This window comes from Columba livia, chromosome 4, assembly GCF_036013475.1.
Source record: "Columba livia isolate bColLiv1 breed racing homer chromosome 4, bColLiv1.pat.W.v2, whole genome shotgun sequence".
Taxonomy (NCBI): Eukaryota; Metazoa; Chordata; class Aves; order Columbiformes; family Columbidae; genus Columba; species Columba livia.
In genome coordinates this window covers 27,081,528-27,192,782 of record NC_088605.1, presented here as the reverse complement: position 1 = coordinate 27,192,782, position 111,255 = coordinate 27,081,528, and the positions used below count along the sequence as shown (strand labels likewise).

At 36.8% G+C, this 111,255-nt stretch overlaps 1 protein-coding gene across 2 annotated transcripts; it reads left to right on the top strand.

Annotated features, from left to right (window-relative positions):
* Nucleotides 1-47,470: 47,470 nt before the first annotated feature.
* Nucleotides 47,471-110,852, top strand: GABRA2 (gamma-aminobutyric acid type A receptor subunit alpha2). Of its 2 annotated transcripts, none has more exons than XM_065060814.1 (10): nucleotides 47,471-47,558; nucleotides 48,673-48,761; nucleotides 51,362-51,477; nucleotides 73,687-73,754; nucleotides 84,975-85,195; nucleotides 87,574-87,656; nucleotides 90,591-90,734; nucleotides 91,516-91,668; nucleotides 99,584-99,786; nucleotides 103,758-110,852. In XM_065060814.1, the coding sequence occupies exons 2-10, from the start codon at nucleotides 48,691-48,693 to the stop codon at nucleotides 104,064-104,066; spliced, it is 1,368 nt and encodes a 455-aa protein (XP_064916886.1). In that variant the 5' UTR covers nucleotides 47,471-47,558; nucleotides 48,673-48,690; the 3' UTR covers nucleotides 104,067-110,852. The 2 variants fall into 2 exon arrangements, with proteins under 2 accessions (XP_064916886.1, XP_064916885.1); XM_065060813.1 differs by lacking the exon at nucleotides 47,471-47,558 and adding an exon at nucleotides 47,954-48,003.
* The last annotated feature ends 403 nt before the right edge of the window (nucleotides 110,853-111,255 follow it).

Below are 111,255 nucleotides of genomic sequence, written 5' to 3'. Positions count from 1 at the left end.
TTTTGTTTTTTAATGTAATCAGAGGTCGTTAAAAGATCCCCAGCAAGATCCCCTTCATGTCTGGAAAAGGAGAATATTATTAAAAAACAAGGTCATACTGCCTTACTGCTGTGTGTTCTCTGCTGGATTTACAGAAACTTTTGGTGGTCTTCATTTAAAGTTTTTCAGACTAGACTGGCCATACAAGCATTGTAGATTGACAAAACTGAAATCTCTGAGAACTATGGTACTAGAAATTTCACCTACAAAGTAACTGGGGGTGTTTTAGATCAGAAAAGTACTATTTGACACCCTGTGTGTGTTCATGTTTTACATTTGATCTTCATTTATCATTTCAGTTTCTAAGTTGCTCACACATACACGCTGATGATTTCATGTTCCATAAATCTGTGAGATAGGAAGGGGGTGATCAGTGTTGTGTGACAGACTATTTCAGATGAGAACAACTTTGTGCCTTATGAATTTTATCTGAAGTCAATGCAAAGAGAAGAGGACAGGTCATAAAAATGCATATTCAGAGTTGCTAATGTAATGAAGGTGTAATTGCTTTCACCTCTGGAGTAGGAAAGGTCTTGGAACATCTTTTGAATGTTAACTCAATACTTAAACCTTCTTTTTCTTAGGAATCTATTTTATCTATTTATCAGAGTGAGGATTTTTTTTGTTTTCCTCTCTGCAGTAGCCACAACATGGAGCAGGCAAATATAATTCACTTTTGCTTGGAACAAAACTTAGTACAAAATGAGAGGAAAAACATTCACTTTAAGACAAACACTTGAAAAATAAACAGAAAAATTCTATTTCTGTATTTTGATAATTCAGGATTTTTATTTATTTTTTATCTTTCTCAATTACATGAACTTTTATGTAGCAAATTTTCATGCAATCATATAAAGACTTGCTTTTTTAGAGTGAAACTATCTGCAGGGAAATTTTTAAATTGAGTGGGATCATTTGATATTTCAGCAACAACAGAACTTTAAAAATGTATCGCAACTATATTTCTACAGTTAATACTTGATTTTTTTTTTTGCCTTTTTTTTTTTAGCCAAAAGAATGGTTATGAGAAAGCCAGACGATGTAGCTTTCAGCTCTTAAGATATACTGTAAGCATCACTTCTGTTTCTGCGATTGTTATCTGTTCAGTATCCTTCTTTTACACAGGCCGATCCCCTTCTAAAGTACAAGCATGATTCTATCTTTTTGACAAGCTATCTCTGTAACTTGATGCTACATTTACAAGAGTGATGCGTTGTGTTTAGTGAGAAGACACTTGTGTTGTCTTGCTTGTGTTTTGATCAAATCGCTTTTAGATTTATAACCATTTCTAGAATGGTTATAATGGAACTCCTACCAAATATTCCATGCTTGGTATGATTCATAGTACCGCTTTATGTATAACACTGTGTTTATTAAAAAAAACTCAACAAAACACAACAAAAGCTCATTAAAAAAATACAGGTTGTGAAGCAATATAAAACTTACAAACTTCCTTGAAAAATCATTTGTATTCCTTTGGATAGAGTACACTTGGGTTCAGAGCTAAGAGGGTAGGTTCCCTTTTGCTTCCGATAGAAGAAAACAGATTACATATTAATTTCTTTAATTAGTTTAAATATTTCATGTCACTAAGAAAGCAATAAAAATATAACCGTATGAGCAACTGTTTTTCAGGTGTTACAGCCATAAAATTTACTGGAAAGTTTCTCACAACAGAATGTAAAAGCAAAATCAGGACCAAAACAGTGGGAATTATATGAACAAAATAATCACCTTTGATATCAATATTGAAGTCTGCTGATTGTACACAAAATACAGATAAAATAACACTTATTATATTTACTATTGACTCTTTGATTACTGTTTATCACCTATATAGAATATGAAAGGTGTAACAAATATTGTAATCTATGACAAACTAAAGGTAAAAGTTTATCACAGGAGAACACAATGTCCTTATTTTTGCAGGAAAGTCTGATTTATTTACTTTTTTCCATGACAGTTTTTACTTACTCCGTGTGTATCTGTGTGTTCATGACTCCTGCAGCAAAACAAAATGCATAAAATTAAGAGGGTGATATGTCTCAGAGAGGCTATCTGAATTATTTTAAGAATATTAAGCAGCTGTTCACAGGCACTGGCAAAGATATTCATGTGCATGGTTGTAACATGATGTTCATCATCATAAAAATGGATGTACTTTTATTTTTCTGGTTTCGTTCCTTGTGGCTAGCTTAAAATTGATGTAAAGGCTCTGAAATATTTTCTGAATTATTATGTCACTTTAACTTAATTAGCAGAACTATTAAATTTGGCTTATGAATCTAGTAACTTGCCCACTGGATTTCACTGTTCACAAAATTCATACTTTTTAACTTCCTTTTCTTTTTAAGTGTTCTCTTAGTTGCTTTCTATCCAACTCAGTGTCTTTTGCCTTCTCCAAAAGCCAATTCTTAGTATTAAGACTGATAGATTTACACGCTGTGTAAATACCCCTTCAAAAGCAGATGCCCATTATGAAAAGGCAATGCTAGGGAGACAGAGCTGTACTGAGGCTCCAAGGGAGTTCTAACTATTGTCCCCAGGCGTGTGTGGCTCGTGCACTCACTGTTACCTGATGCAATTCTATCCAGGCAGCAGTGCAAAATGACTTGCCTCCCTTTTGCATGCTGTGGCTTTGCAACACACATGGCACAAAATGAAATACTTCCTTACATGCCTTAAATTGAGACATTTTTCTACATGGTAGTACTTCCTTTCATTTCTGCTTTACCCTAGAAAGTAGAAATAAGGTGAAGGACAAAGATTGAATAGAGCAATTTTAGACAGCTAAATCATTCACTGCTGAAGTTAATATAAAGGTTTTTTTCTTGTGTTACAGCTATTTATGCTGGCAGAGTTGCCTTGGTAGAATATCATACTTTTATACATGTATGTCAGATCTGTCTCAGTAATTTCAAAGTTAGTATGTCTGCCAGGCAGGAGCCATCACACACTGCAGAAGTCTGAGAGAAAACTAAGAGAAATGTTCTTTGTATCCTTTTGGCTTATAAGGATTAACTGTATGCATCCTTTCCTTTATCTCCTACAGTCCTACTGCCTTGATGTGTGTTGTATGGATTAGCAAAACAGCAGAGTCTCAGAGGAAGTGGGCTTTGCTGGCAAATCTAATGTGAAACGTGTACCGTGGTCTTTGCTATTGGTATCCTTCCTCTCATTTGTCTTGAAGTGAAATGAAACACCCAAGTGGTGTCTCATTGCCTGATGCTGGAAGAAGTCACTTGTGTTTCATGCCAGGTGACACCACTGCTTTGGGGAAGTTTTTTTGTTTTGTTTTTGTTTTTTTCAATTTTTGATCTGCCTCTGGGAAAAATGAAGAAAACCCAAGTTATGAAACTGCATGCAGCTTCCTAGTAAAGACTAGTCCGAAGCAGTCCAAAGAGCTGTAAGTATGTCTGTGGTGAAACACACCACCCTGAGACACCCCTGAACTCCTAAAAAGAGTTGGAGAACGGGAAATTGCACTGGATAACAATCCATCCTACTGAAAGGGCATCTAGTAATTTATATTGCATAAATAATAGAATGCAAATGATAAATGCAATATGATATATACTCAATGTTAATCATATAGCGAATATTAGCCTAATCTCCACCAATGGACCTCCGAGCCAGAAAATGTTCCCTTCTTCTCCACTCCTATCTCCATCAAAATCCAGGAGATGCAGGCTGAAGTTAGAAATCTTCAGTTTCAAAGAGGCAGGCTCCTTCATGTGAGGGTAATTCAGTGTTTCAGAGGAGTAGCATTGGAGGTATGATACAGTTCAACTTCCTGAAACCTTAAAAAGGAGGCAACATATTTCCTAAAAGCATTTTGTTCGTACTGTCCTAGGTAATTAGAATATTGTTTTGACTTTAAAATCTGTGGTTTTATGAATTTCGTTTCATTCTCTTTTTTTTTCTTCCCCTTCCACCCCCCATCCGCCAGAATGTTTTTAACATTTGTAGCTGCACAACAAAACAGTTGAATGTGCAATGTCAACTTGCTGCCTAGGAGGGTCTAGAGGAATTTATTTATTTATTTATTTATTTATTTATCTATTTATTTATTTATTTATTTATTTATTTATTTATTTATTAATCTGAACCTTCAAAATTTGGTTAGATGATGGGGTAAGTTAGGAAGGTTGTATTCATGTTGTTAAATAATACTGAGAAACCTCTGCTTAGTGTCCTTATATGCTTAGGGTCACAACAACCATCAGAAGTATCTGGGACGATTACTTCCCTAGGTTTGGCTGGCAGGGGATTTGTCTCGAATCTGAAGGTAGTAGGGCTTCCATAGATGTTTTTCGTCTGTCTCATCATGCCCTTGCCTTAGGGACGGGTCTATTGTTTGTTGCCTGAAAAAAAATCTGTTTATGTATTCATCTAAGAAGCATAAAACTTCTGCATAAATCAAGTGGCAGGGCTCAGTACAGGTGTGTCTGCAGGAAATTATGATGATTCATGGCAATGGTTACCCAAGCTTTGAATACACATGCATCACTGTGGAGCTTTAGATTTACTTGTACTCTACCATAAAAGTCATAAAGAAATTGAGAATTTGGACATTTCATTGTTTAGTGAGCTGTAGATCAGCAGTGGTCTGAAGGCCAGACTCTAGATGTAGATAATGTAGTGACTTCCTCTTTGTTTAAGCTCTGTGAACCTGGTATGAAATTTGAGTTTTCTTTCTGTTTTTCATTTTGTCACTTACATTCTTATTAGTTGTCTGCTTTCTATCCCGGTCTCAGTCTTCTTTATTAACCTCCTCACCATTGCAAGAGATTTCTGCATAGATACCTGGACCAAAATTGCTATTGGTAAGAAAATTTGCTGGTCAAGGACATTCTTTCAAATACTCTGTAAATATTCTCAGAGAGCAAAGAAAAACGACTTCCTGAAATAAATTCATTTCATTTATTGACTTTTTGTAGAAAAAGAATACTGAAACAGTTTTTAATTTAGCTGTAGTCTGTGTGGGGGAAGGAAATATTTATTGCCTGAGAGACAAGAAGATATGGGAAAAGCTGTGATCTAGTTGAACAGTATAGAGCATGAATCAAGATGGTTTGGAGTTTCCCCTCCCTCCCCAGCTCCCCCCACTAACCCCTGTCCCCCCCCGCCCTCAATTCTAGTATAAAATAAGAGAAACCAGACAGTCTTGTTGTTAGAGTCTTTGGATAAACTTCTGAGTGCCGAGATTCCAGGTAGTTCTGTAAAAATTACTGAAACTTGAAGAACGTGTGGAAACACTCTACATATATTTATATACCTCATTTGACACAGGATAGAAAGCTACCCCAGAATGACTTCACATCAATTACTATTTATTCAGACATTGTTCCAGTTAAGGAAGGTGCATACAAAAAACGGGCCTGTTGTTATAACAAAATATCCTTTCTCATTTTGTTCGTTGTTCACTGAAGTATGTTGAAGTTATGAATTTTATTTCTGTTGAAGGTGGTATTTAACATACTAAATTATGCAACTGATATTTAGATGGTGTGATTGTTTTGCAAAAATAAACCTGCCAACGTTATACAAGCTACTTTACCTTGCATGTTTGATTCAGATACATTTTAATTTATGCACAGCTGAGGGTAAATGCTTGACTACATAAAATCTAACTGACTGATGCATGCGATTATATTCCTGTGCCACTGATCAAGGGCAGTCAATTACTAAACCCAAAGTCCTGCCCAATCTGAGTCTGAGAGTCTAAAGCCTTTCATGACAGCAAGCCTGCCCTCTACTGTACCTCAGTGTTGTGGCTGGGGCTGTCAGGTTTACAGCTGGTACACAGGAGGCTGGACAACCTCAATAAAGATGGATATATATGTATATCCTCTAACCAGAGGATAAACAATTTTTTCAGTCATTTTGGAAGAAACCCATGAAATATACAGCATGCTTTGTGCTTCTTTGGCTTCGGTACTAAATACTTTTTTTTTTTTTAATAGTAGATAAAGATGCCTTTTATGACAGCGATACTGCTGACTGTGAGGCAGATAGGAAGGATTCCACCATGGTATCATAGTACAAGAAGTGTTTTGGTAATATTTGATTCAGAAGCCTGTACGATTATAGTCCTGATACAATGATGTTAGTGGCATGAACTTGGTTTGGGAGATCATAGATGAATGGTGCCTGTTCTGCAAAATTGTTCTCTTCATGACGAGACCTCATCTTTGGCAAAATGCTTGGTCCTGTGAAACTCTGCTGAACTTGGTAAAACTGGAGCTTTGCTGTATTGAGCTCCACCACAAGGTTGCCTTGTACTCTTCACCAGCAGATTTAATTTTGAGGAAAATGTCTGCTAAATATGTTTACTCATCTTCTCTACTTTTAAGCACCAACAAAGGAATCCAGAGGAAAAAAAAATGCTAAACTAACATTAAGGGTCTGATTAAACTTGGGAAATGTAGGGTGAGACTCAACCAAACAATTCTCATTTTTGTGCTGAGGTATCATTGCTCATTTAGTGTGCAAGATTTCCTTTCCTGATAGACCATAACTGCTGCAATAGCAAACCCTTAATGAGGTAAGGACTGTTTTAGCCTTTACTGTAAATGGCTCTTACTTTATGCTCCCCTGCATCAGCTATATGTTTGAGATGAATCTTTTCATGTAAAGGAGTTTAAAGAGTAGAATGAAAAATGAAAAACTATAAAATGTACATACTAGCAGGACTTTAAATTTCAGCCTCAATTGTTTGCTAATATTATGGTTGATGCAAAACTACACTTGAGCACTCTCACTGCAAAAGTGGGTTTTGACTTAACAGAATTTTTGTATGAAAATAGGTGCTTTCCTCAGGAACAAAGACTGACCTGCAAAGTACAGCAAAAGAATAAGGCACATGCATTTTCCTAAAAAAAAAAAAAAAAAAAAAAATCAACAGCAGTGTTTCCAATCTTTGACCAAAATATTTGGATTTTTATATTATCTTCATCCACATGTACCATCCAACGTTTTGGTTATGGCCATCACCTACAAACTGAATTCATAGATTCATTGGAAAACTTGAGAACAAAACATAAGAATGTTACCTAGTTTGGGATGATGTATGCACAATGGATTCCATTGGAAGTGGCTGGTGTGCACAATGTTTTGTGCTTTGCTCAGAGAGGCTGTTGGAGGGTACATCAGATTTGATAGTGAAAAGCTGGAAATGCTCCAAGTGTTGAAGCTATCCATCAAGATAAAGTTCTGGGTATGTGTATTGGTCTGACTTAATAAACGGCATGAAACTATGAAACTTGCTTCTGCAGGAGTTGTGGTTTGTTTCAGACTTCATTTTGCTTCAGTACAAACATATGAGGAAATTGGATCAACCTTTCCTGATAACTCAGGCCTTGTCCATCTTGTTAGACAAGTAAGAAAAGTTAGCACCTCCCTCGTGTCGAATGGGCTTTGGCCCAGCAAATCAGCTTTGATCCAAAGGCCATTTGAAGTGGGGCTATACTTCAGCTCATAGTCTGTTACTTCTATCTTATCTGCTTTCCTATTATAGATTTTTCTGGGAAGTTTTTCTTACTCTTCTTGACGACAACTCTGTCATTCTGCCATTCTTCTGTGGAAAAGCCAGCAAAAATTTTCTGGATGTCTCTACAAGTAGCAGGAATTTGTCCTGTAGGAAGAGTTGTAGTAATGACTTCAAAGATATCAAAAGCAGGAACTGACATTATGGTTTTGACAGTCAGGAATCATGGAATGGGACTGTTGATGTTGCAAAGATAAGCAAAATTGGCAACTTACTGTAGTGGCTAACTTCTTCAATAATATGCTTAATAAGCAACACTTACTGAGTTAAAGAAAATATGTTAATTTTTATTCAGAGTTTTTTTTTTTTTTTTTTTATTGAGTGGGTTTGTTCACTGTATGTCACTTCAAATTGAAAAGTCACAGACTATGGAGCCATTCTAGTATAGAGCAAGTGGTATTTATGCTGCCATGGACCTTTGAGAGGTGGATCAATGTGAAAGATATTGTGGTGTCTCTTTTACTCCTCCATGTTCACAATTCCCAGCAAGAGAGCATTCAGGCAGTTGAACATAGAGCTGAGTGAAAAAATGATTTTTTTTTTTTTGCAATGCATAGTTAATCTCTATTCTGTGTTGCCCAATATATCATTGCAGACAGATGGTAAACAGGAGTCCAAAATTCTTAAACTTTTATACATCTCTTCACGGTATTTACAGTGGCATTAGAAGTGGGAATTATAGAAAGGGTATAAACAGTCATACTTCCACTTTTTTACAAGATGGGAAAATGAAATAAAATTGGTTAGTTTCAAATTTTCTTTTTTAGAAAACCATACATAATTCTCTGAGATAGATGCCCAAGCTCTGCATGCCAAGCTCTGTGCTCCGTAATTGAGCGATGTTTTATTTTTTTTTTCCCCATGCAGTGGTGTGTGCTGTAATTTAGGATGCAGTAGTACAACACAAGTCCTAAAAAAGTCATCTGTTTTCATGGGTAGGAAATTATATCTCTCACCCATCATTAACCAGCAAATGGCCGCTCCTGTTCAGTATTCTAATCACCACTGAATAGTTTGACACCTCTTTAAACAGATGTTTTAGCCTGTTGGCTTTAAAAGACTCTCTGTTTCTGACAGAGCAATTGCACAGCTGGCTGGCTGGCTTTACTCTGGGCAATAATGTAGTTGGAGCACAGCTGTGCTGAAGTAAATCACATGAAAATACTGACTTTTAGGGTTAGTCTGGTTTGTGATAGAAGGAGGAATATCTTCCCGTAAGTTTAGGAAGTCAGAGATTTGTATTGCTGTGATACTAAAGCAGTACCAGAGTTCATGGAAGATCTGCAAAAATTTTATGTGGTGAATGTTTTCAAACAGGCTGTTCTGAATGTTGCTGCTTTACATTACTGAAATGAGCAAATTTAGAGGTATCTTGTATGAATGCTGTCCATAGTGCATCCGAGTACTGCATGTGCGGAGTACCAAATTCCACTAAAGACGGCAGTGCATTGCTCCTTGGTGATATGCTTTGCATTAAGTTTAACACACACTGCTGAGAGGATTATTGTTGTTGTGAGGAAACAGTGGGGACAAATTGAATGGGGGAAGAAGAGATTTTTAGCCCAGGGCTTATTGTAAAGAAAAAAAAAAGTCAACTGTTTCTTAATATACTATTTTGTAATAGAATATACAATCTGCCCCAGGCTTAAATAATTTTATATTTTCCAAACTATGCAATAGTTTTGATGATTTTAATGTGCTCCCAGCATTTTAGCTAACTAAATTCATATAATCTTCTTAAATCCCTCAGGGCTCTTCCGTTAGCTTAGTGACTACCCTATGAATCAGTCAGGGAATGTGTGAAAATATACACAGAACAGAGAGAAACTCTCCCTGTAATTTCAGAAACATCCTTCAGATCTTGGGAACTCTTCACGAGTCTAAACAAAGCAGGGGTTTTTTGGTTGTTTTTTTCAGTCTCATATAATATTTGGAATTATTTTATTGTGTTGTAGATGATCTAAAAGGAAAAGCAAGTAAGTCTGTTATGAGGATGACATACGCCTCATCATGCTGAGGATGGCATGCCACTGAAATCTGGTTAGAAAGCAGAAAAGTGCCCTGGAGGGCTCTAAACAGGTAATAAAATAAATATTTTTAAAATGGAGAAAGAGTAAAAGTGTGTGTTTTTAATCTTCCATAGGAACACTTCATCTGTAGAAAAACAAGAGTTCAGATTCCTTAGTTAGGAGGTTGGAGAGAGCTGTCAGTCAGCTTGACTCCCTTGAACTACTTGCTGTAGACCCAATTACCGCAGTTGTCAGTGTTGTTGCCTATACTTTGGGGACATGAAATGGCTTTGGTTTAAAATTCATTTATTGACTTTTGCAATTTTTCTTCAGAAATTTTCCCTTCTTCTAATCTGGGCTTGGTTCAGAGGAAAGGGGAAAACACTCTATGCATACAAATCTGGGGTTAAAGGCCTCCACAAAACAGTACTCAGCAAATGCTTCTGCAGCTTTGCATCTGCGGCATCATCTCTCCCAACTGTACCCATTTAAAATTAAATCTTACACAAATAGAGCAACTGGGTCCTGTGAAAGGTGTAGTCAGGGCAGAGTGAGCCAGACAGCAGAGGAGAAAGGGAAGTTTCAGGAGGGTGAGGAGAGGGGCTCAAAGTAAGGAGAAAACAAATAGTATCACCAGGGCTGGAACACATTTTAAGTATTTGGTTAAACATCTGGATTCCTGCTGCTTGATTTCTCATCAATAACACAAAATCCTATGCTCCTGTTGAAGACTAGAGTGTCAGCAAAGACCTCTTTCCCTCAGCCTGTCCTTCTGCACGTGGGTCTTGAGCACAGCAGGCTTGGAAGTGGTCCTCTTGCCATGGGGGTGCTGAACATATGCATTTGGATCATGCTTTTGAAGCCTGCTCAAAGAGAAATAAAAGTAGAGACAGGAGACTTGTTTCACTAATGGGCAGTGCAGAAGGAATGAAGGAGTTGTCATTTATTATTAGGTATTCTAATTATAAATATTAACTATAACAGTCACCAAAACTCTGGTCTTCTGGCTACAGCAGAAGAAAGTCTTTTTTGGTGTTTCATCAGGTAACTCCTGTGTGAGATATCGATGGATTTGATTAATTTGTCCATACCTTCATGCCCTAATAAAACACTGTCCTATGTTCAGTAGTGTTTATAAAGCACTGTGGTCCTGGGATTAATTAAGCCAGATAAACACTAAGGGTATTTCAGCAAGATCCAAGTATTTCCAGTTGAAATGGGTGGTGAGTGCTTTGAAGTTGCTTGGCGAACGTGACTGGGACAAATATCAGCATCACTAGCATGTGAGGCACCTTTGACAAGTGCAGCAATTAGCCACTCTAAACAAAACTAAGATTTTTCTAAGCTCACATGACCAACATATCAGAAGGTGGAAAGACATTAACAGTAGAGCACCTCTCTGCTTGACTTTGCAGAAAAGATGGTAACCAAAGTGTAGCCAGTGCCTATATTTACATTCAAATATGAATATTTTCCCTTTATATGTCTTACTTGCTAGTATTTACTAAAATAAGATTATATATATATTTTAATGAACCCGGTCCATAATTTGTTTCCGTTGATCATCTGTAGGCAAATAAGTGTTTGTTTGTTTGTATGTTTTGTTGATATATGCAGAGTAAAGAATAAAATTCACAGTGTTGAACAGTACCTGATGCCAAATACTTTAGCTGTTGGAGTTATATGGGTGTATCAGCATTGATAATTCAGTCCTATTAGCTCTAATTGCACAAAGTCATTAGTACTAAGAAGTAATAATTAAAGTACTCAAAGCATGAATTATTTTTACTAGGAAAGGACTGGGAAAATGTATCATTACTGTAGGTGCTTAGAGGTTAATACTTCTAGTAGGGCAGCTCTGCACATCTTGTTGGGAAGAGAGGGAAAATTTGTCCCTAGATATGTAAAACTCCCTAATAAACCCCTTCTTCAAATTTGCCAATGACTATGCAAAGTAAATGAATTTAGATTAGTAAGAATTTTCCTTCTATTCAGATGAAAAAAAACTCATAACAAAATAAGTGCTTGACACATCATTGGATGCTAAGTGTCCAAGAGATTTAGACTCACCTTCCTACATGTAGTAAGATTTAATAACTTGTTCCTAAGTATCTTTTCCTGGTTGATTATTTAATAAAAATGTTTTTTTTCAACCAAAAAATTAAAACGGTACTTGAACATAAAATTATAAGGAGCATTTGTTTTGCATAAAGAAATAATGTTAGAAGAATGATTTTTCTTACAGAAATTAATAATTATTCCAGGAGTATGAGAATCTCTTTACAAACAAATGCTTAGTAAATTGTATATGCTTGAGTTTTATAATATAAATGCTGCTGAAGTAAATATGCTTTTTTCTCATTTGAAATTCCTCAATGTATCTAAGTGGGCATCTATTTTAAACTAAGGCAACTTGTGCTTTCAGAAACCTTGTTAGTTGACTATGTCAAACTAGTGAAAGAATTGGCAGAATAAGTGGAGGTGATGGTCCTTGTAAATGACCGTGAATTGTGAAGCCATAAATAGACCATAAATGCCATTTTCAAAATATGACATGAAGTTTTATTCTCATTATACAGCATGTACGTAACTCCCAGAAGGAGGAGTTCAGACATGATACATTCCCAACATATACAGCCTTACCATGAGAACAGGATGGGAAATGAACTACAGTTTCTTCAGCTATAACGTCTTAATTGTCATAGATACATGCAACAAACAGATCTATATATGGAAAACCTAAAATGCTGACTTGTTCCGCTTACCACTTGAACGGCTAGTACTTCATATTTTCACACTTAATGTTTCCACATAAACCAGTAACATTTTCAGTAATCTTTACTGAATCTGTTTAATTGCTATGTGGAAGAAAAAATTGTTACTTCAGAAAACTGATAAAGCACTACTGTTTGGTTCAGGTTCAAATCTCTCCATCTAGGAACAATGAAATTTGTTTAATGACCATGTAATTGGACTTTTTTTTTTTTTCTGGTAACAAACAGTACCTGGCAGGAAAATGCTGCCATTATCCTAGTGATGTGCGGTACACAAGGCTGTCCATTCTTGGCTGCTTTTTGAAGTCTTCAGAAGAGCCATAAGTAGTAACTTTCTGCTGGTTTTGCTGGTAGGTCTATACAACCTTCAGTCAGTGAATTTTTCCATGTTCTTTTATTGGTTTGTCCTAAAATAGAACACGAAATAGAGGCACTGAATTAGTTGCAACAGCTTCATGAAACTCGAGGGACCTCAGCAGAAGGCTACAAGGAAGACTGTATGTGAGTATGACATGAGCAAGAATAGGAGGAAGGGGAATTTCTGTCACTTGCTTTCTGCATAGCAAATGTGGGAAGGCAGTTTGTTCATGAGATAATTCAAGTACAGTCTATATCTGTAATTTCATGAAAACCAACAAAAAATGCTGGGTTTTAGTGTCTTGGTTCCTCAAAAATTACTGAAAGTTGTGGGGAAACAAGGTATTGCAATTTTATGTGCTTGATTTGTGTACAGGAATGGGCACACATTCCTTAGCAATTTATTTATTATATACTTTATTGGGTTCAACACTATGAGAATAACTAAGTTTCCTTCAAATATATTAGGACAATTAATTGTTTCCTCCTCTAGGTAGATACAAATAAAGGCTCATTGACAATTATAAGTATGAATTTCTTCAAATATTAATATAATTCTAATTTAAAATGTGGATTTCAGTTCCTGGTAACTTGTTCCCTTACCAACAGTGACCTTGATCTCTCCCTTACAGCTTGCATGTCTGTGTATAGAAATACAATAACAAAACAATGAAGAAATCAAAATGTGGATAGATGCCCTCAGTTATATGCCACTCTGAACATAGCTGCAGCAGTGTGCTCTTACGCAGCAGGCTTTGATTATAATTCTAATTCCATCTTCACATAGTCTCCTTTCTATACTAATGTGTCAATTCAAGTACTCTTTACTCTTGTCCTACATTTGGTTAAAAAAGAAAAGGAAAAAAACATCTGGGCTACATAATTTTAGAATAGGCTCCATTAGTAATGATGACCTTCATTGACCTTATTTTTTGTTTTAGAAATGTGCACGCCACATAGTTGAGTGAGCTAAAGACCTATTTTCTAAGAGAACATAGAAATTGGAACATTAGTGAAAGGAGAGCAAAGCTAGTCTGAAATCAGTGTGTAACATGCAGTCACAGACAAGGGCAGGCAGAACAGGAGGCATGCGTAACCCACCAATTGTGCCAAGTGAAACGCAATATTCAAAAACTTTGCAGGTAGTATGGATAGATAATCTTCACTTACCCACGTTTTCCCTCACCTTGCAATATATTACTCATGCAGCAACATGTAGCTCAGTGTAATGATGGGACTGTATAGAGGAGAATTCAGATATGTAAAGTGTGAGCCAAACCTGTACAACTGTGTTCCTCCAACATGGGAAATGTTGTATTGGGACATACAGTCTGCTCTGCCTTTTCAGAATTCCTGCATTAAACGCCCGAAATCCTGAGCTTCCCATTCCAGGATTCTAGCAATCATAAAAGGCATTTTGTATTCAAATGGAAATTATTGCTTTCCTGGTCCTCAGAAAAGAAATACTATCCCTAGATGTGAAGGTGGGAGGCTCATCTTCAGAAGCTGTGAAAAAGATTTTTTTCTGAGCATTATTATAGAGGAACAGTTGAGGATTTTGCTTTTGTTTTCTTCCTCTGAAGAGTCTAATCAGGTTTTGGATTCTGTGTTTGCCTCTTATTTCTAAGCCCTTTACAGGGCTTAGAAATAAGAGGCAAACACAGAATCCAAACCCAAATGCCAGATCCTAACTTCAGTTGCAACTTCAGTTATTAATTGCTATGGCTTGTGCACTATTCTAGGCAGCAGGCCACCAAAACTTGCTTCTTTACTGATGTGTGGGAGACCTTCATGCACTGAAAAAATTCTGCCTTTTTTCTTTTTGAGTAACTTTAACCTTAGCAAGAAATTAGTTCATTAATAAATGAAGAGGAGTGAATTAATTATGAACTGAAAATGTCAAAGATTCAGATTCCCTGAAAAATTTCTTTGTCATAGATGCACACAAAAATTTGTAAGTAAGGTCATACAGAAATTATTTCAGGGGAGGACAAGGGACTTGTATCGATTTGTGAGCTGGAAGTAGAGATGAAAGTGGGGATGGGTAAGATAGTAATGGGAATTTCTTATATTTAACTTCTGCTTCTAGAAGAGTAACAGAATAACAGGAAAAAATGTCTCTCTAGACATATAAAACCACTTTGAGCAGGAAACATTGTGATTCTTACACAAGTTGTTTATCAGGTGTGTTTTTAAATGTCCTCTTACATTGAAAGTAAAATAGAAAATAGCTGTACAGACTGCAGCAGATGAAATGTCTTTGGATTTCATTCCAGAGTTTTATCTCATCCTATGAAATCAGCTGACAAAAAATTAATTCACCTTTACTTGAATAAAAGTAGTACTGCTTGTTCTGAAAAAAGGGCCGAAAGACTACCAGATGTATCAAAAATAACAATATGTCAAACAAGGTAGGAGTTGTTTAATGAGCTGTCTTAGGCTCTAATACTTTAGTAGCTAAAGTAACATACGCCTTGTGGAAAAGGTAAAGCATATCCTTAAATTTCAAACAGGTGAAGTAAATGATAGAGAAAAAAAGATTCAGAGTTGAAAGACTGGATATATAGGCAAAAAATTATGGGAGTGTCAACATGGAAAAATGTCTGTTAAAATGGGTGTAATAATTCTGTAGTTACTGTAGACATGGTGAAGTAGAACTTATTGCTCTCAAGGGTGTCTTTAAAAAAAGAATAAAGTGCACATGAAAATATTGCATAAAAGAAAACCTGTTCAGAAACAGGCCTCTCTGTATGTAATTTTAGCCTTAGGGACTGTATTATTTATTATGTTAATTCCACAGGATTTAGAGACATTTTTTTCTAGAAGTGGAATGCTTTGGAAAATATCATTAGGGGAAACTGAAGTTTTCCTCCTCTGAACTGTCTCACCTAAAAATTTAATCATGGAATCTGTCCTTATGTGGTTGCAGATGAATCAGTCTTTACTGGAGAGAGAATTACCAGATATATAATTGGCTTACAGGTGAAGAAGAGCAACAGAAATAGGAGTGACATATGGAAAAAGATAAAATGGTGTTCAAAAATGCATAGCTTGGCTTCAGAAAAGGCTTAGGGTATGACGGGCTTTGACGATATTTGCAGCTATTGAAAAGGTGTGAAATGAAAAGGAGGAAAAGAAATTGTGTGATACTTAAAGTAGTTTTATTTACACCAAGATTCAATTCAGCCATATGTTTTCTGTAGAGGTGGCCGTACTTTCCTTTCAACCCATATCCACTAGATTTTTAACCAGACAGTTTGCATTTTGTGAATAAAGAGGACGCACAGACCTAATATTTCACTAGCTTTTTGCCATCTGTATCTCTGTCCAGATCACATTTTTATAGGACAGGGAAGATTGTTATCTCCATTTCAGAGATAAGAACGCTACCAGTGTGACTGCAGGAACATATACATATCCCAGGGCAGGCTTGTGCATCACCTGCAGAGCCCGGTGCACAGCCATGCCAAGGGCCTCCAAACCATGGTCTACCAGAAGGAGACTTGCCTAAAGTGGCTTATATGAGTTTACTCCAGAAGTGTGTGGCAGGGCAGAGAATTGAACTTGCTCAGCTTCTTACATCCCATACCAATGTTATTGTACCATACTTTCTTCCTCCTTTTTACTTACACATGCAGTTGCACTTGGGGCCTCGCATGACAGGAGGTCCTGCCATGGTGTGAAAGCAATCCTATCCTTTGAACAGAAATATCACTCAATTAAGCATTTTTACAAACAGAAATATGTAAGCAGTTAGTCAGTGGTGGTAAGTAATCTGATTCCTATGACAATATCTCACTTTCTCCAGTAGTAACACAGAGTTTTCAGCACCTGGAAGCCAGTCTGTTTCCTTGCTAAATCTGCATTGCAACTACATAAGGCTATAGTAAAAATTGATTTAGTTTCAAATAATGTCTGCAGTGTGGGCCAAGACCTTTCTGCAGCATTACCTACAGGCTCCCTCTCTTGCTGCTTTTTCCACTCAATAATTCTAGTAATTTGTTGGTATGTGCAACTGGCTATTGCTTTCTTTTTAGTAGTGCAAAGTGGGCACCTTTCCTTTGTGGTGGTTTTATTCCAAGCAGCTGAGTTCCTGATAGCCTGATGTGTTTTCCAATTAGCTGGCTTTTGCTTCTTAACAATTGAGCTGCTGCTTCTTGTTTGTCATTTTCTTTTCACTGCTCTCAGCTTGTTGCTTCAGTTGACATGTCAGTAGATTCCCTGACAACATCAAGTATTTCCTTCTGTTACCTCTCTTCCTCCTGCTGCTTCGGCTTTTTGCTGTGCCTGGCATTCTGGATCTTGTTCATTGAGACTATTGTTTGGAATAAAAATCAGCATTTCCTTGCTGATATTATTTTTGAGTTCTTATTAATCTATTTTATTTCCTCTCACATTGTTGGTCTTAAGCTCTAGAATTTTACTCAAGACTGTTAGGCTATTTTGAGTTCCTGTATTGTGTATTTATTGTATGTACCAAAACAACCCATAATTCTGGATAGGTCATGGTGGTTAACTTTTGGATGTTTCATTTGTGCAAATGCTTTGGACATTTTTAGAGTTTCTGTTCCTAACCAGGTCTCAGTGAATCGTATTTGTTAGTGCTGTTAAAAGAGACTTAAATTTGAGACTGGACTTTATCACCTATTTCAGAAATGTAATATAGGTAACATAATTAAGCTTCCTGTTAAGGAACCAAGATCTGTTTTTAATTGAAAGATATAGGTTAATTGGTGTGGAATGTGGATCAGAGACACTGAACAGCGGGACTTTTGGTTTTCAAACTCTGATCTTCAGAAGTCAATGTGTGCTTTTCTATTGACTATACCAAAGAATGGATGGCTGTGGTGTTTTACAAAATTGGAATTTAAAGTAGCCTGCTAGTAGTGTTGACTGATATAGAAAAAAAAAAATGAACCCACAGTATTTACTTTGGTGCAGGGCATTAGTCGCGCATTAAGAGACTTCTCTGTATCCATGTCACATAACTTCATTTTTGTCAAAAAGGGCTTGGGCTGAGAACTCTGCCTACCCTGTTTGTGAGAAGAATACCACAAAGCTGTGACTGTTTTGTATTTGTTTATAATTATTTCTGTTCAAAGAGGTAAAGAATTAATGGTCTTAGGTTACCTTACAGCTTTTGCCTTTACATGTTTTGACCATGGTTGTGAGATGAAATAATTTACGAACAGCAACACAAGAGAAAATGCCCTCAAATATAGTGATATTTACTTGGCAGCAATGGCTTATACTAATAGATTACAAAACCCAGGTTAACAAGGTGATCTGCAGTAGCAGGTTGATATGGAAGACAGCAGAGTTTCCATTGCCCATTATTTTCCGGATCTCCATGTACATAACTACCAGGTTGAAGAGCATAAATCATGTGATAGACAACATCCGTAACCAGTGCAGTTGGTGGGACATTGGTGGCAAAGCCATCTTTGAATGGCTGAGCCTCAGTTTTGAATTAGCCACTAAGCCAGGGGTATTGCAACTTATGCTAGAAGCTGGAGTATTTTTAAACTAAAGTTAGTGGGTACCAGCACACAACTTGATTCTGGATCTCTTGCCTTTTTGTGTCCCTTCCCATGTCCCTTCAGACCGCTTGACTCCTCCCATCCTATGAAAAATAAAATCTCAGCTACTCTTTTATGCTGTTCCAGAGCTTTACCAGGATGCAGGGGCTGTCAGAGCTGTCTGCAGTTATTTGTGTGGGAGGTGTGTGAGGGGACTTATGCACTAACTGTGCTGAAATAATTACTGTATTTGACTTGACTAATAATCAAGTGATATTTGTTGCCAAAAAAAGATAAAATCTGGACCGGGGATAGAGGAATATTTTACTCATTAAGCTTCATACTCAATAATTACACAAAGATGAAAATATGAAACACTTTGATGAAAAGAAGCAATTACTCCTAAAAGGTGTAGGAAGAACTATTTATGAAATAGGCACCATTTGTTATGATTTTTCATTCAAAGTTTAAACTCAGAAAACTGAAGCCTTTGGGGAATAAAATGTTAAGTAATTCTGTGGTCTTAATATTTTTTTTAGATGCTGCAGTTTCTCTGTGTTGCCATGGTAACACACTTTCTGTATAATTGCCAGGCTGCCTTACAATGATGCAAATAAGTAAAGAAGTTGTCATATAGCATGACCCAGGCTTATATTTGAGTGGAGATTTAGTGCTCACAGAGCAGCAATAACACCAAAGATATCTGTCACCTGTAGGATAAAGAATTACATATCGCTGAAGTGCTGTGGAAACAAATGGCAGCGAATGAGAAGCACCAGGCTTGGATGTTATGCAAGGGGACTAGAAGCCCTCCCCAAGGCCTACTCCTGCTGAGCTTATTTTTACCCATGCTTTACGTGACTGGAGGATCAGAACTTCTACAGCTAACGCCAGCCCTGGGCACATTATTTAGGAATTTCATTTGTCTTGGAGGTACAAGAAGTCTTGAAGAAGATTTGCAAAGAAAGAGTCTTAGCTCTTATATTTACTGGTGAAATCTAGCCCCTTCTTCCAGAGGAATTAGTGCTTGGATCCAAAACACCCCTTTCGAAAGAGTGAAAAAGAGGGGGAAAAAATAAGAGAGACATTAAAGTTCCCCTTAGTTTCTGTTTGATGAAGGCAGCTCTTATATCTTTCATGCTCCTTCAGGATATTTTTGATGTGAACCACAAATCCCACTGGTTGCTGGGAATACACATTTACATGAACCCTTCTCTCAGCCATACTTTCTCGTCTCAGTCCTCACTGTATTTTGATATGTTGCTCCAAAAGGAAGAAAGCACCTGGAGTAATTTCTTAGTGATGAGCCCTGGGTGTTCCTGATGACAGGGTTTCTCTTTTTGCCCTCGGCAGACTTCCTTCTTGGTTTTCTTAAATATGGCTGTGAAGTTACATTCTCTTTTGTGAGACTTACTTGGACACTTGTAGTAAGCAGGAAGGCTTCTCATCCCTTGCTACCAGGTGTTAGGTTTCTTTTCCCTTCCCTCCAAATTCACCTCTAATTCATTAGAATTGAAGCAACTATGCACAGATATTTGCACTGTGTTCCTTAACTAGTCTGTCTGGCTTCTGGCTCTATCTGCAAATTATTTTAAGTCTGTAAGTGAAATTTAGCTTCCCAGATTAGGAGGATCCATTGCTCATACACAACAGAGGGATTACAACTTCCAGCTTACCATTAGCTTCTTTCTCAGAGGCCACATGTGACAAAACAGTAAAAAAATATAAAATCTGATATTCAGAGTCTTGTTTTTCTAAAGTTACTCTCTTCTGCTTCTGTCTGTCTGAAAAAGGTCTTGTCATTGCAATATATAGCATTGTGAATGGTATATTAGTATGGGCAAATCGTGACTATTTTATTCATATGAGAAGCATTGTAGAATAAAATAATAAAAGCACAAACTAAGGAACTGCTATCCACAAAACTACAGAACTACAGGATGGATTCAAATTACATATAGCACATAGCCTCACAAGGAACTATTTTTTTCCTTTTTTTTTTTTTTTTTCTTTTTTTTTTTTTTGAGAAAGGTGTGGTGAGTGACAATATCTCAAATCATGACCGGATTTCTAAGTCCCTTTTTGCCTTCACAGTATGGCTGGTCTTCACTCTGCCCTTCTTTTGGGAATGGACTATCTGCTCGAATGGCAACATACAAAAAGAAGTGTCTGAACATATCTGATAGAGAATACTATCCAAGTAAAAATGTTACCCTTTTCCTTTACAGAAACAGTGAAAGAATTGCTGTTAACATGAGCATGCAAGCTGAAGTCCATAGACTTATGCTACTGACACTCATGGAAGGATAATTTAATTTTTGATATTCAGGACACTCAGCTGTATCAAGATCAGATTCTTCTTTTTTTACTTGTTCCAGAACTCTTATGTTTACAAAAAAAAGCTACTAATTGTCATGGAATAAAAATGACTATGCTCATATAAATTGTCTACTAAGCTTGCTTTAAATTTCTAGGGTTTTTTGAATGTAAGAATTAGAAGAAAAAATTGTCTTTGAAGGTTGTGTACATGCCACCATTCAATCAGGAAAATCACTGCACTTCAGAATTTTTCTCATTATAACATTTTATACATCCCATTAAAAAGAACATGTAAGTTGTTTGAAGGAGGAATGATTTTGTTGTTGTCTTTATAATGGGATGTTGGTCTATTACTCCTACCTAATGCTAGTAATAAAAATAATAGTCTATAATTGGGACATCCTATAAAATGCTTTTAAATGGGAGCACAGAAAATTATTGTGCCATGACAATAACCTTGGTAAGGTAGATGAATGCTTGCTTATGTGAGTCTGTTGAGGAAAAAAAAATAGAGTATTTTGAATATATGTGATACAGGAATTTTAATTTACAAGCTAAGTTCCTGTTCTCCCCTTTCTGATTATATTCTCTTTTGTCCTTTTTCACAGTGTCTCTATTTTGTTTTCCATCCTCTGTTGCTCAGATGAACCACTGATACTAAAATGCCCAGGAGAAAATACGAGACATTTTCAACTCATGTCAACTGTTGTCTCATCCTCAAAACATAAGCAAACAAATACCCTTCTCTCCTACTATTTGTGAAAATTATATAATTTGTTACTTCTTTTTTTTACTTTTTGAAATCCACCTACATTCTCATTGGTCGAAAGAAAACTATGGATTTCCAGCCTGTCAGTTACACCAGTATTTTTCTAAATATCTTTCCATGAATGAGATCTACTCTGTCAGGCAACAGAATGCTCAGACAGACATACAACAAAAGTGTGTGTGCTTCTTTGCCATGTCACTCTGGTTCTGCCACTTTTGATGATGTGAATGCAGAACAGAAGTCCAGAACCTCAGGAGTTCTTTCCCTGTTGCTCCTATCAAAGTGCTGTTTAGTCTTGGGCATATTACAATGACAGCTTGTTTCCACACTTGTAACCCCTTCTGTAAACTGAGCAGGAGAATATTTCTTACAAAGTCATCTCCCTGGAGTGTCCTAAGGATTAATTGCTCTAAGTACAGTTCCTGGAACACATAAAGTTCCCTATAAGTATCCATTATTAAATGTTATATCCCCTGAAGTACTTATTCACGTTAGTTTTTCTTACTTAAGTAACCCAGTGACATCTGTTTCTGTTAATTATTTTTACTATTTGCCACTCTTCTTAAATACAAGCTAAATAGCTTTGGCTATAGGAAAGAAAATTGACCAGACAGCTGCTTTCTTCTGTATTTAAAGTATACATGGCACTGTCTTTTTCCATTACTTTATTAATTTACATTTATCTTTGTCAATGATTTTTTTACTACAGTGGTTTTCTGACTTCTGTTTTCCTTATTAGGGGAAGTACTTAAGAATATTGGAAGTAAAGAAATAGCAGAGAGATACAGTAGAAGAGAATCAGGAAGCATCATACATCCTTGTAACTTGCAGAGGTCTCACAATTTCCATAACAGTCTGAAGAATGAGAAAGGAGGGTGTAGCATGGAAGATTTCAGAAAGCTGTGACTTGAGCTGGCATGAAAAAAGAAGTATGTTTTTAAAACTGATTCCATTAACTTCTGATTAGTTTGGCATCCAGTTTAAAAATACTTAGAAGGCTGTTCTTAACTCACACTCCTTATCTGCCATTTTCCTCCTCCTTCCATTCGCTCAAGCTGCCTCCTGTCTCCATGTGCAGTGTTACATCGGCAGACATAGGAGTTCTCTGTCTTGGAGTCCCTCCTTTTCCTGCATTTTCCTGATTTCTTATTAGCATCTGTAGTGTATTTACAAAGGTGACTAAACATAATTAATAAAGTTGACAAGGGCAAGTCAACTCATCCTCTTCTCTCCACCACCTTTCTACTAAACAAATGTAATGACTCTCGTAATTAAGTAAATAAAATTTAAAGTACTTATTCAGTTTGATCTGCAAGAACAAATAGGTAGAGAGACCAAATGTGATGACCTAAATGAATTCTTCACCAACAGGGAAGTTGCTTCATTCTTTCTGCTGATGTGTTTGCATCCTATCTTAGGGCTTTTCTTTATTTCATTTTCCTTAGCAATTTATTTTGTAGCATTAGCAATGTTGGGGTAACTAAAAATTCAGGTGTCTTGCCACTCATGTTATTTAAAATGAATAAATACATAAATAAGCATAAATAACCTTGGAACTGGTTAATTACTTAGAATATTCACGGGTAGGCCAAAAGAACCCTGGTTCCTGATGAGTTTGAAACTTTCCAACCAAAGTGCACTCAATATTTTTCTTGCCTTAAGAAGTGCTTAGCAGCATTAGAAACTAATTAAGGCTGAACTAATCATTAAGCCTAAGCATGTTCCTTAGATAGGGGACAAAAGCAGTTCTACTGACTCCACATTCTTATCCATGGACTTGAATTTGAGTACCTCAGTGCATCAGATCAAATTACAAATATGGTAAATGGTAAAGTTTTGTTGCTCTAAATGAAAGAATATACAACACACATTTTATTTTCAGAAAAAATATGCAATCCTCTCCAGCTCTGCTGAAAAAATCCAACATATTACACTTTCAAGTACAAAAGAGATATTAAGGATTTATTACTTCCACCTTTGCTTTATCTTAGTTCAAAACCTTGGACCTGTAATAAACTGTTCAATGCTCTTATCTGGCCTCTGATATGTCCTTAGCAAAGACACATGCACCAGAGAAATTAAAATCTTGGACTTTTCCTAGGAGAACTCTTATCTTGGGATTCTGTAAACAAGAAATTTTTCTAGGAATTTAAACTAGCCTATACTCATATATCAACCTGTTAATGTACCAGATCTGACAAAATGCTGACCATATGAAGCTACTCAGAAACTAACTGAAATTACAAATGGTTGGTACACTAGGGATCACAACTCATCTTTTTCTGGACAAACAGTGATACACAACTATGCAGCCAATGCCCAAGTTTCAGCAGGATAAAGCAGAAACAGAACTTCTCCACCCCCCAAAAATCACACAAAATAATTAGATGGCTGTGCCAAGAAAACACTAATTACACATGTGCAAGATGGAAAAACCTGTATCCTTCTCTCCTTTTAAAAATCTTATTCTTTGCATTGATGTGACCATTCTTCTCCCAGGCCCACAGCCTTAATGACTCACACAAGATCCTGAAATTAATCTTTCAAATCTATGATTATTCCATGAAAGCTTTATAATTGCCTTATATGTACAATGTTACTGCTCTCAGATCATACTGTTTGAGTGTAGATGTGGTTCTGTTGTGGCAGGATTGAGGTCAATCAGAAGAGCATGTAATTCACAGTTCTCCAACAAAATGTTAAGATACAGGTTTGGTGGCAACTCTGGGATCTCTGGCTAAATTAAACTTTTCAGTAGGAATCTCTATGGATTCCAAACACTTTCATATATATTAGCAGAGATGAAAGCAAAATGAAGTAGAATTGCTACATTATTTTTTAATTTACAGTTTAAAAATTTGCCCTTATGCAAATTTACCAAAGAGTATTCCATCAATTTTTGAAGGGCACTGTAATAGGGTGATCTGTTCTCTGTACATCTAATGGTATTTGGGACCAGCCAAACTTGTTCTTTTCCAAGAAAAAGAATGCTGGGAAGGATCACCAGTCTAGGCTGGGATGGTGGAAGAAAGAGAATATGGGTTTCTTAATGGTGGAATTATCTGGCCATGAAAAGGCATGTTTTTACAGCAGAAGGTAGTTTAAGATCAGGAGAAAACTTGTGATGGTTTTCCCTTTCAAGTGCTTCATGCATAAGCCACAGCAGAGCTGGGGTCATAGATGATGAATTATCTGGATTCTGCCTAATGGACTTTTTTTTTTTTTTTAAGGTTTTATAAGTTTTTGTATTAGAAACTTCTTTTTCCTCTCAGTCTTTGTGACTTATTGTAGTGGTTCACTAACTGATGACAGTGATTGTACGTCACCCTTCAGGCACCAAGCCACTCTGGAAGGGTGGATTTCCTGGCTTTTGCTCAAGAGAACAATATATTGAAAAGGCCAAAAAAGAGAAGATGGGGCAACAGCTCTGAACAATATATTGCTTAGGATATTAGTAGGAAAGAAATGATGATTGTGAAACCTGGGGTCAGCATCCCAAATAACTTTGTTCTTACAACGTATTAACTCAGCCTCTGGATATCTCCCTCTGGGGCAGTAATGACTTACATTAAAAGTCTTGGATACTTCCATCAACAGCCTGATAGCCTTAACAAGCCCAGTGAACTCAATTGTTGGTATTAACAAGGAAGTGCAGACAGATTACACATGATTGCTTATTAAGTTAAAAATTTCTAGAAGCAAACATAAAACCCCAGGTGACTGGTGCTTTTGAACAATTAATAAAGACAGACTGTGGGCTGCAGTGGTGTCCTGGTTTCGTTAAAAGCAAGTTTCTCTTTTAGTGAATTTGCCTGTCAGCTAAAGCCATCTTATAAGCTGCATTTTCCTGAAAAGCCAGATATCTGTTTTGGTAGACATAGCGATGGAATGCGAGGTCATTGATAAGAAGGGATGCACATCTCGCAAGAGGGGCAATGAGAAACAGGTGACCAAAACCTGACCAACTGAAGTATTCCATCCCATTCACATGATACTTTGTATAAAAGTGGGAGATCACGAGGATCTCGTCCCTTTTCCTTATGGCCGACATTAGGAGAGGACCTTGTGAGTCGTCCTTGCGAACTGAGGCCTAGTGACAGGCTGAATCCAGTTCCGGTCGGCTGCAGAGTCCAGTCCAGGACTTTGGGTGCTGGCCCTTCATCTGCTGGAAGAGTTGCTGGGGCTTTCAAGATTGGTTTTGTATATTTTGTATTATTTTCTCTATTTTATCAGGCTGAAAGAAGTATATGAGTCAGTAGAAATGTAGAATCCTCCTAGGTGAGATTTTATACTAGTACCAGGCTCTTATTTTTCATTCTCAAGACAAAGTTCACTGTTTCTAGAAACTGATTAATGAGAAACACATTCTTGAGGTTAAAAAAAAATATTATTTGATAGGTATGTTGCTTTGTCCACAACAGTTTGTGAACATGTAATTAAACACTTATTCAACTGTGGGTTTGATTTATGGTAGACTAACTCAGGGATGTATAATCAACTTCCAGTCTTTCCTGTTTAATTGATTGATGGCAAAGTAGCTTATCGTAATTTAATAAAACTGAAAGCATCAAAGGCTTTCAGAGTATTGTTATTTATCTTGAGAGACTGATCATAAAACATACAAGACAATCCTCAGTACTTGCTGGATCCAAAGGTCCAAGCTGCCTTTTACATTTGGCTTTTTTGTTGTTGTTGTTTTTAATCCCCATACCACATCTAAAAACCCTGGCTTTCTCTCTTTTTCAACATAGAGGCATAGCACTTTCAGGTCTGAAGGCTTATACATTGTGAACATTCACACTACTTTCTCTTGTTCTCCCCTCCCCTCCCCTCCCCTCTCCTCTCCTTTCCTTCCCTTCCTTTCCTCCAAGATTCCCCTCATTTTCTCCCTTTCCCTAGAAAAAAAACCATGGCTGCTAATGTAATCTCCTTTCTCTGTTTCTGTTAATCTATTACTATTGCTCTTTCTTGAATCCCCATATCCACTGATCTCCATCTCATCATCCATAGCGATGTTTTAATGGAAAAAGTAGCAAGGAGAAAAGTCATTACTGTTGTTCATTTCTTAAGATATTTGTAAATGTTAACTTAAATCCTTTGTGGAAACATTTTATCACTTGTGTATGTAAGTAAGGCTATGACTAAAGAAGCAGCCATTCAGGCAAAAGAAGCCTCAGACCAGAACTCGTATATTCTTTGGTGACACAAAACTCATGGCGGTTTTTAAGTGAATGTGGCACAATATCATTACGGTTTTATTGCAAAATGTTGCTGTATATTGTTTAGTTATGGAGGAGGAGTATAAATATTGCATCTAGGAGAAGTAACTGAAGGACATGCTCTACTTATTTTTGCTCTTAGAGAAAGGTACAAAGAAAAATGTTCGCCACTGTCATTGCCTTATGAAAGGGATTTGGTGCTGAGGTATTATTTTGTCTTGGCAGATTTCCTCCTTAGAATAAATTTCATTGTTTAAAAAACTTGATGATAGAGGACAGCCCTCATGCTGACAGCTTTCTCAAATCACAATGGCTGAGGGTGCCTTATATATCATGGTGGTGAGGATACCCTGCAATATATGCCAGTGCTCAAAGAAAAATTAGCAGCAGCAGCGTCTATGGTGGGAGGTGCTAGAAGTGGGAAGGAATAACTGAGGAAATGCAACAACATATTTCCAGATGAACTTAAAAGCCTTTTAAGGAAAGAACCAAACACGGGTGACAATAAAATCTCCACTGTGACAGTAGCAAGGGTTAGTATTGCCTAGTAGCTATTTGTTATTTGTATTACGGAGATATAGGAATTACAGCTGTATGGCAAACCATGCACAGAGACCAATTAGTGCTAAAGGATAAAAATAACATAAATCCAAGAAAGGTGGTTGAAATCCAATTTTACTTGAGGAAGCATTCTTCCTCTAACTAGCTAAATTGAATCATCTATTAATAATGCAGCGACCTTCTGAGAGACTCAGCTCATAGATGTGATTTACTCTCAACATGCCCAGAAGCAAGGTTCTAAAAGGATATGCAAAAGTTTCAGACTACGGGGTTTCTTGCTGCTTATGTACTTATGCATCTTTCACTGGAACTGGGGAGCAGGTATATGCTGGGATCTTATGTGGATGTGAGATTTAGGGTATGCATGGACATACGTCAGATCCTGGGAAGTAGAGAGCACAGCAGTTTCAATTTAACCCATGTGTCTGACTCTATTTATTAATCATATTTTCATGTCTTGAGTTAATACTGCTCCTTCATACAAGAGGAAAAGAAAAAAAATAAAAAAAGGAAATATCTGTTCCTACTTGTATCATGATGTATGCAACAGCAGACATTGTTAGGTCAGACAAAACTCTGTTGAATTAAAATCTTCTTTGCTGGACATATAGTTGAAAGTACAGCTGTGCCTGTCAAACAACTGCTGACTGATACAAAGGCCAGTCCTGCTCATCATTCTACCTCTCAGCTAAGCACTTTCTTTTTGAGGTCCAGCACAGGCTCATCATGATAGGGTCCTGTTCAATGGGGAATTTCTTCAGGGAGTTGAACCAACAGAAGTTAGGGTATAATTGCGCTACTGCAAGGTAGATGAAAGATAAAGAAATAGCATAAGGAAAGTGGCAGGAGCACGTGGCAGCAGCTATGGGTTGGTTTTCCTTGGCTGCACTATGAAACTCCATCTTAATTGCATATAAACATATAGGCACATAGATAGATACAGAACTACTAACAGACTATAAGGAAACAGCTGTATCAGTAGAACTGTACACTAGATGGACACAGCTTCTTTGCTTTTATATTTCATTATATACTCTGCCATTTCTCTTTTACTGTTTTCTTCCTCTTCTCCCCTGTGTTTGGCACATTTCCCAGCAGCATGACCCAAGCATCTGATCAGTGTCCTAAGCCAATTGATCTCTGAATAGCCTGGGGGAAAAATGGGAGTCCTGTGCCATCCACAGCAGAGGTAGCTGCTGTTGCAGAAAGGTAGGCATTTGAGGACAGTGACTTTAGCTATGGTCCTGTGCAGTGGGTGTACCAGTGTAGCCCTAGCATGCCTCTGTTTGAATTGGATATTAGGACAAATTTCTTTGCAGAAAGGATTGTCAGGCATTGGAACAGCTGCTCAGGGAAGTGGTTGAGTCACCATCCCTGGAGGTGTTTAAAAGACACATAGGTGATGTTCTTAGGGACATGGTTTAATGCTAGAGTTAGGTTGATGGTTGGACTTGATGATCTAGAGGGTCTCTTCCAACCAAAATGATTCTAAGATTTGCTAGAAAAGAGGCCCAGAGACTGAGGCCAAATACTGTTCTCCTGACTGTCTGCATTACTTAACAGCTAGCTTGCTGGCTGGCTCTGTTTTGGACTACTCACTTTCTAAGGCTATGTCAGTGTCCTTACTCAGGTGGATTCATGCCTGTCTGGATTTTGTTTAGCAACGTAGACATAGGCTGTGTGATATAGAGAAAAATTTCCAGGTAGAATTGCTTTGCATATCCCACAGAAGTAATTTAATCCCATCCCTTTTAAGTAACAATCACCTTTCATATTCTCTCTGACAAGTCCAGTACTTAGTTCAGTGTGCAGAACCAGGGTGAAGACTCCCTTCCTCAAGACTTGAGACTGATATGAGTAGATTCTGGCCATGCAGGCACAAGGTCTCATCTGTCCACTGATGAGCTCATTCTTAGTCCATCCAGTATTTGGTGAGGACCCAAGTCACGGCCAAGCCCAATTTATGCATGCAGAGAATGTTGCTCAGCAGTTAGTTGATACTCCTTATCTTGGTATTCAAATTACATGTACTATCAGGTCTGTGAATCTGCCTGAAGTTTGGGATCAGATCATAGAATGTATTTCTGTGCTTATTTATCTTCAGTCAAAGCAGCCACTGAAAGAAAAGGGCATTTTATCTGAGTCATTCCTGCATAAACCCTCGGCTCACATTCTGGCACCTCTGCATTCTAGATGCCTCTGTGCTGGTCCAGCAATTCTACTGCAGTTGTACTGGTAATGAGGATGTGACCCCAGGAAAACAAAAAAACATCTAGGTCCTCATGGGACTTTGGAAGTGCAGTTCTCTGAGACAAAAGCACCACTAAATAGTGAAAGTTCTAAGAGCTTTGAAACAATATTAAAGGTAGTGTATTGTCTACGTTCCTTTTGTAAACCTCCTGGATAGGATTGCATGAAGAAGCTACCTTCGGTTTAATTGATACATAGCAGAAAGCAGTGTTCCTCTGATGTTACTTTAATTACAACAGAAGGAAAAATAGCAATAGCAGAAAGTACTTGAGTGGTAATTTCAGCAGGTGCATCAGCAGTAATAAGAAATCTCATTCTTGCTTATCATTGTCAACAGGGGGGAAATTGTCCCTTCAGCCCTTTGCAGTGAATCACTAGATTATCAAAAATCAGTCCCTAAATGCTATTTCAATAGCATGAATTTGGGAAATGAGCAATTTTCTGACGTACTCTCTATCTGTTCATTTAAGGATGGCTCTTTCTAGTGGATAATATGGAAAATTAACTTCCTGTGTCCTTCTAGTGCCACCATAGACACATTATTTGTGGGGAGCAATATCTCCCTGATGTACACAGTGCAGTGATGTTCAACCACCACATGTCACCATGAAGACTGTAATGCTAGCCATACTAGATTCTGTGCAATAGTGAATGGGAAACAACAAACTTGAGATTAATCTAGAGATCAGAATTGCTTATTAATTGTCCATGTTAAAAGGATGTTCATTTAGAATGGATAGAAATTGCAGCTGATTCATAGGTATATGATAGGACAGTGCTTCTTTAAAAGTCATTTATTTATCCATTTTCTTTCAGGCCAAAGCACACATCCCTGATGAAAAGGAGCTCAGACTGGTCACCAGAGCTGAGCATTAAAGAATGAGGGCACGGTCCAGATTGATACAGGCTTTAACAGCAACTAAGCATGATAAAGATACAGGTTCAAAATATCTTAGGTGGCTCTTCAGACTCACTTAAGAGCCAAAATTAAAATTTCAAAGGATTGAAGTAGTTTTCTTTTTCAAGTTCTACAAAACCAATAAATATTCTCAGGTGAGGAAAATATAAGCTTTGCTATTCTTAAGAGTATCCTCACAAAACACACAGTTTGGAAACTACTTCAGCCATGCACTTGCATTTCTGCATAGCATTCTCTATGCCAAAGCTGTCTAAAATACAGGGTGTTTCAAAAAGATGGGCCCAACATGTCACAGTTACACAAAAAATTGCAAACAGTTTAATGAGTTATCTAGTTCTATTATAAATCAAGTTCTTTTTATAAATGCTCTACATTCCATCCACCTGCTATATGGACTGTGAGAGTTTCATTCATGGGCTGTTCGTCATTGAAGCAATACAGTAATTTCAAATTGGGTCCATCTTTTTGAAACACCCTGTATATTTGAAGAAACAATGTCATCAATTAGAGAGCCTCTCTTTTTTAAAAAAGTTTTTTTAACAACTGTGGCATCTGGTAGGATGCACTGAAATGAAATGTTTTATCAAAAGTTTCTTTCTTGTTGAGATAAAGCAGTTTCAAGGAAAAAAAAATGTACACCAATAATTCAACATTCCTATGTCCCCATCTCTTTTCTGGTGCTGAAGCTAAAACTATATTTTATAGAAAAGGTAGTGGCTTTTGAGTAGGACAGGGACAGTGAGCAAGCTATTGATGTATTTCATAGAGCAGCTGATATTGCTGAAAAAGACAAACTTCTGCTCATTCAAATGAATTCACCTTCCTCCCCTGTCCTAGTACACAAACATTTAATTGACTCAGCTGTAACTATTGCTAAAGTGTCAATCAAATGTTAAAGTGAGATTATTGGAAATGTTCTTTTAAATCTCTAGAATAACAGTGGGCAAAATAATCCAGGTTATGTTTTTATGTTATGTTAATAGCAGAGTGTTAAGATTGGTTTACATGTAACTTAGATTTCTCTAACCTGTATAATTTGTGTGATCTTTGCACCAAAAGCAGCGATTTATTTGTTCAGTGGTGTCTGTGGGATGGAAGTAAATATTACATACAAGAGCTGACATGTGCAGTCTGTTTCATAAGAGTTCAGTGGCAAAGGTACCCATGAGATGGAAGAGCTGTAATTTCTCTTGAAATCAAAGAGACAAAAGATTCCTGTTGGGCCATGATGACTGAATTTACTTTTCAGTCCACTTAAAAAAAATTAATAGTAAATTGATGTTTAAATTTTGAGAAAGGTCTTAAATGAACATGATTTATTAACATAACTGTTTGCAAATAAAATGTGACATATTTGTATCCCTAAGTTGATGAAATTTAAGGGTTGTTTAAACCATCACTGTCTGTTTAAGCCTTTATTTGAATTGGAATACCAATTAGAAAGTTCCTATTCTTTTTTCCCTGCCTTAAAAATTCTGTGTGACGAATGTACCATAAAAAACTTAGAGGTAAATAGCAGAACTATATACACATAGTCAGAGCAAGAGGAACACAATAATTGCTCTAGTTTGTATCTTTCCACACTTATCTCAAAGACTGATTATTTAATGCACTAGTTCAACCTTATTAGGCATATTAAAACTTTACATAAAATCATATGCACAGCATCTTAACATATTAAAATAACAGGGGATAAAATCTGTTTGAAATGGCTTGGGAGACATTTGCTTTATATTCTAAAATGAGTTTTTATGAAACTCCTACATGAGAATGAGAAGTCAGGTTAACAGCTCTTTTAAGTACTCTAGTGAACTAGTTTTGAAAACTAATGCTTACTTTGCAATCACCTCTGCATAGCACAGCTTGTATTTTCATGCAACACTTTCCTGTGTCATGTTACATAAGCCATTGGATTTTGTACTTTTTCTCCAGAAAACATTTTGTGTGACTTGGGTATTAGACACCTTTGGCAGTAGGAAGAGAACATCACTTCCCAGCAGCATAAGAAATTCAAACACAAATGCCTTTATTTTCTAGTGTATGTTAATTTGAGGTAATACATTGATTAAAAATATTTGCAGAAACGGGGAATGGAGTCTGTCACCTATAGGCAGAAGCTTGGAGGTTAAGCTCAAGTAGGCATTTACAAATTTTGATGTTTCTATTTTGCTAGCTACTTACACGCTTTCTGCTCTGCCAAAAATGGAATAGATGCTGGGCTTTTATATGCAATTGGAGCAACTGTCCTTGAAAATCCACATAAAACACCCACCACTCTTCATCCAAATTAGACAATTCTGAAGAACATGGGGGAAAAAAAAAGGGTAACCTAACTTTTCTCCCTTTTTTTTTTTTTTTTTTTTTTAGCAATTTCTTCAGGAATGCAGATGAATGTGTGTGTGTGTGTGTGTTTGTTTGTTTTTCTCCAGAACACATAGGTTCTGGAAATAACCTGTATGAAGTTTCTGCAGGCTGATTTCCAATCCTGTCTTGATCACAATACTCAGGAACCTTCTTATGATCTCCTTCTCTGTTTGGTCACTCCTTTTATTTCTACAACATGGCTATAACAGCATAGTGTCCCATAATTGAGATGGAATATGTTCTGTTTCCGTGTGGTAATAGACAAGTTTCCCTAGTGTCACACACAGGACAGTGGCTGGGGTGCCATCATGGGAGACCTGGGTCAGAATGTCTTTGGCAGATAAATATCTGCCTAGAGTGTGAGCACCAAGTGCCTTGGTATTTTCTAAAAATAGACCTCAGCCTAATTTTTAAAGTAGTAGTAAGCTCAGGAGAAGATATAAGTGTGTAACTACCAGGTGGCTGTTCTGGACCTTGTTCGGGCTCTCTCTCTTTCTGCTTGTCCTATGTATCGAGGGATCTAATGTGGGGTCTGGATTCTGCTTTGGTCCTAGTTTGGATAGAACCTCAACTGTCTGTCTCAGTGCACCTGGAACCAGCTGACTGTGCACACACCAACAGGAGTAATGAAGTACAGGCTGGACCACGAGAGGTCCATTTTCCTCCTGGGTGCCATATCTGAGGTGACAACTGCACGTGCAGAGGGGAGTTTGGTCTCCAGAATACTACTCATAAGGCCCTAAAGAATGTGCATTGTGTTAAACTGATTTCTTGAGCTTGCCCATATGTTTTCCCTTTTCTGATAGGAATGAAGAGACTCTAGCTGACTAAAAGAAGAATTTCTAATAGCTATAGCCCTTTAAAATGAATCATCATTGGCAAAGCTTTGATGATGAAATACACAATTCCATTCAACATACGTAAGCCAATTCTCACCAGTTTAATGCTGTTTTAATTTTAACTATATCCTTGTGCCTCCAGGCAGACCTGTAAAATCAAATGGTACAATTAGAGCTACAGGATCCATTCACTGATAGGTTGCAATCAAGGTAAGTCTTGGACACTATGGTGTTTTTTAATTTGTAAAGTCTATGTATTCCTCCTCTAAGGGTCTGAGAAATGTAACCATGAAAAGTATTTTGTTAGTAGGCTTAAATTCACTGTATGTCTCCACTGGGAGGTTTTTAGAGGTCTGCAAATTGAAAAAAGTTAAAACCAAACTGCATTAGGTCATTATATAAAAGTAGTGACAGAAGTATGATAAAAATATGTATTTCAAAGGTGTTTTTTTGTTGTTTATAAATCTGGGGTCTTTATTGGAAACATAAAAGTGTGCAGGTTAGAAAAATGACATTGTGTTTTCACAGATATCAGAAGAACTAGTGGCCTAGTCTGCACTTATTAAATGAAACAGAGAATGTCAAGGGAGGGCCAAAGGTTTGCATGGTTGGTAAGGGAGGTAGAGGAAGGGAGAGGAAGGCTGTCTGCTGGCAGACTACTGGTGTCAGCCTACTTAGGAATAACCTCAGTACTGATGAGATTTAGCTGTATTGTAGTGGCATTGGAGAAGTGTCTTTGTCATTTTAAATCTAAACAAATCTCTTCATCCATTAGGGGAAAATGCAGTATTTTGGGGTGTGTGTGCATTTTTTTGAAAGCTTGGGCACTTAACCGAATGCCCAGGTGGACATCTTTCCTGCTGCAATTTGGTATCAAAAGCAAAACTCTCTAACTGGCAGCAGCACTGTCCTGGAGGTGCCTTTTCTGCATAACCAAGGCAGTTTCTGCTGGGCAGAGCATGACTCAGCCTTCAGCAGTCCCTCTCCTGGCCGAGTGTGTGAACAGCTATTCCTTGAGCTCCAGGAGATGCTTCCTTTATTTTTTCCTGATACTTGATTGCTTTGTGCTCCAGAAAGAATATATATTCTAACGATAAGATTTATGAATGCCCTACTACATTTATCACTGCATTTTATCCTTTAAAATAAGGGCGTTGTGTTTTATAAAATCGGAGCATAACATTTTGCACAAACTTCTCTGTATTTCTGGTACTCAATTCTGAATAAGGAACTGAAAGTGAGTTGATAATGGTTGCAAACTGCTCTGTAACTACATCCCATATGAATAACAGCCCAAAGCAGTTGCAAACTGTTTTGTCTCTGTATTTAGTCTGATCTAGTTATATAATTTTAACTAATGAAGGTTGAAAAGAAGGCTCTAGATCTAATCTTGGGGAATACATCCCCTTGGAAGAAAAGAAGAAAGGGAGGATTCCTGACCATTGAGAATGGATTTGTTAGATGATCACATTGTAGGAAATCTGTAAACGGTAATTCCACCTTTAATATAGCAAAACAACACTGTCCAGCACAGCTAGTAAAGACGCTTTTTCAATGGCGTAAATACTTCTGTCCCTCTTCCACCTCTGTAAAACTGATTTCTGCTAAAAAGCGTTTGTGTTCTACATTTTCTTGTTTCAATGATGTACAATTCTATGTCCAGGTATCTCTGAACCTTCAGTTTCTACTTTTAGCCTTAGATATCAAAGTTCCTAATTGAATCTGTGAGATAATTTTCTTTCCTTATTATCATCTTCCATTAACCTTTCTAATTTTTCTGAGATTTATTATCTATTCTTTGCTTGCCAGTGGCTGGAATATATTTGCCATTTGCTCTTGAAATATCTGGGTATGGTAAGAGGGGTAGGGATTCTAACCACATTAGTTCTTAAATTACTTTGATAAACCTTTTCATTCATTTTCGAACTTTCTTGATCCCTTTTGGGATGGAGATGAACAGTGCATGTCTGCTTAATCAAAATCAGGCATAATCAATGACATTTTTTAACGTGTGTACATATATACACACAAATATATATATAACAGTTGTGGCTTACTCTCTCTGGTGGAGAAAGAATAAATTTGAAGGAGTAGCATTTAAAACAAATTACAGTGGCACTGTAGGACCAGTAATTCTTACTGTACAGTAAAATTATAGTAAGATGTTATATTATTTAAAATATTGCTTTAAAAATAGCCACTTTCATAAAAATACTCTCCCACTCAGCGAATAATCTCCACACCTGATGTTCACCCATGCATACACTTTCATGAAATCTGAGAAACATCACTTACTTTTGATTTATCTAAGCACTTGTTTTACTGTTTTGAGGCAGTCAGAATGTATATTTTTATAAAATATACAAGTGTGATGAATCGATATTCAGCATTAAGGGAAAAGTCCTAAGCTTATTAAATAATGGAATAAGCTGTACTCTCTTCCTTGTGTCTTTTGGACAAAGGTAGTTTGTCTCAATCAGCTAACAAATCTTAAAAAAAAAGAAAAAACACTCTAGATCTAAAAACTCTGGAGTATATATGGTAAACATTTAGCATAACAAAAATGCTTACCCCAAATATTTTAATATAATATCTTTTCCTTAATCATAACCAGCTGACAGAGTGAGGTTGCTTGGAAAAGGGCATGTTTCATGTGTATGTATGAGATGGAATCAATATAAATAATTTGTTCTACTAAAACACAATTGTCTGCCAAAACAGCTCTGTCTAAGAACTGGACAGAGGTGGTATTTAAATACCTGGGCAAAAGAAATTATCATTGTTGGTAGACTGGCATTCATCAAAAGTGTCTGTATCTTATGATAAAATGTGCAGTTTTGTTCTGTGTTTATGATAATGTTATAGCTATAATTGATTAGCATTTATTTTTCTTTTAACGCTAAGCAATAGTAATGAAACATGCAAGATATATAGAGGGAAAACACTTTACTCTGTTGCTACATAATGCTTTCCCAGTCAACGCTCTTTCAGTAGACCATATCATTGAAAACGATGAAAGAGGAGTTTCCAGTCAATACTTTCAAAGTTTAAATGAAGAATGAGAAACGTGTCCTAAAATAGCAAACACCCAGGAAATCAAGATCTCTGTTGAAACTGCTGCTTCACTCCCTTTTTCTTATCAACCATTGTGTTCGTTCTCCTCACAATTTCTTGTTGCAGCTCTTCCACTTTGGTTTGCTGCATTTCCACATTTCTTGGCTGCATCTACTCAGGACTCGTGGATACTCACTCCTTTTGTCCTTCAACAGCAATATCTCTTTTTCACTTTGGTGTTTTCTAGAGGCATTTTATCACAGCTTTGTTTCTCTCTTTGCCCCTTTTTCTTCAGCCTTCATTATAATAGACAAAACAAGACAAGTCTCGACTTTCTTCTGCAATACAAGTAGCCCCACTGTTTCAGTGGCCATTTCGGATATGTGTTCTAAGTTTTAATTCCTACTTTCCAAACACCAATTTAAAAACTGATTCTTATGATTCCTGACAGAGTGAGCCAAGCATATTACACAGAGTTACTAAAACTTTATGTCTCTTGCAAAAAACTTCCTGGTGTGTCCTAGGATCACATTTACTTTGCAGTGTCACTTCACATCAGTGATTAAGAACCATCTTTCTTCTCTGCTTCTGATTAATGAACACTGAATTTAGCAAAGGAGCTACTTACAGATATGGGACGTGCTGTACACTGAAGACTCTGCCACAGTGAAGCATCCACCAGGCAAACCACCTAAGGGGAACTTGGCAAGCCTGGACCCCTGTACATGTACATGGAAGACATATAGGTTCTATGTTCTTTCAGTAATCTCACTGTGTCTATGACCATATTCATAGTATAGTAGTAGTAGTGGTCACTATCTCTTGAGTAGACTTTGAGGATCTTAAGGAATCTTGCCCTTCTCTGAATACAATGAGAGCTCTTCTTCTTTCCTATTACTTTGTACACACAGATTTATTCTTATTCGTCTTGCCTTTGATGTTTCTTGCCTTCTGAAAATAACAGTCATTCACAAGGTCTTAACTACTCAAGGCCATAAATGCTGCATTTTAAACTGTTACCCTTGAAGTCTTTGAACTACCTTCAATTCAACATTAATTTTCCTGGCTTACTTGCCTTGAGTTAATTAGTTCTCTGTACTGTCTGCCCACATCTTTGATTTGTTTTAGAGGTTTCCTTACTTGCACAGAAAAAAAATTATTCTTTCTGCATGTGAGTGAAGTGAAATAATGGTCTTCAGTATTCTGCAAGATTATTAATTCAGGAAGTTGAAAATCATACTGTCATTCTCTATGGGGAAACCTATTATTATATCACCATTAAGTACTGATTAAATATACATTGTCCTTGCATAAATATATTATGCTAATAGTCCTTCCATGATCTTATAATACCTCAGTATTATTCCCAAACTAATAGATATAAAAAAATCCAATTTTTTGAATTTACAGTGTAATAATTTTCCTCTACATAGTCCATCAGATAACACGTGTAGGAGAGAGATTGTGGAGCACAGGCCAAACTTTGGATTCACAGTATGTTTCAGAAAAACTGACGTTTGTAGGAGGACTCATCTTGATGCAGCCAGTATAGAGTAATCTGCAGACAAACCTGAATTAATGGCACTAAACCCATGGCAAGCTGAAGTTACCTCCTATCATGTGTTCACCCTGCAATCTCAGAAGTGCCAATTTTATTGAGCAACTTTTGTAACTCATACTGCCAAATTCTACACTGTTAACAGAATCTGACCTAGTTCAAAATGACCTCACATTTCTCTGTACCTCCCAAATAACTGCAGTATAGGAATTCTCTCACTCAAGCATAACTTCATTCAAATATGGCACAGGTATTTGAGTGGAATAATGTGGTACTCCCTGCCATTCTTCTTTGAAAGATGTCCAGAGCACTCACCTTCAAATCAGTCTCTGAAGTGATAGAAGTCTTGGAAAGAATTATGTGCCCTGTGGAAGTCAAGAGCATTGTTTTCAATGTGACTGGAATTTTCACACTACAGCTTCATTTGCCAGATGACTGGAATGCTGTGATACATAGGAATTTGAGAAGCAGTAACAAGGTGCAATTGGATACATGTAATTAAGATTAGTAATTAGGAAAGAGAAAAAAGTGTGCATTTATGAGAGTGCTGAAGTACAAAACATATAAAAGCCATGAAAATGGCAACAAATAAATAAATAATGTGTGGGAACAGTATCCAAGATCAACTTACATTTACACTTTCATTTTCAGCCAAATAAAAGCATGTTGTGTAATTTGAGAAGAGTTACATGGTTTTACAAGTACTGTTGATGCCTTTTGAGACATCTTTTCAGCACTGTTGATATATTAGTGAAGTACAAAATTCTTCATCACCAGAATATTTTTTTTCGGTTTCTTTTAAGTGATGGAACATCAGACAATGATTTTCCATTTAAAATAATGCACAAAAAATGAAAAAGTATTCAATAACATTGAACTTTGAAATATTTATTTTTCCAAAGTATCTATGATGTAACAGAGGAGCAACTTGAAGCTTGTGATTCCTTTCTTAAGGTGGAATAGGATGGTAGAAAATGCAGGAAGCTGAGAAGAAAATCACACTGAAGTAGGAAGGCAGTTGGGTAAGAGAGATATATTTAAAAAAAAATCTTAATCATTCTTAATTGTCTCTTTGGATAGCTTGATCCATTTGAGTTTTGTTTTGCCCTTTTTTGTTTGTTTGTTTTTTAATACAGGATAAGAATGAATTTGAGGAAACACTATGTTTATGCCTGAATTACCTGCTGTTGTGCAAAAAAAATGAATTTGACATCCCATATTTTCCAAATACTCTCCTGGAGGCCTGGATTAGGTGACACAAAACCAGAGAAGCAAGCTGTTTTCTGAAATTCAAATTACCCTGGTGAAAATATGTGAAAACTACAAGTGTGCCACATTGGGTTGCAGGTACATCTCTAACAGAGTTGTATAAACAGTACACAAAGACTACTTTGCATATTTTCTTCAAATTTTTGCATGCAGGCTGTTGGTGTTTTTCAGCAGACTGCTCTCCTAGTTGAATACTTACTACAATGTAGTCTTTAGGGTCAGAGCAACAGAAAGTTCCTTATACAAACAGAGCCCCCTGCTAGTCCTTTAAAATTTCAAAAATTAAATGAGATTCCTTTCAGTTTACATTTTATTCCTTGAAAAGGAACTGTGATTGGGGTTTGTAAGAGCCATCTACAGTTTTCTGTGTAAGCAATCCTTCTGGACAAATTTGCAATTCAAAAAACCCAGAAATAGTTAAGTATATGACAACATGGGGTACCTATTAAACCATTGCCTGTAATAAATGAGAAGCAAATGAGAGGAGTAGGAATTCTGTACAGAGTGTGGAGGTGGATGCTGGAGTTACATGACCTGGTAAATTAGATTAAAAAAGACTTTTTTCTTATGTGTCTCTCCAGTCTCTTGCATCCTAGATGATGGCCCCTCTGCTTCTGGTGTTTGTGAGAACAGATTCAGGCTTTTAGGGAGAGCCAGCATGGGGGAGGATCTTGCCCTGGCTAACGGGCATGTTTGTAACTTCTGGCTGTGCTCATGTCTGCCTTTTGATACAGCAGTGATTCAGGGTCAACCAAAAGCTTCCTTCAGGAGATGCGGTACCGTATTCCCCAGGAAGTGGGGAAGGAGTTGCTTGAGCCACCCCTGTGCCTGCACAGCATCCCCCCCAAAAGGAGAGTTGCAAGGCAAGCAGATCAAGCCTCTGAAGCCAGACGGTGCAGTGAGAAAACTGTGTGGAGGGCCACCAGGGAAAAGGAGAGCCTGTTACCATGTTCTCAAAATGTGTCACGCAACTCTGTCCACCCATGCCAGCGACCAGCTAGGCTGAGGTGAGGACCTGTCCGGGTTCTTAGTTAGACAGTGGGCATCATCAGCAAGAGCTCAGAGCAGAAAGCTGGGTACCACAGTATCAACTAAAAAGTACATAACAAGTTCCCTGTTTCCAAATAATCTTGGTGATGTTTAATAAACTCTTGCCCTGGGCATCACTTTTTGTGTGGCAGATTTTAATAGCACTGTCCAGAGCTCTTGGGTAACACATTGCTTACTTTGTAGACAGCAGCATAATATTTTGCTAGCAGCTGCTCTGTTGCTCTCTTCTGTCAAGCATTTGCTACCCAGATGCTCACAAGTACAATACTGTGTTGACACAAACTATCCACCCTGTGCAACTATTTATACATTCTCATTATGTTAGTGAGATGTGAGGGCAGTGCTGTTTTTCCTTAAAAATGCCTTGCCCTCACAGACAGTTTTGACTCAGTGTCATGGAAATGAATTTTAAAACGCAGCCTAGTTTTCTCCCTCTTCAGAGCATGGATGGCTACTGCAGACTCACGTGGGAAGCAGAAAGCATACTTTGGATTCCCTTAGTGAGTCACCTCCATTTCACTGATGATTCATTGCCTGAAAGGAGAGGAAGGCAGATCAGGCCTGTTTCCACCAAGTGTCATCCACTTATCTTGCTATTTATTTATTTTAGCCCATGGCATTCTCAAAGCACGTAACTGCTGGAATGCAGTGGGACTGATGCCTGCTGACCTCTGATGCTTTTTCTCAGGCTCTGTGCTTGGCACCTACATGTATGAAAGGGAGTGGAGATGGAGAAGCATGTAAAGACCTCGTGCACTGAAACATGGAAGAGTGGGGGAAGGACTCAGTATGAGGGCTCAGGTGCTCAACTAGGATCATTCTGGATTTGTGCATTCTTGGGTACTTGAGCATCCTCCAGCAGGACCAGCTGAGAATCCATCTAGCCAGGTCCTGGGGAGCTGGTAAGGTTCTCATCTGCCCAGCCAGGGAGCTTCCTGATCTGTCTCTCTGTCTGCTGGTGCAGCAAAGGGTAATTTAGGAAACAGCAATACACAGAGCGAGTACTGAAATCCAGCAGTTTGTTTATGCAAATGTCTTTATTATGATTTAATTTTCATTCTGCATAACATGTCATCTGCAGTGTGCAGAAAAGCCAAATTCTTCTTTTAAATGTATAAAAATACTATAATGGCAATTACTTAACCCAGATATGTTTATAAATAGCTCAATGCTTTTTTGCGAAATGTGAGCAAACTGTCCCAGGCTACAGCTACAGCCTTAAGCAATTATGTGGTTTATGTTTTGTTTTGTTTTGTTTTGTTTTCCTAACAAATGTGGGATACAGCACAACACTCTTCCTCCTAAATCTTACCATCTAGACTCCATAGACAAAGCAGCTACATTTGTGTTGACTCTGTAGGGAGCAATGTGACTTTTTTTGTTGTTCTTGTTGAATGTAGGCAAGACATTTCATGTTGAAACTGTCTTTGGATTATTTGTTGTTAGCGATAGAAGAACAGCTTCGCATGTGTTTTAGTTAACATTAGTCACAGACAGGAGGAAACTCTTTGAAGTCCCAGGAGGCAGAATCATTTTTAAAATGCAGATTTTTTTGCCACCCAAGATAAGGTGGTAATCTTGGATCAGCAAGAAAAGCTTTCCTGACTAGGAACAGTTATTGGGCAGACTGCTAAATAAATCCTGGGCATTCTTTTAAGCAACACTGAAATTATGGCAAGGGCTTAAATTTTTTATCAGGACTTCAGCAAAGCACCCTTAAAAAAAAAAAAATTAAAAATTGCAGTGCCCTCTTAGTAGGAACTTTTAAGAAAACGACAATTTTTTCTGCTCAAAATATGTCACTGCCAGAACTTCCAATTCCAGCAGTTCTCAGGCACTCTGAAGGTCTGTATTTTGCCTTTTTTTTTTTTTTTTTTTTTTTTTTTTTCCCCAGAGTGACTTGTGCTTGTTCACAAAAGACAGCACCTTTTAAACCAGTTTGCCTGGAAAACTCATCACTCAGTATTCCCTTTGTTTGTCATGCTGTATTTCATTAAACTTTCTGCTTGTTTTTAACCAATCTTTCATGCTACTGACTTTCTAAAAGCAGAATTTAACTAATTAAATTAAATATTTTAGACATAGAAATATCACTGCTTAGTTGTGTCATCTGTCTACAGGCTGCATTATGGTGGGGGAAAAAGACGTGCAGAAGCACATTCCCTCAGAAGTCCTTGAGGCTTAGCCAAGTCCATTGGCCATTGAGCATCATTTAGTATGGCAAATATTAGTCAGCGAAGAGGGCAGATGAGGCCTTTGCAAATGCAAAGACAGCTATTGATTAATGATTCCTGGTATTTCCAGACTGCAAAGTCACCACATGTCAATTTTGTGTGCAACACAATCCGACAGAAATCTAGTGTCTCCTTTCTTTGTATTCCTGGAAAAAAAGTTTGATCGTAAATGGCCCTATGTCTGTAAAATTTTCTCTGAATATCAGCCTCTTTGTACTAATCGAAGAGCATTTGTCTCTGAACTTCAAAATATGTTCAAACAAAAGGAACCTCAAAGTAGTTCCATGATGTCATGCCGATATTTCTAAATGCTGAATATCTCTATGTGGTTAATAAACAAGCTCTACTTGCCCCAAGCTGGAACATGAACATCACAAATTTGTGTTGTTTCATGTGAAAAACATCTCCGGAGTCCACAGAATGGTTGAGTGAACAGCTGGAAGACAAAACAGACTGTATTTGTACAAGTAACACAAATGTAAAGACAGTTATGAAATTATTTAACATATATTTGCATTTTCTACATTCTGTCTTGTCTACCCAGAGCAAAGGTCTTGTTTTGCTGTAAACTTACTTTCAGCCTGCTGTGGTAGGTGAGCTCACCATAGATTGAGAGTGGGAATTTGTAGCTGAAGAAAACTATTGCACTTTATAGAAGCAGATGTCCCCTTCCAACCACTCAAACCAGGAGTTATGAGCCAGTTCTATTTACCTGAGCTTTCCTGTCCCAGCTGTGTGTGTTGCATTGCCCTCTGCTACTTTCCTTCCATTTGTCACATCAAGGAAGACCTGCTCTAAAAAGATGATGCAAGTCTTGCCACTCCTGATAGACAGAAAAGACCCTCATTCTTCTGGTAGATTTCAGTATATTTGGAGACGACGAAAAATCCTCATGTGGTTTTTAAGGTTCAAATTTGGGAGATATATAAAGAAAGATTCAAAGATAAAGAAAAAACACTAATTGATATCTAAGATGGGAAAGCTTGTTTTAATCTCCTGTCTTGCTGAACTTCTCAGTGCACTTTGGAAAGTGACTTAAAGCTGACTACACAGAGTTGAAATAAAGCTGGCACTGGCCATTTACTTCTGCTTTTCAATCAGGAAGTCTGTATGATAGTTACAGGTTTTGAATGAGCACAACAGCTCTTCCCAGTCTGAGAGTGTCATAGTTAGATGGAATATCCTGAAGATTAAAATTTGCTCAGGCACTTATGACAGGGGTATCACATAAGGCCATAAGATTTTTCCTGCTTCCTGGTTTGTTACACTAGCATCTACTGTTGAATGGTGCATTTCAAAATAATTTCACCTCTCTTGCAGAAAGTCAATGACTAGAGGGGTTTTGGAGACCTGAGTCTTCTCACAGAAATCTTATTTTCTTGATCGAGTCATAACATGGAGCTGCTCCTAAAATGAGCCAGCTTGTCCTTTCTTTTTGCTCAGATTAGCATCCATGTAGCTACATGATGAATTAGTCTAGGGACTTAGTAAAAAACTAATTCCCTCTGTAACTTTTTATTTGTTATTTTTCATTATTCACTAAGATAAGGTAAGATTAAAGTAACATACATATTTAAAATTACATAGGCATTGTATTGTGGTTATGTATCTCAAACACTTGCATTTTTACATGAATGGTTTATATTTATTTTTTATAAATTTAAGAAGATAAATAAAATAGTCTTTCCAATAATGAATACCATATTGATTGAGAGATGTTTGATGCCTTTTTAGAGATTAAAACATTTATACAAATTATAGAAAAAAAAAATATACTGCTACATCATATACAAAAATTTCTGAAATATCATTTCAATTTTCATATATATGTATCAGTTTACTGAATCCCTATGATTATTGTTTTTATTCTTGCGGCTAAGAGAGTTGCTGGCCTAGATATAAGGGTGAGGATTATTCTCAAGAAGCACAAAGTATATGATGATTACCTTAATCTGCCAAAATTTTTGTCTGGAACTAGTATACTGCAGAATATACCCCAGATCAGCATACTGTACTGTTTGGCATTACTTTGTTATGTCCATAGCAGAAAATGTTTACTGCCATCTCCCTAATGACTGCAAAATTGAGGTATTGTTTTTGAGTAGTTTATTATGCCTGAAAGATGGAGTAACTTTGTCATCTGATGATTCTTTTAAGCAAAACGGTAAAGGAATCATTTGATTTAGTATTTTGCAGTACAGAGAATGCCTTGCCTGGGCTCAACCTCTCCTGTGATTCTGTTGCCTCTAAACTGGAAGGTGTGCTTATGAGATGGCACATACCTGCCCTGATGTTCAATCTGTCCTCACAAAGGAAGTCTTTCCAATCTCACAAAGGTATTGTGAAACACCATTTATCAGTGTTTGCAGAGCTTTGAGATCATTGTCAGGGGGAATAATAGGATCGTAAGGTCCTTTTAAAATATATTTTAGAATATCAAAATAATAGGGATTGAATTCTAGTTGTATATTTCAGCAAATACAGCAGAAAATAAATACAGCTTTATTAGTAAAACAATTCGTTTATACTGTAAAAATAACAATTCTTAGACATGCTGTCTTCCCGTGGAGTGATTCAAGTCCTATTCAAACCAGTGGCATGGCTCCCTACCTTCTAGGACACCTGCATCAGAACTCAGAAGAATCTCACAAACCTGATGATGTGTTGGACGCCACATATGACTCAGGTCTAACTGAAATTCAATAATGAATGGCAGTATTCAATACCACTCAGTAGATAATGCAGAAAGGAAAATTCCCTGTTGACTGTGCAGCTGAGGGGGCTCAAGTGTGTTGTTTCTAACCAACAAGAGCTAACACATCTACCCATGTAAGCCATGCATGCTTGTAACCTAACAAAAGAATAAAACCCCAGTAATACCACACTTCTATCCTCAAATGCCTTCCAGTTCATCAGCAGTATGGGCTTTAAGGGTGTGGGACTATCGCAACAAACCTCTTGTAGTAATCATGTTGCCTCTGATCTCATACGTTGCCTCAGTCATCTGCCTGTGATTTTGGATGCTCCTGTCCAACTTGTCTGAGAATGCGAATGAGGAGTTCAAGATTCTGATATTTTAAGGTAGGTGGTTTATCTGAAGTATGACTTCAATGCCTGAAGCTACGGCAAATCTCAAAGAACCTCACAGGTAATTGTGATTAGAGCCTAAATCCCATTTTTCTGGGGGAAGGCTTTGAGCACAAGCTCATTATAACTACATACCTACCCCATGTGGCTTTTGAAGAATGACAATACGCTGTCATTGCAACAAGGAAACACTGTGACTGCTTTCCATAGCAAATATGGGTTATTTTTATTTTTTGATGCAAGTCACATACAAAGATTGGATCCTAGTTCCGTATTATGGTTACTGAAGTGCCTTTTGGGAAGGAAAGTCACGAATACCTGTGGAAAATAAATTATTCTGCTTGTATAATGTAACGTATTTCACATAAGACTAAATCACAGAAGCTCTTCACTCTTAATGTTTTTTTTTTTGTATATTTGTATATTGATATTTGTGCAGTCACCCTATCTTAGGACAAGTACTTAAAACTTGTTTTCTTTACAGTGAGGGTTGATTCTGCCTCTAGTGCCTGTTGTCAATTCTGCAGTTGTTAATTCCTAATATGTGAGGACTTGCAGGCAGATCTGAAGAAGATTTCAGATCGACCGTTGATGCTTAACTGATCAGATAATGAAGAACGGTAAGCAGAAGAATTTTTCAGATCTGGAAAGGGAAAGACAAGTGCCTTGTACCTTAGGCATGTCCAGGGTTAAATGGCTGCTGAATGAGTGTTCTTTGGTTTTGAGTTTTTGCACTTGTGTCCTTCTCTTTGTTATTTTCCCACAGTTTAGGCTGTCATTTTGCTGGTTATTTGAAAACAAAGAAATCCAGCTTGCTCCCTTCTCTCTTTGCAATCTTACCGCAACTTATGAAATATGTCAAAGTTGGAAGTAACAGATCATTTTGACAGCCCAAGCACTTTTCTTCCTTTTTTTGACTCTCATGCTGTGCTGTGGAGTCATTAAGCCACTAGAGAAGGAAAACAAGGGAACCGCCAGTTGCAAGCAGCAACCAGTAGAAACAGGAAACAGAGGAAAAACAGCAGAAGGGAAAGTAGGAAAAAGAATTTGTCAGTTTTGGTAGTTGATTCTATAGTTAACTGATTTTTTTTTTCCTCTTCATCATGTGTGTGCATATAACTTCACATGTCCATTTTAGTATTGATGCAGAAGCAAGCGTCAGCAAAATAACTTCAGTGAAAACACAATAAGCAGGTAGGCCACTGATGCCAGTGATGTTAAGAGGATAACTGAGAGCTATGTTTTCAGCAATTAACAGATGGAAAGGAGGTGGATGGAGATTTTATTTTTTTTTTTTTTAAAGCAGCAACGTTATTGCTGGTGTTATTTAATTATTTCCAAGTTAATGATGCAAAATGAGGATACACTAAATATAAACTCTTATCTTTAATTGTAAAGCCTGTCCTGATCTACTTGCACCGGAAAAGCTGAAATCAATGGGAATGAATCCTAGCAGTGGTCCAGTTTCTGCCAAAGGACCCGGTATAAGAAAGGAGGGCAACGTGCTGTGAAAGACAATACAACACAAAGTAATGCAATCTGAGCGAAAAAGGAAGGTTTGTTTTCTTGGCTGCCTGCTTCTTGAGCTCACTTTAAATGACAGACTTTTCTTCTCTCTGCATTTCAATTAGACTGTGCCAATGGGCAAGTGGGGTAAGGAATATTAATGAGGCAGTCTCAGAGCGAAGGTGGGAACCGGGTCTCGGCGGTTGTTCCCAACACAGACGGAGAAGGGCGCAGGGCACTTGTCTGGGTTATGCCCTATCAGGCACCTACTTAACACGGGGTGATTAAAAGGCTGAGAGGGGCCAGGGAAAAGGTGCTTCATCCTTCCGGGGACCGCTTTTCCCTCCGTTCATCGTTCGCGCGTGGGCGAAGTTGCCGCGCCCGCCCGCTCCGCGCAGGCTGTAAGGCCGCGGAAGCCCGCGTGGCAGGAGCCGCCGTTCAGCAGGGTGACTTGCATCTTGCCCGCTCCCGCGCCGGCCCGGGGCCGTGGGCGCCCTGACGCCCCCGCGCGCCCCGCCGCACCCGCGGAGCCGCCGCCCGCCCGCGCGCACCGCCCGCCCCCGCGCACCGGCACGCGCGCCGCCCGCCGCCCCCCGCGCGGACAGGCACGCGCGCGCGGCCGCGGCTCGGGAGCCGCTCGGTCCCGGGCGCGCTCGCCGCCGCCGCCCCGCGCTCCTCGCGCTCCCCGCCGCCTCCCGCCCCGCGCGCCGCTGGCGCCCTCCCGCCCCCCGCCCCGGCCGCGCGCCCGCTGCTCGCAGGTAGGGTCCCCGGGGGTCCCCGCCCGCCGCGGGCAGCGCGGGCCGGCGGCGGCTCCCCCAGCGGCCACGGCGTGGCCCCCACGGCCGCGGGCAGCGCCTGCCCCTGGCGGGGCTCTGCCGCGGTCCGCAACTAGTCGCCCTGCGGGGACCGCTCCCCCGCTCCCGCGCCCCGGCGGCTGTCGCCGGTGTTTTGCCGAGCAGCTGTCAAACGTGTTGGGCGCCCGGCGGCGGCTGGGGGCGGCTCGCCCGCGGTCCCCGCACCGAGCCCCTGCGAATGGCGTGACTCCCCCCCCGTCGCCCGCCCCCCCCACGCCCCCCCGGTTGCGGTGTGCAGTAGTGAGGCGAGGAATGGTTAAAGCCCCATCTCTTTATGCACACATTTTTATTTTTTTGTTCCTTTTCGTCTTGGGGCTTTCAGCTTACGGAAAAGGAAAGCATCTGATGCGTCTGCTCACATGCCACTTTTGATCATACGTTGCCTCTTTGCACAGAGCAGGATCGTTGGAAAAGATGGAGATACAATAAGTTGCTAGTAGTGAAAAGTGCTGCAGAAATCCAGTGGTTTCCTTTCTCCACTGAAGTGACATATTTTTCCTCGGGTTAAGTTGAAAGCACCGCTTGACGGAGACTGTAGCTGAGAGAGGGTTTGTGTTTTTCTTGCACGGTTAGGTTTCGCAAAGAGCAGCGATGAAGAGGAAACTGGCACTCTCCGAGATGCAGTTGGTTCTTCTCGTTTTATCGGTGTGGCTACCAACAAGGTGAGAGGATGTTTAATTTTGTTGTTCAGTACAGACATGAGTATTACAATCTGCTAAAGGTAAGCTTGGGTGAGAGGTTATAAAGTATAGGACATAGTAATGTAATAATAATAATAATAATAATAATAATAATAAATAATAATAAATCTTTCTTAGCTGTTTGAATGCAGTATTACATAGTTTCCAGAGCAAATGCAGTAGGAGAAGGTAGTGTAGCCTAGTGTCTGGTCCTTAAACAGTTTGTGAATTGATGCTTTATTTTACCATTAAAAATGAAAACAACTAATTCCTTCAAAAGCATTATCAGATCTTAAAGATTTATTTGAGTTACTGTATCACTGTGATTCTGTTCCATACAGAACAGTTAAAATGGAGAAATAGATTATTGTGCAGTCAAATAACAAATCACAGTCTCTAAAATATTGCTCGCATATTTTTTAAAATGGGCATGCCTTTTTTTTTTTTTTTTGGACAACATTACAGAATTCAAAATGATACTTAAGCTCTAAACCTCTAGGTGGAGACAGCATACAACTTCACAATCACATCATAAAACAATAGCCGTATTTATTAATAAACTTTTCTTATGTTGTTCAAAGTTCTCAATTTCTAAAGTGACAACATATGAGCAAGTAATTTTAGTCATGTTATAGTTTTGTGTTGCCCATAGTCCCTAAACATGCAATTAATTGTAGTTTGTAACTTTGATTTACTTGCTTTGGTTCTGACTGCAGTAGGTCTTGTCCTGATATGGTAAGGGTCATAAGCTAAATCATGCATGTTTCCTCTGACTGAAAAAGTCTGCATTTATTTTTGTCTCTTTCCTAGTGAACAAAATATTTTCTGAAACTGTGTTTCCTATTTCATTTTATGCTTAACTATGGTGCAGTATTAGTTGAGTCACAGTGGGCCAGATCCTGGAAACCCTACTCAAGTGAGTAATCTCACTGACGTCAAAGAGACTATGTGCGTAATTAGGGAGTTTATGCCTGAGTAAAGTTTACAAAATTCGACCCTAATTTGATATAATTGCATGATCCAATTTTTTAGTGGTATCTTAAATTCAAAAAAATGGTGTATCTCAAAAAGAAGCTTAAAAAATGGCAGAGACAGTACAGAAATACATTTCAAAAATAAAAAAGGAGACATCCAGTAATTAAAATTAAGAAAAACCTCTCGCATCGGTAAAATAACACATGACATTTTGATATGTTCTTTATAAGTTATCTGATTTTCATCAATTCTGTGGTTTATGTGATGGAAATTACAGACTGCAATGATTTACATTTAAAGACTTCCTCCATGCTGTTGAATTGGGGACCAACATAAAGCCCTGTTTTTAATTGTATTATAGCTTGCTTTAAAGAAAATGTCACCCAAACTTACTTTTGATTTGGAGCAGGAAGAAAGCATGCTCATTTTTATGACATAATTAATAATGCAGAATACCTTGGCCAGTAGTTCATTTAGATATGATTGTTAGGGAATAGACTGCCTTAGCTTATTTGATAAACATTTCATGTTAAAAATGTAGATGTCTGAAAAAGGTATGAATAATAATGCATGTAGCATATGATGCTTTACTTCCTTGATACTTATATTCCAGTATTAAGTAGGTAATACTGATGAACTTGTGCATTTCACATACATAGCACTTAAGATTTTTGGCACAGTAGTGTTTGCATGTGTAAGGCTTTCTGCATGGGAGTGTTTCCCCAGTACACAATCCCCTTGGTCTAGGTGTCCAGGACTGCGAGGACTCTTCACCACCACAGCTGCCTGGGCAGCAGATTCATGTTCAAGCTCCTGGTGTTTTCCACAGACGTATGACCCATAAAGGCTGTAACATCTCTTTCTTTATCGGGGAAGTTTGAAACAATCAGTGATCTATAGTTTCTTCTTGACACTTCGTTTATATTTTTTTCTATCCAACTTTCCTAAGGTTTGTCTGCACCTAGTGGAACATCAGATAGTGTTTTTTATAACAAAATAACATTTTAGAAATATGAGGGCTGTCCACAGCTATCCTGCGGCTTGCTAGTCAGCATCGTTGTTCCCACCCACCAAATACTGACATCAGAGGACTCCCTGAGCATGATCACTGGAGTTTTCCCTCATGTTAGTTCTTCTAGTCATGTACGTTACATGACCATTGGGTGGAAGCATATCCACAGGATTTATCCAGAGATAGAGTATACTCAGGTGAAGACAGATAGCACAGAGCTGGAAGAAGACAGTTTTGTGTGTGGGAACCTGGGTTATTAGTCTGGGAGTGACATGTCACTGAGGCCTGGAAAACTCCTTTAGGCTTTTGCACCTGTACAGACAAGTGGAACTTGAAGTAGTGTTCATGGTGATGTGATGTGGACTAGAAGTAGAGGCTACTGGAAAATGACTACGTGGAAATTTTAAATAGTATACAACTGACTCTTAAGTATCTGAACATGTTATATTAAAATTGTGTATTAATACACTCTTAACTACTCCCTTTCTGTTAGAGGGCAATAATTTAAATATTCAAGACCAGCCCGCAAAAACTGCATTTTGAGTGTAAATGAAAACATATCTACCTCTTTCTAAAATGTAAAATGTCCATTTAGATCAGTGCTGGCTGACTCCTTGGAAGACGAAGCTAAGAATAACATCACCATATTTACAAGAATTCTAGACAGACTTCTGGATGGTTATGATAATCGTCTCAGACCTGGATTAGGAGGTAATAAAAACAATTAAAGATTGATTTTAAAAAAATCAGTTTTAATGTTCAGATTTTGTGCAGTGATATTCTTCCTTCAGTTTTTTTTTTTTTTCTAGCAACTGGTACATATCTTGATAAATTATTTATAACTCTATGTTCACCCAGCTGAATCATTTGAAGTTTGAGGAGGATAACATCTATGAATGGAAAGGAGGCACTTTCACACATTTATCTTAAGTAAAAAGAAAAAAAATCTGGTGATTTAACATAGTAAAACAGAATGAGAACAGAAATAACATCTGAAGCTGTTATTCCAGTCAGGGAATTTTGGTTGAGCAAGGAATGCAGGCTTGAATCCCTGCAATGCGATGAGTTTTCAGAAATCTGCACAAGTGATTTGTGTCGTGTGTGTAAAATCCACATTTGAGATTAATTCCTTGTCCCAGTAAATTCAATGGGAATATTGTATCTTTGACTTCCTTGGAATTAGGGTTTCATTGGTAATTAGCATGCTGTTTCTGAGTACCTTGCTTGTATTTGGGTATTAAAAAAAAAAAAAAAAAAAAAAAAGAAATAAGGGAATATTGGAGGACAGAGGTCACTGCACTCTTGTGCCATGACTGTCAGTTATTTTTCAAAATGTCAGTTCACATTTTCATTTTAGAGTTGTATGCCAGCTCATGTAAGGATGTAAGTAAGAAATTTAAATAATTTTTTGGTGTTGGTAGTATTACTGTGAAGAAGGGTCTATATGGTATGGAGAAGGGCAGAATATCTTATTTTTGATAACATTTTATCTACCATTGTTGTTTATGTACAGATTATACTATTTAACATAAATATTTATGTATTTAATAAATAAATGTTTGTTATTATTATTATTAGTTAACAGTTTTGGCAATTGTGATTTTCAACCTGGAGACTGTTGCACCTTGCTAAAACTAATTCTAGTTCAAAAGTCCTGGGAGCCGTTCCTGTTCTTGTTGATTTCAGTAAGATCAAGCCCAAAGCTGGAGACCTGCTCTGACTTGCATGGAAATTGCTCTAACAACTCTGTTTGATCAAACAGGGAATTAGTTAAAGCTCACAGTTTTTAGCCAAGATTTGTCCATCCTGACCTGTGACTCTGCTGCTGTTTTGGTTCTAGGGAATCTTGTCTTGTGTCTGACACAGCACAAAGAGGGAGCTGGTGCTGGCTGGCAAGACTTTTCTCGTTACACATTAATCTTAACCCGGAATGTCTTTTCATTTCCATTTCTGGCCTCTGTACAGTGAAGACTTGTGAAATATTTTATATTTAAGGACTTTTTAATTAAGATGATCCATAAAATGAGACTTACAGCACTGCAAATGTGAGAATTTGTATAGTGATATTTTGCACAGAGATTTGCTTTCTTTGCAAAATACCTGAAGTTAAGACTTTCGACACAGTATGAACATACAACGCCTTGCAAGTGACTTGGAGAAACATTTAATATCATAAAGGTCATTTTTAATCTGCAGGGGTTTTAAAATTATTTTTTAAATTAGAAAAATAATGAAAAATTCTTGTTTACAAAAATGAACGTGCCATTTAATGAGAGCAGTCTGCAGTTCGTTTGCTAGCATTTGTTATTTTGAATATTCAAATTTATATTGGTGATATCACAAATATTAAAAACTGTTTTTCTAATGGATTTTTATTTTAGATTTTAGATTTTCCATTAATTCAAAATAACTCCCTCTTTTATTTTGCCAAGGCTCTTAGGTAATTAAAATATACTTTGGAAGCATAAAAACTGAAGAATTAACATCTGTTTGATATTGGCATACATGGCAATCAACCCATGCGGAACATGTGTGAAATGAAACTGTGTCATGCATATTAAACCGTAATGATTCATGATGCATTAATGTTAATCTGCAAGAATACTTCAACTGTAGGTAGAGAGATTCCTATAGTTTAAAAGAATGCTTGTAAATTCAGTTGTGATAATCCATATGAAATATGCTAAACAGTACTTTCTTATATAATGCTTAGTAATTACTGAGTTTTGTATTTCAGGAATTTTGTAACATTTTATTCCTATTTTTCTATTAACATGTACCCTGGAAAGAAAAATGGAAATACTACATTTTTTTTAAATGTTATGTGGCTAGTGAGTCCTGATATTTTCTAAAAGTGGTTTTGCATAGATGACTGCATTTTGACCATGCCACATGTCATTAATTTAATATACTAAGTCTCAGTTCTGTTCCACTTGCATTTATATGAATCTGAAACAATTCAGTTCAAACCAGTAGAGCATTTACTTTGACATAGCAGCTTGCATTATTCTGCTAAACTACTATGACTGAGGTCACAATCTGGCCTAATGTGCTACAACAGAAATAGTCCATGGTCTGAAATGGATTCTTTTAAAGTCTTTTGAAAGCAAGAATTGTTCACCAGCCCACTTTTACCTGTTGTAAGACATTTTCAGAGATGTCTTCTAGCAAAAATTCAGCTCATTGTGAAGAATTATTTATCTCAAACATGGTTTTAATAGTGAAAAGTGTTAGCTTAACACTGGCATTTCAGCTAAGTAATTGTCTGGGAATTTGTTCTTGAGTTTTGGGGTAGATTTATAATTAATTTTACTGGAAGACTTGGTGTGAGTACTTACAGTATGTAACTTGATGCTTCACTGATACATCAATACACTGCAGAAGTGAGTACTATTTTCTCTAGACTGTTAAGGCATTTTGCTCGTGATGCAGCTCTGTCGTATAAACAGATTTTGGCTATTGGCCGTCCTAGTAGCTGGGGTCCTTGAATCATGTATGAGCACGGTAGTGATGCGATAGTCTGCAAAGTGGGTGTGGGCAGGGAAAAGAAAATACTGCACTGTCCCCTGAAGCTGGAAATATCTCATATGACTTGGAGAATACCCCAGCCTCCTGCCTTCATATGGATAGGCATAAGGATATTCAAGCGGAGATAATTTTTTCTCTGTACTCATTTTACGCTAAGCACAGGATTGCAGCTGCAACACTCTTGACTACACTGTCAATTTCGACATGAACTATTTTACTTAAACATTCTGTGCCATTTTTGTTTAGACATCAAAATAAAGTACAAGTTCAGTTACAAAACAAATTCGATATGCCATTAGCACTAATTTACATGAAATACAACCATGCAAATCATAAGTCATCCAGAGTTTGATTGTATATGATTTTCTTCATGAAGGTATTTTCTTCCATTTATTTACTGTAAAGTTTTCAAGGCACTTAGGTTAGCACTTTTCCATAAATCCTTTGATTCTTACTAGCATGTAGAAAAAGAAATCCACAAAACAGCGGACACTAAAACTAATCAAGAGACCAAAAGAGAATTTAGATCTTCAAATGGTGAGACACCAGTGTTCAAGCTGAGATACAGCTGCATTCAGATCTGGAAGTGACTGAATTATCTGTCTGCTCTGTCTGCTTTCATCTGCCTCATGGACAGACATGATTAAAGGAAAAAGGGACATAGATTAAGGCAATCGTATCTTTTAATATGTTGATGTTGTTGTGTATTAGGTGTATCAGCAAAAACATACTTATTTTTTTAAAAAATTGTATCTTCATTTCAAGATGAAAAAGAAGAAGGAAGGGGGAAGAAATAGAGATGTTGCTAGGATTTTGATATCATGTTGGATGCTTCAGTAGTCTTACAATCTCCATAAGTTATTCAGCTGGCTTTGCTTTCTCATGTTGGAAATTGGTCATTTCCAGCAGCTAGATAACTTCTGTCTGTTCTACTCTCCCAAATGTAGAAAATATAATTGAATATAACACTTAGAAAATATAAAACTTAAATGCTGAAAAAAAAACATAAAGGGAAGTTACAAGGACAGAGGACTGGACTTCATAGCCTGAAGACCAGATTTTCGACTGCTGTATTGACATCGAAAAGAGCTATGCAAGTTTATATAATCTGAGGATCTTTCCACAAACAGTAGTGATTCTCACCAGCTTCAAGAATGGCATTCTCATTATAACCAAAGAGGTGAATGTTGGTTATTAAAAAAACTGAGGAAGATCAGACAGTAGAAAGGTGAAAACTAAATGCCACTGTGGTTCCATTTTGAGGGATCCATCTCTGCTGCAAGGTGACTTTCTGGGGCTCTGATGCTTGAACTAATAATCTCCATTGTATTTCACTTACAGACATAGCGAAACCTTTTTTTTTATAACATTTTGTAGATATTGAGCAGGAAAACCAAAGAGAACTGAGAAGAATTATTTATGATTATTGTTATGAGAGATGGTGAGCAGTGAGCACTTGTCTTTGCAGCACTGGATATATCATTGCATAGAAATGTTGCAGAAGTGTAGAGTATCAGACTCTATGATTAAAAGCTGTATGATGTGCTCACCAATATGAGCTAAAAGGGAAAAAATGTTTTTTTTTCCCAGAAAACTCTTCCTCCCAGCTCCCAGATCAAGAGAGTTATATATATATGTATGTATATGGGTGTGATAATCAAAGAGTTGTGTGTATTCAGTTGCCAGGAAACAAGGCCATGCTCATATGCTGATAATCTGCAATATGTTAAATTTAGGGCAGTGTGTTTATATATCTTTGTGACTCAGAGTTTTTAACTGGTTTTAGAAGAGTTTGTAGCTGTAGCAGTCCCCTAGCAGGGCATTCAAATCTTAGCAGTGTTTGTCAGCCTCGTCATGCTTAATACACATTCTGAATATCCTAAAAGAAGGTCCTTTGACTATTTTTGCTGCAGAACAATATAGGAAAGCTTTCACTACTGTGAAAAGTACCATTCCCCTGTTCAGTTCTGGTTGCTTCCTCAGCCCTTCTTTGCTTCAATTTCATCTTTTGGAAATGGTGATGTCTCTCTGTCTCTCTGCAGAGCAATTCAGAGCAGCACTTGCATTTTCTGAAAGTCCACTATCTATGTAGTCATGCTGGGATACAAGGAGTAAACTACCTTATGCTCTTTCTTGGGCATACCTGGAAGGGTCACATGGAATCTGGCCATAATAGTGTTTTCTAAGGAGTCAGTGAGAAAGTCAGATTAATTTATGTTGGAGTTGTGGGTAATATGTATTGGCAAAAAGCATTCCTTGTAAAAAAATGGAAAAGCAATAAGGGGAGGATATGAAAATCTCATTTAATTAGTTATCCATGGCATGCAGATGGTGCTAAAATCCAAGAACAGAACTAACTCAGTAGCTGAAGCATTCTAGAGAATGAATCATTAGGAAAGTAGAAGGATAAAACACCCTCAGAAACTGTTGCGATACTGAACAACAAACCAGCAAAAAATTATGTAGGATAGGATAATGGCTGAGGAGCTAAACAAAGCTTATTTATTTATTTATTGAAAGTCTGTGGATAAATCAACAGTGAAGATATCAAAATAAAATTAATGTTACAACTGTGCAGAGTGGCAGAGTGTTGCAATCAAGGAAAGTGTTGCACTGTGCAAAGTGGCAAAATGTTATGCTTCACAATGGTTAACAAAAATCTAGGTACTTTACTGTAAAGTTTATATGCCTATGAAGGAGCCTGTCTGGGAGGATCTCCCAGTTCATTGAACATGCATATTCAGTACTGTGTTTTTTGTTTTTTTTTTTTTTCTGGCAAAGTATCAACATTTGCTTCTAAAGCTAGAAATACTGCTGATGACACCAAGGCTGAATTAAGGCTTTGCTTACTTTTATCTCAAATATAATGAAGACATGAAAGCAGATCCTGCAGATTTCTGTGGAGCTCATTGTTGGAACTCCTTGTAAATCAGACTGATGGGATGGTTTAATTTTTCAACCAGATTTGATGGGCTAAGACAAACATCACGTTTTTTCAGTGGTACCTTTATTCTGGGTTATTTGGAAAATGGTTGAAATGCAGTGGCCTTGATGATATCCAAGGTATTCTGCTGTTGACTGCTTCCCACTAAGACCTCTTAGCATGTTACATAAATCTTGCAGTGAATTTGCTATCTGAAATATAGAGCTGTTTCTCACTATTTTTAATAGCCAAGTTCCAAGGAACTGCAATGTTACAGTTCCAAAATTTTTATTACCCTCGTGGAGTGATACAATTTGTGTAATGCCACCTGAATTGGAAATATAACTATTATTTAAACAATCTAACTCTGAAACATTTGCAGAAATATTTAAAAGCATTAGAAATTTGTCCAGGATATATTTGGGGGATTTTAATGGATTTCATGGATATTTAGTAGTGGATTTTAACCACCAAAAAGTGAATTTGAAATGTAGAAATCAATGTGTATATGCTTACAATGAAAAAAATGTTAGTCCTTCTGTAGCAACAAAGACACATTTTGTAATACAAAATTGGTATTGTTCTGGGTTACGCTAAAAGGTGTACTTACTTATAAATGGTATCAGGAAAATCCTTTAATGTTAACTGCAATGGTGTAGCCATGAAGTACTCAGTTTCCTATATGTTTTGTATAGGAGACACACAATGTTACATTTCAAATCTTTACTAAGATATACCAAAGAAAGAGTGCTAACTAAAGAATATAAGAAGGAAGATATAGAGATCTCTTATTCAATTGTATAATCACCTAAACATATTATAAGATTTATTATTTATAAACAATCCACTGTGACAAACAGAAACTTGGGGGTAAACAGGAAAGGTCTGGAAAAACATGGAGAACATGTTTTTTTTGCCTTGGATTTTCTAACATTCAGCAGAAGCTGGGATTTGACTAATAGATTAAAAGTGACTCTAGCCACATTTTTCCCACTATCACCATAACTTAAGAGTCCTGAAAAGGGTTTAACATGGGAAAAGACAGTATTTTATTTCATTGAGTCATTCTCAGTTTACTTTGTTGTCATTAGATGGGCAGTGTAGGGAACTGAAAAGCTGTACAACACTGTGCATCTGATTTTTAGAATTAGTAGTGTGTAGAGAGAGAAGTATTTCATCAACAAGGATCATTGCCTGTACATTTAAACTGCATCTGCTTTGTTTTTTACAGTATTTTGGTCTGTATTAGTTGTTGGTATTATTAGCTACTATTAGTATCTAACCATAGCTTCTAAAGACTCCAGGAAACAGACATGAAGTAGAACATAACGCTGTTTTTCAACAGTCTAGCGTCAGGGTAATACAAGCCAAAGTGAAAAACCACCATGAGCAAGGAACGAGGGAAATGTCAGGAGGGCAGAACAAAATAGATGGAGAGTGAAGGAGGGAGATAAAATGGTGATACTAAACACTGGCCACTTTTAAACAACTGGCAGATTAAGTCAGCTGAATAATATTTTTTTTTCAAATACTCTTTGAAAACTTGAAAGCAGAATAACATAAGCGGTTTCATCATTATGGTATATGCATGTATAAAAATTTCTGACAGTAATGATTTTCAACAATGAGTTTTCTGTCTCAAAAAGCAGCTATAGAGGATATATCAGATAACGTTTTGTGTTGCTGTATAATTCACTAGCCTGCTAAATTAAAGCATCAGCAGAAGATTTTGAATTAATACTGTCAAAAGTCTAATAAATTTTAATGATAAGAATCAAAGCGCTTTAATATGCCAAAATTAATCTTTACAAACTTTTTAATGTCTGTTTTTTCAGGTTAATGCTTGAATTAAATTAATCGCAAGCTAAAGGAGTTTTGTTTACCACTGTCATCCTAATAATAATTTGCTTTATAATGAAGAGTATGTCAGCACTATTTTTCTGAAATAGTCTGTGTGTTAGGAAGGTATGATTCTGCTAACCTTCTGGAAGTGGTGTTTCTATTTGGTAATTTGTGTGATTATTTTCTAGCACAGAGCTCTTGATTTACATTATATAGTTCATTGTCATATGTTGAGGGCTATTTAATAATTAGAGCAGTTAACTCTGTGAAAGCAGTGTAAATCAATTTCCCTTTTACCTGGGATTATTGTGCACATCAGAGAACATGAAACATTTCAGTAAAGTTAGGTTGCTGCAGTCAGAGATTGGATTTAGTTGCATCTGACCAAATTAAATTTATTTTTTGTGTCTATACACACATACTTGGTCCAGCACATGCATTTTTTTTGTTGAACCAGTAGAGGTCATGCATCCTAATCTGCAATGTGTTTGGGAAAAACGTGAATGCTCCATGTTCCATCTGCTTAATATGTGTTTCTTGCAAACTGTGAATTACTTATCTTGTAAAGTTATGACTAATAGAACTGATTGCAATGCAAATTCAGCGCCATGGACCACTGACCTTCGCTATGTTCTGACACATACAGTTCAATAAGAATCAGTTAAAAACTGATGTATGCTATAAAACCTACATGTCCATCATATGCACATCATGACTTTTCTCACAGCAATGACACTGAAAATGTATCAGAGAACTCGGACTACTTTGCAAAAGGAGTGACTTTTATATTAAATACAGAAGGTCCATGAGGGCAAAGTAACCAGGAGGTGTGATCCACCATTGGTAATGGAACAGACCCATGTCTCCAAACCCCAGTACAGTGCTTTGTTTTACAGGTCACATAATTTCTAATACAAATTTGACCTGACTAAGGAGGTTTATACAGAAGATATCTTCCACCTGGAAAGGTGACTTCTAAATAAGCTGTTTTTTTGAAACTCCTAATTGTTTTCTTGAAGTGTTTCTAGACTGCTTGCATTTGTGATCTTTCACGTGAATGCAGTTTCCTGGAGTTACCTATCTGCATTTAATGCCCTCTGTCTCAATTTTAAAAATTGCATTCTCTTGATTCCTTGAAAACCTGAATGTCAGAAAAGCAGTGTATCTTCTGACTGAAAGATTAGGAATTATTCTTCTCTTTGTTGGTCTCTGTTGCTTGGTGCTAATTCTGTCATCCAAGAGAGGTAATTGTCTTCCAACACATTCCCTGCTTTTTCTTTCTTGTATCCATTCTCAGTTGTCCTAGGATAATAGGTTCTTCAGACCACTCCTATCAGGAGATTGGGAGTTATTACATTTATTATCCTTTATTATCCTTTTCAATTCCCTCAAATGTGTGAGCCTTTCAGCACAACACCAGAGAGCAGAAAGGAAATGGAGGAGGAAGGAGAGTCTGTATTTATCTTTTAAGAATTTAGAGGTGGGTTGAAGGGACAATTCCTGCCCTGAATATACTAGCCTAATGTTTTAGAACAGTGGCGTCAAACTCTTTTTCACCCAGAGCCAAATGAGCCTTGTGGTTGCCTTCAAAGGGCCAAATGTCATTTTAGGACTGTATAAATGTAACTATTCCTACACTTACAGTCCTAAAATTACATTCGGCCCTTTGAAGGCAACCGTGAGGCTGATGTGGCCCCAGGTGAAAAAGAGTTTGACACCCCTGTTCTAGATATTTCTCTCTGACTGACAATCTAAAGGCTGCTGTAGATGCCTTTTTATTCTCATTATTTGAAATAATTTATATTTTTCACAGTTTATAGGCAAAAACCAGAAGTTTGAGCCTTAGATTTAGTGCTGTATTGATAAAACCTCTCTGCCATGCTGAGGGCATGCCAGGGCATGTCACGGGCTGTCCTTATTAGTGTCCATAGTGTTAACGGACTACGGGTGAACTTCTTTCTACTAGATCTTTAAATGTGGATTTGGTACTGCATTGCCTCATGCAGTTTCTGAACAAAAGGGAAGATATTTCCTCCTGGAGAAATAAATAAATAAATGATGATGAGAAAGGAGAAATATAAATGCCTGTTGTTTGAGATAATAGAGTAGTCACATCCTTAATAATCCCTCTCTATCTGCTGGGTGCTAAAAGCTGTCAGAGATTTTTTTTTTTTTTAACCAGGCTTATTTTTTAGTTGACCATAAAAAATGAACAGATAATCTTGTTTGCTACTGCATAATATGCTATTTTTAAAATAACCAATTGTTTTAAAATAATATTTTGTGGTATATGCTGTCTGCATTCTCAGAAAGCCAAAGTATCAGCTTAGAAGAATATGCATTTTAAGAAACTGGATTCTAATTAAATGCATATTAGGCATAATTTCAAATAAAGAAAAAAACTGTTTTATATTTTCTGTCTGTAAAAAACCAACTGTTAATTTAATATTAAAAGCAGATTCTTGTCCCAAATACGTAGCCTTTCCACATTTAGAAGCCTGGCAGATTCTGAAAGTCCTATGGACAGCCAGAGGGTAATTCTCTTGTCACACACAACCATAAAAGACAAATTTGAGACTGCCTAATCCAAGCTCTAGGAGTATCCTGGGAGTATGTTTTAGAGGAGATTCTGGGAAACACTTCTATCTGTAAAGTAGCTTGGAGACATTCAAGTGACTCAGCCATGGGACTTTGGAGTGCTACAGTACACATTACACAGTATTAATCTGAGACCTTTTTTATTATTAACCAGATAACAGAAGAGTAACTGACAACTCTGTAACATGTTAAAATGGGATTTAAAAGAAGATTGCCCCATTATTGTCCGTGTTAGTATTTTTTGGTCATTAGGGAGCTACTTGTTCTATTTAAGTACTAATATGATTCTCTTTTGGGTCAAGTCATGAACTCCTTATTTGTCTTGACTACTGTTTAGCAAGAAGCTAAAAAAAAGACATTCCACGAATTGTCCTGCTGAACAAAAATTGTTAAGAATAAAAAAAGGCGGCTTGGCAGCCAGTCTGATTTGTGCTTTTCCTGCATTTCAGCATCTTTGGGGATCAGAGAAGTGTAAAGAAAAAGTGTGCCTACCTGTTCTTATACATCCTGGCTATTTAGGCTGTTAACATACCCACAACCTCCAGCTGATTTTAGTAAATCCATGCGAGCTTTTTTGAGAATATTAGAGTTGTCTGGATAAATATTAATTTCCTGTCCTTCATAGTTATTTCACCTGGCTTAAAATAGGAACTGCTGGCTGGTTGCTAGAAGGATTAGAATGCTGTCTATTTTTTTGACAGTGTGTCACAATGTTCTGAAATGCTATTACAGAACTTCATACAGCGTTACCTATTAAAAATGTATTCAAGGCTTCTGCTGCAAAAAATGCATTAGAAGTGCCCCCTAATACACAGCTCTATTAAATAAAGACACTACCTTTTTCTGCCATTGGTTCCTGTCATGCTTGAATGCAAAGTACAAAGCTAGCAAAATTAAAAAGAACTGTAGTTCCATTTTTAATGACTGTATGATCCAGGAGTATAGTAACCAGGCACTAAGCATGGACAGTAAAATGAAATGTCTGAAAGGATTGTAATTTTCAATGCTTTCTTAAGTCTGTTGATCTTCAGAGGCGCGCCATCAGCCTTTGGGACTTGGAAACGTGTGAATTTAATACTTTGCCCTCATAGCAGCAAGCCTTGGGAAGATGCCAGCCTCTGGTGACAATGAGCATTTGCCACAGAACAAGCAAGACTATTTTTCCCAGAGTTTCATCCTGGTTTCTGTCAGATCCAGGGTTCTAACTCTTTGTCATGGCTGACCATAGAGACAGGCATTCTCCAGAGGCTTCCTCTGAAATTGACCATCACCAGAGGAAGCCATTTTCACTGATTTCAGGGGCCTCTGGCTACCCAAATATTCATTAAATGATTAATGAGTGTAATAAGCACTCTGAAAATACTTGTTTCAGCTGACAAAAAGCAGTGTGTAGCCAAAGGGTGAAATCCAAATGTAGTATCACAGTTCCGTGGTCACTCCAATGTGAGTTCTGCAGCTATTTCCTATGTCCTTGGTCAGGAAGAACTTTGACCTCTGGTGTTTTTTTTTTTTTTTTTTTTTTTTTAATGTTTGGAGTGTGGGAAGGTACTGAAGGAGAGCTGCCTCTCATAACTTGTACTTTCAGTGGGAAGTTGACATGCTACCAGTATAAGCCAAAGTGACTCCTGGAGTGACTGTAATCTGGAGAAAACCTAGGCTGAGTTATCTTGGTTAGAAAAGCACCTGGGCCCATATAAGAGGAGATGAACAAGGAGATAAGCTAGCAACTAAAATCAAGTAAGTCAGGAGCCATTGTGCAATGAAGACATATCTTAACAAGTCCAAACTCGGCCGCTTCATGACTGTAAAAAGAAACTTGAAGCTGCTACTTTTTTAAAATGACACTGCTGCTATGGCGAGATGTGATTTGGAGTACAGGAGGGTTTGGCAGAGTGAGTGTATCAAATGGGATGATTTAGAAATCCTGTGAATTGGAATAAGCACAGAAATTAAAGCTGAAATTAGCCTAGAAGGGTAGTGCAGCAGAATTTACCAGGGTGTTCCATGACTGAGGTCATGAAATTCAAACATAAATTAAAAAAGAGAAAGAATTGTTCTGCTTTACCTGCCTGCTATGATTTCCTTTCTAATAGCACAAGTCTCTAAGCAGATTGGATGGAAATATGGTTGCATGGGAGTAATAACTTTGCCATCCCTGCTTGTATGATGACATTGATTCAGGTCAGTCCAAATAATTACAGCATCACTTTATCAAAGTCTGCTCCCTTCCATTTCCAGACTTGTTTGAGTGCTCTTGTTCTCTTTGTCTTCCCCTGTCTCATTCTTTAGACAGCGTTGGGGCAGTCTGGTTCATTTAAGTTTCATCATGCTCATCCAGCTGATCTAAACAATGCTGTAGTCACATTTCTTACTCATCCTGGTTATTATACGCATCCTGATGGAAGCTATGGTTTCTAAAGGGATAATACTTAGTGATCATGTTTTATTTTTCATTTGGGTGCCATATAGTTCTGGTTTGCTGCCAAATGTGCTGTGTTAGCTATTAATAAGTTAATTTTACTTCAACCTTTTAAGTAACCCTTCTCAGTAAAATCACATTTCTTCTGGCCAAACTCAACTGTGTTTTCACTCTCATGTTTCTATTGAACATTTTGTGCAACTCCAACTAAAAATGTGTGAGGATGTAATGAAAAGGGAACAGAGACTGGGTAGATTTCATGATAGTCTGTCTTTATGGGAACAGATTTCATACTACCCATGTATTTTGATTGCCCTTCCCAATGATTTCATTCACTCCTTGTTCTTATTTTCCACATTTTTTTCGCTGTTAATTTTAATGTAGTCAAGACTACCGTTTCTGATTACTCAATTGTCTCAAATGTTTGTACAACCAAAGCACCCATGTTGTATTAATATCTACAACAGACCTGTAAATTGGAGGAATACTCTGTTTGAATGATAGGAAAAGAAAAAATCCAGATAGATGTCTAGATAGATAATTGCTGTCTTAATCACTTGACAGTTGATACCTCTGAGATTGTCAAAATGTTTTTTGAGGTGCCAGAAGTCCATGAAGTCCAACAGTAATGACTAAGAGTATCTACATTTCTTCTTTTCCCCATGCAAAGAGCCAATTAAAATACGCACTTCTGCATTGCTTTGAACTTGCATGTTTAAGTACCAGCAGAATTCAAGCTAGACACTGCTTGATTGGTTGGCCTGGTGTGGTATGGGCTGCACCAGTCAGTACAGTAGCCTTCTCATCAGGGATTAAGTTCATTCTAGTTTAAACGTTTCATTTATTCTCTATCTGATTTGTAAAAGGGATATGAATCCACGTCTCTTACTTTCCAAATCTGCAAACTTCCACTGGAGATGTTTTACTTTGTATCAAGTATCTATATATGTATCAGAACATGGACTGAGATCCATGTTTTGTAACGCTGTACTGTAGAGCCATTCACAGTCTTTAGCCAATTAGCCCCATACAAGCTGAAGGCTTAGGTTTGGCAGTGTCTCCATCTCCTGGACCCCATGTGTAGTGGAATTCATTGCTTCAGACAGCTGGGCCTCCTTTGTGGAACATGGGGAAAGCTAGGCCTATTGGCGCCCTTCAGAAACGGTGTGGGCATAGCCCTGACTGTCTGCAAAAGCAGTTCATAAAGTCAATAGACTAAGTGGGGATCTGTCAAGCTAACTAATTAAAAAATGCTGAAGAGAAGCATGCAGATGAAGCCTTTTCTTACCAACATGGGTGAAATATCCATGTTTGGGTGGGAAAAAATTACCAGTTTCCACTTCATCTGTCCACAGTGGTGTGGCCCCTCTAGATCTCATGCCATTCCTCCTTCCCTGAGAAGAGCCATGATAGTAGCTGATAGCCTGGGATGATGGGAACTTGTGAGAGGGCACCTCTTCTCAAGTGCATGCTCTGATTTAAAGCAGATACATGAACTCCAGTTACTGTGTGTCAGGGTCTGCCTTGACCACAAAGGTGAATTTTCTAAGATAGGGCATGCTTCCTCAGTCTTTGGAAGGAATTGTTCTGCTTTGTGTAAATAATTAGATATTGAGCAGAGACTTCAACTTGTGTCTGCTACATCCCATGAGTACTGCTAGGCTGTGGTATCAGTCTCTTGCTTGTTTTCTTGCTTTCTCTCTCAAAGTCTTTGGCCCAGTAAATTTGTAATTATTTATAGTTTGAGGAACTCATTGGGACTTGGTTGAGAGCCAGTTCTTTAAGCTGCTTGGCAGCATCAGTATATTTTTGCCTTAAGGTGGAAATACAAGCACCCAGGGAATTTTAGGTACTGAAAATGTTAGACAGGAATTTGGGACTAAAGGAGTTTCAGACAAATCTAAGTGCAAAATGTAGCCGTTATGATCTGAACCACAGAGACATTCAGATTAACTTTTATTGATTTACATGGAAACTTGGAGCTTAAGTAACTTCGTGGAACGTGTCCAAGATACTTAAAAAGATAATTGGGCACCAAAATCGGTCTTCAGCCCTTCCCTTGAGTGACTTTTGCAAATTTTCATACAAAGCTGGTAGTGAAGTTAAAACTGCACCTCAGATATCACTTGTGTCCAAGGCTCTTCATTCATAGAATCCTTTGGAAATGTGCTTAATTTTATTACCTGAAGTAGCAAGCTTTGCAAATTAAAGGTCTCTTGGTAGAGAGAGAGAGAAGAAAAGTAGTAAAGATGATGTTTGTGTATATGATCTGCATGCTGCTTCTCTTTTTGAGTAAGAGTTAAACTGAAAACCTGTCAAATGCATATGAAAATTATCTTAGTTATGGGTAAGTGTATCAGTCAGCACAGAGAAAACTTTTTAATTTTCCATTTGCTAGCTGGAAACAGTGCTCTTACAGTTTGTGCCAGTGTTTTCGCATATAGGACAAATCTGACTAATTAATGGACTGTGGAGAAATACCACACTATTTGTGTTGTAGATATGCCTGCATTTTGTTCTGTGCACACTTTGTGGGTAGCCTACACCTAAAAAAGATGTTAGCTCAGCTAAAAACATATCTGAAAATGTTTTCCCAAGTCTACAGAAGAAAAGGATGTTGACAGTTAAGTTAAATATTTTTTTCATGTTAATGTGTGGGTTTTTTTAACTGTCAAAAAGTCTCACTTGTCTCTAAAGATACATTTACTTTTAACTTAAGTTTAGTATTGCATTCCCTCAAATTTATATTTTCCTGCTATTTCGGACCTTCTGTATTTAGTTTAAGAATAATAAATGCTACTTTTCTGAAATAAAAATTCCAGTTCAAGAATAAGCTTGTACACAGGACCAAGTATTCAGTTAGTCTAAATGCCATAATGGTATTTATTTCAAGATTACAGTATTGCTTTACAGATTTTCCCAATTTCATGAGTTCTGTGTAGGCCTTGAGAGGGTCTCTGGTAGTGTTTACTGGAGCTGTCTATTTAGTATATGATAGAATGTCTGTTAACAGGTATAAACTCTTCAGAGGAAAATCAGGCAGGGTCTGTTAGCCTACTGGCTTTCAATTCCTGTATCTTTATCCAGAATATATTCTTATTTCAGTGAATGCCATAAGAATGCAATTACAGTGCCCAATTTATGTCTCATTTACACCAGAGTTAATCAGGAGAGCAACTGTTAACAGTAACACACATATTACTAGGTCTTACTAGTGAACTTGCTCTGCATATGCTGTGTTAAAAGGTGGAGATTTGAAAGAGAAGATTACTTATGGCTCATATTAAGAAATTGTCTTGCTGATAGATTGAGGATAGAGTGAGGCTATTGGAAGGGAAGTGCTGATGTCAAGAAGGGAAGTGAATTTGTTTCTTCTCACAGCTGGCTTCAATTTACAATTTGGAAGTGTATTTGTGTGTGCACATGTGGCTTTGAAACTCTTGTAATTTAACAGTGGATAAAGAATGAAGATGCGAAGTGGTTTGATACATAAAATGTCACGTAAAGCACCAAAAACAAATATAAAGAACTGACAGAATAGTGTTTTGAAGTATCTGCATTCCTATGGATTTTGCTGTTCTTGCGGCTCCACATTGCATAACTTCCTCTGACCTCCATTCCCTGACAACCAGAGTGTCTTGAGCTGTCAACAGACACACTAAAGAGCTTGTCAGATAAGGGGAGCGTGTTGAGTTGAAGCAGTGTTTGATGGATCAAGACCCTGGCTGCTTCACCTGTGCAATTCCTGACTTGTATTATGAATGACAATTTTAAAGCCTTTGAGCAACATTGCCAAGAGTGCCCTTAGAGACCATATTACAATGTCAGAACAATGTCATTTCCAGTTAAATACTTTTTATAGCAAAATAATTAAAGTCACATCAAACTTTTGACAGCATTTCCACAAAAACTCAGAAATCCTTGGTTAAGGCTCCCACAGCTCTGCAGCTTGACCTCCTTTTTTATTTTTTGTTGATATAATTAAAGAACAGTATTTTAGGTTCACATTTTTTTACATGCTGTAGCAGCCATTCAGTTACAACCTTGCAGTGTTCTCCTGGGTACTATTTACTCTACATTTAAAATAATATTTAAAATAAATTGTTTCATGCTATGCATTAGAACTGTGTATGTGTATTTTAAAAGCTCTGTCCCACCAAGAATACTTTTGATGGTTTTGGATTACCTCGAACAGATTGGCTTTTATTTTAGCTGCCCAGACCCTGGATTTACAGTTGTATTGACTGAAAATTCAAATTTAAAAAAAAAAGTCCAACCCAATCTGCTAGCTTGTTTTCTTTTGAAGGTAACCTTGACACATTAATGGATAATGTAGCCAGATTCAAGCAAACAAACATCTGGAACCTTGCTGATGGTCCACTCTGAAGACTTTGCAATGATGGCACTCCTTTCCCCTCTTCTTTTGAATGCACCTAGAACTAGCCATGTGTGTTTGGCCCTACACTCTGCGAAGTGAAAGGATTGTTAATTGTTCTGGTAAGAGGAGAGGAGGAATGAGCAAAACACAGATCATTGTAAAATTTGAAAGATATTCAGAAAATTTATTTCAAGAAAGATAATCCTGCCTCCGAGTTCTCCAGGAAAGGGAGAGCTCTCAGATGTGCGCAGCCCCACATGTCTAGCTGCCCCATGCTGTAGGCGCTGAAACCCTTTGTACCCCTTCAGAGATGCTGGCAGCAGAGAAGGGACATTTGAAAGAAAGCAGAGAAGTTTTGAAAACTGCCTGGGAGGCAACAGTCCAAAGGAACTCATTCAAAATTGAGTTGCCTCTGTGGAAGTTTCCAATTTTGTCAAATTGGTAAATGCTGATGAGGAACCTTTCCATCTGATCATTTCCATTACTCAGCCTGTGATTGATTTAGACTTCAGCCTGTGCAAATTCTCTGCCAATCGGCCTACTTCAGCTGAGTCAGCTCTTCGACTGAGGAAAAAGTCATCAGGACTTCAGACCATCAGAAAGGGTATCCCAGCAGCAGAAGAGCTGGCATAGTGGAATGGACAAAGGCACTGATGCCAACTCTTAACTGAGCTCTAAACTCCTAATTTTGATGAGTCAATGGTGTTGACATTTTCCAGTATCGATACTTAATGTTGGATAGCTGAAGCCAGACTTAGTACACACCTGTGCTTCACATTACTTGCACTTAATTTAATTCTTCTGCCTCAGCTTCCCAAGTACAGAGAAACTAAGATAATAAAATTATTTTCTTCAGAGAAACTTATTTTTTGCAAAATCCTAAATGTAATTAAAGCACACAGTAAACCTTCCAGCTAAGGATAGATAAAGATATATATATAAATCTTCCGCAATTTGGTATATTTATTGCTTTTTCTTTTTTTTTTTTTTTTTTTCCCCAGTGTTGATATAATGACAGTTCAAGTAAGGAAAAGGAGTCAGAAGAAACCATTTATTGAGGACCATGTAAAACATAATCTTAATAGTTATTGCTTTTACTACTTCTATAGGATATGCTTTTCTTCCTCTCTTTATTCTTAGCTCTCTATTCTTTTTTTGTCAGTTTACCTTTGGCTTCCATATTCTGAGAAATTTGCCTATGCTACATCAGATAAGGATTCTCTTGTAACATTTATGGCCAAGACAAGTTAGCAACAATGCCATAATAGCATTTGCTGAATTTCAGAGCACTTCATAGGACAATGTCATCTACATGTCATATTCTTTGTCCAAGATTTTTTTCCTCTAAAAGAAACATCAGAAATAGAAATTATATCCATACTTTTTCCTGTTCCTGTTGTTTAACCTTCAAAGGCGGTGATTCAGAATAACTTAAGAGCTCACAGTATAAATGAGTCAGCCACCCCTTCTCCCAAAAGAGGATTCTTCCTTAAAAACTGGACTGTTTTTCAAAAGTACTAGGCATTAATTGATTTAAGCACTTTTGAAAATCACACCTCTTAGTTACGTGTTTATATGTCAATTGAAGAAAAAGATTTTGTAACTCTAGTGGAAAAAACTTGATCTAAATTTTTCTCAAAAAAACTAGACTCTAGATTTTTGCACGAACACATGTTGCATTGCACAATTTTTTAGAGTACAATTCTTTGGCTTTTCCAAAAGCACTGATGATCCAGACCTGTTTGAATCTCCAGTGGGCTAGATGACTTGTGCTGTTCATGACAGAATGTGATTTATAAAAAGCCTGTAACTGTGGTGCCTGATGGATGAATTCTGATCAGAGTCCATCTGAAACTGTGCTTTGTGCCTCTGAATTGTTTTCAGTAAGTTACTAGTGGGACAAAGTGATATGTTTTAATACAGACTTTATTTGACAAGCATGTATTCTTTCAAAGTAATAACTACAGTATTTGTTGTAAAAAGGGATTCATTTTTTTGTTTTAATGGAAACCGATTCTGAAACCTTCAGTTCAAATTTGTAATTCAGAGCAAACTTAATTGTAATTGTCAAATAACAAAGAAGCAGCAGACACAAGGCTCAGACTGCTAATACTAACAGATGGGAACAGGAGTAATTAAAGATTTATTACATTTCATCTTCTTTTGTTTATAAGGACCAGTTTCCTTGTATGTGGGGTATAAATTAGAAGTTCTAAAATATGCAGAATTTTGAGAGAAAATAGGAGACAGAAATAAAAATCTGCCAGTTCCTCTTTTGTGTACTTTCCTCTTTTTATTTTTTTCTTCCTTTCTTCTTTCGTTCTGCTTTCTTATCCTTCCTTTTTCCCTCAGTCTTGTCATTTCTTGTGACTTTTCAGCTTCCCTTTTTCCTTTCATACCCCATTTCAAGGTGTTCTACCTACTCCCTCACTCTCTGCTGTGGTGTGCTTCTTGCCTGAGGAGAAGCATCCTGGTGGGATGCCTGCCACTAGGATGAACCCTCACATCAGGGAAGAGCAACTGGTTGCCTTGAAACTCATGCTGTCACCACTGCCTCGAGCTATGCTGGTTTAAGGCAGTTTTGGAAATAAAAAAAGAAAAAAAAAAGTTGCATGATTAATTTGCATCCATTCCCATTCCTGAAACTATGAGGGATTAATTTGCCTCAGAATTTTTTATATACATTGAAGTGCCTTTCTTAATTATGACAACCTGAAATGAAGCTCTTGCAGCTGAGGGTCTATGGATAGCAAACCTCTTCTTCTTCCCATCCATACCCTCTCCACTCCCCAAGTCTTGATCCTTCACTCCAAGAATTTGAAGTGATCTGAAGTGAGTAATGCACACCAACAGGAGGAATCTACAGACTGTTGCAATAGCATTAAACGGTATGTTGTGGTCAATTTGTTTGTTCTCAGCTCTGTCATCTCTGCTCATTTCTGGTGGGAGGATGGATCCAGAAATATGTACAAATAATATGATAATGTATGGAACTTTTGTTTTTAATTAAAACTTGAAATGCAAGGCAAGCCTGAATATTCCATGTCCTGTAGTTTACTGTATGCAAATTGTAAACTCATTCCCATATGTCAATCAAGTTAGATGCAAACAACTGATAGCAACAGGGTGGCGTTACAAGAGGACTGTGCTTCCAACCATTTGGGGGGCAGTATGTGCAGATTAAGATTTGCCAAGTGACCTTGTTGCTAATAGTAGGGTTCCTTCAGATTATACCAGTATAATTGAAATTAGCCTTGGTTTTCTGCTGTCAAGATACTTGATTGTCCGTCATATTTTTTAAACACCACTGTTTTTCATGTAACTGTAATTAAGATTTCATGTTGTCATTATAGTACAGGCCAAATTTCACAGTACAGACCAAATTTCACAGTACAGGCCAAATTTCACAGTTAGTCCCTGCAGCACTGTTTTACCCCCTGAAGAGTATCTCTCCTGTCACTTTTCCATTTCATCTCAGCCTGTGCCAGGTAACCATTTGGCGAGAATAATCGTTTTTTCTGGAGAGTCTCCCACAGGCAACATGTAGTCACTAGCCTTCTGAACTGTACTTGTGGTTTCTGTGGTTTCTGTAAGATATTTCAGCCAGACTCATACGTTATCCGTGTTGAACAATACAGACTCAGCACCTCTTGTTGTCCACTGACTTAAAATTAGTTTGGAAGATTTTTGGAGTACCAGTCAACTCAGCCTGTGTATAGATGCTGCATATGGGATTACAGAAGTCTCTGTTACACAAACAACATCTCTCAAAACACGCAGGGGAAGTGTGCTTTTTCAGCTTTCAGAATGACACATAGTAAGAATCAGCCTGCATTTATTTGCTTAAAAAGCAGAGACCGTCTGGGAAAGAAGATTCTTCTTGTTGGGAAGGCTTTACAAAGTTCTGTATTCTGATAAACAGGGGTGTAGTGTTCCACTGGAGAAGGAAATTCAAGCTTTTTTAAAGGTGTGAGTGCAGGAATGTACCCTCCCCATGCTACAGAAGTTTTCTGAAAGTACAGGATCACCTCATCTCTGCAGCTACATCCCTTTGAAAATACACTGCGGGCACTCATAGAAAGGTCTTGCCTTTGCGTGGTGGCTGGTAGAGCATCTGCCACCATGGGTGATCACTGCTGATTTCTACCAAGAGAGGGCAGTGATTATACTGTTAGCCTCAATACAATTAAAAGTAAAATCTGCCTATGCCACATATTTGGCAGAATGTAGCTTTTAGGCATATAGAAATGATTAATTATCTATATTAAATGATGATTAAATATGGAATTCATAGTATAACAGCAGGATCACTCATATAAAAGGCAGTTGTATTACTTTTAGGGATGGGAAATTCTGGGGTTATTCAAATTGCAGCTAGTTGTATTCAAATATTTATTTTCCAGCCAGCAACTGGCTTTAAGGCAGAGAATTTCTCATGTTGACTGTCTTGAGTGCAGACAGTAGTTGGCAACTGCTGTAAGAAATTTCCTGCAAGTGTGTGCTATCCCTCTTAGTGAATATCATTCCATTTTGAGCCTAATTGAAAACTGAAGATAGAAAACTCAGCAATTATTTTTCCCTGCAGTACAATATTTAATATTCTGATTTCATGGCTGTCTGACTACAATGATTGGGAAGAACATTTTCTTATAGTGTTTATAGTACCACAACAATGTATCAGGAGCACAGCATATCAAGGGAAGGAACTATTATGTTAAAATACGTGTCACCTAAAAACATACCAAATTAAAAGCAGGATGCTGTTGAGTGTTGCATTTGGTGCAGTCAGTAATTGCTTTTTAAGGTTTTTCTTGTCTTTGGCTTTGAAAAAGCTATTCTGGATGAAGAATACAGCCTTGAACTAGAAAGACTGCAGTTGGAACGATCTGCAACAACAGAGAAAACACCTTTGCAACAAAGGCCTTTATGTTTAGAACTGTACTACTGTGGTAGCAGTGTGGCTATTTTTGCTGGTGGAGAAATGGGAAATATGTGTGTAGTTGCTGATGGTTGTATAGTCCTTTAACTAAAACTAACTACTCAGTGGGACAGACTCTTATCCAATAACCTCTGTGTTAAGTCAAGTAGAGACTCCCAGTATTTACAACAGGATACTGGTTAGAAGTAAATAAGGACAAAAAAATGTTCAAAATATCCCATAATTTTGCATTGAGAGTTTGAAGAAGTACTGTACATTTAAAATGTTTCCTTGTTTTTTTCTTTTTATATCAGACAGTATTACTGAAGTCTTCACTAACATCTATGTGACCAGTTTTGGACCTGTTTCAGATACTGATATGGTGAGTTTCTGAATCTTTTGCATATATGGTAAATGGTATAAGATATATACTGTTAACTTCTTTTAAACTTGTATTCTGATTTTACTTATTGTAGACAAATTGGGAATAATGTCACTGAAATAAGGAAGTACCGAATCCTGGTAGTTCTAAAGATGGGAATTGGCTTATAGACTTTACATGATAAGAACACTTGTATTAGCTGTTTAGTTTAGAACAGTGAATCTTCTGATTGTCTCCACTGACTGTACTTTGGTTTATATTCTGGACCAGTCTTGAGATGGGTGAACTGGATTCCTCTTGAATGAAACTAAGGTAAATGTGCACTGTAGGAGAACACAATGTTGGGAACAGTCTGAAAGACCTGAATGGAGTCAGTCTGAAATAAACTTGAAAGATCTAGCTTGGAAATTGGGTCATCAGCACGATTGTGTTGTTCTACAGATCTGTCTTTTTTAATTTGCACTGTTTAGTAACCATTTAAAGGAAGTCAGTGACATTAAAAATAAACTGTCAGGTTATTGGTCTGGATTACATTTTTTTTGGTGAAAACAGTAATGGAAAAAACTCTGAGGTAAGAGGTCCTCTGGAAGCTCATTGCAAATCATACAGATTAGGGAGAATGTGTCATACTGGGGAGAAAAATCTTCACAAATATAAAATCTCTAAGAGAAAAGAAGGGAAGGACAATCTGAAAGTTACTTTATCTGCCCTTACCATTCCTGCAATAAGTTATTTTCTGCATGAATATTTTTTTTAATTATTTTGAACATTCATGATTATATATGAGACATAAAATACTATGTATGTGTATAGGTATTAAAAATGAATATTTTTAAAACTAGGAAGTATTTACTTTTTCTATGAAAACTTTCAGGTTATGCAGTAAGCATGTTGATGTTACAGGCTAGGTTGCAATGATACTAAATATTTCATCATATGCTCTGCAATTTAAAAGTTATTTGGTCACTGACTGACAGGTAGTCATACCTTTGGAGAAGATATTCTGGATTTTTGTGTTTACTTTTTTGTGTGTGTGATAATTACAGTTTTCAAGCTTTGTTTCAATTGTGGTTAATACATTACTAAGGCTTCACATGAAAAGTCATTTAATAGGAAAACCAGACATTTGTTTTCTTTTTGTCACTGTATATATTACTGATTCTCTCGAGGTGTTTTTTTCTAATGATGTTAAGTTTCTGAAATGATTCTTCTTTTATTACTAATTATAATATACAAGTATCCACAGCTACATACCAAGGTGGTATGAACATCTTGACCTTGTTATTCTAGTACCTCATGACTTCACAGTGTTTACACTTAGAGTATTCCTGTGAAATGGGGAGATGATATTAACCCAATTTTAAATATGTGGTACTGAGGCACAATGAGACTTACCTAAGGCTACGCAAGTCACTTGTGTTAAAAGACAATTTAATGAAAAGCTCCTTGACCCTAATCCCTAGCTCCTAAACCACTTTTGACATCGGTGTGTAAATGTGTGAAGAAATCTGGGTGTCCATTTGCACAGGCAGATGTGACACCACAGTAAGGGGTCAGGTCATTCGATGCTATGGCTCTAATGGCTCTGTGCGGAGGTGTTAATTGAAACAGAGAGCAGTGCATCAGAACGGCAGCTGGTACTGTGATAGGTAGGTCTATTTGCAGGTAAGTAGGTAAGTAAGAGCAATTTAATACTTGCTGCTACAAGTTTCAGGGTTAATTTAGCTTGTTCCTTTGATAATTATAAAACAATTTTCAAATGTATGAGCAGTCAAGTAGAAAATTTCAACATGTGATTTTTGAAATAATAGCTTCCAAAGTATCACATATTCTGTCAAACATGAAGGTGACTAGTTTTTACCTTGAGTACTCTTTCATTTACTGAATTGATAATGTAAACTACTACACTGAGGGTTTATTGATATTTTCTTCTGTAAAAGTTGGAAGCTTGGAAATATTCTCGTTTTATAAGCTTCCTCCCTAAAAGGCTTCATGGGAAGAATAAGTTTGGCTCTTGACCATATCCTCCTAATTCTCCAGAGGATCCCAAACTGAATCTCAAATCTTTTCAGGAAGGTTGGGTCCTAGCCCCTGAGGTCCTCTACTTTCACAGTGTGAGTGGCAAGACCCTTAGTCACAATGGGTTTTTAGGCTGGACACTACTGTTGCTCGAAAGTCTCATAGCCATAGCTGCTGGGAGCACTCCTTCCCATGGAATTTTTCATAGCAACAAAAGTCAGCAGATGACTGCACCACTTTGCATCATCTTTTTGCCAGTTTTGTTTGTTTTGTTTCATTTTTTTTTTTTTTTCTTCCCCTGGGTTAGCATCCTGTGAAGAGCAACAGTGCTTACGAGAAAAACCTATCAAAAATGGGAAGGGCGCTCACTGCCATTGGAGATGTTAAATGTGTGTATACAGTATGGAAGAAGGAGGTGGCATGTTGAAAATGATGGGTGGACTGGGGCTAAGGACACTGTTGTCGCATAGCTGTTTTGATTCACAAAGTCGATAACATGGCATTCTAACCCTTATTGTTGCTGAATTAATAGCAATTTGTGAGGTTTCTCTTTTCCTTACTAAGTATAAGGGTTCCCATTAATGATAATATAATATTTTGTGCAATCTGTGACTCAGTATTATTGCTAGAATGTAAGTTTTTATTCATATTCCCTTTATTTCTCCAGTATCACAATTTTGCCAAAAAATAATTAAGTCCAGGGGAATTTGGTCTTTGACTGATTTCAGGCTAGCTGAAGTTGTCATTGATAAATTTAGGAGGTAAAATCTGAGGCTGAGATTATTCTCCAAATGTGTTAAGCATGAAAACCTTTTGATCTTTGTTGTGGATTAACATTTTGACTAAGTTAAAAAGATGGTACTCTCTGTTCTGCCCCAAATAGTCAGCTACTAAATCTGTTGACTCTTGGCCAGAACTCTATTGCAAATTGCACTTTTAATTAACTACTGTGACTAAAATATTGGTGTATCTATATTAGCTGTGTCACAAAAATGCTATTGTATGTCAACCACAGTATTTAATGTCAAAGGAAATGCCAATGTACAACAGAAATTTTCAACTTCATTTTGCAAACTAATGGAAATCAAGGAAGGCAAACCAAAACATGTGATTAACAGACTGAGTTGATATTTCTCTGAAATGTTTCAGTTCAGTATTATGATGCTATGCCTTTTAGGCTTCCAACCAGATCAGTGATACAAATTTATTTTGACATTGGCCTGAGAGAAGAAAAGCTGCATTGTTTAGAAAAACAAACAAACCAAAATTGAACGGAGCAATCAGAAAAAAATATATATGAATTTTCTAAAGAGTTATAAGGCTAAATTATGATTGAAGAGGCTAATTAAAACATTTGTAATTGAATTAAAATATTTAATATTTGGTAGTTCTGAGGTTAATGGTATTTTTTGGTTGGATTATGATTTGTAGGATAACAAAATGAAAATAATTTAAACATTAAAACTGATTATTATTCTGACTTTTTTTTTCAAAGTCAATTATTTGAAGTCTGATAGTTTGACATATCTTTATAAATATATATGCTGCTAACTCTGATTTTAGCACTGCAAGGAAGGTACTTTCACAGCTATTTTCAGACTTTCTTTCTTTCCAGTCTCTACTGACACTTTAACTTCTAAAATTTCTGAGATAGTCATAACTGCTGATGTCCTTGATAGAATAAAAATCCATAAATAATAGATGAGAAACATATTTACTCTTCAAGCAATAGTTATTCTCTGTAAAACAGATCACATAGGCACTGAGAGCCTTTATATGAGGTCTGCTGTGAAGAAAGATTTTCCAAGATTTTACCAAATTTTGCCTCAGAGCAGTCTTTCTAATTGTCACCAGGAACAGTCTTTCCTGCTTTCCTACAACACACAATAAGTAGGTGGCAGAGCCTGAATCAGTTTTGCTTGAATTTTAAACTAGTAAGCTTTCTGAAAGTTTTATATTTCACCTTTCAACCTTAGCTTTCCTCTGTCTTTGTGGAGTTTTGTTTACTGTGGTTATATCTTTGGTTTTCCCTATTGCTTGTACACAACAATTTTGCCTAGTTTCTTGATGATAGACCTCTATTTTTTCACTCGAGAGTCAAGAAATATGAACCTTTCTCTGTGGAGATGGTCATAGCCAGGTAGTTCATTGTTACACAAACTTCCATCTTGTCAGTTTTCAATAAAACTTTGAAAAAGTGTTTCATATTTTTCAATTATAGCCAGAACAGAAATTTTCAATGAGGCTGAAAGTCAAATCCAGAAATGACTGAAAGGATTGTTACAGCATCTCTCACTACAACTGCAGAAGGTTCTTTAGAGAGAGTGGCTGAACTAGAAAACACATTTCTTTTTTTGTGTCTATTTTTTGGATTTCCTCATTCACAGAATCACAGAATCACAGAATCGCAGAATGGTTGGGTTGGAAGGGACCTCTGGAGATCATTTAGTCCAACCCACCTGCTAAAGCAGGTTCACCTAGAATAGATTGCACAGGAATGTGTCCAGACAGGTATTGAATGTCTCCAGAGAAGGAGACTCCACAACCTCTCTGGGCAGCCTGTTCCAGTTGCTCTGGCACCCTCAAAGTAAAGAAGTTTCTCCTCATATTCAGATTGAGCCTCCTGTGCTACAGTCTATGCCCATTGCCCCTCATCCTATTGTAGGGCATCACTGAAAGGAGTCTTGTCCGATCCTCTTGACATCCACCCTTGAGATATTTACAAACATTGATGAGATCCCCTCTCAGGCTTCTCTTCTCCAGGCTGAACAGACCCAGCTCTCTGAGTCTCTCTTCATAAGAAAGGTGCTTTAGGCCCCAGATCATGTTTAATCTTTCCATGATACTTATTTTTTAGCTGTTTCAGGGTCTAGTTATTAGTTATAGTTCCTTAACTGGAGAGAAGCATTACAGGGCTGCATGATATCTAAGCCAGGACAGAATAGCAGAACGTACCCAGATTATTTTTTTACAAAGATTAAAAACCAGCACCACAATTATTTTACCATAGCTCTTGTTTTAACTCAGTAACAGAAGACTGAAGAGTAAGAGACAAATAGAAATTATTAATACACTTGGCTTTCTTGGGTGTTGCAGAGCATCTACATTGTCTTTTTATCATTGATATGTTTCTGAAAATTAATGAATTGTTTGCTCTATTCCCGTTCATTATAGGCTCATGTCATTGCTTTTGTAAGTTAAATCCATAGGCTGAAATTTTGAGGAGGATATCTCACATGATGTCTTGCAGAATTTCTGTCCTTTTTATCTGCTGGAAAGACTTGTCCCCCTGTGCAGCATCCTGCCAAGTGGATGAGTATTGGAGATTGATTTGTCAGAGGTTGTGTCCAAGCTCTTCACTGACGTTAGCTCTCGGTGTTCCTCTTGTTTGGACTCTTGTCCCTGGCACCAGGCATCCGTTGTGTTTCAGGGTTGCTCTTTCTCTGTGTCTGAATAAAAAAGGGTAAGTAGAAATGTTTGTGGTTTCAGTGACAGCAGTGTGGATAATATCTTGTAGTCTAAGCAATCTCTATTTGTATCTTTCACATCCCTCTCTTATCCCCCCTCAGTGCTTATTTTAGACTCGGGGTTCATTCTACATCAGCTCTATGGAAAGAAAGAGAGAGAAAATTGTTAAGAGAAGGTCCTTTTCATAAATGGGTATGAATAGGAGTAACATTCTTTTCCCTAAACACTATCATTCAAACTGGTTAAACACATTTTTTACAGATTTTTTTCTAATACTTCATGTTTGCGTTAAACACTTCAACAAAATGACTGAAGTTGGCAGACAAAGCAGAAATAAAAAGCTTGAAATGAGTTCTCCAAATAGAGGAAAATCATGCTACAATTCCCTAGAATAGTTTTGAAAGTCATATATATCTGCCAGACTTTACTTATGTATTTAAAAACGAATACTTGTTCATTTGAAATGCAGCGATGAGGTAGTGTTTAAGTTTTTAACAGGGCTGCTAAGGGTTTTGATAAAAAGTAATCAACAGTACAGTTTTGAATCACAACCCTCCTTCGTAATGGAGTTTATTCAGAATATTTTCAAGAATTCTATTCACTGGTGTGTAAGATCCACACTTCCCAAAGACTTGAAAGGAAATTCTGTCTGTCTGCTATTTCCTTCTGTGTTCTGTGCTTTGTACACATCAGAAGGTAAGTTTTGGAAAAGAAAAAATGGACTGAGTTTATACATCTGTGCAGTGAGATTTCATGTTAGATACACAGCTAGTGAAGTACTTTTACAGAGCCTGAGCAGTCAGTGTTTGTGACTGGAGTCCTGAGGGGGTTTTGGGCAGAGGAGAATTGCATCCTGAACTCTTTCAGTCCTGATATTGTTTGACTTTTTTTTTTTGGAAGAGCTAAGTAGAAATTGAGATGGAGATGGTAGAAACATTGTCCAATCTGGTACACAGGCCTAGGTAAAGCCAAGCTATACAACAATGTGTTTCAAGAACTATGGGGTTTTGTAGACTGTTGTGTGTTAGCCCTTGTGTCTGCTATTTGCACCATGCCTAAATCTATCCCACAGAGAATGAAATGACCAAGACAACAAACTAATGATTTGAACCTCCCACTGTAAACCTCGTTTCAGCACTCACTCAAAAGCTAGATCTAAATGCTTAGTGGGGAAGTTTGGTAAATTAATTTGCAGAAGTTCCATCACAAATATGCACTCATCAAACCCACAAATATCGGATTATAGCAAGAATGCATATACTGAGAAGATGATTTTGCTTTGAATAATTGCATTTTTTGAGTCTCCTGTCTAAAACTCCTTCTTGGTTTTCTTGGAAGTGGTTTTGATACTTACTTGCATACAAAGTGTTAATATTCAATAGTACTGGTTGCATACTAATACTGTTAATGTTTTCAACCTAAATTACACATTGCCTCAAGGTAAATATGACACCAAGAATGTGCTTTTTAAGAACTAAAATTAAGAAATTTTACTTATGTAAAAATAAATATTAATATGAGGCCCCCATATTAGCTAGATGGGATTTAGGTACATGAATCTAATGTGTTTATTTCATCAGTGTACCAACTACAGCATTTCTGACTGTCTTTAAGGAATCAATAAAAGGATATGTGTGTCATTTTCCCTTTCCTTATTTGAATTTTATTTGCCTTTTTAACATTTAATATTTTGCATGATTTAAAATTTGCTTTCATGGTTATACATGTGTGTCAGTTACTGGCTTTGACAGTGGTCAATAAAAAGCCAAACTTTCTTTACAGGATTGACTGAGAAAAATCTTTACAAGTAGGGAATGAGGAACTCTGGCCTGAACTATTCACTAAACAAAGTGCTGTGTTCCAGGGGGCGATTAATAAAATGTTCTCTCTACTCCATGACAATACTGCTTGCTAATGGACGCTCACAATTCTTGAGATGTTTGGAACTCTTGCATTTTTACTCCAGATGGAAAAACTACCACAATCTGCTAACCCTCAGCTGAGAGTCCGAGAGTACATTTTTTGTTGTTTGAACTTTTCCCATAAAATCTAACCTTAACCTTAGCAAACAAAAAAGAAGAGGGACTGCTTATACTCAGGTCAGTTAAAGTTTCTCCCAGAGATGCCAGTGTCATTTTTTTACTGTGCATATAGTTATGCACAGCTGCACACTAAAATAAGAATGAAATTCTTTCACCATTTTATTCTTCTGATCATTGAGCTGGCAGAGGTTCAAGTGCTTCTTAACATTGTAGTAAGTACCTCATCACCTGTACCTAAAATTTAATGCAAACTGGTATCATACATATTTGAAAGATTGTGTTTAATTGTACTGTGTTAGAATCCAGTTGTGAAAGCACAATTTCAGAAACGAATTGGTAGGAACCATTTGCATGTCTAGAAATGATTGCAGGAGTCCTTTGTAGTCCTGGACGTATGCTTGTGTGATTTTGGGAGATACTGCACTAGGTACTGGAGGGTGGTTTGATAATGTCCAGAGACAGCATAGAGTTTTTCATATGACAGAATATCTGCAGATTTTATGAAATGAGTATCGGATATTAATTTGAGTCTTTTTTTCTAGAATCCAGGTTGGTGTTTCTGACAGAATGTTAGTCTTGCTTGGAAAGTAAACATTGCACAGCGTTTATCCCAAAGTGGTATATCTATGGAATAGGAAATAGTTAAAAAATCTTTATGTAGCATGTTTTGATAAATCTCATTGATTATAAAATTGATTATTTTCAAAATACTTTAACAGTCACCTATTTTTTAATTTGTTTTGTATGCTAATCATTTTAGGGATATTCATGTTCATAAGTGGAATAGATTGGGCTCAGGACAGAACATGGCACCAGTGAATATAGCCCTGGAATGTAAAAAGGCATGGATTGTATTTTACTTTTCATAATCACTCTGTAAATGGACCAAGACAAGTTAATTTCATCTCTGTGCCTTGGTTCCCCTTCATACAAGATTGAGATCCCAATACTTCCTTTGAAAAATGCACTGAGGTGAACAGAACGATAAGTTATTTAAGAACCATCTGAGATTTTATTGCTATTGTGGTAAATGGAAGGAGAAGGTGTTCATGATTATCCACCCCAGACCTTGGTATATTCCCTCTTTCCATCTTCTACATGTGTTGTTCTGTGAATAAATATTTCTGGATGGATTGGATAGGGAGATTAGAATTACCTGTGGATCAGTCAGAGATTTATCAGTGAGATCTTTCAAGGCTGCAGCTCAGATTCTCTCCTGCTTATTCTGCTTCCTAAGAAGTTGCCATGCATCAGATGTGCTTTTTTGAAATATTGCTGTTTTGATTTAGTGACATTTCATGTCTGCTTTTTTTTGCTTCTTTTTTTTTTTTTTTTTAAATATATATTTTATATCTCTTGTAATTCTTTTTATACATGTAGCAAGACAGTGAAGAAGTGGGGCCTTTGAAAATATTTATTGATGGAAACATGACAAAAACTTAAGATTTATATTCTGATCATTTATTTGCAGGGATATTTGTCAAAGGTACCTGTAGGACTTATCACTTCTGTTGAATTTCAGTGGGATTTCGAAGTCTTACTCCCTCAGGCTCTTCTTTCCACTTCTTTATACCTCAAACATCAGTCTTATCATACATAGCAATGATTTATTGGCAAAGCTTTCAGACAGAAACCACAAGGAGGCTTTTAGGGCAATTGTTTCCCTTGAATTACCTGGTATTTCTAGCCAGATTTCATGTATTCTTCCTGCTTCAAGCATACTGTTTCTGCTGCTTCTGATCCTCCATGATTTTATGCATTTTGTGACTTTCCCTGGTCTACAAATAAACTGATAGATAACTTGGAATTTGTAAATGGGATTTTAAGTCACATGATATTTAGCAAGTGAAACAACATATAAATGAGCAAATAAAAGAGGACATTTGAATTTGATCTATCATACAGAAATGGGCCAATTGTCTGTGATGTGGCTGTGCCTCTGGCAGTGATGAGATACAGTAAAAAAATCAGATATATTGTCAAAGAAATACATGTTTTAGAAGTGCATAATTTTGTATTTCACAGATATATTTACTAAAATATTATTAGAGATAATAGCAACTGGCATTAAAGAAACCCATACAAATTAAATTTCAGTGCACTGTTGTGTTAGTTTAATATTTGTTTGAGTAACTGTAATTTTAATTAGAAAAATGACAAAATTGTGTTGTAGTAATGAAAGACCTCTTGATATAGCTAAAAATTGTGCTCGTGGATTTTGTCAGGTTAGTTTATATGTATTTCATTACATCATTCCAAAAAGATCTCCCCAAGCACCTGTCAGAATTCCTAATGGCAACTGCTTTCTCTCCTGCCCTTGCCATGCTCCTTCAGGTAGCAGAATTCTCTTTGCTTTGTTCCACATGCTCATCTTAGCCTCTGGCCCTGACCTGGAAAGAGTCAGAAGGAACTGAGAAGGGCTGTTGCTTCTCACTGTCTGCTCAGCAGCCCTTTGTACCTCTGTATGACTGACTGAGAAAAAACTCAAGCCTTGTTAATCAGCACACAAGGGAGCCAGCAGAAAAATGATGGGGGCTGATAGGTTGCTTGAAATCGCTTGTACACTGAAATCACTTGAATATTTTATATTGGTTGAATTTTATCAGGACCTGTCCATTCAAAGATAATAGACTGAAAATGGTTTACTCAAGCTGTAACATTTGCAGAGGAATTGCCGTAGTACAGCCTGTTGTAACATGCTAATATTTAAAAATCATTGCTCCATTTTGCACCAGTGTAACAGAACTGAAGCTGCACCAAGGTAGGCTTTGCTTCCAGCAAAGTTTTTAAGCTCTTCCATTTCCAATTTATATGCTGTACTGACAGTAGCAAACCACTAAATCCATTTACAGCTCCAATTTGAAGTTAATTAATGAATTTACATTATCAATTTTTAATCAGTATCTTTTTTTGTTTTTGTTTGTTTTGAACAGTAACAAGACCCATCAGATGGTATATCAGATGTCACCAGCACTTGGTGACACAGGCATCTGATCTAGGTCATCAGTCTGGTTTTGCTTGCATCCCTTTCTCCAGACTGTACTTCCTTCCCAAGATTAGGCATCAGAGAAAAGTTCAGCAGACAGTGTGTATCACCTGTTAATCATCAGCTGATGTTCCCTATGTATTTCTGTTAATAAAATCCATACAACTATAGAGCCGTACTTTCCCCATTGCAAAAATCTTCCTTATATCAGTCTTCCTGAATATATTGTACCCTTTATAGGTAGCCTTATTTCCTTCCTACCAGTCACAGCCCTTCTCTGTGCTCTTGAAGTGCTGAATTACTCTCCTTCCATTGTATCTACTGCAGGAACTGTTTAATATCCTTCTGTGTGTTTTTTTCATACTCCTTAATATAAAGTGTCTGTGTTTATTGAAATTACCCTTGTCACATATACTATGTGTATCAGGTACAGAAATCTACATATTGGAAGGGCTTGGTATAGAAAGAACAGCTAGCAATCATGAACAAGAATGTCATACTCTGAATAAATTGACTTCCTGTTTATTGTTCTCAGTATTAAACAATTTAGTGTAATGGTTATTCCCTCTTGACAATTTTAGCAAGTGATTTTTTTTCAAGCAGAACTTTTCTGTGTTAGCCCTCAAAAAGCAGATTCATGCTTCATTGTGTCAAAAAAAAAAAAAAAAAAGGCAAAAAAAGCAGCATATCTCTATTCCATTACAGGAATACACGATAGATGTTTTCTTCCGTCAGAGATGGAAGGATGAAAGATTAAAGTTTAAGGGCCCGATGAACATTCTTCGATTGAACAACTTAATGGCCAGCAAAATCTGGACCCCAGATACATTTTTTCACAATGGAAAGAAGTCAGTGGCTCACAACATGACAATGCCAAACAAACTTCTACGAATCCAAGATGATGGGACTCTCTTGTACACCATGAGGTAAGTCTTTTCATCTGTTCTCTAGGCAAGCTATTTCTCAATGTGATTTTTCCAGATAAAGTTAAATAAGGTTCCAGGAGATCTGTCTCATTTCTGTCGCAAAAAAGCAAGCTAGGAAAACATATGATTTGTTTCCAGTTCTGTAACAAGTTTGTCAGCTGATTATGAGTTAGATCTGTTTTCCTATATAATCCTCAGTTTTCATAGCTCTATAAAGTATTAAAAGATACTGACCAGCTGCATAAAGTGCTTTGATACCTTCAGATGGGAATCACCGTGTAAGAATACTAAGAATTTTAAGAATACTCAAAGTTTACCAACTCCATCTTAGAACAGTTAAAATAATATTTGACTTTTGCCTGTTACTGCACCCATTACACCAACCATGGGAGTCTTTAAGCAAATGTATTAATGTATTATTTGAATCAGTGGCAATCAAAAAAAAAAAAAAAAGAAGAAGAATAAAGGGTTAATAAGGCCTCAAATTCTTTCCAGCAAGAACTACAGGGATAATATGCCTTATTCTGTAATAACTGTTTCTTTATATCTTATTACAACATTTTACTTAGAGTTTTACTTTTTGCATCCTGTGTGTGATTAACAGCTAAGATAAACATTTAGCTAGTAAAATGTATTCAATTTGCTTAGAAAATAAATTACAAAAAATTGTACGTATCACTTATGCTTAGGCATAAGCAGCATAAGACTGATTTCTTCTTTGACTACTTGTTTTGTAATGATATTACCTGTATGACTTTTTTTAAAAATTTATCCAAATATCTGGAGACCCTGACTTAGTTTATTTCTTTTTCTTTGTGAATATTTAATAAATGGAATTTGTCATTAATGTAGACTTAAAATCCCCAGCCTAAGAAAGATATAAAATGTGAGCTGTAAAGGAAACATGTACTGTGCATTTTTCTCCTTGCAGCAATACCAGCATCCCTTAAGCTTGATTTACTATACAGCATCCAAACCCTTACAGTATTGAATGTTGATGGGTAGACTGCTAATGATGTTGAATGATGTGGTTGCTGGACAGGTTCAGAAAAGTTTGCTGGAAATAGAGATCCCCATTTATAGTACTTTTGCCTGGGCTCAAATCAATATTTGAACTCCTATCTGTATAAACTGACTGTAATTCCCTGTAGAAGGCATTGTAATAATATGCTATAAATAATAAGGTGTTTGAAACCATTATGAAGAATTTTTAAAAACTGTAAGATGAGTCATGTCAGCTAGAATTAACTAAGCATTTTCTTGACTTCCTCATATGTTCATGCCTTAGTAAGCATGTTGCTTCTGAGGGTATGAAATTAATGTGTAAACTATTTTCATTGTTTAGATTTTAAACAGACATTTTTGATCTGTGTCTGTTTAAAATAATAGTGTGGTTTACATCAGAAGCTCATGCAGTTCTTTCCTTTTCCTTCAGCTGTTTGCTGACTCCTCTTTCTCTGCCCCTTGCCTTCAGAAAAACTTTCCTGGGGAGTGAAAAAATACAAATATGGAATATTTTGGGGTGGAAGGGTGGGATAACATAGCGGGGAATAGAATGACTATGAACCACTGAGAGTACAGGAGGATGTAGCTGATGTTTAAGGCTGAATGAAGAGGAACAAAGACATCCAGAAAAAAATCTCTACACAGAGGAGACTTACAGGTTAGTAAGGAGAAACTGAGCTTTTATTATTATTATTATCTAATCTAAAATAATGGGAAAGAAAAGCCTGTCAAAAACTTTCTTCAAAGTGTTTTAAATTATTTTTTTATTGTATTAATCACTGTACTTGATATTGGGATATTGCTGGGATTTTTTCACAAAATAAGCAAAAGTGAATACATTGTTAACGTACTGTCATGCTTACACATAAAATAATAATCACAAATAATATGGAGAATGAGTAGCAGCAATCTTTTGAAAGAACATACATGGTTTCTTTTCCTACATCTTCCATTCAAACTGAAAAAAAAAATTAAGAAAGCTATGGAGCATGGTCCTTTGGCAAATTAACCATATTTTATATGCTTTTGTAATGAGCCTTTGGGAGCCATATAACCACACATGTACCTCAGAATATTATGAGAGGAAAATGACTGTTCTTAACAACCTGCAGTTACATAATTCATATTTTCATTTAAATGGCCTTTCCTCATAGTTTCGAGGTCAGCTCTTTCAAGTTTTTGATGTGATAAGTCAATGCCTTCCAAAGGAACACATAAAAGGGAAGAAGCAAGAGCTGATTTAAATTTTAATTAGTTTAATATAACATTTCAGTTTCATCTCCTAAATCAGCATGAACTCTGTTCATTTCTGTGGAATTGATTTTCTTGTCCTGCTAACTGACTTAAATGCATAGCGGTCTTTTGCCTTTTAGGCTTACAGTCCAAGCTGAATGTCCAATGCACTTGGAGGACTTCCCTATGGATGCTCACTCATGCCCACTGAAATTTGGCAGCTGTAAGTATATAACCAGAAGTATAGCTGTTGGTTTGTGAATATCTAACATTGCTTGGCATCGCTTTCTTTCAGTAGGTTGTTACATGAGAGATTTAAAACACAAGATGGTACTTCTAAAAAATTTGTAACCTGACACACATTTCTCTATTCAGTCTTGTGTCTTCAAATGTATTTTAAAGCTTTCTTGGTTCCAGTTAACAATAAACATGATGCACCTAATTCAGCACTGCATTGATCAACTTTTATTCCAGCATGCAAACCATACCGATGAATGCAGACTTGGGTCCGTGTAGCCTGTATAAAATGTATGTGACATATTAATGAAAGGCAGATTAAAGAATATTTTTCTCATTTACTAAAACATTTATTTTCTCTTCATTGTTAATGATATTTCTTTTTACATTCCTAGTCAATGTAGGCAACAACAGATGGCTCCTTGTGAGAAAAAATTTCACTCAGTGCATCTCCATGTTAGATAAGTGGACTTTGATCTCACTAGTATTATTTCAACAGCAGCATAGCTTAATTTACCTATATTACAGCCTTTATTCCTCTTCTTTGTGAATTAGGATCACATTATATATATATTTCCTGGATTTTGTATGGTAAAAGGTTTTCCTTTTTTCTTTGGCTGCAGCCTACATTCTCTGCTGGGCCCAGGAAAGAGAATGTTTTTCTGAGGAAACTGGTTAATACCTTTAATTTTTTTGCTGAGTCTACATTAGTTTCAGCCACCACGGGTTACAAAACAAGTGATATGCTGCCACTAAAGACATCATTGATCAGATGAACATTATCAGAGCACTGTGCACACTCACTCCATAACCCTGACATATCACCTTTCCTTGGAGTTTGGAGCAAGTTAAACCAATCCTGTGTTTCTGATGATACTTCTGCCATAGAGGGAAGAGGGAAATATTAACTATGGAGATAAAAGATCATTAAAATTAATAATATTTGTATCATCAAGCCTTTTTGCACCTTAAATATTATAATACATAATACAGGTTAACGAACATCAGAGACGTTAGCTGAAATCAGCTGCTGACTGATAATATTTACATATATGTATGCAGCAATATATGTTTGATTTATAAGTTGTTGGGGAAAAAAGCCTCATATGTAGCCTCAAAACAACTAAAAAAAAAAGGAAAACAAAACAGGATGATGAAACTGATACTCAGGCCAAGTGGCTACTTTATAATATGAATTCATTTCCATTCCTAAGTTGGAAACCCTTCTGACTAGGCTGACTAGGTATATTAGACTTTGTGCAAACAGTTTATTTTTTTCCTCTATATCTTTTTTTTTTTTTTTCATTACGGATTTGTTCTTTGTTTTCTGTCCATCATTTCTGGTTTTCTTGTAAACGGGAAAATTCAGCTGTGAGCTGCCTTTAATTTCCCCTGTAGTCACTTGTGCGCCACCCTGGTGGCACATCCAGGGGTTTCTTATTTCTGTTCATTTTGAGCAGTTTCACATTCATTTTATTTCTTTACCTAGAACTAATTTTTAGACTACTGTGCATTTTTCAGATTTTATTCTGTGATAGAATTTGAATGATGAATAGTGGTGAAAATACGCAGAAATCCTGAGGATTTTGGTTTAGCTGAGGCAAGTCTGCCAGTGGTATGTATATGTCACAGGTCTTCATGTGCTGCTAATCTTACATTGCTAGGACAGTCATTGGCCTGAATGTCTCAGGCATTTTTTTGTTATACACAAGAGAAAAGCCACACAATGTATAGGAGAAGCTGTAGCTTAATAGTTTGCCTTTCTAGTCTAGCCAACAGTGGGGAAGATGGGAACAAATCAGCAATTGACAGTTGTGCTGGTTTTCATTAAAGCACAGGTCTTCTTGTGGCAAGCTGGAAAGATAGAAGGGAAGTGTTAAAAATCCCTACATGCTGCCCACCTGCTAGATCTTGTTAAGTCATGTAATTTATGGATAGTTGCAAGAAGAAGCTTCTTTCTGGGCCTCCAGAGATTTCTGAAGTGAAACTGGTTGCAGACCAACAGAAATGTTGCTTTTCTATTTCACCTCAGTACAGTTATGGTATAAAAATTAAAAAGTGCTTGTCTCAGTCAATCAAAATGAACACAAAATTTCTTCCATCAGTGCTTTACCCTTTTCCTTTTTGGAAAGGTATTAGTAGGGTATTTGGTAGGGTATTAGACTGGAAAAACTCGCAGGACATACTCAATATTTTTCTTACTGGAGAGGCATTAATACTATCTAAAATACTGTGTTGACTTGTTTTTATTTAGGTTATTTTGACAGACCCTAGGCTAATTGTATGTTTGATCAGGAATGCACTGAGAGAGCAGCCTACTTAGTGTCAGTGTGTCCCACAAAAGTACGCCATGATAAGGAGTGAAATTTAAGATGGTACGCAAGGCAGGACACAGAGCCCCTACAAGTTTGTTAAAGGCATTGTCACAGAGCCTGGTTTCCCATAGTTAGGTATGAATATCAGCTAATAATAAAATGCCTGTGATACACTCCCAAAGTGGAGAGTGGGGACAATGGAAAGTCAGAACAATATAGGAATGAATTTTCAGAAATGTTATGTGCCCTAAATCTTGCAAATTGTTGTTCTTTTCCCTTCGCTTACCATGAGTTTTAGGATACATATAATATCTAATCTATGACAAGTTTTAACAATGTAGAAGAGGTGTTGTTTGTAATTTAATAGCAATAAATTGGAGTTAATAAAATCAAAAAATGAGTGCCATGTTCCCATGCTGCAACAGGCATTTACCCTGCAGTAAAGCTATTTTAAATGGCCAAACATACTTTTTACCAGATCACTTTAGGTTTTTGGGCTGGGCTGTTTTTGAAAAATAAATAAGTTGCTCTTCTAATTCTGTGAGTTTTGATGGAAGCTGTTTAATTTAAATTGATGACAAAATATTTTATTTTATTTCCCACAGATGCATACACAACTTCAGAAGTGACGTACATTTGGACTTACAATGCTTCAGATTCAGTGCAAGTGGCACCGGATGGTTCAAGATTGAATCAGTATGATCTTTTAGGCCAAACAATTGGAAAAGAGACAGTTAAATCAAGTACAGGTTAGTAGAAGATATTTTGAAGAAAAAGGCACTCACTCAGCTATGAATAACATAGGCGTCGCTGGTGGTGTTAGAAGGCTACTGAAAAAAAGTGTTTCAAAATGTGAGATATTAGGCAGAATTTGTTAATGTACAAGTAACACACAGTGGCAGCTTACTGATTCTTTCAAGTTTAAAAGTAGCCAGTGACAGCAGAAGTGAACACCTCTTCAGAGACTGTTTTTTTTTCAATGCTAGCTGGGGCTTAGTCTTGAATCCTAATGTTTGTAAACAAAACTTGGATTATTGTTTAATTTGTATGATAAATGACGCTTTCGGTCTACTAAAAGGTGAAGTATAATGTTTTCAACCATTTTTTTCTTCCATCATATTCTTTGCCTATCCATAAATGCTGGATTATTCTATCTGGCTCCGGACTGTGTTCCTGCATGTGATAGACCCTCCCGATTCTGCCTATAGACTAAGTTCTTATGGCGCTTTTGGGCAAATGCAGATAATTGCTTATGTGCAGAAGCTTGCGGGGCTGAAGATCTTGTCAGGGCATAAAACAGTTCTTTTAAGTTCCTGAACACTGATCTTTCTTGGACCTCAGTGGGAATAAGATGCAGTTGTGCTCAAAAACTTTCTTATATTCTCTAGTATACTTTCTACTACAAAATATGCTCTGTGCAATTTAACCCTAGCATATTTGGTTCTCATAAATGTACCAAAGTTTCTTTTGCCAAAGATCATAACCTTTTTGGTTTTTTTTTTGGTCTTGTTTTGTTTTGTGCCACCTTAGGTGAATATACAGTAATGACAGCTCATTTTCACTTGAAGAGAAAAATTGGTTATTTTGTCATTCAGACTTATCTCCCCTGTATCATGACTGTCATTCTCTCTCAAGTGTCATTCTGGCTGAACAGAGAGTCTGTACCTGCCAGGACAGTCTTTGGTGAGTATACTGAGTAGCATTAGCTTTGTTTGCAACAGCTGAAGCTGTTAAAAAGCATTTCTGAAGTCTGCTTGGCAAAGGCCTTTTGTCATTCAAGTTAGTGTGTTTGTAGAACGTGGTACTATTTCTAGTCCAAACAGCTTTCAACTGCAGCTTACAGAGCTCCTGAGTATAACAAAGCGTTTGGAAATTAGCACATATGAGACAACTGTCCATATATCCTTGACTTTATTAAGAGGAAGAAGTTTTCACAGAATGGAAAAAAGATTATAATGTTTCTATTTAAAAAGTAAATTTAGATTATTTTTGGAAATGTTTTACCTTGATATTATTCAAATATTTTGGTACTTGGTAGATAAGCACATTTCTAAATATATTTGTAAATGAAGACAATTAAATTTGAATTTGTTGAATTACTTGAATGTGTTAAACTTTGCAAGCTGCAGTTCTTTAAAAGAAGCCCTACTCTGAGCATTCAGGCAAATCTTTCTCACTCATTCTAATTGGAGTATACTATAAGGCCGCGAACAGCTTCAGTGGTGCAAAGTAATGGTGTTTTTCTTACATTAAGATTTTGCTCTCTTGTTTATTAAAGCAAGGCAACAATGTTTTTCTTATTTGCATAATGTAAAGTGTTCTTAATTTGTTTGCTTTTAAAGAAAAAGAGACTAGTACAGCAAAAAGAAAGTAATGTCTGTATGGCATCAGCCAACAGAAATGCTGCATAAAACTGTACAATTAGTCATCAGCAAACACCATGCTTTCTTCAAAAAACAGGGCAGACTCAAATGCATGTTAAGTATGATACACAACAAAGCACTAACTGTCTCTCCTGGTAGAGAAAAAGCCACATGAAGAATTGTGAAAATTGCAGGTTTGAATATGACCCTTACTCAAGTCAGGTGAAACGGGTCAGTGGTTTTTGTGAGACCAGAATTCTACCATGTTTTCCCAGGCACTTACCAGGCAGATTTTTTTTCCTTCAAAATCTGCTGTGAATTTGTCCATTTCTGCTCATCAAAATGCACCTTCCAGTTTGCCAGCTGTGCAAGTACACTGTCAAATCCTTCTGTATCTCTGTCTTTGTCTTTTTCTGTTCCCTTCTCCTATACAGTTAGGACACAGTAACTCATTTGTCCAAAAAAAGTCTCTCATTTTCTTTTCCTAAAAGACACTTTCCGTTACTGTGTCATCAGTAACAAGGCACTAAGATAATTTTACTTGAGTGTTTTGTCCCTTCCTGTAAGTGTCTTTCTTTTTTTTTTTCTTTTTTTTTCTTTTATTTTTCTTTTTTTTTTTTTTTTTTAAATTAATATCTGCATAGATTCTTCACTCTGCTGGGGCTTTAGCATAATATGGATAATGAATGGTGTCCTGCTTTGGGATGTCTTGAGGGATCTGGGTAGAGTCGGCACAAGAACAGAACAACACGGCGACATAAAATCTAAAATCTATTTGCTAAGCACAATGGATATATTGAGGAGATAGCAATTTCTATGCTAGTATTTTGTTTCTGCCACACAGACATGCACCTCATGTACAGTCAGGGCTCTATCTCCTCCAGGCCAGCTCAGACTGGCACTGTGAACCCAGGGGGTCTAGATGTGTCCAGGCTTTGCCTGGTGGAGCAGCCCTAGCCCCTGCATGCAGCTTTTGTACCTCAGGCTTAGCCTTCTGCTTTGGGTTGTATGTCCCCTGAGGATCTATTCCTTAACATTCTTTTACACTCTAGATGAAATTGTCAGCATCAACTGCCAATAGCCTCTCTAATCATGCAGCCCCAGGCAAATCTCCCAGTCTTTCTCCATACCTACTGGCAGCAGTTGTCACTGGGATTTGCGATACCCTCTGTCTCCTGCCTAGATATGTTACAAAAATGTGAAGTTAGCCACAGTTTCATAACAAAGTTCATTTATTACTTCTTTGTGTTTTCTGTCTCCTCCTGAATTAGTCTTGACAGATAGAGCTGGGCAGGTACACTCGAGGTCTCATTTGGGTAGTAATTTCAGATAGAATCCATCGGTCATCCGCTAACACATGGAGACCTCACTAATAAAAAAAAATAAAATAAAAATAAAATAAAATAAAATAAAATAAAGCTATTTCCAGCGTGGAATATAAAAAATGTAGGAGATTTTACTTTATTTTTTATTGATCATACTGAATTTTTGGTTTTTATATAAAGTAGTCACTTGCTAGATATCCATCTTTTCATTGCCTAATAAACATATAAATATTAAAATTTGATTAAGTAAAATCTATTACTTTTGATAAAGTGCTTTTTAGAATCAATGAGAAATGTATTTCAAGTACCTTCTTGGGAAATACCAAGACCTGGAAGGGACTAACTACTGGAGTACAGAGGTAAAATACATGTTCCTTTCAAAGAAACATAACTCCCAGTTATTCAAAGCACCACTTCAAATTTATTATTTCATGTTTGAAAGTAGTTATTTTTCTTTCCCCTTTCTATTCTCTCGCAATGTTGTTTCAAGTTTTAGGTTAACTTTAAGGGCTTGGTATAATGAGACTCCTTTTATAGTTGAGCCCTTTCCTTTATGGCATCTATTTAATACTGTTGACCTAAGCTATCCCAAATGAATTATAGCCTAATGTTATATCGTTTCAACTTTGCTTTAAATTATTGGAAGAAGAAAGTTTTATCATCGTTAATTAAATAAATCTTGAATGTGTTTTCTCTAACAGATAAATATGAAAAGCATTTGATTGCATTTTTAATGAAAGGGAATAAGCCTTGTTCATAATGCTTTCATTTTGTGCAAGATTACAATCTATTTTATTTAGTAATGTGTTTATTGTTAGGCATTTAGTGTCAACAATATTAGCAAAGCAAATCTTGTGCAGCTTATTGAATTCTCACTTCATTTTTAATGGGTCATAACATTAAGAAGCATCACATATATTTGAATAGCAGCATTAGATACAGCTGATGGATGAATCAGAAATTAGTTTTCTTAGTGCTACAGTTACCTATGTGTTTTAACTTACATTTAGTAGGAATGAGAATGTTAACATGAATGTAGTTGCATATATATTCTTTGATACCCAAAGCAGGGAAGGACAAAAAATAATAGTTGTATTATATTTTAGTACATTGTCCAAGATGCTGAATTTTAAATTCACATAGCTATGTTCTTTTGTCAGGTCTCTGTTCTTTGTAATAATTTTGTTTTTATGCTGTATTCCTATCCCTGTGTTTTTCTTGTTCATGTTTTATCTTTTCTGAACTTGTATTAATTAATGTACATTTTGAAGCAAAAAGCCATTTAGACCTGAAATGGACAGTCTTTTAAATTGTGCAACTACAGAAAGGGGAACTTACGAAAAGTTCAGATTTGTTCTCTGGTTACTTTTACATGGGAATTGAATAACATAGAGCCTTCCTTTTGAACAATTCTGCATAAACAAAATACCTTTTCCCATTTTGTTGAAAAAAATCTTAACTACCTCATGTTCCAATAGTGGCATAATGACACGGGATGTTTATTGGAGTTGGGGTAAATAGCATTTGATGTCCAGTTTTGGAAATTAGTTCAGCTGTTGATCGATGGGGAACTCTCTTTCATTGCTTGGTACTGGGACAGTGAACCAACATGAGCATCAACTTCATAATATGTACATGTAGTTTAAAAGATTGAAGGCAATTTTTCTGGAAATAGATTATACTTAGGTCCTTGGTCTCTCATGCTGTTTAAGGTCTTTTGTGTTGTTCTTTTAGTAAGAAGGGTAGACAGAGCACTTGAGTTGTTTTCTACAATCTTTCTCCCAATGGTTGTTCGGACTTACCTCCCAGTGTCTGAGCAGAGTCAATGTACACTCCTTTGGCATTGTATTCTCAAATGATACATATACATTGTGTAAGTAAAAAAGAAACAGTATGTTGTGTAGCCAAATGTTATAGTAGAATAGTTTAAAATTGTACTATCTCCAGAATTCTTAAGCTTTTGTTTGGACCTCCAAGAGTTTACTCTTGGAGTGATAAAATGAAGTATTAATCTGTATCTCTGTTAAAGGGACAAAAGTATTTTCTTTCTTCTATTTTATTTGTATTTCTAAATCTATTCAGGTTTTGGACCAGGTTGAGTGATCTAATTACCTAACAACACTTGCAGTTACTGTTAAGAAAAAAGAAAGAGTGAAATAATAGAGCAGTGGAATTAGCTTCCTAATTAAAAGAAAAAAAAGTAATGTATCAATCCTTTTGTGATATGTTCTTCAACCGTTATGTGTATCTTTGCAAAGTGCTGTGGTGAAAAGATAAAATTGTGGGAGGAGTGGCATAACATTGTAAGAAATGGAGCACATTTTAAGCATTTTGTACAAATTATTTGCAAAGCTGAAGTACCTCTTTTGTAACTGAATGTCCTTTGGTAACTCATTATTTGGGCCTTTTACTTTGATTTTCAAAGGAGATGTCCACATTCTAACACGAGAAGGCCAGGTCATTATTTAGTTGACTAAAACTTGCTCAAATTAGAAAAAGCAGTTGATACAGAAGAGGTGAAGTTAGGGTGCAAAAGAACTTATCCCTGTCAAGGAGTAGCCTGACATTTGCACACAAATGCGGGCATAAGCTAGTCATTGTGACAGATTTTAATTTTAATATTTATATGCTAGCTTTTCCAATTTCCACTGTATGTGTTTAGTCAGGAATTTCTAGTTTTCCAGTTTACCTTTTCTGCTGTTGTGTGGCGGTGCTGTATACCATTGAGTAGCAGAAATTGTTTGCCCAAAGGTGGCTGTCTAACTTTAAACACATCTTTAACAGTATCCATCTGTCCTAGAATCCAAAATATGACAGAGCTGGTATTTTCCACATGTATAAGTGCAGTGAAAAGTGTTAAATTTACATCCCTGAAGATGGATATCATCTCTCCAGTGAGCAGATGCCATTTCTAAAACAGCACCATCAAAAAAGTCCTGGGCAATCAAACAGCTCCAGTATTGGTCTGAATGGATACACCTGTAGTGATAGAAGATATGTAGCATTTATAGGCATGCATTGTTGAGAACAAAAGTTGTAATGATGTTGGGGTATATTTACTGTCAAGTATAAAATGCTTCGTCCTTTCTGGAGAAGGGAAATACAATCAAAAGGAACTGTCAATGGTTCATTTTTCACTCATTTTTAAAGACAAACTGATGACTTCTCATGGTCTCTTGCAAGATGATACCTATTCTTGACTTTCTGACATCCATCCAGTGCCACATCTGCTGGGTGCTGGACTATAGATGATAGCTATTGACCTGAATATGAACAGTGGTCTTTCTACATCCTAGTGAGATATCATCCAGTCTTATAGCCTGTTAAATTATTTAGTATATGATTTAGGGGAGAAGATTGTTTCTCTTTAATATTTTGACTACCTCATTGTAGCGGGACAATCTACTCACTGTTTTTTCTACCAATTTCAGTTCACTAGTGTTCCAAATCAGATAATGCAACGAGGAATGTTTTTTATCTGTTCAGTAGATGGATTTTGTGGGACTTTGAGAAATTAATGTATTTTGGTCTACAAGTTGACCATAATCCTGCACATTAATAATTTTTAAGTCGTCTCAGATTTAGCAATGACAAGGAGGCAGTCATTTTTATTCAGTCATTCTCCTTAAAGAAGACTTGATAATACAGCTTTTTCAAATTAAATATAATGTTACAAAATCATGTGTCTTTTGACTGAAGAAGAATAGCAAGTGTAAGAATACTAGAAATTCCTAAACTGACAGGTATCATGGATTAAATTTTCTGTCCAATTTTTACCACTCAGTTCAGGTTAAATTACTATGGTAGCTTGGACATCACTGAATTTATGGAGTGAAGGAATAAATGAAAGTGCATTGGCAACTGTCTGACAATGTGCTGTTTGATTAGCATTTGGGTCACAAATTGGTGTGGCTTGCTGAACTTTTTAGAGAAATTGTCAATGGGTAGCAAGATACAAGATGTAAATTCATTATGTTTTAATTGAGACTAGAAAAGGTCAGCAGTTGATCCTAAATTAGATTTCTGAAGAAGCCAATGGGGCTTCTGGAAGATTAGTTTATTCTAAAAGGTAGGACTTAAATAGAAGAGTACCTTAGCAACTGTATATACTTACATGTGGATAAGGTCACCTTATCTCTGAGAAACAATCACTTTACTGATACTTCTTTATAATTAAAATGATTTATCTGCAGCTCAGGACCAGTGTTAAAATTTGCATGTGATAATTTTAAGTGTAAGATAGACTGCCTTTTCCCTGAGGTGCTGAAAATAATTAAGCCATATGTTGTGTAAGTGTTAGGAGAGAATAAGTTATTTACAAAATAAATTGTCTACACATTTTCATACAATACAGTATGATAGCTGCTTCCTTTTCATTCTATATGCTAGTAGATCCCAACAGTGTCATGGCTGATTCCAGACCAAATCCACTTCTTTAATTTATGGAGGCTGAAAAATAGCAATTAGAGAATTATGTTTGTTATGGTGTCTGGGTACTGTGTGACCCAGCAGGATGTTTCTGGGCGTGTCTTCCCTGCTGCCTGGGCCTTTGGAAGCTCATCAAAAGAGAATAGCACTGAGGCCGAGTCCACTTAGGTTTGCTCTGTCACCCTTTGTAGCACCCTCAGCAATGGAGATTCTTTACAGGAGAGGTGGAAATTGCCAAGCCTGAAGAGGTCTGAGCAGGTGTAATTGCTGCCTCTCTTCTCTCTCACACAGTGGTTAAGAATGCTTTTCTTGTAGCAAAATGAAAATCTGGGCTAGGCTGATCTTGCAGAACCCAGGTGACAGATTGCTGACAGCTGGAGGATCTGGCATTGGGAGAGTGACTTGACTTTCTGGTGGAAATCCTCTTACAATAATTTCATGAGTGTGTAGCTGTTGAAGCTGTGATGTGCTGGTACTAATATTTCTACCATGGCATCTCCTTTGCCTGTCATAATGGAGTGTAGGTTTGCTGTTCTGTGCTAAGTATATCACTTTGTGTTGCTTTTCATTCTAGAGACATATCTAATGGTGTGCCACAAAGGGAGTAGTTTAGTTTGCCTAAGTGTGATTCAGGCTGAGGTGGGAGAACTGATTTACTTAAGGAATGGAGGCTGCATTTGTGGCTGTGGGTTTCTGCTTGCTAAAGCTGATTCAGAAAAATGTTCTTCTCTTCCTCCCGTGTATCATTTTTTCTGATTTTTTGGAATATAATTCCTGGCTTCCTGCTGGGACTTCATTATGTACAAAGTATTGTAAAGTGCTTTTAATAACTGTCACAGTGAAAAAACAATCTTCTCAGATCATCAAGTCTTGTTTTCTGACACATAATATATGGTTATAATCTGGCATTTGAAATCAATGTACTGTTCTAGAAAAAATAAACACCTGAATGAAAACGTACCCTGTTTGTGTCTTCAGCCGTCACTGGATGGTTAGTGACACAGCTACTGGTGAAAAAGAAAGTCATTTATTCTAATAATAAAGGTAAATTTCTGTGATATTGTCAGTAAAGATGGGTGCCAGACCTGCAGCCATTGCAGTGAATCAAGCCACCCACCATTAACGTGTTAATCACTATTACTGAAATGCTGCAAAATATTGTGATTCCATTAAGGAATTGTCAATTTCGTGCCTTACCTGTCCTGGTTGCTAACCAATAAAATAAAATATTATCTATCTCATATAAGTAAAATCTTAAGTTGATTTTAAAAAGGAAGTTCAGACAACAAAATTGAACTAAAATATTTCAAAGAAAACTCTAGTTGCAGCCTTTAATATGATTCTGGCAGTTTGTCAGCAACTTAGATAAGCAAATTTTCCATTGTGTTTCCCAAACAAGCCATAATACTTTTTCTGTTTGTATTTTTATTAACATTTAAAATCCAAGTAAAACTGATGATCTGTTTTTTTGTCCCCTTGCAGGAGTAACAACTGTGTTGACAATGACAACACTGAGCATCAGTGCTCGAAATTCACTCCCCAAAGTAGCATATGCAACAGCTATGGATTGGTTTATTGCTGTTTGTTATGCATTTGTATTCTCTGCATTAATTGAATTCGCAACTGTAAACTATTTTACAAAACGAGGATGGGCCTGGGATGGAAAAAGTGTAGTGAATGATAAGGTAAGTCCTAAGGGAAGAGCCCTCTTTCCAGTCAATTGCACTAAAAGAGCTGTAATATATTGTTGATAAAATAATTTTATATAAAATTTGCTACATAAAAATATATATGTGATACTTTAAATTAAAAGAATGTAGATGTATTTTCTTTCCTGAACAAAAATATATCTGCCCTGATGTAGCTAGTCTCACTTGGTTTCAATAATCCAGATTTAGTTATCAAGCACATTGGTTTTTTATGTTGGAACTGTGTGATTTGTTTCTTGACTCCTCAGATACAACTGTTTATCTGGTTACTCAGAAAAAATAATCCAAAATATATTGTTTGATTACTTTTTTATTATTTAATCCATTTGAATTGGAAATAAGAAAAGGATTACAGAAGGATATATGTATATTAATTCTCCTGGTGTTAATCTGTTCCGTAGCACCTAGTAACTAAATATCAGAAAAACAACTGAATGCTGACATATGTAAAAACTATTAATAACAAAACCTATAAATTCTGAATATTTTCAGTATTTTGAAACCTATCCTTTATGATATGTAGGCATTATTTTTAAATGAATTTAAATAGCAGTTTTACAAAATTCCAAGTACTTCTTCACCTATAATGTATGATGCTCTGAGTGTGGACAAGCACAGTCATGCCTTAATTTTCTGGTATTAATAGTAGCATAGGTGTGATGGCATGAAGATATTTTGACCTGATAGAACTTCTTATTTTGTGAAAAAAATGAACTGGTGAGAGGCCTAAGTTTGTGTCAGGCTTTACTGTTTATAATTTTAATAACCCAGAACAAATGTTAAAGCTGACGTATTGTTTTGACTGACTTAGTATATTATAGAATTTCAACCTCTCCCCAGTCCCTGATTCTACCAATGGGAAAGAATTTCTTCTAACAAAGAATAATCTCATTTCTGTGCTTTTCCTTAAAACAGGATAGAATATGATTTGCTTTCTAGATGATAACAGTAGATGTGAAGCAAAGTTTAATTAACTGATGGTTTCTTAGCACATATAAAGCACAATGCATGAAGAAGTGAAATGTTCAGTGAATGATAGAGGAGAATTAGACGAAATCAGTACATTGTTTATAATCCCCTGTGGGTTCTGGAAGGGCCTGGACTCTCCATAGCTTCAGGATCTCTTCCCTCATGCTAGAAGTAGTTATCAAATCGCTACAAGTTTATCAGCATGTCACGAGTGAAGCTTTTCAGACTGGCACTTTGCCCTGGCATTGTAATAATGTATGGAAAACTCTCCAATGATCCTTTGGCTGTTCCTTTAAATTAACATAACAGTGTTGTTTCATGATCTTAGGAGTGGCAGCTGTCTAACAGCTAGGCAGTATTCCTCCCCTAGGAATGAAAAATTTAACCATTCCATTTAAAGTTTTATATACCATTCAAAAGTCCAGTTCTCTGTTTGCTTCAAACTGACTTAACAAAAAGCTAAATTTCTCATATAAAAATATGGTTCATCCTTATTAGGCAGTTCTTACTAATGGCATTACAGATAGCTTTTAAAAACATACTGTGTCTGAAAGGAAGGAATTATAGATCTGTTAGAGTATTTAATAATTTGATTTGGTAATTTGCTCTTATTTTTGTTGAATGCTTCTGTGGAGCTAAAGACAGGATTATTCTTCATCAAATAAAGAGAAAAATGTTTTCTCAGAGACATTTATCTGTGTTCACGTTAAATGGAAATTCCTATCTAAATGCTGTCAACATGGAATTTGTCTCAGAGAAAAGCAGGTGCAGGAACAAGCTACATGTTTCTTCAGTCCTTTTTCATACTCTAGTCAATAAGGAACAATGCTGAATTCCCACCAATCCCTGATTTTCTTTTTATGTGACACCATTTCCTGAGACAAGGTATTTGGGACACAATATCTTACCATGAAGATCTTATCAAGATTTGTAGATGGCTCTGATAAATATTGAATTGGAGCTAATTTAAAACCAAAATTGGAAATTGGGCAGATGACTCCCAGTGGAAGTAAAAAAATTGAATGCACTGGTATGAGAGATGTCAGAAGAATTCTCTCACTTGTGCCACTTCCATTAGATTGAAAATCAAACCAAACCAATACAACAGATAATGATTTCTTATATGAGTCTATGGAGAGACTTGCTTCCTGAGAAACTGAAATCCTTCCATTCTTTCCTGTAGGTTATTAGAAGTTCCTTAGTTTAGGATTGCTGCAAAGCAGTGAATCAGTTTGTAGCATTAGTCTTATTGCAGAGCTAGTCTGTGTATGTATATATAGGTCTAAGAACCCAAGCCTATACTCATTAGCTATACATCCCTGTATATATCTATAGACATAGCCTCCCCGTTGGACTGCCATTGGCTAAATTTCAGCCATTTGAAAGATTCCACAAACCTGTAAAAACACAGAACTGCTGATGTTGGAAGGAACCTCTGGAGATCACTGAATTTAACCCCTCTACTCCAAACAGGGCCAGCTAAGGACAGTGCTCAGGGTCAGGTCCAGACAGTTTTTTAATATCTCCAAGGATGGAGACTCCACAGCCTCTCTGGGCAACCTGTTTCAGTGCTCAGTCATGCTCACAGTAAAATACATTTTTTTGTATGTTTAAGTGGAATATATTTCATATTGTGCCCATTTCCTCTTGTCCTTCCACTGGATATCACTGAGAAGAGTCTGGTCTGGTCTTTTTTCCTCCCTCCCACCAGATATTTATATACATTGATCAGATTCCCCCATGAGCCTTCTCTGGGCTGAACAGTCCCAGCTCTCTCAGCCTTTCATATTTCGGATGCTTCAGGCCTTTAATCATCTTTGTGGTCCTTTGCTGGACTTGCTCCATTATGTCCATGTCTCTCTTGAACTGGGGAGCCCAGGATTGGATCCAGCATTCTGGATGTGTCTCGCCAGGGCTGAGTCACATGGGCTGAGGGAGGGGAACGATCACCTCCCTCAGTCTGCTGGCAGTGCTCTTTGTAATGCAGCCCAAAAGGCTATTTGCCTTCATTGCTGTGAAGGCATATTGCTGGCTTGTGTTCAACTTGGTGTCCACCAGGACCACCAGGGCTTTTTCTGCAAAGCTGCTTTCCAGCCCATTAGCCATAACCTGTATTGGTGCATGGGGTTATTCCTCCCCAGGTGCAGGACTTAAATTTCCCTTTGCTGAACTTCATTAAATTCTTGTCATGCCATCCCACCATTCTTATCTTCTTTTATTTTTTAGGTTCTAAACCCCATTTTTTTCACTGTTATGCATTTTTTAAACAATAATTTCTGAAAAGCAGAGCTAGTTCTTGGGCTAGTTCTCAGCTCACTTCTGCAGCTACCATGCTGGAGTCCTCCTTTCTGTTAATTGCAATCTCTTTCTGACTTCTCTGTGTGTGTGTCTGTGTATATACACAAGTAAACACACACACACATTTCTCTAGAATCACTTAGAAATGCAGACCATTACTGAAATTCCTTTATTTATTGGTGGTATGTTATGAGATGTTCAAATAATAGTGATGCTAGATTGATGTGGGAAAGATGGCCTGGTTTTCATTTTATCACAATGCCGGGTAATCTTTTTTCCTAGTCCACCCATTCACTCCTAGTTCTATTAACAGAGAACATTTTAAAAATCTTGCAGTTCTGTTGTAGGGAGCCAGATAACAAAGCAGCTAGAGAAAGACCAACTCTTTTCCAGTTATCCTTACAATTGCAGTAAAAAACTCTTCCTCATATAGCTTCAGCAGGGCATTTGATGGTTCAAAAGTCCATGTTTTTAGAGCATTCTTATGTTATCTGTACCTTCTTTTTGGATAGACTGGAATATCTTTCTTTATATTTGAATTTATTAGTATGGTATTCCTGGTATTTATTTTAACATGCTCACATATACTCATATGTTTCTTTTACATTTGAAATGATGTTTTATTAAGACTATTCTGGAAGTACACCTTACATATTTAACTTCATGCTGTCTTCCAATAGAAAAAAGAAAAAGCGTCTGTCATTAAGAAAAACAATGCCTATGCAGTGGCTGTTGCCAACTATGCTCCAAATATTACCAAGGACTCAGTGCTACCAACCATCTCCAAGAGCGCTACAACTGCAGAACCCAACAAGGCAAAACCAGAAGCGAAGCCACAGGAAGCAAAGAAGACATTCAACAGTGTCAGCAAAATTGACAGAATGTCTAGAATAGTGTTTCCAGTCTTATTTGGTACTTTTAATTTAGTCTATTGGGCTACATATTTAAACAGGGAGCCTGTCTTACTGGGCTTTGCGCCATCAACCTAAAAGTTGAATTGCACTGAGGACTTAAAGCATCATTCTAATCAGATAGGTTGTTTGCTATGTACAGTACGACTAATAACTGCTAATCTGTGAACCATTATGTACAGAGTGTATATAGATATCTGTGTATCTCCAAAGGAGGGACACAGTGTAAATTCATGGGTCTGTAAACAGATGGCACCCATGGCAAATATAGCCAGCTGTTCAAAAGTTATACCCAGGGGAGTTCTGTTAAACTAGGATTCAAATATACAGAATTATATTCTCTCCATACAATGAAATGAAGAGATGATCCTACATAATTATTTAGGAACAGTATTTTTTTAATTTAAAGTTAAAATATTTTTCTATAAAGTAACTAATTCTACTTTAATGAAAGAAACTGTCATTTAGAAAAGTGATTTTTTTAAAAAGGTGCAATTGTTTCATACAATAGCAGTTCCCATGTACATAACAGAATACGGAGGTCATACGGTTCTACTGTTGACAAACATTCTGGATACCAGTTAGGCTGAAGAGGTAGTAAAGACTACTCTATGGCAAAAGCCACAAGTTTCTTACTTCTATCCTGTTTGAAGTTGTTAATAAACTCTTCTAATTGATTTCAGGGAAAAGCAAGTGTTAATGAATTTTCCAATATCAACCAACTTCCACGAGTGAAACTCTTATTCTTTTCACTTTTTTTTTTTTTTTTTTTATGTTGCTAACCCAAGTTGTCTGGTTTGGCAAAGTTGGATTTCTTTGCTTTTTGTTTTTGTTCTTAATTGGATTATTTTCAGGTTCAAAAAAGCACTCAGAATTTTTTCAGGGTTAAGTATATCACTAATATATTATTTTTCCTTGCTTACTGTTACCCTAAAACCTGCCATTAAAATATTTACCTGTATTTCTCCCACAAAGCAGTCTTTTCAAGGGAAACAAGAACCATTATTTAAGTTCAGGATATTGTCCATACAATAAAATTTACTGCTGCTTTTGTAAATTGCAACTTTACATTTCGCTGACATAACTTTACAAAAACTTTGTATACTAGAAATGGTTTTGCTAAGATTTGGATGTTATTTTTTTAATAAAAGGTCATGCATCATCTGTAGGTATCAGCTGTATTTCGTATACACAAATATAACAAAATTGGAGCTGCCATTTGCAATTTTATATGAACATTTAATACTGATCAGTAAAATTGTTTTTCATCTGAGCCTTTGCAAAGATTCTTTATGCCCCGAAAGGCCTGGTAAATCATGACATAAGTAATAATTGCGTATTGTATTTAGATTTTAGTATACTTGGCCAATCAAAAATATTTTGATTCACACATACATTAGCAGTTATTAGTTGACCTTTAAAAAAAGATACACCTTTATGATGATGTCTTCTAGTACAGACATATGTAGTCGTATAGTGTCATTTATTGCAGTTTTGTACAGTACTTGAGTATAGTGCATAAAATAGGTATGTTCAGAGTTTAACAAAGTTGTACAAATATTTCTAAAATCAAATAAAAGAATATCTTAAGACATGGAAATGTGCTAAAAACACAGAGAAACACTGCTTTTATTTGCTGGTTTATTTTCTTGCTTTTTCTTTGCTTTCAATGTGATTCTGTTTGTACTTTGTGTGACAGTATAGATGCCAAGGTCACAAATGCATATTATGAATAGAATTAATAGCTAAGACAGAGTTGACATCAGTAAAATAAAGATATTGCATAAGTTATAAATGAAAGGGAGAAGCATGGACAAAGTGCGTATCCCTTGAAGTCCCTCTTCTTAAACTGTCAGATTAAACCGTCCTCATCAACAGTAGTTAAAAAATGAGCACTTTACTCAGAACATTAAAATTGAAATATCCTTATTTTCATATATATTTATATATAAATGTCGATCTTCCATGTAACATGGAGGTGTGTGCAATAGTGTGATTATGAGCATAAGGCTGGAAGGCAAGCAATAAAAAAAAGGTTTTTTCATGGTATAATTATACATTTTTAAAATGTTTCATTTGTAAATTATAAATTATCCCTTTAATGTCACATTGTCTAGGTATGAATAAATATATAAATATGTACATATGTACAAATAATTGTAAATATTAGGACTGTAGAAAAAAACCCTTTACTTTTAACTCTGTTTTTGGCAAAGGGCTCTGGCTGTATAGTTTAATGGAGGCCCATGCTAAACTGCTCTTGGACTTGAGTAGCTCGATTATGTTTTCTGTAGCTGAGGTTTCCTTCCTGTGACCTAGTGGGAGTTCTTACTTTCTCTTTGCATCAGCAAGATTTAGGGAGTCTCTGAACCTCACTGGTCTCAGATATGAGAAACAGGTTTGTGTTTCACCCTTGGCCACATCCCAGGTCCTCAAAACCCTTTAAAATGTTTAAACAATGTTGTGTATTGCTCCATGCATGACACTGTATAGTCAGAACTCTCCCCACTACCAACATGAGTGTGCTCAGAGCTATGTTGGATTGCTTGATAAGGAAGGATTTTGCATCCTTATCCATGAATGGGACCCCTCAAATGTTTTTAACAGTACAAGTCTCCTCCAACAAGACTTCTTCACTGGAAGATAACATCTGTATAATTCAGAGCTGCATGCAAACAATATATCTTCAGTTTGCACGAGAAGGCCGATGATGTCCCTTGTTAGTCAGCTCTGCTGCTACTGCTTTTATTTGGTACAACTATGTTTCCATCCATTGACCATTTTCTCTACTCTTGTGTTATGCTTAGAGTCAGACAAAAAAAAAAACAGGTGTTTTTCACATGCTAAAGGTACTGTCATGACACACAAATACAAAAAAATAAGCATAATAGATAAATACACTTATTGAAACCCAATACATTTTAAATATCCACAAGCAGTTATTGTGGACATCAGCAAGGCTTTTGAATGAATACACTCCAGAAAAGTTTCACTTTTACATTTAGTACGGTTGGTCTGTGTTGAAGCCAACTCTTTCTGTGGGAGGAAGGAGTCTGCTTTATTGTTTCTCTACTGAAACATTTCTAGTGAGTAAACTGTCTACACATAAGTTGCAAATTTGTGAAACTAACAACTGGCTAAGTGAATTTGAATGTAAACATTTAACTGAATGCAAGCATTACACAAGAAACACCAGAATACAAGAGTTAGGCCTTCTTTCCTTTTAACAGTATAGAATCTGTGTCTGGAATTTTAAAGCTGGTCTCACAAATGTCCTGAATATCTAGAAGTTTCTTTTAATTTGAGTAAAACTTGCTGATCTTAAATACTTAAAGTGGGAAGAGAGAGCATGAGTGAGCAAACACAACTTGCTTTGCTATCAAAGACTTGCACATGGAGTCCACCAGTGAAATTTTTGCTTTGCTTAACATGTTAATCTAATTTATTTTTCCAATTTTTATTGGGTCAGGGTGTCATATTTTCTGTGACTTAAGAAATGAATATAATAAATACAATGATATAACACTGTGGTAAACTTGGATTGGAATTACCATAATTCCGAACAAGGTTTATGAAACAGGTTTCCAGTGTAGTACTGGAGCACATACTTCTGGATGCATGTGGTCAGTAATTTAACAGTAATTTATAAATCAGCATGAAGAATATAGAGATCAGCAGGGTTTATCAGCCAGGGTTGCCTGCTGGAGACTTCTTAACAGATTGCTTTAAAAAGAGTGGCTTCCAAACTTCTCAATTACCTTGTAGCCAATGAAATTATCTTCACCTTCATGTCTGGGTTAATTCAACTTGTAACTGCTGCGTTGTGGAGCATCTTAAAAAAATATTATGGTAGATGTTCTGAGAGAGGAGCTTTAACTTGGGAGACTACTCATACCACCAAACATTATGCTAAGTTATGGAGCTAGTCTGCCTCTATAGTCATGGGAGAGAGCTTCATGAGACATCATAAAGAAGCCTTACTGAATCACCCTCCCTTCCCAGCAATTATAGATAACACATGCAGTGGTGAGACTTTAAAATGCAATGACCGTGAACAGCCTTCCTGAAAGCAACTAGAAGCAGCTGTGAGGAGGTAGGGATGTATGGCAGAGGAAAGAGAAGAAGAAAATGGCTTTGTTACCCTGTCAGTGGAACAAGGAAGAGGCCTTTGAAGGAGGTAATGTGTGTTTTGGTTTCAGCTTCAGTTCTGAGCCTTCGTTACCATATATGAATTGTAGGAAAGTAACTTTTAGGGCTAATAGAATTGAAATATTTCTTGCATAATTCTGCTGAAATTGAGGGACGTGAGTTGTGCCTTTCAAACTAAGAGGCTTCTGCTGACTGATCTGTGAAAACCTTGCAATGTTGTGTGCTTCCTGTAGCATGGGCCATCTATGGTGGAGGGGGGAAAGAAGCTTCAGAAATTAAGTAGAACTTTGTTAGTTCCATGTTGTGTTTCCTTAAGAGGTGTAACTTTCACTTAAGCGTAGATAGTCAGCGTCCATCCTCCATACCTCTCATTCCTATTCTGAAAGCGTAGGGCTGCACAAGTTGTTGCTTTGGCCTTTCACAAAATAGATGAAGTCCATGCTTCTGAACATTTCCATTCCTAACAAATTTGCATGAAAGATGATTTCAGTATGGATATGAAGCTAACATCAGTCTATACCCCATTATGTGTAGACACATAATGCTAAAATTTAGAAAGCAATGCAATGGGTTTTAAAGCAGAGGAAGAAAACTTCTGAAAATAAGCCAAGACAGCTTAACAGCTTCATTTAAAAAGAAAAAAACAAACAGCATGATAAATGTACAAGTGTCTAAAGAAATCTAAATTTAATGTGTGAGTGTGGTATGATTTGGTGTCATAAATAAAGTATTTGTCTTAAATACTTCAAAACATTGAAGTAATTAAGTGAATTTATGTGAAAGTCAGCTCATATTTCAGCCTCCAGTAAAGTGAGTGGTTCTTCAGAAAACACAGTTTTAGGATTCCTTCCACCAGTGTACCTTCTGCTAGAATGCTGTCAGTTTGTCATATAACTTTGAGTATCTCTTTAACGCTACCTTCTTTTATTTACTATTTTCTTTTAGTCAAGGAGATGTCCTCTGCCTCATTTCTGTAGATAACCAAAATTCCCTGACAAACAGAACTACTAATCCTATTCTGAATCCAATTATTAATTGCAGCCATTTGAGAATCAGTGAGTGATTTGTCACTTTAGACCTTTAGTAGTAGAAGCTGAAGGCTCAATAATTTATTTCAATTAATGGCAGATGTTAATCACATAAGTTTTTTCTCTAAACGATTTAATTTTTCAGCTTCAGGTCTTTCTAAGTGAATCCTTGAACTCATATTTTGGAGGCTGTGATTGTTTCTTACTGGAAGAAGCTAAACTTTGAGGGCTTGACCTCTCTGAGATCAGTGCAAAATTTGCACTGAATTTAAAATAAAACTGCTTAGCATCCTCAGGATATTCATCTATGTCACTGAAGTCAGTAAGGATTTTTTACAGATAGAGAGTACACCTAAGTTGCTTAGTTCTTTAATCCATGAAAATGAGCCCCTAAAGGAAGAGCCAACCATACTGAAATGAAGGACTTGATATCTGTTTCTTTCCTGCTAGATATTAATGCCTTTTAAGAATACTGTGAAAGTGCTGTGAGTTAGGAGTAGGTGATAACACTCACAAAAAGGAATTTGGAGGATGTTTTAAAATATGCAAGATGATATATACTCTTTCTCTAGTGTTGATGTCTACATAAAGATATATGAATATATTTTTTATTTTTGGATGATTTAAAAGTTATATTTTTCATTTAAAATTTTAATTCCTTATATAATGTGAATATTTCACTTAATTAAGTGACCTGGAGTGTATCTTTATGTGCTCAAGGTTGCTAATGATTGCACTGAGTGCTTTCATTCATCTAATATTCAATGAGGTGAGCTTCCACAGGTTGAAGTATTATATTTGTTTGCCAGTACTTCATCCAACTATCTATGCTATTGAGGATGGATGGAAATAGAGAATGAACAAGATATTGCTTTGATCAATTGCTTTTGATATTCTTTATTAGATGTTCATTTTGGCTGAATTTATCAGTTTATAGGCTACTGTAGCTTTGCATTAGCACGGAATGCAATGTAGTACTTTACATCTATTAGAATACATATGTACAATATGCACCGTATCTATAAACTGTTAAAAAATCAGTTCCCAAACAGCACCTCTTCACCCTCTGCCCTCTGAATAGTCACTTTATTAGGAAACATTTGAAGGCACTTTAATATTAATTGAAGTGATTACACTAAATCTTGTTATATTCGATTAAAAAAAAAAATAGTAAAGATAATATGGAGTCTGATTCAGACATTGTTAGCAATTTCTCAGCTGGCTGGGTGACGAATCTACTTTGGTGAGTCACTTGGGCATGAAAATGTATAAGAGTTTGGAAATAGATGCTTCCAGTGTATTAAAAAGAAATAAGGAAACAGGAAGAATGGAACCAATAATTTTAAAGAAAACTAAACATCAGTCAAATATGCACAGTAAGAAACTGCATGATAAATATAAGTATACTTAACCTTGAACATCAGCATCATATAAAATCTTCTGGGTGACAGTTCACTTATTTAGTAGGTTTCATAGTTATAAATAATTAAAGAGGATAATAATATTCTGTAATTTGTGACCTTGTTTTAACTGGAAAAAGTTGTTACTTTTCTAAAATGTAAAAGAAATTACTGGATTTATGTTTGAATGTGTCACTGCTTGCTGTTGAAGAATATTGATTAATCACATGCAAAATATTGCTTAACATTATCTTTTTGTACTTCTTATTAAAGTTAATTTAAATATAGCATACTTTGTATATTTGTTTTTAATGCTTTGACAGAACAAATGTTTGATTTCCTCTCATAGCTTTTCTCTCAGGATTTGTGTGTGGGATTTTATTTGTTTTTGTTTACTTGTTTTAAGGCAATCCATTACAGCCACTATGGAGGTGTGTTTTTGTTGAGGATGGAATTTCCCAAAGAAAGCAAACAATATTTTGGAAATATTCCTTAGCATGGTGAGAGTTGAACACGGTTTTCTACTTGTATGATGAGAATGTCCTCATGTATTCAAATTCCACATGTCAATGTTTTATGCTTTCAGAAGGTTATAAAACACGTTGCTGGAAGGTATACACTAACCATCAGCTGATGTGGAATGTAAGAAACACTAGACAGCTTGGTTCATCAATAGGAGTAGACTGGGTA

What these genes read in the sequence shown, in the direction of transcription:
- GABRA2 (XM_065060814.1), top strand. Translation starts at nt 48,691, where the DNA reads ATGAAGAGGAAACTGGCACTCTCCGAGATGCAGTTGGTTCTTCTCGTT. An exon ending in TCGGTGTGGCTACCAACAAG is followed by an intron (nt 48,762 to 51,361) that starts GTGAGAGGATGT and finishes ATGTCCATTTAG; the next exon opens with ATCAGTGCTGGCTGACTCCT. An exon ending in ACCTGCCAGGACAGTCTTTG is followed by an intron (nt 91,669 to 99,583) that starts GTGAGTATACTG and finishes GTCCCCTTGCAG; the next exon opens with GAGTAACAACTGTGTTGACA.